This window comes from Hyperolius riggenbachi, chromosome 9 (assembly GCF_040937935.1).
Source record: "Hyperolius riggenbachi isolate aHypRig1 chromosome 9, aHypRig1.pri, whole genome shotgun sequence".
Lineage (NCBI taxonomy): Eukaryota > Metazoa > Chordata > Amphibia > Anura > Hyperoliidae > Hyperolius > Hyperolius riggenbachi.
In genome coordinates this window covers 87,765,990-87,910,168 of record NC_090654.1, presented here as the reverse complement: position 1 = coordinate 87,910,168, position 144,179 = coordinate 87,765,990, and the positions used below count along the sequence as shown (strand labels likewise).

Here is a 144,179-nt window from a genome sequence, read left to right as displayed (position 1 = left end):
GCTTACTTGCTTGCGTGCCATGCTGGTTCCTTCCTGCTTCTGGTTTCTAACTTCAATCTCCTATCCGCTGACGTCACTTCCGGCGGGCGGGACTGAACGCCTTTTGCCTTCCAGCGTGTATTTAAACCCCGCAATGACTCAGATGCTCTCCTCTCCTTGAAAAAGCGGATTTAGTTCCGCGGAACTAGTGGGACCTATCCTGAGGGGAACCTATTGCACGGAGACGGGAGCGCACACACATGGAGGGGGACTTGTTCCCCCCTCCAGCAGAGTAGTAGCAGCCGGCCGGGGAAATTTCCCGACGCTGGAGGAGGAAGACTCTGCATGCCGCTTACTGGTCTAAGCAGTGACGTCACTAGACCAGGCAGTGGCATGCAGAGAGGAGATTCCCTCGCGCGCCGGGAAGAAGAGGTGGGATGTTCTCCGGCCGCTGCCCCTGGACTGGACTCGTCTCTGGCTGCACTGACTCAGCGGGAGCTCCAGGTGAGGGAGGGGACGTCCCTGCTTCCCCACTACTCTGTGCCTTCTCCACCTTCCAGGCTACCTAAACTGGGGGACACTTATTATATCTACTTCCTAAACTGGGGGCACTTATATATTTACTTCCTAAACTGGGGGACACCTACATACCTACTTCCTAAACTGGGGGACACCTATATATATATATATATATATATATATATACTACCTAAACTGGGGGACACCTATATACCTACTTCCTAAACTGGGGGACACCTATATATATATATATATATATATATATACTACCTAAACTGGGGGACACCTACATACCTACTTCCTAAACTGGGGGACACCTATATATATATATATATATATATATATATATATATATATATATATATATATATATATACTACCTAAACTGGGGGACACCTATATACCTACTTCTTAAACTGGGGGACACCTATATATATATATATATATAAATATATATATATATATATACTACCTAAACTGGGGGACACTTATATACCTACTTCCTAAACTGGGGGGCACATATATATATACTACCTAAACTGGGGGACACCTATATACCTACTTCCTAGACTGGGGGACACCTATATACCTGCTTCTTAAGCTGGGGAACACCTGTATACCTACTACCTAAACTGGGGGACACCTATATACCTACTTCTTAAACTGGGGAACACCTGTATACCTACTACCTAAACTGGGGGATACCTATATACCTACTTCTTAAACTGGGGGACACCTATATACCTACTACCTAAACTGGGGACACCTATATACCTACTTACTAAACTGGGGGACACCTATATACCTACTTCCTAAACTGGGGGACACCTATATACCTACTTCCTAAACTGGGGGACACCTATATACCTACTACCTAAACTGGGGGACACCTACATACCTACTACCTAAACTGGGGGACACCTACATACCTACTACCTAAATTGGGGGACACCTGTATACCTACTACCTAAACTGGGGGACACCTGTATACCTACTACCTAAACTGGGGGACACCTATATACCAACTTCCTAAACTGGGGACACCTATTATTTTGTGGTGTTATGCAGCCCTCTGTGCAATTTTCTGCTGAAATGCTGCCCACGTTGAGATTATTTTCTGGTGAAATGCTGCCCACTGTACGACTATTTTGTGATTAAATGCTGCCCCCTGTACAATTATTTTCTGGTGAAATGTTACCCAGGGTGCGATTATTTTCTGGTGAAATGCTGTCCACTGTACAATTATTTTCTGGTGAAATGCCGCCCAATGTACGATTATTATCTGGTGAAATGTTGCACTCATTGCTATTATTCTCTGGTGAAATGTTGCACTCATTGCGATTATTCTCTGGTGAAATGCTGCACTCATTGCGATTATTCTCTGGTGAAATGCTGCACTCATTACGATTATTCTCTGGTGAAATGTTGCACTCATTGCGATTATTCTCTGGTGAAATGTTGCACTCATTGCGATTATTCTCTGGTGAAATGCTGCACTCATTGCGATTATTCTTTGGTGAAATGCTGCACTCATTGCGATTATTCTCTGGTGAAATGTTGCACTCATTGCGATTATTCTCTGGTGAAATGTTGCACTCATTGCGATTATTCTCTGGTGAAATGCTGCACTCATTGCGATTATTCTCTGGTGAAATGTTGCACTCATTGCGATTATTCTCTGGTGAAATGCTGCACTCATTGCGATTATTCTCTGGTGAAATGCTGCACTCATTGCGATTATTCTCTGGGGAAATGCTGCACTCATTGTGATTATTCTCTGGTGAAATGCTGCCCACTGTATGGTTGTTATCTGGTGAAATATAGCACTCATTGCTGAAATGTTGCACACATTGCATTTATTTTCTGGTGCAATGTTGCCCACATTGCGATTATTTTATGGTGAAACATTGCTGCATTACGATTATTTTATGGTGAAATACTGCCCCATTACAATTATTTTATAGTGAAATGCTGCCCCATTACGATTATTTGGCACCTATGGGGGCCCCATCCAAATTTTCGCAAGGGGGCCCAGTGATTTCTAGTTACGCCCCTGAATACTACCTAAACTGGGGATACCTATAGACTTGGCTATCTATACTGGGGACACCTATAGTATGTCTATATTGGGGACACTTATAGACCTGGCTACTTTATACTGATACTAATTATTTATATAGCGCCAACATATTACGCAGCGCTGTACAGAGTATGTATTGTCTTGTCACTAACTGTCCCACAGAGCGGTTTACAATCTAATCCCTACCATAGTCATATGTGTATGTATGTATGTATTGTAGTCTAGGGCCAATTTTTAGGGGTAAGCCATTTAACTTATCTGTATCGTATGGTATTGGGATGTGGGAGGAAACCAGAGTGCTTGGAGGAAACCCACGTAGACACGGGGAGAACATACAAACTCCTTGCAGATGTTGACCTGGCTGGGATTCGAACCGGGAACCCAGTGCTGCAATGCAAGAGCGCTAACCACTACGCCACCATGCTGCCATACTACTGTACTATATTGTACTGCCATCTTCAGCAGTACTTAGAGTACAGAGTACGTAGTCATGTCACTGACTATCCTCTGAGTAGTGTTGGGCGAACAGTGTTCGCCACTGTTCGGGTTCTGCAGAACATCACCCTGTTCGGGTGATGTTCTAGTTCGACCGAACACCTGATGGTGTTCGGCCAAACCGTTCGGCCATATGGCCGAACTAAGAGCGCATGGCCTAACATTCCCCGAACGCTAGCGCTGTGATTGGCCGAACGGGTCACGTGGTTCGGACCCGAACGCGCTCTGATTGGCCGAACGGGTCACGTGGTTCGGGTAAATAAATACCCGATCCACGTCATTTCTCCGCCATTTGTCTGTGGGTTTAGCTTTGGGTAGGCAGGCAGGGTAGTTCTCTCTCCAGCCAGGCTAGCCAGGGTCCCCCCAGTCATTGTGTCGCTGCTGGGAACAGTAGTACACCGCTCACCCACACTATATAGCATTGTGTTTACTGCCACTCTGTGTACACCGCGCTCACCCACCACTGTATAGCATTGTGTTTACTGCCACTCTGTGTCTCTGCTGGGAACAGTAGTACACCGCTCACCCGCCACTGTATAGCATTGTGCTCTGTGTCGCTGCTGGGAATAGTAGTACACCGCTCACCCACCACTGTATAGCATTGTGCTCTGTGTCGCTGCTGGGAATAGTAGTACACCGCTCATCCACCACTGTATAGCATTGTGCTCTGTGTCGCTGCTGGGAATAGTAGTACACCGCTCACCCACCACTGTATAGCATTGTGCTCTGTGTCGCTGCTGGGAACAGTAGTACACCACTCACCCACCACTGTATAGCATTGTGCTCTGTGTCGATGCTGGGAATAGTAGTACACGGCTCACCCACCACTGTATAGCATTGTGCTCTGTGTCGCTGCTGAGAACAGTAGTACACCGCTCACCCACCACTGTATAGCATTGTGCTCTGTGTCGCTGCTGGGAATAGTAGTACACCGCTCACCCACCACTGTATAGCATTGTGCTCTGTGTCGCTGCTGGGAACAGTAGTACACCGCTCACCCACCACTGTATAGCATTGTGCTCTGTGTCGCTGCTGGGAATAGTAGTACACCGCTCACCCACCACTGTATAGCATTGTGCTCTGTGTCGCTGCTGGGAACAGTAGTACACCGCTCACCCACCACTGCATAGCATTGTGCTCTGTGTTGCTGCTGGGAATAGTAGTACACCGCTCACCCACCATTGTATAGCATTGTGCTCTGTGTCGCTGCTGGGAATAGTAGTACACCACTTACCCACCACTGTATAGCATTGTGCTCTGTGTCGCTGCTGGGAACAGTAGTACACCGCTCACCCACCACTGTATAGCATTGTGCTCTGTGTCGCTGCTGGGAATAGTAGTACACCGCTCACCCACCATTGTATAGCATTGTGCTCTGTGTCGCTGCTGGGAATAGTAGTACACCACTCACCCACCACTGTATAGCATTGTGCTCTGTGTCGCTGCTGGGAACAGTAGTACACCGCTCACCCACCACTGTATAGCATTGTGCTCTGTGTCGCTGCTGGGAACAGTAGTACACCGCTCACCCACCACTGTATAGCATTGTGCTCTGTGTCGCTGCTGGGAACAGTAGTACACCGCTCACCCACCATTGTATAGCATTGTGCTCTGTGTCGCTGCTGGGAATAGTAGTACACCACTCACCCACCACTGTATAGCATTGTGCTCTGTGTCGCTGCTGGGAACAGTAGTACACCGCTCACCCACCACTGTATAGCATTGTGCTCTGTGTCGCTGCTGGGAATAGTAGTACACCGCTCACCCACCACTGTATAGCATTGTGCTCTGTGTCGCTGCTGGGAATAGTAGTACACCGCTCACCCACCACTGTATAGCATTGTGCTCTGTGTCGCTGCTGGGAATAGTAGTACACCGCTCACCCACCACTGTATAGCATTGTGCTCTGTGTCGCTGCTGGGAACAGTAGTACACCGCTCACCCACCACTGTATAGCATTGTGCTCTGTGTCGCTGCTGGGAATAGTAGTACACTGCTCACTCACCACTGTATAGCATTGTGCTCTGTGTCGCTGCTGGGAACAGTAGTACACCGCTCACCCATCACTGTATAGCATTGTGCTCTGTGTCGCTGCTGGGAATAGTAGTACACCGCTCACCCACCACTATATAGCATTTCTGTACTGCCACTGTACTGCTGCCAGTCAGCGTATACTTTAAGGATAAGTGAAATGAAGAAGAAATCCTGTGAAAGAGGGAGGGGCAAGGGAAGAGGTGTTTCCCCTGACTGTTCACGTACAGGCCACAGTGGAGCACCGAAGAAAACCCACTCAATACCGCCCATGTTGTCCAGGAAATCAACCCTCACAAATCCAAAAGAACAGGACCAGATAATTAATTGGATGACCTCTCAAGCGTCCAGCAGTGGGTTAAGCAGCACCAGCACATCACGCACGAGGTCCGAGTCCTCAGCCAGTTACAAGGAGCCAGTGGGCACAAAGCTGACACAACCGGCAGCGACACCACGCACACAACTGCCAAATAACCAGTCCGAAGAATTTCCTCAGGACACAATGGGGTATTCGCAGGAGCTATTCCCAGCCCAACAAACTTCCACCTTTCAAAGGTCAATGGAACAGCCAGAAATGTTGTGCCCGGATTCACAACCATTTACTGTGGGAAATGCACCGCACAACGAAATGCAAGGCGAGTCCGAGAACTTTGAAACCCAAATCCCAGAGTAAGTTGGGCAGGAGGGGTTTCAATTGCAGGAGGTCGGCCGAGAAGATCTGGAAGACGGCGTTGGAGTGAGCTGCGCAGAGGTTGTTCTGGGGAGCTCTACTCCACGGTGGCGGCCCACAATCACATATGACGAGTTTGAGGAGATGGAAGAGGAGGGTTTGGACAATGTGGACACAGACCCAGATTTTGTATGTGAAGGAGAACATCGCCGTCGTAGCAGCACAGATGAGTCTGTTAAAGAACCCACTGCTGCACGAGTTCGCCTTGTGCCACAAGGTAGGCGGCACGAAATTTCAGGCACCACAAGCGTGGAAGTTCAAGTGAGACGCAAAAGAGGCGCAAACAGAAATCGCCAGCAAGGCAGGTGCTCCAAAGTCTGGCCTTTCTTTGAAGACTGCAGTGAGGATGGTACCATGGTGATTTGCAAGGTGTGCAAGACCCGCCTGAGCAGGGGGAAAAATATAAACAACCTCTCCACCACCAGCATGACCCGCCACATGGTATCCAAACATCCCACTCTGTGGGCAAACGCGGCAGGACAGGGTACCAGCAACACTGCCTCCCTTGGGGTCACCAGACTCACCACCAGACCCTCCTCAGCAGCAGCAGTAGCCCAGCCATTGCGTGGTTCACAACAACATTCACAAACATCAGACGACGCTGACACTGTCACTTTCCTGAAGAGTGCTCTTGAGGTCTCCCAGTCTTCATCAAACACAACAACCAACAGCCCTTCGGTGTGCAGCCCTACAGTTCAGTTGTCTGTCTCGGAGATGTTTGAGCGCAAGAGGAAATTGCCAGCAAATGACCCCCGGGCCGTGGCACTAACAGCCAGCATAGCCAAGCTTCTGGCCTGCGAAATGCTGCCATATCGAGTGGCGGAGACAAACAGCTTCAAGGGCATGATGTCAGTGGCTATCCCACGTTACGTGGTTCCCAGCCGCTACCACTTTGCGCACTCTGCAGTGCCTGAGTTGCATGAGCACGTGGTCAGCAAAATAACCCGAAGCTTGAAGAATGCCGTTGCCTGCAAGGTTCACCTCACCACTGACACCTGGACGAGTGCGTTCGGCCAGGGTCGATACATCTCCCTTACCGCGCACTGGGTGAACCTTGTGGAGCCTGGCAGCGATTCCTCACCTGCTACGGTGCGGGTGTTGCCCACGCCGCAAACAGCTGCACCGCCGTCCCTCCCACTATAACAACAACAGCAGCACCTACCTCTCTGGCTCCTTCTCCTCCAACGCATCTCAAAGCTGTACCTCATCCGGAAACGCTAACCCAGCAGCAGTAGGATCGTGGAAGCAGTGCAGCACAGCTGTTGGCATGCGTCAGCAAGCGTTGCTGAAGCTGATCTGCCTTGGGGATAAGCAGCACACAGGGGAGGAAATTTGGAGGGGAATAAAGGAACAGACGGATTTGTGGCTGGCACCGCTGGACCTGAAACCGGGCATGGTTGTGTGTGATAATGGGAGTAATCTCATTCGCGCTTTAAGGTTGGCTAAGCTGACACACATCCCTTGCCTGGCGCACGTGATGAACCTAGTAGTTCAGCGGTTCGAGGACATACCCAGGCGTGGCCGATCTTCTGTTGAAGGTGCAACGAGTGGCCAAACATTGTAGAAATTCCAGTACTGCTTCGGGGGCACTCGCCAAGATGCAGGAGCGCTTCAATCTCCCCCACCATCGCTTGCTGTGTGATGTCCCTACACGCTGGAATTCTATGCTGCACATGCTAGCCCGCTTTTGCGAGCAGAAGAGTGCAGTGGTCCAGTACATGACGGCGCAGTACCAAGGCAAATCCGGACAGCTGCCAAGCTTCTGTGGATCCGATTGGGCCAAAATGTTGGACCTCTGCCAAGTCCTCCAAAATTTTGAGCAATCCACGTTGCTTGTGAGCAGTGACAACTCTTCAGTCAGCATTACCATACCACTGCTGTGTTTACTGAAGAAGTCAATGTTGAAAATCAAGGAAACAGCTGTCATGATGCAACTGGGGGAATCTGAAGGCGAAAACGATCAGCGTGATGATACCAACATCAGGCCATCTGCCTCAGGTAACGCTGCCCCCAGCAGCTATGACGAGGAAGAGGAGGAGGAACAGCTGGAGTTGGAGCAGGAATTTCATGCCACCACTGACGAAGGCCAGAGCGGTGCACGTTGGACTTCCACAATTCAGCGCGAATGGTCAGCAGAAGCAGACCAGGATGAAGGTGACGACTATGATGCATCAACACTATCACAACCCTCACAAGAGGATGATGAGGATTCTGGCAGGACTCTGGCACACATGGCTCAATTCATGCTAGACTGCACTGAACGCGACCCACGCATTGTGCGCATTCTGGACAACACCAATTACTGGGTTTATACCCTTCTGGATCCACGGTACAAACACAATGTTCCAAAACTGCTTGAAGAAAGAGTCAGACAGGTCAAAATAGAAGAATACCAGCAGGCCCTTGTGGAGACTTTAGAGAGGAGATTGACATCCTCCCCCTCCTCTAGCCAGTTGTACGCCGACAGACTGACTTCCGCAAACACAGGACGACCAGGAGGGCAGCAAACACAACAAGCCGCAGCTAGTGCCCAAAAGGGAATGGTATCGGCAGTGTCCTTGGAGTGGGAAAATTTTCTGACACCCATGCAGCAGCCCACAGAACAGCAAGCGTGCAGATCCACCTCCAACACCGATCGCCTGGAGAAGATGGTCAAGGACTACATGTCAGATGGCGTAGCTGTGTTGAACAATCCATCTGCACCCTACAACTATTGGGTATCGAAGCTAGACACCTGGCACGAACTGGCAATGTACGCAATAGAGGTGCTGGCTTGCACGGCAGCCAGCGTTATGTCGGAACGCTGTTTCAGTGCTGCCGGAGGCATCGTCACAGATCGGCGAATCCGCCTCTCCACAGAAAATGCAGACCATCTGACTCAAATTAAAATGAATCAATCCTGGATTGGAAACGACTACGCAACACTCCCGGACCCCAACCAAGTAACATGAACAATGAACATCTGTGATGGGTTAGCGTTTCCAGTCCCTGTTTATTGAACCTCTCATCTGTATTACATTTATGACTGCATGGCGACAAAATGCATTGCTATCCGCACGCTTCTTGTCCTCATGCAAGGCCTGGGTTGCGCCTCAAAGCGTGGCCTTCTCCTCCTGCGTCTCCTCCTGTTCCATCACGTGTGCTGCTGCTGGGTTAGCGTTGCCGGTCCCTTTTTACGGAACCTCTTATCTGTATTACATTTATGACTGCATGGCGACAAAATGCATTGCTATCCGCACGCTTCTTGTCCTCATGCAAGGCCTGGGTTGCGCCTGAAAGCGTGGCCTTCTCCTACTGCGCCTCCTCCTGTTCCATCACGTGTGCTGCTGCTGGGTTAGCGTTGCCGGTCCCTTTTTACGGAACCTCTTATCTGTATTACATTTATGACTGCATGGCGACAAAATGCATTGCTATCCGCACGCTTCTTGTCCTCATGCAAGGCCTGGGTTGTTGTGTCTCAAAGCGTGGCCTTCTCCTCCTGCACCGCCCTCCTCCTGTTCCATCACGTGTGCTGCTGCTGGGTTAGCGTTACCGGTCCCTTTTCCTGGAACCTCTTATCTTTATTACATTTATGACTGCATGGCGACAAAAAGCATGTTACCTGTGCAAAGAAAAATGACATTTTTCGCATTTAAAAGACATTTTTTCCTTTGAAACTTTACAATCAATTTTCTCAAAAACTTTAAGCTCTTTTTCAAATATTTTTTTTCCTCTTGTACCCACTCCCAAGGTGCACATACCCTGCAAATTAGGGGTATGTAGCATGTAAGGAAGCTTTACAAAGCACGAAAGTTCGGGTCCCCATTGACTTCCATTATGTTCGGAGTTCGGAGCGAACACCCGAACATCGCGGCCATGTTCGGCGAACGTTCGCGAACCCGAACATCCAGGTGTTCGCCCAACACTACCTCTGAGGAGCTTACAATCTAATCCTGCCATAGTCTAATGTCCTACCATATTATTATGTATTTATATAGCACTGGCATCTTCTGCAGCACTTTGCAGAGAACATAGTCATGTTATTGACTTTTCTCAGGGGAGCTCACATTCTAATACCTACCACTATTTTGTGCGAGAGAACACTGGCTAATGTGTGGGGTTTTTTTGGGAACATTTCATGCTTTTTTTAGAGTCACTTTACTCATACCCGGGGAAAAAACATGGCCCCCACCGACTTTGGGCTGCACTCTTACTAGGAAATTTTAATCGGTCACACCCACTGTATGTTATGGACACGCCCACTGAATTCTGTGACCATGCCCATTTTTCGCCGCCTACACCCTCCGGGGGGCGCCATAGGTTTGGGGTGCCTAGGGGAGCCCAAACCCTAAATACAGCCCTGTCTCCAGTACGGGGCTTCGGGCGCCATCTTCCCATAGCCCTGCTCTGCCTGTCAGTGCGGGAGTCTGTGCAGGAGTAAGATCGTCCAGGGAGCAGTGCGCCAGAAGCCGGCCAGGAGCGAGAGGAGACTTCTGTCAGGTGAGTAAATGCTTTTTTCTCTCAAGGTGAAATGTTGCCCAAATTGCGTTATTTTCTGCTAAATGTTGCCCACATTGCATTTATTTTGTGCTGACATGTTTGCCCACATTGCATTTATTTTGTGCTGACATGTTTGCCCACATGTCAGCACCATATCCTATTCAAGGCGAGCTACTTATCACCTTGCCATCGCGCGAGGATTACCGGCAAATCCTGTTGCCCATATCCTTCGCACGATGGCCGATTGTTAGGGAGAATTACTAAGGCGAAAGCCTGAGCGATGCTCCCTTTTACCGAGCGATGGGGAGTGAGGTTTACGCTGTGGCGCTGTCCATCAGCACCACGGCCTCACTCCCCACACATGCGCACTCGCCCGCCTAACATCCGCCGCCATCTTCCGCCGCTCCATCTGCGGGTCTCCTTTAATAAGGAGACCCCCAGAGCTCCCCGTCGGGTCACCGCACAGTTTAGAAGCCCCCGCGCAGCTCTGCAAAGGTTCCCCGTCATACGTACCGCCGCCGATCACCCGCCGCCTCTCGCCGCAAAATCCGTCGTGTAATTACAGTGTATCTAACACTGTAATTACTGTGCGCATAGAAGGAAGAACCAATAAAATGGTTCAGACAGCGGACCAATGGGGAGCCCGGCTGCAGATTCAAAGATGCTTTGCCCGGGCTCCTTCTATGCGCACAGTAATTACAGTGTTAGATACACTGTAATTACACGACGGATTTTGCGGGTGATTGGCGGAGGTACGTATGACGGGGAACCTTTGCAGAGCTGCGCGGGGGCTTCTAAACTGTGCGGCGACACGACGGGGAGCTCTAGGCGGCGACGACGTGCGTTAGCTAGTTTAGACCTGCTTTTTGCAGGTCTAAGCTAACGCTCATGTCTGCCGGGAAGCATCGCTTCCCGGAGACATGATAAGGATAATTGGATTCCGTGGTAAGAACTCTTTTCCACCTGGGGGGGGTCTAAAGTTTAATTAGATTAGGTGATGCCCCCATCGCCTAAGTTAAGAACTCGCCAGTGCTTAGCGCTGGCGAGTTCAGCAATAGAATATGGCCCATTGTGTTTATTTTGTGCTGACATTTTTGCCCACATTGTGTTTATTTTGTGCTGAAATGTTGCCCACATTGCATTTATTTTGTGCTGACATGTTTGCCCAGTGCCCACATTGCGTTTATTTTGTGCAGAAATTTTGCCCACATTGCGTTTATTTTGTGCTGAAATGTTGCCCATATTGCGTTTATTTTGTGCTGACATGTTGCCCACATTGTGTTTATTTTCTGGTGTCTGGGGTAACTGTTGCAGCATTTATTATTTAATGGTCATAGTTGGCTAGGTTTGCTGCTTTGGGGTTATGGTATACTATTAAATAGCATCCCACAGTTTCTGCAAACCATGATGTAAATCCTCGTTTGACCACATCATGGTGTAAACACTACTTTCTTATGCCTCGCTGTTATATCATTATGTTAGCTCCGCCCATACAATGTCATGGTCACGCCCATTTTTCGTCAGCTCCCCCATTTCTCTGCGTGGCGCACGCCCCCTCCCCCCCCCACCTGTCCCAGGTTGAACCCACAAAAATCTGGTCACTGTATGAAAATGAATGTATGTTTTCTGTATTGCACTTTATACTGAACCCGGGTTCCTCCACTACATGGGCTTTATACAAAATCCTGAGTAGAGATAGATATTGATTGATTTATTTATGATTGGAGGTGCTATTATGATCAGATGGCAAGGCTGTGCAACATTTTGTTTTTAATTGTTTTTTTTTTTGTGTTGGTATGAGTATATGGGGATATTTTCTGTCTATTTAAACATGAACTTTATACCATGATTCTATTTTGTACAATAAGGACATTTTTGTGATAACTTATAGTCGCAGCTGAATGGTGCTTTCTTAAAGGGCCCCTTTTCTCTATGCTTAAAATATACTTTTTCTGACCCTAGCACACTCAGCGTTTATATATAGGAGTGCGGATATCCCTTTTTTCGTAGATTACGATAAAGCTGTGGAAAATTTGATTGCCAAAATGGTAGAGAAAGGGTATGATGAGCATGCTCTTACAAAGGTGTGTGAGGAGGTGAGATCTGTCATGAGACGGGACTTGCTGCTCCCCAAAGAGACAGATAGGTCCAATCGGCTGCCCTTTATTTATTTAAGTATTTATATAGCGCCAACATATTACGCAGCGCTGTACAGAGTATATTGTCTTGTCACTAACTGTCGTTCAGAGGGGCTCACAATCTAGTCCCTACCATAGTCATATGTATGTATCGTGTAGTGCATGTATGGTCTAGGGCCAATTTTTTGGGGGGAAGCCAATTAACTTATCTGTAAGTTTTTGGGATGTGGGAGGAAACTGGAGTGCCCGGAGGAAACCCACACAGACACGGGGAGAACATACAAACTCCTTGTAGATGTTGACCTGGCTGGGATTTGAACCGCAAGGCAAGAGCGTTAACCACTATGCCGCCATGCTGCCCTTTGTGTGCAACTATGGGTATCTTTTGGAACAAATTCGTTCTGTAGTGTGAAAATTCTGGCCTGTACTAATTGTTTATTGAACCTCCAGTGTTTGCCTACCGTAGAGGTAAGACCATAAAAAATTGGGTATGCAAATCGGACATTGCTATCAGGCGTGGTGAGAGTATGCCCAATGCCAAAAAGGGCACCTTCCCATGCCTGAGTTGCAATTGCTGCAGTGCAATAATAAAAGGGAGCAGCATTTCTTACCCCTCTACTGGTGCTAATTAATGTTGGGCGAACACCTAGATGTTCGGGTTCGTGAACGTTCGCCGAACATCGCCGCGATGTTCGGGTGTTCGCGCCGAACTCCGAACATAATGGAAGTCAACGGGGACCCGAACTTTCGTGCTTTGTAAAGCTTCCTTACATGCTACATACCCCAAATTTGCAGGGTATGTGCACCTTGGGAGTGGGTACAAGAGGAAAAAAATATATTTGAAAAAGAGCTTATAGTTTTTGAGAAAATTGATTGTAAAGTTTCAAAGGAAAAACTGTCTTTTAAATGTGGAAAATGTCATGTTTCTTGGCACAGGTAACATGCTTTTTGTCGCCATGCAGTCATAAATGTAATACAGAGAAGAGGTTCCAGGAAAAGGGACCGGAAACGCTAACCCAGCAGCAGCAGCAGCACACGTGATGGAACAGGAGGAGGCGCAGGAGGAGAAGGCCACGCTTTGTGAGACACAACAACCCAGGCCTTGCATGAGGACAAGAAGCGTGCGGATAGCATGCTTTTTACCGCCATGCAGTCATAAATGTAATAAAGATGAGAGGTTCCATAAACAGGGACCGGCAACGCTAACCCAGCAGCAGCAGCACGCGTGATGGAACAGGAGGAGGCGCAGGAGGAGAAGGCCACGCTTTGAGACACAACAACCCAGGCCTTGCAGGAGGACAAGAAGCGTGCGGATAGCATGCTTTTTACCGCCATGCAGTCATAAATGTAATAAAGATGAGAGGTTCCATAAACAGGGACCGGCAATGCTAACCCAGCAGCAGCAGCAGCACACGTGATGGAACAGGAGGAGGCGCAGGAGGGGAAGGCCACGCTTTGAGACACAACAACCCAGGCCTTGCATGAGGACAAGAAGCGTGCGGATAGCATGCTTTGTACCGCCATGCAGTCATAAATGTAATAAAGATAAGAGGTTCAATAAACAGGGACCGGGCGGCAATGCTAACCCAGCAGCAGCAGACGTGATGGAACAGGAGGAGGCGCAGGAGGAGAAGGCCACGCTTTCAGGCGCAACTCAGGCCTTGCATGAGGACAAAAAAATGCGTGCGCAAAGCAATGCAATGAGTAGTTTTCAGGACACAATGGGCTATTCGGAGGAGCTATTCCCACCCCCACAATCTTCTACCTGTGAAAGGTCAATGGAACAGCTACAAATGTTGTGCCCGGATTCACAACCTTTTTCTGTGGAAAATGCACCTCGCACTGAAATGCAAGGCGAGGCCGAGGATGAACATGACGTCAACAACTCAACATGACGCAAAATGGGGGCGGAACAGAAAGCTGCTTTCAATGTTTTAAAGGCCTTAATTGCCTCCGGTGGCCAGTTAGATGCATCATTCATCACACCCAAATCCCAGAGCAATGTGTGCAGGAATTTGAATCGCAGGAGGTGTACCGAGATCATCTGGACAAGTGACCAAGTGACCAAGTGACAAGTGACCAAGTGACAAAGTGACCAGTGACAAAGTGACAAAGTGACAAAGTGACTGACAAAGTGACAAAGTGACTGACAAAGTGACAAAATGACAAAGTGACAAAATGACAAAGTGACAAGTGACAAAGTGACAAGTGACAAGTGACAAAGTGACAAAGTGACAAAGTGACCAGTGACAAAGTGACAAGTGAGAGGTTGTTCTGGGGAGCTCTACTCCACTGCACACAGTCACATATGAGGAGAGGTCTCGTCGGGACTGCTGATCCTCCTCAGCTTGCTCAAAGCCTTGAGGGTTCCTGAAGATCCTCTGCTTGGAGTTCGCCGGGGTTCAGCTTGGTGTCGGGGTCGGCGGCGTCCTCCTCACTCCAACGTGGCAGATCTTCTGTTGAAGGAAAAAAAAAAACATTTTTTAAAGTCCAGTACCGCTTCTGAAGGACTCACCAAGAGATGCAGGAGCGCTTCAATCTAGCGCACCATCGCTCGCTGGGTGATGTCCCTCCCTACGTGCTGGAATTCTACGCTGCACATGCTAGCACGCTTTTGCGCAGTGCCGAGGCGCATTCCAGCAGCTAGCTACCAAGCTTCTGTGGATCTGATTGGGCCACCATGTTGGATCTCTGCCAAGTCCTCCAAAATTTTGAGCAATCCCCGTTGCTTGTGACTGAGCAGTGACAACTCTACAGTCAGCATTACAATACCACTGCTGTGTTTACTGAAGAAATCAATGTTGAAGATGGAAACCGCTGGCATGATGCAAGTGGGGGAATCTGAAGATGAAAACGATCAGCGTGATGATACCAACATCAGGCAACCTGCCTCAGGAAACGCTGGTCCCAGCTATGACAAAGAACAGGACGAGGAACAGCTGGAGTTGGAGCAGGAATTGGATGCCCCCACTGCCGAGGGACAGAGCGGTGCACATTGGACTTCCACAATTTAGCGGGAATGGACAGCAGAAGAGGAAGAAAGTGATGCTGGTGACGAATATGGTGCATCACAACAATCACAACGCTCACAAGAACATGAAGACAGAGGAGTCTGGCAGGATTCTCTGGCACACATGGCTCAATTCATGCTAGACTGCATTGAACGCGGCCCGCGCATTATTCACTATTCATTATTATTCATTATTCTGGACAACACCAATTACTGGGTTTATACCCAGTTTATACAAACACAATGTTAAAAAACTGATTGAAGAAAGTGTCAGACAGGTCAAAAATGGAACAATTCCAGCAGGCCCTTGAGAATGGAGACTTTAGAGAGGAGATTGACATCCTCCTCCTTCTCTAGCCAGTTGTACGCCGACAGACTGACTTCAGCAAACCCAGGAGGACCAGGAGGGCAGCAAAGAACACAATCTGCTGCTAGTGCCCAAAAGGGAATGGTATTGGCAGTGTCCTTGGAGTGGGAACATTTTCTGACACCCATGCAGCAGCCCACAGAACAGCAATCGGGCAGTTCCACGTCCTCCAACACCAATCGCCTGGAGAAGATGGTCAAGGACTACATGTCAGATGGCGTAGCTGTGTTGAACAATCCATCTGCAGACAGACGGTGAGTGTGACAGCACAGAAGGACCATGGCAACTCACTCATAGTACCACAGTTTGATAGTGCTGCCCAAAAAATTATATGGATCCGTGGACCCGGGCAGTACTGGGAAGTGGGAACGCAGATTTTAGTACCTAAACACACGATACAACATGTTTTCCGGGGTCGGACTCTGAGGCACATACAGATGGTCCCAATCATCATCCTCATCATACAACTCTTCTCCTGAGTCTGACCCACCCACCACCTCTGCCACCCCAACATCCCCAGACACAGACCCCTCATCGTCCTCAACATTAACTTGGGATGCTGGCCTGAGCCCGACCTCCTCCTCCACATCAGGCCCCATCATCTCCTCAATGGCAGCCCTCAAAAATCGCTCTGGCACCGGACCGATGGACACAACGTTCTCCTCCGGGGAGGGCTGCTGCTGACCACTGGCTGCTGGGGTGGATGTTATAGCTTGCGTGGGGCGTTGGCTGTTGCTGTTGGCTTGGGAGTGCTGCTCACAGCGGAGGTCTCTGAGGAACTAATGGTGAGCTCATATAGTGGTTGACGTTGAGTGGAGTATTACTGATCCCAGCAATATACACACTGACTGGCAGAGTACGCAATGCTATATAGTGGTTGACGGTGAGTGAAGTACTACAGATCCCAGCAATATACACAGTGACTGGCAGTACAATGGTATGGGTGGGTGAGCAGAGTACTACAGATCCCAGCAATGCTATATAGTAATGGGGTGACTGAGTGAGCGGCAGTGTACTACTGTTCCCAGCAGACACAGAGTGGCAGTAAACACAATGCTATATAGTGTGGCTGAGCGAGCGGTGTACTACTGTTCCCAGCAGACACAGAGTGGCAGTAAACACAATGCTATATAGTGTGGCTGAGCAAGGTACACAGAGTGACAGTAAACACAATGCTATATAGTGTGGCTGAGCGAGCGGTGTACTACTGTTCCCAGCAGACACAGAGTGGCAGTAAACACAATGCTATATAGTGTGGCTGAGCAAGGTACACAGAGTGGCAGTGAACACAATGCTATATAGCGTGGCTGAGCGAGCGGTGTAGTACTGTTCCCAGCAGACACAGAGTGGCAGTAAACAGAATGCTATATAGTGTGGCTGAGCGAGCGGTGTAGTACTGTTCCCAGCAGACACAGAGTGGCAGTAAACACAATGCTATATAGTGTGGCTGAGCGAGGTACACAGAGTGGCAGTAAACACAATGCTATATAGTGTGGCTGAGCGAGCGGTGTACTACTATTCCCAGTAGACACAGAGTGGCAGTACACAGAATGCTATATAGTGTGGCTGAGCGAGGTACACAGAGTGGCAGTAAACACAATGCTATATAGTGTGGCTGAGCGAGCGGTGTACTACTATTCCCAGCAGACACAGAGTGGCAGTAAACAGAATGCTATATAGTGTGGCTGAGCGAGGTACACAGAGTGGCAGTAAACAGAATGCTATATAGTGTGGCTGAGCGAGCGGTGTACTACTATTCCCAGCAGACACAGAGTGGCAGTAAACAGAATGCTATATAGTGTGGCTGAGCGAGGTACACAGAGTGGCAGTAAACAGAATGCTATATAGTGTGGCTGAGCGAGCGGTGTACTACTATTCCCAGCAGACACAGAGTGGCAGTAAACAGAATGCTATATAGTGTGGCTGAGCGAGCGGTGTACTACTATTCCCAGCAGACACAGAGTGGAAGTAAACAGAATGCTATATAGTGTGGCTGAGCGAGGTACACAGAGTGGCAGTAAACACAATGCTATATAGTGTGGCTGAACGAGCGGTGTACTACTATTCCCAGCAGCGACACAATGACTGGGGGGACCCTGGCTAGCGTGGCTGGAGCGCGAACTACCCTGCCTGCCTACCCAAAGCTAAACCCACAGACAAATGGCGGAGATATGACGTGGTTCGGGTATTTATTTACCCGAACCACGTGACAGTTCGGCCAATCAGAGCGCGTTCGGGTCCGAACCACGTGACCCGTTCGGCCAATCACAGCGCTAGCCGAACGTTCGGGGAACGTTCGGCCATGCGCTCTTAGTTCGGCCATGTGGCCGAACGGTTTGGCCGAACACCATCAGGTGTTTGGTCGAACTCGAACATCACCCGAACAGGGTGATGTTCTGCAGAACCCGAACAGTGGCAAACACTGTTCGCCCAACACTAGTGCTAATATACCCATTAGGGACAGGTTTTCCTGCCTGAGTCCGTATGTGGTACACGGTCTCAAGTGTCCCTGCGGTCAGGTGTATATTGGCAAAACAGAGAGACCAGTAAAACAAAGGATTCAAGAACACAAAAGGGACATCACAAAATTTGCAGAAGGTAAAATAAGAGTATGAGACCTCAGTTTCTTGGTATTTTTTGCAACTCCGACACAGAGTTAGCCAGCTACAATGGTTTGTGATAGAGGGAGTACCGAGACTGAATAAAGGGGGGATAGGAAAAAATTAATCAAGGTGGATAAACAGATTTAGTTGCGTTTACTCAAATGGTCTAAACGAGAACCTGAGTTTAAGATGCTTTTTATAATGTCTCTCTTTCTTCTAGGTGAAATGAATGCACAGGGTATCTGAAACAGGAATGAACCAGGCTTGGTATCGTAATGAATTATGCCTATATGAACTCTTTATTACTGTTCTGTGTTGTACATTGGATCTGGGCGACCTACTCCTCAGGGTATCGGTTGAAAAGGGCGCCTGAGCTGCCTGTATGAAAAGGGCGCCGCCATAGACATCAATGTTATTTCTGGAAATATGGGCTACAAGGTGTAGAAAAGGACGCCCGAGTTTTGATATAGGCTACAAGCGGGCTCCCCTTTGTAGCCCATATTTTTTCGGCTACAAGGTTTTCGGCTACAAGCGGGCGCCCCTTTGTAGCCCATATTATTGCCTTTTTTTGTAGCCGAAGTTTTTATATGGGCTACAAGTGCTCTAAGCCGAATTATTTCATTCCCCCACTATCCATGGCGGCCTGGAGGGGGAATAGTAATTAACACATTCCGGAGTATTTTTGTAGCCGAAGTTTTTATATGGGCTACAAGCGCTGGAAGCAGAATTATTTCATTCCCCCACTATCCATGGCGGCCTGGAGGGGGAATAGTAATTAACACATCCCGGAGTTTTTCTTGTAGCCGAAGTTTTTATATGGGCTACAAGTGCTGGAAGCCGAATTATTTCATTCCTCCACTATCCATGGCGGCCTGGAGGGGGAATAGTAATTAATACATCCCAGAGTTTTTTTGTAGCCAAAGTTTTTATATGGACTACACCAGGTGCCTTTTTTGTAGCCGAAGTTTTTATATGGGCTACACCAGGCGCCTTTTTTGTAGCCGAAATTGGTATATATGGGCTCCACCAGGCGCCCTTTTTTACAGGCGCCCTTTTCATATAGACCCCTTCTCAGTGATTTGCTGAGGTAGACATTCAAGTGTAGTTCCTCGTATTGAATATCATGTAACTTTGTATATATTTGGTTGTTGATTCGTCACTATGGTTACTGGTGGTCAGGTGATCACATGGACTTCCTGGGGGAGGGGTATTAAAGTGTTGCTGGTGAAGGGTGTTGCACACCTGAGGAAGGGCTCCGCCCAAAACATGTTGTGTGCCTCTGTATGCTATCAATACAGTTAATTTGCTGAAGCCTTTTGTGTGCCGTCTCTATTCTATAGTGCACGGTTTGCAGGAGTGGTGTACCTGCAGGAGTCGAGCAGGAGTCGAGCAGCGGCACCAAGGTTGAAGGTCGGCCTCTGAGGTAGAGGTGGGGCTTGATTCACAAAAGAGTGCTATTAGCATGGCCGTTTTCGCGTGAATTTTCGTTTTTGCGCGCGATTGTGAATTTACATGCGCAATTAAACGGTTTCGCGTGTAAACACAAATTTTCATGTGAAACGATAACGATTTCGCACGAAAACATTTAATTGCACGCGAAAATTCACGCAAAAACAGCTGTGCTAACAGCACTCTTTTGTGAATCAAGTCCGTGGTGTGCAAAAATAATACGGTTCCCCCAGATCCCCCTGCGCCACTTCAGCTGGGTCCGTCCCCTCCTCTTCCACCGCCGCTGCTGTGCAGTCATTTCAGAGAGAGCTGGTTATAACCAGCTCTCTCCAACGGCTCCCTGCGCGCCACTCGCCCCCCCACCGATCCTAACGCTCTCAGCGTGAGCGCCCCCCTTGTTCCTCCAGCTTCTCCGCGCTCGCTCCCCACTGCGCGTCCCCCGTTGCTAGGCAGCCTGGAGGAGTGCAGGCGACTACAATTACGCATGCACTCCCTCCTCCTCTTCTCAGCCATAAAACCTGCCTGTCTGCCACCACACACACATACAACAGCCAACCCTCCTCACCGTCTACAATTTCATGGATGTCATCTCCATGCTAACAGTACACGGATTCGGATATCCGACCTGTATCCGCGGATATCCAGGTATGTAACCAAATAGCCGTGGGTTGCTATCCGGATTTGGGCCCAGGTATCCGGAATCTGTATCCAGTCGGATAGCTTAAAAAAGTTTGGTTATCCAGGTTACCCGGATATCCGGAATCCTGATGAGCAGCACTGTTAGAAACTTCTCTTTCAAGGTAGTGTAGAAATCAAATATTTAGTCTCTGTGTGTGACTACCTGACAGCCTCAGTGCGGGTCCTTATCACCTTCTGAAAGTATACAGCCGTTAGCAGGCTTTTCACAGAACTTGATCGCCAGAGTAGTTAGGAGAATCTTTATTGTATCCAACCGGGATACTCGGTATAATCTTGGTTACAAACTTATATTGAAAAACATATGAAGCAAAGCAAACATCAGCAGGTAATAATACGGATATTGAGCAAAGCTGATTAATATGAGCGCGCTAGCCCCAGACCTATACGGATCTACCTTATAAATGGAAAAACCTCCAGACCCACAAGTGTTAACTTACACCTCTTACTGATCTTACTAAAAAGGGAGCAGATCCTTTACTGTGGAAATCATCTGCTATTTTGGCCTTTCAGGATCTGAAAAAAGACTTTTGTTCAGCTCCTGTATTGGTCCATCCTGACGTCATGAAAACTTTTTGTTGAGCTGGATGCTTCTGAAATTGGTGTTGGAGCTGTGTTATCTCAAAAGTCTTGTAATCCAGAAAAGTTACACCCTTGTGCTTTCAAGACGTGCGCTGACACTGCGGAAACCCTCCACAAGCGTATAATTTGCGGGAACCCAGTAAAAGGTGCAATGCACCTGTAGAGGGAAATTCCTGTCGACAGGGGGAGCTGTGGAGTGCAGAGGAACGGCTCCTCTGCCCTGCCACACACGCCAGACAGGAATTGCACGAAGGGAAGAAACGCAGGGCAAGATAGCCCTGAAAGAGAGAGATCACAGCGACAGAGGATATGCGTGTTCATCAAACTAGTCGCCACCCTGCGACGATGAACACACAACCATGAAGACAAAGTGAGAAGGCAATCGCCAGAGATGGCGATTGCTAACAGAGACACAAGACCGAATAAGCACAGATGAGGAATGTATGTATGTCCACCAATCTAGCCGCCACCTGCGATGGCAGACACACAACAAGGAAACCGAGTGAGAACGCAATCGCCTGAGAAACGATTGCGAATGATATTGAGCAAAGGGACAGATTGTATGTGTGTGCACCAAACTAGTCGCCAACCCGCGACGGTGCATACACAACAGCAGATATGAAGTAGGAACGCAATCGCGAAAGAGGCGATTGCCAGAGGCGACACCAGGCTACAGCAAGGCAGAGCACGAGAGTAGCAAAGGCACAGCAAAACATACAATGAGAAGATAAGGAAAATAACAAACGCTAGCTAAACGCGAACACCGCACTCATTCGCAACAGTGCACGCGTTTATGCGCGGTCTCTGCGTGATAAGCACAACAGAGACAAGCACGCCTAACTAACCACGGACAGACCAACATGGAACAGAGGACGCGAGCGCTTGCTTAACGGTTACCTCACCGAGCCTCCAGCAAGCGTTCGTAGCAGACAAGACAGATACACGAAAACAGGAATAAGCGAGCGATAGGATCCACAGCACTAGCGCAAGAGGCTAGTGCGATCCAGGAACACAGAACAGAAGGATCCACAGCACTAGCGCAAGAGACTAGTGCGATCCAGGATGACAGGACAGAAGGATCCACAGCACTAGCGCAAGAGGCTAGTGCGATCCAAGTACAGCAAGAGGGTAGCAGACCAGAAGGATTGTCACGATCTGCATCTGCTGGTAACATCATGAACTCTATGGATGGACTTCCTATGTCTCACCAGCAGATGTCACCAATCTCTTCAGGGATTGTGCAGCCTGAACTGCTCTCTGCCCACCAGCAGAGGTCTCTATTTCCAGAAACATTTCTGTTACAGACTGCTAATGAAGGCAGGTCTGGGATCACATGGACATTGTCACCTGACCTCCCAGCACACCATTTAACCAGCTTCAGCAGACCAGTTCAGTGCTAGTTCTTCAAACCTGTTTCCTGGACCTGATCCCCGAGTTCTAGCCTTCCCTGATTCAGTCTTGTTCCTGCCGTGTATGACCTTTTGCTATTTCCTTGACTCATCTTTTGCCTAAGCGATTATATCTCTGTATGATTTCCTGGTTTGACTCTGCTTGTATGACTATCCATTGCCTGTCGATATCTGCTTTAGCCGCCTTGTTTATGTATATATTGTATATAGTTTGTGTGTATATATATATTAACCAGGTTTCAGGGTTTAGTGTGCACACTAGTGATATATGCTTAAAGAGAATCTGTATTGTTAAAATCGCACAAAAGTAAACATACCAGTGCGTTAGGGGACATCTCCTATTACCCTCTGTCACAATTTTGCCGCTCCTCGCCGCATTAAAAGTGGTTAAAAACAGTTTTAAAAAGTTTGTTTATAAACAAACAAAATGGCCACCAAAACAGGAAGTAGGTTGATGTACAGTATGTCCACACATACAAAATACATTCATACACAAGCAGGCTGTATACACCCTTCCTTTTGAATCTCAAGAGATCATTTGTGTGTTTCTTTCCCCCTGTTTAAGGCTGCTTGTTTCTTCCTGCAAACAGCTTTGCCCTTGTCTGTAATTCTTCAGTATGTGAAAGCCCAGCCAGCTCAGAGGACGATTTATCCAGCTTGTAAAAGATAAGAGAGAAGCTGCTCTAATCCCAAATAACACACAGGCAGTGTGCATAGAGGGGCCTTTAAGGGGGAGTTCATAGCAGAACCACAACACTGAAGAACTTGGCAGCCTTCCAGACACAGGCCGACAAGTCTGACAGGGGAAAGATACATTGATTTATTACAGAGACAGTGATAGTATAAAGTGCTGCAGTAAGCCAGAACACATTAGAATAGCTTTTTGAACTTGTAGGATGATAAAAAACAGGATGCAATTTTTGTTACGGAGTCTCTTTAAGGCTGCCTTGCATATTCACTATATGCAAGGAGCACCTAGTGCATATATATCCCTGACTATTACTAGTCCTGTGTATGGTTTCCTTTTTGCAGTTGCATATCTTCTTATTTTTGCCTGGTTCCCGTGCATGAAGCTAATGTACGTTTGATGCTATGTGCTTAATTTATGTTGCAATAAACCTTGTTATTTTTCCCTATTCCTGGCCTGAGTCTTGGTGTATTTCCACATTAGTGACTAACCTGCAATTCCTATGCACTGCATGTGATGTTTTATGTTACCAGTGCATTGGTATCGTAACAGAAGAACTAGCCATACACTGTCACTGGGAAATACCAAAACTCCATTGTTGCAATCATGATTGAAATGAATACTAAGCAACTTCTTCAATTCGCTGCTTTAGCGAGAAATAAAAGGAAACTCTGTTATCATATGTTTGCTGATGACTCCTATGATGATTTAAAACAGTTAATTTTACAGGTTCAATCCTACATCAGAGAAAAAATCTTTCCTTATGAGTTAGAGGATTTCTTGTCTGTATTACAGGAATGTTGTTCTGAAGCCCAACCAAGTTCAGTTAATTTTTCCTCCTGCTCTCAACCACCAGTACCTGTAAGAGTTAACTTATCAGACCCCATTAAAGACCCAGCTACCTCTTGGAATCAAGCCAGATCCCCGCCAGTAATTAAGCAGACTAAGCCAATTAAATTCAATCATAATCCTGCTGCTTCCATTAATACTGAATTTGCATTTGCTTCAGCTATGGAAGTTGACTGGACCATCCAGCATAATAAGTATTATTCCCTGCTTGCAGAGAGAGACAAATATGACTGTTATAAGAAATTGTCAGCATATTCCCATGAAGAGTTAATGCAAATAATTATGCATGTTGAATCTTTTATGCAACAGGGCAATATAGCAGAAACTGAGGTGCAATCTTTATTGCAGATTCTGCAAACCCTTGTTACAGTAAGAGATCCTTCTACCACCTGGACTCAAACCAGAACCTTACCAGTTTTTCACAACAAATTATCCACAATAACAAACCAGACCAAACCAACTCAAACAAATTCAGTTCCTGCTACTCAGAGTAATGTATCTACCCCCACCAACAGTGATTGGGATCCCCCATTCGGAAAGTGGGAAATTGAGGCTTTAAATGATGAATTAAGGTATGACTGGGAATCATTTTCTGATTACTATGCAACAAAAGATGCAAAGTTTTTGTCTGCCTGCATTAATTCTGCAACAGCTCTGATAAATATGAATGTTTGTACACGTGACTTTGTGGCCCCATTGATTGATGCATGGGAAAAGATTTTGCATGCCAATTTTCCTTTTGCCGATGTTTCTAACAGTCAGTTTATGCAGCACTCAGTAACCAATGGTAACCTTGTCAGTTCCAGTACCAAGTTTATTAACTTTGACCCAGTATTTCAGCCTGAACAAATTGATCATATGTTTGCTTATCTTAAGAAAGACAGGGATCGTTTTCTTGAATTTTACTTAGAAAAGGGGGATCTGTATGTGTTGGCATGCATGCGTGCAGTTCAATCTATGGTTGATCATAAACTTTGTAAGCATGAACCTGCCTCTGCTTTAATAATCGCTTGGCAAAAGATTCTGTCTTCCTATTCCCATATTTATCCTTCCTCTATTAACTCCGTACCTACCTCTGACCAGAACTCACCACCTACAGCAGCTAAAACCCGCTCCAGAGACTTTAATTTGTCTTCACCTGTGATTCAAAAGAAACCTGTTCCTTTGCAGACAGCTATTAGATCCACACCCTGGTCATTCCAGCATCCAGCAACCACATACATAGACTCTTACAAATGTCCGCCTGCCTCCAGACTAGTTCAGAAGACAAAGGCAAGACGCAAATATTTTCCTACATCTTCCATCCTTCCAGTTACCTCCGCAAGGACTACAACAGCTATGTTGACAGCTTCTGCAGACTCACAAACCGTTTCTTTGCAGAAACAGGTGCCATCTGTATTCCAGCCTGCCGTTCCAGCTGCATCCATCACCTCTGCCATGCCTGTGCCAGCCACCTCTGCCATGCCTGTGCCAGCCACCTCTGCCATGCCTGTGCCAGCCACCTCTGCCATGCCTGTGCCAGCCACCTCTGCCATGCCTGTGCCTGCCACCTCTGCCATGCCTGTGCCTGCCACCTCTGCCATGCCTGTGCCTGCCATCTCTGCCATGCCTGTGCCTGCCACCTCTGCCATGCCTGTGCCTGCCACCTCTGCCATGCCTGTGCCTGCCACCTCTGCCATGCCTGTGCCTGCCACCTCTGCCATGCCTGTGCCTGCCACCTCTGCCATGCCTGTGCCTGCCACCTCTGCCATGCCTGTGCCTGCCACCTCTGCCATGCCTGTGCCTGCCACCTCTGCCATGCCTGTGCCTGCCACCTCTGCCATGCCTGTGCCAGCCACCTCTGCCATGCCTGTGCCAGCCACCTCAGCCAGGTCCCTGTCTGTAGGCTCAGAAGCACCCTTGCCTGTCAGCTTGCTGACCCCTCTGTCAGACGGTTTTGCGGTGTCTTTGTCAGTCGGCTTGGCTGTGTCCATGTTGATCAGTTTGGCAGTGGCCCAGTCGGACAGCTCGGCAGAACCCCTGCCAGCCAGTTCGGCGGTGGACTCTCCAGACGTACCAGTGGATCTCATGCCAGTTGTTCCAGCAGAGTCTCAGTCTGCCGTTTCAGCAGAACCGCACACTACAGCTCAGCCGAAGGCCCAGCCGGATGCTCGACCATTAGGTCTGTCAGCTGCCCGATCTAAGGTTCAGCTGATTGCTCTGCCGAAGGTCTTGCCAGCTATGCAGCCAGTGGTCCAGCCAGTCGCTCAGCCAAAGGTCCAGCTTTCTCAAATCCCTGCTGATGTCCATTGCCCTCCGACTTCTGCTAGAGCCCAGACTCTCGCTAACATTCATTTCGCACAGGTGTCCGACACTGAGTTTCCACTGATTTCCACTGTTATGCAGTTCCCACAGTCATCCACTGAAATCCAGACACCAAAGACCCCTGTTGATGCTCTGTTTTCACAGGCTTCCACTGAGGCCCTGTACTCATTTACACCTGCCGAGACCCAGTTCTCCCGATGCTCTGCTGAAAGTCAGTCCCCACAGTTTACTGCTGAGGCACAGTGCACACACATTCTGGCTGATGGTTTATTCTCAAAAATTTCTGATCCTCCGGAGACTCTGCATTCATTAACTAGTGCCCAGCCTTACAAACTTTTGCCTGAGATTATCCAGTCTGCTGCTTTGCCTGCCCTACTGGTAAATGACTTTCAGTTTATCCATCCTGATAGTGTCCAGTCTGCTGTTCCTGCTCCTGATGACCTAGAGTCTGCTGTTCCTGCTCCTGATGACCTAGAGTCTGCTGTTCCTGCTCCTGTTGCCTCCAAGTCTGCTGTTCCTGCTCCTGTTGCCTCCAAGTCTGCTGTTCCTGCTCCTGTTGCCTCCAAGTCTGCTGTTCCTGCTCCTGTTGCCTCCAAGTCTGCTGTTCCTGCTCCTGTTGCCTCCAAGTCTGCTGTTCCTGCTCCTGTTGCCTCCAAGTCTGCAGTTCCTGCTCCTGTTGCCTCCAAGTCTGCTGTTCCTGCTCCTGTTGCCTCCAAGTCTGCTGCTCCTGTTGCCTCCAAGTCTGCTGCTCCTTTTGCCTCCAAGTCTGCTGCTCCTTTTGCCTCCAAGTCTGCCGCTCCTTTTGCCTCCAAGTCTGCTGCTCCTTTTGCCTCCAAGTCTGCTGCTCCTTTTGCCTCCAAGTCTGCTGCTCCTTTTGCCTCCAAGTCTGCTGCTCCTTTTGCCTCCAAGTCTGCTGTTCCTGCTCCTTTTGCCTCCAAGTCTGCTGTTCCTGCTCCTGTTGCCTCCAAGTCTGCTGTTCCTGCTCCTGTTGCCTCCAAGTCTGCAGTTCCTGCTCCTGTTGCCTCCAAGTCTGCAGTTCCTGCTCCTGTTGCCTCCAAGTCTGCAGTTCCTGCTCCTGTTGCCTCCAAGTCTGCAGTTCCTGCTCCTGTTGCCTCCAAGTCTGCAGTTCCTGCTCCTGTTGCCTCCAAGTCTGCAGTTCCTGCTCCTGTTGCCTCCAAGTCTGCAGTTCCTGCTCCTGTTGCCTCCAAGTCCGCAGTTGCTGCCGATGCCCTCCCGTCTGCTGCTTCTGCCGATGCCCTCCCGTCTGCTGCTTCTGCCGATGCCCTCCCATCTGCTACTCTTCTTGAGGGTGTTTTGTTCTTCCTGTTGGTATCCAGCTTACTGTGCTACTCTACTATGGATCCAGGATTCTTACGTGTGTTCTGCCTATTGCTTCTCCAGTTGGTTTCTGGTTTCCTGCATTTCCGAAAGGTCTCCAATTTGCTTTCTTGCTTGGTGATCTTAAATGTATTCAGCCCGGTAACATTTGAGTTCCTTCCTTATCTATTACTGCACAGTGTTCTGACCAAATTACTACCTGCCTTTTTGCCAAGTGTTTCCTGGGATCCAGGTGGGTGTGAGTTCATGTGGAGCGTCCAGAGGCCGCTCCTTGAGGGGGGGGGTAATGTCACGATCTGCATCTGCTGGTAACATCATGAACTCTATGGATGGACTTCCTATGTCTCACCAGCAGATGTCACCAATCTCTTCAGGGATTGTGCAGCCTGAACTGCTCTCTGCCCACCAGCAGAGGTCTCTATTTCCAGAAACATTTCTGTTACAGACTGCTAATGAAGGCAGGTCTGGGATCACATGGACATTGTCACCTGACCTCCCAGCACACCATTTAACCAGCTTCAGCAGACCAGTTCAGTGCTAGTTCTTCAAACCTGTTTCCTGGACCTGATCCCCGAGTTCTAGCCTTCCCTGATTCAGTCTTGTTCCTGCCGTGTATGACCTTTTGCTATTTCCTTGACTCATCTTTTGCCTAAGCGATTATATCTCTGTATGATTTCCTGGTTTGACTCTGCTTGTATGACTATCCATTGCCTGTCGATATCTGCTTTAGCCGCCTTGTTTATGTATATATTGTATATAGTTTGTGTGTATATATATATTAACCAGGTTCCAGGGTTTAGTGTGCACACTAGTGATATATGCTTAAGGCTGCCTTGCATATTCACTATATGCAAGGAGCACCTAGTGCATATATATCCCTGACTATTACTAGTCCTGTGTATGGTTTCCTTTTTGCAGTTGCATATCTTCTTATTTTTGCCTGGTTCCCGTGCATGAAGCTAATGTACGTTTGATGCTATGTGCTTAATTTATGTTGCAATAAACCTTGTTGTTTTTCCCTATTCCTGGCCTGAGTCTTGGTGTATTTCCACATTAGTGACTAACCTGCAATTCCTATGCACTGCATGTGATGTTTTATGTTACCAGTGCATTGGTATCGTAACAAGGATCCACAGCACTAGCGCAAGAGGCTAGTGCGATCCAGGAAGACAGATCAGAAGGGGCTACCTGTAACAACCGCTGTTCCGGTTAGCACCCAGACATACAGAACGATTTCCTGTCGACCACCGCTGGGACAGGACAATCGCAACAGACAAACAAAACAGATATGCAATCCTAACTGCACTAGGGAAACCTGCCTAGTGCAGTCCCAGGAATTACTCTAGGCTAATCTTCAAACAAAGAGCAAGGCTGACACTCCAGCCGAGTGTTACACAGGAACTAACTCTTATAACCAGCCACTTACTGTGGGAAACATAGCTCTTTATAGAGCAAGCCCACAAAGGATGTGGCTAGGCAATCTGCATGACAAACATATGCAAATTCCTCAGCAGCAAGCTGCAATACTGACAAAAGGTCTATCTTCCAGAGACCTGCAGAATGCAGACCTGAACAGTGGTCAAAAGGTTGCCTGCCTGCGCAGGCAGCCCAGCGGATCCTCACAGAAATTCTCACAAGCAGAAAGGAACTATGATATTGGGAATAGAAAATTATTAGAGGTTAAACTTGCTCTGGAAGAATAGAGACACTGGTTAGAAGGTGCTGAGAATCCAGCAACTGTATATACTGATCATAAAAATCTCGACTATATTGAAAACGCCAAAAAGTTGAATTCCAGACAAGCCCTATTGGGTCTATTCTTTTCCAGGTTCAATTTTGTAATTGCATGCAAACCTGGGTCAAAAAACATAAAAGCTGACGCCCTGTCTCGTTGTTTTGAAAAAGAGGTGTCTGATGAGGCTCCTGTTCCCATGATTCCCAAGAAATGTATCATTGCTGCTTGTGAGTTATCGCCTGATTTGTGTTCTCACTTGACTGAGGCTCAAGATGAGGCACCTCAAGGAAAGCCCCTTGAGAAACTTTTTGTTCCCCTTAGTCGGAGACTCCAAGTGTTAAAGCAATTTCGTGAAGTTAAGTCGGTGGGTCATCCCAGGGAAAAGAAAACTATTGAGTTGTTAAAAAGACATATCTGGTGGCCTTCCTTGATTAAAGACGTGATTGCGTTTGTTAAGTCTTCTTCTGTCTGTGCTCGCAGTAAATCATTGCGTACTGCTCCTCAAGGTAATCTATTACCCCTACCCATTCCTGAGAAGCCATGGATGCATATTTCCATGGATTTTGATGTTGATTTACTAGTCTCTCAGGGAATAACAGTTATTTGGGTAGTGGTAGATAGGTTTAGTAAAATGGCTCATTTTGTTTCTTTACCCAAACTTCCTTCAGCTAAAGAATTAGCTAATATTTTTGTTAAGAATATTTTCAAGTTAAATGGTATCCCTGAAAATGTGATTTCTGGTAGGGGAGTACAATTTGTCTCACAGTCAGTTCTGGCGAGCTTTCTGTGATAGTTTGGGAATCTCTGTTTCATTTTCTTCAGGATTTCATCCAGAAACTAATGGTCAAACTGAGATGTTTTGTTGCAGGTTGTCAGGAAGATTGGGCCCAATTTCTACCCTTTGCTGAATTCGCCATTAGAGGGACACTGTAGGGAGTCAGGGGAAAATGAGTTGAACTTACCTGGGGTTTCTAATGGTCCCCCACAGGCATCCTGTGCCCGCACAGCCACTCCCCAATGCTCCGGCCCCACCTCCAGTTCACTTCTGGAATTTCAGACTTTAAAGTCTGAAAACCACTGCGCCTGCGTTGCCATGTCCTCGATCCCGCTGATGTCACCAGGAGCGTACTACGCAGGCCTAGTATGGTCTGTGTCTGCACAGTACACTCCTGGTGACATCAGCGGGAACAAGGACACAGCAATGCAGGCACAGTGGTTTTCAGACTTTAAAGTCTGAAATTCCTGAAGTGAACTGGAGGCGGGGCCGGAGCATTGGTGAGTGGCTGCGCAGGCACAGGATGTCTGTGGGGGACCGTTAGAAGCCCCGGGTAAGTTCAACTCATTTTCCCCTGACCCCCTACAGTATCCCTTTAATAACCAGGTTAACAGTTCAACAAAAATGTCACCATTTCAAGTTGTCAGAGGACTGAGCCCCAAGTAAAATTCTGTGTCAGGTACTTCTAATCTTCCTGAGTTGGAGGAATGGAATTCATGTTGCAATTAGGTTTGGAATCAGGTACAGGAAAATATTAAGATTGCTGTTAACGATCAATTTATTTTTCAGATTTGCACCATTCGACTGAAGAGGAGTTTGCTCCTTGGGATTTAGTGTGGAGTTCTACCCAACATATTTCTCTCCGTCAACCTTCTGCTAAGTTGGGTACTATGTTTATTGGTCCATATCCCATCGTGGAAAAAATCAATAAGGTAACTTACAGAGTGAAATTACCCAATTCCATGAGAGGTGTTGATTCATTTCATGTTTCTTTACTAAAATCTGCTGCCAATTTTAATCCCTTAGGTACTCCCCCTCCACCCATTGAAATAGATGGACAACAAGAATATGACGTTGAGAGAATTCTTGATTCTCGATTTTTTCGTAATTCTCTTCAGTATCTTATTGATTGGAAGGCATATGGACCAGAAGAATGATCCTGGGTTCCTGCTAAACGGGTTTACGCTGATATAGCTGTTAAAGGGACTCCGAGCTCTGGATAAAATAAAAATGTTCACTTACCAGGGGCTTTCTGCAGCCCAGTGCTGGTCGGGATGTCCCACGCCGGCCTCCTGGCTCTTCTCCCCACGGCTGTCCATATAGGGCTGATCGGCGGCTCCCCGGGTGACACTGGCTTAGTGTCGGGGCTCCTTCTTCCGCAAACCTCATCAATGACGTCGCACGCCGGCCGCCTCGCGTCATCATGGCGGCCGGTGTGACAGCACGGCGCATGCGCGATTAAATCGCGCATGCGCTGTGCTGAAGAAGGAGCCCCGACACTCGGCCAGTGTCGCCCGGGGAGCCGCCGGACAGCCCTATATGGACAGCCGTGGGGAGAAGAGCCAGGAGGCCGGCGTGGGACGTCCCGACCAGCACTGGGCTGCAGAAAGCCCCTGGTAAGTGAACATTTTTATTTTAGCCAGAGCTCGGAGTCCCTTTAAATGGAACCTAAACTGAGAAGGATATGGATCTTTCCTTTTTAAATAATACTAGTTGCCTGACTCTCCTGCTGATCCTGTGTCTCTAACACTTTTAGCCACAGCCCCTGAACAAGTATGCAGGTGTGTGATTCAGCCACTACTACAGCCAAAGAGATCAGCAGGACTGCCAAGCAACTGGTATTGTTTAAAAGAAAACACCCATATCCCTCTCAGTTTAGGTTCCCTTTAAGGAATTTCATGCTAAATATCCTGATAAACCTAAGTTGGAGTGTTTTGAGTTCACTCCTAGATGGAGGGGTACTATAAGGAATGTACCTGGGAGTATAGTTCATGTGGCCAAGACCCAGTCTGAGGCTGGAGATGCTGGGTCTTTGCGCTTGTTCCCCGCTGATGACGTGCAGGTGGAGACACAGTCCACACTTCCTGATATGTGAAGGACGCGTTTCCAGTACGCCCTTCGCAAAGGTAAACAGTAGTCAGCTGACAGCGCTAAGTCAGCTGACAGCGCAAGCTGACAGCACAGTGTGATCTAATAGCGTAGTGTTGCCTAATTATTGATGTCTAGTTAGTCAGCTGACATTTAGGATGATGCTGTGTGATTCGATGTGGGGAGTGTGGCCGGCCACTGGTTGGACAGTGTCAGGCTCGGCCGTGCTCTGTGCAGTTGGTAACTCCCAAATATATGCAGACATCCAGGATTTGATGCAAGTGATGTTTGTTGTTTTTTACAGTGAAGGCAAATGCAATGTTTAAAGCAGGGTTTCCAAAACATAATGCCAGAACAGGTATGCAACACAAGTTCAGGATCAATATGCAGGAATATTACCCAGAGACTGGCAAACGGATACAAGTCCAGGAACAGATATGCAGGTTTTCCAGGAACAGATATGCAGGTTTTCCAGGAACAGACAAGCAGATTTATCCAGGAATAGGTTTACAGGTTTAACCAGGAACATGCATACAGGCAAGGAATCCAGATACTCAAAACCAGGCATGCTCAAATCACGAATTCGAATGAAATCTGAATAGGTGTTATTTGGATTTCATCCAGTTAATTGCAGCAGCTGTGCGGGTGGGCGAGGAGGGGTTAACCTTACCCATCAGACGTCTTCTTCGCTCGTCCCTTGGCGCCTCCCAACAGGAACAGGCATACAGGCATGAACTCCAAGAACTCAGGACAACAACAGGAACACAGGCTTGGAATCCAAGTACTCAGAACAGGAACTAGGATACAGGAACTCAGGACATGAACACTAGATACATGAGTCAGCGATCAGGGAAGCTGAGGTCTAGCTGCACTAAAGCTAGGCTAGACAATTCAATGCAACAGCAAAGCCTGCTGGGAACTCAGGATGCTAAATGCTTCCACTAATGTAGCAATTACCCTGCAGGTGATCAAACACTCCCATGCATATGCAAATTGGATCATATTCACTGCTAGCCCATCCCTGCAGAGACAGGGAATTCTGACAGATAGCTGTTGTATTTAAACTTGCAGAGCAGGGGCTGTTTCTGTTAGTTCAATAATGCAGAGAAGGTGCAGATTGCAAATCAACTCAGAGCTGCTTTATTCATGCTGCTAGTCTTGTAAAAAGGCACAGACTAACCAGCAAGCTCATGGTGACCCAGAACTCATTGGGGTGTGTAAGGGACTACAATGGTCCTAAAAGTCCCCTTACCAAGATGTTAAGAAAAACAAAAGTTTGCTTTCCTAAAACAGAAAGAATTTGCGATAATTCAGGTTGGAGTGAGCTCGAGATGTCTCCCAGGCACCACTGCTGAATATATGCAAATTAACCATTGTACCCTTAGAAGCTAAACACACCTCCAGAACCGCTGGAATGCAATGATGTGTCAGCTTGTTAATATGTACAGAGCCATAATAATCCAACATGCATGCAGACTGTTTCGGATTGTTTGATCCTCATCAGTGCATAGCATGGATTAATTTGGCTCTATGGAGTAGGGCTTGTAAATCCGAGAGGCACAGACTAACCAGCAAGCTCATGGTGACCCAGAACTCATTGGGGTGTGTAAGGGACTACAATGGTCCTAAAAGCCCCCTTACCAAGATGTTAAGAAAAACAAAAGTTTGCTTTCCTAAAACAGAAAGAATTTGCGATAATTCAGGTTGGAGTGAGCTCTAGGGTTGCCAGGTCGGCTGATGGAGAAAACCGGACAGGGGGTGGAGTTAGGGGTGGAGTTAGGGGCAGAGTCAGAAGCACACTTTTATGTAGAGTGGGGCTAAGCAATGGGCTTTTTTAAAAAAAATTTTTATAGTATTTATATCGCACTGACATCTTCTGCAGCACATTACAGAGTACATAGCCATGTCACTAACTGTCCTCACCAGTAGTACTGGTCCAGTGCACATAAGAGACAGTTTTTCACCAGTAACTGCACATAAGAGACAGCTTTTCACCAGTAAATGCACATTATAAGAGACACCTTTTCACCAGTAAATGCACATAATAAGAGACAGCTTTTCCCCAGTAAATGCACAAGAGACAGCTTTTCACCAGTAAATGCACATAATAAGACACAGCTTTTCACCAGTAAATGCACATAATAAGAGACAGCTTTTCACCAGTAAATGCACAAAAGAGACAGCTTTTCACCACTAAATGCACATAATGACAAACAGCCAGTGTTCCCAGTATATGTAGCCAGGGATATATGTGCCCAGTATATGTAGGCAGGGGTGTAAATGTCCCAGTATACGTAGGCAGGGGTATATATGTCCCAGTATATGTAGCCAGGGGGTATATGTGCCCAGAATAGGTAGCCAGGGGGTATATGTGCCCAGAATAGGTAGCCAGGAGCTATATGTGCCCAGAATAGGTAGCCATGGGCTACATGTGCCCAGAATAGGTAGCCAGGGGCTATATGTGCCCAGAATAGGTAGCCAGGGGCTATATGTGCCCGGAATAGGTAGCCAGGGGCTATATGTGCCCGGAATAGGTAGCCAGGGGGTATATGTGCCCAGAATAGGTAGCCAGGGGCTATATGTGCCCAGAATAGGTAGCCAGGGGGTATATGTGCCCGGAATAGGTAGCCAGGGGCTATATGTGCCCAGAATAGGTAGCCAGGTGCCCCCCCCCCCCCCCCGCAGGAGGAGAACAGTGCAGCAGAGAGAGAGCTGGGAGCAGCGGTGGAGAAGGGGGGCAATCTCCCCCCCCTTCCCTCACCTTAGGGTGCTCTCTCTCCCCCGCTGTCTCCTCCAATATGATGTGCAGGCTGGCGGGTGGCTGCGGGCGGAACTTACCTCTGTGTCGCAGGAGCCGGAAGTTCGGGTCCCGCAGCCGCTGAGATTCGACTCAAAAAAGATCCGGATCAAAGATCCGAATCATTCATGAGCCGGACAACACTATTCAGACTGATTAGTGTTGTCCCGCTCATGAATGATTCGGATCTTTGATCCGGATCTTTTTTGAGTCGAATCTCAGCGGCTGCGGGACCCGAACTTCCGGCGCTGGAGCGACACAGAGGTAAGTTCCGCCTGCAGCCACTTGCCAGCCTGCACATCATCCTGGAGGAGACAGCGGGGGAGAGAGAGCACCCTAAGGTGAGGGAAGGGGGGGGGGAGATTGCCCCTCTTCTCCACTGCTGCTCCCAGCTCTCTCTCTGCTGCGCTGTTCTCCTCCTGCGCTGCGGGGGGGGGGGGGGGCTCTAAACCGGACAACTTAATTGTCCGGTTTAGCATGCCTTTTTGCACCGGACACAGCGCACAAAAACCGGACTGTCCGGTGTAAAACCGGACACCTGGCAACCCTAGACTGAGCTCGAGATGTCTCCCAGGCACCACTGCTGAATATATGCAAATTAACCATTGTACCCTTAGAAGCTCAGCAGTGGTGCCTGGGAGACATCTCAAGCTCACTCCAACCTGAATTATCGCAAATTCTTTCTGTTTTAGGAAAGCAAACTTTTGTTTTTCTTGTAAAAAGCAAAGAGGTTACAACCACTAAGTACTTCCTGTGATGACATCTATAAACATTTCCTGGGATAATATCTGGTCTGCCACTAGGTGGCAGCATAACCCCTTTAAATCCCCCTTTTCTAACTATATATATAACATAGTTTTCAAACAAACTTTCAAGCATTCAAATAGCAAGGTTATTTAGTCCACTGTACTTACTAATATGCATATACAGTATGTAAATGCTCAACGGTAGCTAAACACAACTGTTTACAATTATTTAGAAGTCAAGTCTTGTTGGTGGCCAGATTCGCCTGCCGCTGCGTGTGTAGCGTGGAATCTCAGGTGTGCCCTCAGACTGGGAGGCCAATGTGCTCTCAGTTTCAGGCAAGCGTTCCGGCTGAACTTCCACTGTTGCCTCCTCTGTGGCCTCCATTGGCATTTCTGGTCTTGGTGTTTCACTGGGCTCTGTTCCTGTAAGCTTAGTAGGACTAGACTCTGCTGGTCTGAGGTCAACTCGGTTGCGCCTGTACAGTGTACCCTCCACCTCAACCAGATAAGAGCGAGGAGCTGTTTGTTGGAGACAAGTAATCCTAATCTCCATAGTCTGGTCCTGTCACCTGGAAGAGGCTTCATTCTTATGTTTTGTCCCACATTTAGTGCAGGAAGGTCCCTGGCCGTTTTATCATAGGTATGTTTTGCCACTTGTCTTTTGTACTGCAGCTTTCTGGGTACCTCTACAGCAACACATGGCTCCAGCAGTGCATCAGTCACTGGGAGAGGAGTTTTCAGCCTGCGGGCCATTAGACGTTGTGCAGGGCTAGTGTCCATGCCAGCTGTTGGTGTATTCCTCCAAAGTAAGATCGATTTCCACGGGTCATCACCTGCACGTTTTGCTCACCTGCACAGGCTTTTGACAATCTTCACTGCCGATTCTGCTTTGCCATTAGCTTTAGGGTACATTGGAGATGATGTAACATGCTCAAAACCCCATTCCTGAGCAAACCTGGCGAACATAGCACAAGCAAATTGTGGACCATTGTCTGTTACAACTCGGTCAGGTTGGCCATACCTGGCAAGGTGAGCCTTACTTCTTTTAATGGTTGTGCCTGCTGACAGGTCTGGTAATAGTTCTATTTCCCAAAAGTCTGAATAGTGGTCAACGATCAGCAGAAAATCCTTACCAGCGTAGTTGAATATGTCCATGCTCAAAATTTGCCATGGCCGTGTAGGGAGGGGATGTGACATCATAGTCTCTTTGTGTTGTTCGTGTGCATATTCGTTGCATACAGTGCACTGCCCTACATAGTCTTTAAAGGGAAGGTTCAGGGTGGCTCTTAAAAAAATAAAAATGCCCATCCACTTACCTGGGGCTTCCTCCAGCCGTGGGCAGCCAGGACGTGCCGTCGGCGCCGCTCCGCAGGCTCCCGGTCCCCTCCGGTGGCCGACCCGACCTGGCCAGGCCGGCTGCCAGGTCGGGCTCTTCTGCGTTTCAAAATGCGCCTCACGGGGGCGCGCTGACGTCATCGGACGTCCTCCGGGCTGTACTGCGCAGGCGCTGTTCCTCATTCAAATTCAGATTAAAGCGATAGATGTGTCTGCACTCACTTCCCATTACACGCCTCAAAGTGGCTGCCTGTACCTCTGCCGGTTTCTCATGCAGTCCGGAAGCTAACATAAAGTCCTGAAATTCAGCTTTGAAAGTTTTCCAGTTGGTAGCCAGGTCACCAGACATCTTCATCTCAGATGGTGGAGGTATTGTGTTTGCATACATGGTTGCTTGAATACTGAGTTCTATTTTGTATACTGAAGGTTACTTTTCCAGCTGGATGATTGGATGGTGTGTGTGTTTCAGGCTTCTGACACCATGTTTCTGTTAGTTCAATAATGCAGAGAAGGTGCAGATTGCAAATTTGCAAATCAACTCAGAAACTGCTTTATTCATGCTGCTAGTCTTGTAAAAAGCAAAGAGGTTGCAACCACTAAGTACTTCCTGTGATGACATCTCTAAACATTTCCTGTGATAATATCTCGTCTGCCACTAGGTGGCAGCATAACCCCTTAACAGGGTCGTAACTAGAAATCACTGCCCCTCCCCCCTCTGCGAAACTTTAGATACCCCCCCCCCCCACTTTATACACAGGTAAATCAAGAACCAATGTCATTCAATTGGCTAGTGCACACTTGAATGTATTTTCACCATGCATATACAAACAAACAGCAGTGAAGCACTGCACACATTTTCTCTATCAATTACATTAGCTTCTGTGATAAAATGTGCATGTTTCCACTCATACAAACACACATTGGGCTTGATTCACAAAGCGGTGCTAACCTACTTAGCACGTCTAAAGTCTTTAGGCGCACTAACCAGGGTGCTAAGTAGGTTATCACCGGTTTTCTGAGTCAGATCGTGCGCTAAGTACCGCGCACAAAGTCCTATGCGCGCTAAGTCCCATAGGCTTTAATGGGCACTACGCGCGAAAAGCTCGTTTAGACGTGCTAAGGGGGTTTTCACAGGCGTGCTAACAGTTAGCACCGCTTTGTGAATCAAGCCCCTTGTGTGCAGAAAACAGATACAGAAAACTAACAGACGAGTGTGCTCCCAGTCTCAGCTTATTATACTCACTCTGTCCCACTCTGATGGAGCAGAACTGTCTCTGCAGACTTCTCTAGCATTACTATAGCACAGAGCACTTGGGGAAGGGTAGAGAGGTTGGGTGCAAAGCGCTGTACACAAGACCCTGCTGAGCACTCAATAGGGACTGTCTGCAAATCTTTGTCTGCAAAACTTTGTACGATTCCTTATCAGTTGTTCTGCAATCATTAGAACAATTGTGCAGAGAGCAAAAAGTTTATTTTCTCTCTATGCCCTTAGTTGTCAATCTCCCAGGACAGGAAAAATCAACTTCTACCCCCACAGGGCCCCCTGTGGCTTCTGGCCCCCCTGCAATTGCATCCCTTGCAGGGTCTATTGTTATGCCCCAGTTGCAGAGTGCTTCCAGTCATTGCCCGTGATAGCATAGTTGTGGATAGTTGCTGAGTGTGCACTTATATTGTATTTATCTGTTACTGACCCTTGCTTGTTTCTGGATAACCCTTGTCTGCTGCCTGGATTGAACCTTGCCTGCTTCCTAGATAACCCTTGTCTGCTGCTGCCTGGATTGAACCTTGCCTGTCTCCTGGATAACTCTAGTTTGCTGCCAGGACTGGACTTTGCTTGTCTCCTGGATAACTCTTGCTTGCTGCCTGGACTGACCTTGCACTGGCACATTCAGAGGGGGTTACCGATGTATGGAATCCCCCCTTGAGACTTCTGTACCTTTAGAAAAAAATTAGCTGAAATCTCTGAAGCAGCAAGCTGGTAAATATACAGAGGCTTGCCTCCTGCAGGGACTGTGGGAAAAACTCAGCTCTCCCACCATTGTAAAGACTGATGTGGACAGCTACGTAAGGTATTTCACAGGTTAAAAAGTTTTTGACAGTCCTTAAACTCCAGGAGGGCTGCCTGCAGCTTGTGTGAGAGGCTGGCCATCCCTTACATCCTCCACACCCCTATGGATGGTATACCTATATCCTTCCCTTATTCCCACAATCCCCCCCCCCCCCATGTTGTTAATGTTTTGTTTTTGCTTTGGCAATGCTAAATGTATTTTGTCCTGCCAATAAAGTTTTTTGGATTTGGCTAGCAGGGAAAGGAGACATATTACAGGTAGTGTTGGGCGAACAGTGTTCGCCACTGTTCGGGTTCTGCAGAACATCACCCTGTTCGGGTGATGTTCGAGTTCGGCCGAACACCTGATGGTGTTCGGCCAAACCGTTCGGCCACATGGCCGAACTAAGAGCGCATGGCCGAGCGTTCCCCGAACGTTCGGCTAGCGCTGTGATTGGCCGAACGGGTCACGTGGTTCGGACCCGAACGCGCTCTGATTGGCCGAACTGTCACGTGGTTCGGGTAAATAAATACCCGAACCACGTCATCACTCCACCATTTGTCTGTGGGTTTAGCTTTGGGTAGGCAGGCAGGGTAGTTCGCGCTCCAGCCACGCTAGCCAGGGTCCCCCCAGTCATTGTGTCGCTGCTGGGAATAGTAGTACACCGCTCGCTCAGCCACACTATATAGCATTCTGTTTACTGCCACTCTGTGTACCTCGCTCAGCCACACTATATAGCATTGTGTTTACTGCCACTTTGTGTCTGCTGGGATAGGTAGTACACCCCGCCGCTCAGACACACTATATAGCACTGTGTTTACTGCCACTCTGTGTACCTCGCTCAGCCACACTATATAGCATTGTGTTTACTGCCACTCTGTGTCTGCTGGGAATAGTAGTACACCGCTCGCTCAGACACACTATATAGCACTGTGTTTACTGCCACTCTGTGTACCTCGCTCAGCCACACTATATAGCATTCTGTTTACTGCCACTCTGTGTCTGCTGGGAACAATACTACACCGCTCGCTCAGCCACACTATGTAGCATTGTGTTTACTGCCATTTTGTGTCTGCTGGGAATAGTAGTACACCGCTCGCTCAGCCACACTATATAGCATTGTGTTTACTGCCACTCTGTGTACCTCGCTCAGCCACACTATATAGCATTGTGTTTACTGCCACTCTGTGTCTGCTGGGAACAGTACTACACCGCTCGCTCAGCCACACTATATAGCATTCTGTTTACTGCCACTCTGTGTCTGCTGGGAACAGTACTACACCGCTCGCTCAGCCACACTATATAGCATTGTGTTTACTGCCACTCTGTGTACCTTGCTCAGCCACACTATATAGCATTGTGTTTACTGCCACTCTGTGTCTGCTGGGAACAGTAGTACACCGCTCGCTCAGCCACACTATATAGCATTGTGTTTACTGCCACTCTGTGTACCTTGCTCAGCCACACTATATAGCATTGTGTTCACTGCCACTCTGTGTACCTCGCTCAGCTACACTATATAGCATTGTGTTTACTGCCACTCTGTGTCTGCTGGGAATAGTAGTACACCGCTCGCTCAGCCACACTATATAGCATTCTGTTTACTGCCACTTTGTGTACCTCGCTCAGCCACACTATATAGCATTGTGTTTACTGCCACTTTGTGTCTGCTGGGAATAGTAGTACACCGCTCGCTCAGACACACTATATAGCACTGTGTTTACTGCCACTCTGTGTACCGCGCTCAGCCACACTATATAGCATTCTGTTTACTGCCACTCTGTGTCTGCTGGGAACAGTACTACACCGCTCGCTCAGCCACACTATATAGCATTGTGTTTACTGCCATTTTGTGTCTGTTGGGAATAGTAGTACACCGCTCGCTCAGCCACACTATATAGCATTGTGTTTACTGCCACTCTGTGTACCTCGCTCAGCCACACTATATAGCATTGTGTTTACTGCCACTCTCTGATTATTGAGGGCTGCCATTGAGGAGATGATGGGGCCTGATGTGGAGGAGGAGGTCGGGCTCAGGCCAGCATCCCAAGTTAATGTTGAGGACGATGAGGGGTCTGTGTCTGGGGATGTTGGGGTGGCAGAGGTGGTGGGTGGGTCAGACTCAGGAGAAGAGTTGTATGATGAGGATGATGATCGAGACCATCTGTATGTGCCTCAGAGTCCGACCCCGGAAAACATGTTGTATCGTGTGTTTAGGTACTAAAATCTGCGTTCCCACTTCCCAGTACTGCCCGGGTCCACGGATCCATATAATTTTTTGGGCAGCACTTTCAAACTGTGGTACTATGAGTGAGTTGCCATGGTCCTTCTGTGCTGTCACACTCACCGTCTGTCTGCAGATGGATTGTTCAACACAGCTACGCCATCTGACATGTAGTCCTTGACCATCTTCTCCAGGCGATTGGTGTTGGAGGACGTGGAACTGCCCGATTGCTGTTCTGTGGGCTGCTGCATGGGTGTCAGAAAATGTTCCCACTCCAAGGACACTGCCAATACCATTCCCTTTTGGGCACTAGCAGCAGCTTGTGTTCTTTGCTGCCCTCCTGGTCCTCCTGGGTTTGCTGAAGTCAGTCTGTCGGCGTACAACTGGCTAGAGAAGGAGGAGGATGTCAATATCCTCTCTAAAGTCTCCATCCTCAAGGGCCTGGTGGAATTGTTCCATTTTTGACCTGTCTGACACTTTCTTCAATCAGTTTTTTAACATTGTGTTTGTATAAACTGGGTATAAACCCAGTAATTGGTGTTGTCCAGAATAATGAATAATAATGAATAGTGAATAATGCGCGGGCCGCGTTCAATGCAGTCTAGCATGAATTGAGCCATGTGTGCCAGAGAATCCTGCCAGACTCCTCTGTCTTCATGTTCTTGTGAGCGTTGTGATTGTTGTGATGCACCATATTCGTCACCAGCATCACTTTCTTCCTCTTCTGCTGTCCATTCCCGTTAAATTGTGGAAGTCCAACGTGCACCGCTCTGTCCCTTGGCAGTGGGGGCATCCAATTCCTGCTCCAACTCCAGCTGTTCCTCGTCCTGTTCTTTGTCATAACTGGGACCAGCGTTTCCTGAGGCAGGTTGCCTGATGTTGGTATCATCACGCTGATCGTTTTCATCTCCAGATTCCCCCACTTGCATCATGCCAGCGGTTTCCATCTTCAACATTGATTTCTTCAGTAAACACAGCAGTGGTATTGTAATGCTGACTGTAGAGTTGTCACTGCTCAGTCACAAGCAACATGGATTGCTCAAAATTTTGGAGGACTTGGCAGAGATCCAACATGGTGGCCCAATCAGATCCACAGAAGCCTGGTAGCTAGCTGCTGGAATGCGCCTCGGCACTGCGCAAAAGCGTGCTAGTATGTGCAGCGTAGAATTCCAGCGCGTAGGGAGGGACATCACCCAGCGAGCGATGGTGCGCTAGATTGAAGCGCTCCTGCATCTCTTGGTGAGTCCTTCAGAAGCGGTACTGGACTTTAAAAAATGTTTTTTTTTTCCTTCAACAGAAGATCTGCCACGTTGGAGTGAGGAGGACGCCGCCGACCCCGACACCAAGCTGAACCCCGGCGAACTCCAAGCAGAGGATCTTCAGGAACCCTCAAGGCTTTGAGCAAGCTGAGGAGGATTAGCAGTCCCGACGAGACCTCTCCTCATATGTGACTGTGTGCAGTGGAGTAGAGCTCCCCAGAACAACCTCTCACTTGTCACTTTGTCACTGGTCACTTTGTCACTTTGTCATTTTGTCACTTTGTCACTTGTCACTTGTCACTTTGTCACTTGTCACTTTGTCATTTTGTCACTTTGTCAGTCACTTTGTCACTGGTCACTTTGTCACTTTTCACTTTGTCACTTGTCACTTGGTCACTTGTCCAGATGATCTCGGTACACCTCCTGCGATTAAAATTCCTGCACACATTGCTCTGGGATTTGGGTGTGATGAATGATGCATCTAACTGGCCACCGGAGGCAATTAAGGCCTTCAAAACATTGAAAGCAGCTTTCTGTTCCACCCCCATTTTGCGTCATGTTGAGTTGTTGACGTCATGTTCATCCTCGGCCTCGCCTTGCATTTCAGTGCGAGGTGCATTTTCCACAGAAAAAGGTTGTGAATCCGGGCACAACATTTGTGGCTGTTCCATTGACCTTTCACAGGTAGAAGATTGTGGGGGTGGGAATAGCTCCTCCGAATAGCCCATTGTGTCCTGAAAACTACTCATTGCATTGCTTTGCGCACGCATTTTTTTGTCCTCATGCAAGGCCTGAGTTGCGCCTGAAAGCGTGGCCTTCTCCTCCTGCGCCTCCTCCTGTTCCATCACGTCTGCTGCTGCTGGGTTAGCGTTGCCGCCCGGTCCCTGTTTATTGAACCTCTTATCTTTATTACATTTATGACTGCATGGCGGTACAAAGCATGCTATCCGCACGCTTCTTGTCCTCATGCAAGGCCTGGGTTGTTGTGTCTCAAAGCGTGGCCTTCTCCTTCTGCGCCTCCTCCTGTTCCATCACGTGTGCTGCTGCTGCTGCTGGGTTAGCGTTGCCGGTCCCTGTTTATGGAACCTCTCATCTTTATTACATTTATGACTGCATGGCGGTACAAAGCATGCTATCCGCACGCTTCTTGTCCTCATGCAAGGCCTGGGTTGTTGTGTCTCAAAAAGCGTGGCCTTCTCCTCCTGCGCCTCCTCCTCCTGTTCCATCACGTGTGCTGCTGCTGGTGCTGGGTTAGCGTTACCGGTCCCTTTTCCTGGAACCTCTTCTCTGTATTACATTTATGACTGCATGGCGACAAAAAGCATGTTACCTGTGCAAAGAAACATGACATTTTCCACATTTAAAAGACAGTTTTTCCTTTGAAACTTTACAATCAATTTTCTCAAAAACTATAAGCTCTTTTTCAAATATTTTTTTTCCTCTTGTACCCACTCCCAAGGTGCACATACCCTGCAAATTTGGGGTATGTAGCATGTAAGGAAGCTTTACAAAGCACGAAAGTTCGGGTCCCCATTGACTTCCATTATGTTCGGAGTTCGGCGCGAACACCCGAACATCGCGGCGATGTTCGGCGAACGTTCGCGAACCCGAACATCTAGGTGTTCGCCCAACACTAATTACAGGCAAGTAGCCTGTGTGATGTGGGACTGCAATACAGATGCGCTTTCTGCTCTATCTCAGTCTCTCCACTCCTCCTCTCTCCCATATTCACCATTGTTTTCCCCCTTCCCCTAATTCTGGCTAGATTTGTCCATGCCAGGCCCGGACTGGCCAGGGGGGAAGGGGGGCAATCTCCCCCCAGGCTGCCTTTCATTCAGTGATTTAGGGCTGGTCCTGTGTCTGGTGTATTCAGGTTTGTTGTTGTAAGGCAATGTAAAAACACTGAATGAGCTGATAAAAGTGCAATTAGAGGACAGGCAAGCTGGTAAATATACACAGCATGATGCAGAGCTTGTCTGGAGGTGGGTCTGTGGGAAAACATCTGTCTGGTCTCTCCCCATTGTTATGACTGTATGTGTGGATAAGGTGTTAAACAAGTTGAAACGTTTTTGACAGTCCCTAGACTCCAGGAGGGCTGCTTACTGACTTGTGTGAGAGACCAGCAGGGACAGGAGTCCTATTACAGGCAAGTAGACTCTGTTTGAAGTGGGACTACAACACAGATAAGCTCTCTGCTCCATCTCAGGCTATTCTCAATTTCTCCACTCCTCCTCTCTCTGGGCTAGTGCAATGCCAAAATCACGATAGCAATCGCTAGCAATTTGTGAGTGTGATTTTGTGAAGCAATTTTTCAGAGCGATTTTTGAATGAATCGCTCAAAAACATGCTACATGCAGTATACCTGCGATTTTGAAATGAGAAGTGGAACGAAAATCATACATAATTCCAAACATTTTTTACAAATAAATAACTGCAAAGTAGTGTGTGCATAATTATTCGTCCCCCTTTGATCTGAGTGCAGTCAGTTGCCTATAGACATTGCCTGATGAGTGCTAATGACTAAATAGAATGCACCTGTGTGTAATCTAATGTCAGCACAAATACAGCTGAAGTGAAGGCCTCAGAGGTTGTCTAAGAGAATATTGGGAGCAACTACACCGTGAAGTCCAAAGAACACACAAGACAGGTCCAAGAAAGGTCAGGGATCAAGTTATTGAGAAATTTAAAGCAGGCTTAGGCTACAAAAAGATTTCCAAAGCCTTGAACATCCCAAGGAGCACTGTTCAAGCGATCATTCAGAAATGGAAGGAGTATGGCACAACTGTAAACCTACCAAGACAAGGCCATCCACCTAAACTCACAGGCCGAACAAGGAGAGGGCTGATCAGAAATGCAGTCAAGAGGCCCATGGTGACTCTAGACGAGCTGCAGAGATCTACAGCTCAGGTGGGAGACTCTGTCCATAGGACAACTATTAGTCATGCACTGTACAAAGTTGGCCTTCATGGAAAAGTGGCAAGAAGAAAGGCATTGTTAACAGAAAGCACTTTTGCAACCCACTGTATAGTGTGTCCTGTTCATGTGGGGGCTTGTCTATAGGTGAGGACGTGGTCTGGACTCAGAGTCATGGTCAGGGATGCTCGGGTAGTACTTTTTAATACCCGCCCAGATCCGGGTACCCAGATATCTGGATCCGATTCGGATATCTGAATTTGACATTTTTATACCCGAACAGAATTCGGGTAGCCAACCTTAGTATCTGGCCGGATTCTCTCTCTCTCTCTAGCAGAGGATGGTTTTGATCCATCAACCTCTGGGTTATGGGCCCAGCACACTTCCACTGCACCTCAAAGGGAATGCTTTGTTGTAGACAAAAGTGGCACATACATCCCCATAAAATCACATAGCAGCAACAACTAGTCTCTGTGGCACAATTGATTAGTGCATTCAGCTCAGTGCTGGGCGTAATGCAAAAAAACTACGCTTACTGATCATTACGCGTAATTTTACGCTATTACGCATTACGGAATTACGCTTACGGCGGAGACATGTATTTACGTTCATGTCTGTAATTACGCATAGCCCTTACGCAATTACGCGTAAGAATACCGTAATGCAGGTTGTTACGTTACTGCCTTACGCGTAATTTCCTACTAGCAATTAATGCGTAAGGCCATGCTTCCAAGCGGAAAAGTTGACGCATGGATCAATGTTAGGTAGCCGCCGACTTTAAGGGTTAATAGCAAAGCCCCCTTAAGTGCTAAGAGCCTCAAATTTGGAGAATATATTAAGGAGATCAGAAAGCTTGGCTGCCCCTCCCCTTCCGAGACCCCCCAATTCATGGACCATGAGGGCTGGTATAGTCAGGGTGCGGAGCCCCACGCGGCCGGTGCTCCGCATTCTGGCTATCCCAGCCTGCATGGGGGACAAGGGGTTAAAGAGGTCTGGGAGGGGGGACCCCACGTCGTTTTTTTTATATTTCCCACATTCAGAACGAAGTAAGTAAAACTCTTCCCACTTGGGGGAATCTATGAAAATAAAACACTATTGTTACCTGTGCAAAAAAAACTGACATTTTCCGCATTTAAAAGACATTTTTGCCCTTGAAACTTAAAAATCGATTTTCTCAAAAACTATAAGGTCTTTTTGAAATTTTTTTTTCCTCTTATTCCCACTGATCCCCTTAATATACCCTGTGAATTTGGTGTTCCTAAATTTTAAGCAGGCTTTGCTATTAACCGTTAAAGTCGGCGAGTTTTTAAATGTATATATTTTTCCTTTGAAACTTTAACATCGATTTTCTCAAAAACTATAAGGTCTTTTTGAAAAAAAATTTTGTCCTCTTATTCCTTCTGATCTCCTTAATATATTCTCCAAATTTGAGGCTCTTAGCACTTAAGGGGGCTTTGCTATTAACCCTTAAAGTCAGCGGCTTTTTTATATTATACGGGAGCGTAATATTACGCGATTACGGCAGACTGTGTAATTTCAATAGGAGTTTACTGTCTTACGCGTAATTTGTTACGCGTAATAACGTAACCTACGATCTACGCGTAATTAATTACGCGTAATACCGTAACCTTACACGTAACGCTTACGGTGCATTTGTAGTGAATTACGATGCGTAATTACGCTAATGCGTAATTTCGACCCAGCACTGATTCAGCTGTTAACCAAAAGGTTGGTGGTTCAAGCCCACCCAGTGATGGCTTTGTGTTTTGTGAAGGGAACTAATGTACCCTTCTTAAACTTGAAGATTGTATACAAATGTAAGCAGACTGCAAAGTTGTGCAGCAGGAGTGTGTGGAGCCTGCAACCGAGAGGATGATGGATCAAAACCATCCTCTGCTAGGTATGATTTCATTTTTGCACCTTGCTTTATCGCATGGGCAAAACGGTTTCCATAGCCCTGTAAGAGAAAGTGTTATAAGTGCCCTGCCGTAACATAGATATTACGGTAGCTAAGACTACTCCTGGGCTTTTCTTGTGGTTGAAGAGATAAGTGAACTGTGACACCACACTCCACACTATTCATTTTATTTGCTTTCAGGTGCTGGCTTTAAATGCCACAATTCTCTTAAGCTTAGAATTAATGGTGCATGTAACCAGGCCAGTTACCATTTGAACTCGGAATTTACGATGTCTCCCCATCACCAGAGTTTGCTTTATGTCATGTTGAGGATTCTATTGATCTTATCAATTTAGATAGGATGCCTGGGAACAGAGCTGGGACAAGGTCCTTCAGCACCCAAGGCTGAGACACCAAAGTGCGCCCCTCCATCCCTCCCACATCAGGTGTCACACACTGATTGCTATTAGACTAAGAGGGCCACAGGGCCCACAACCTCCCCAACACCTTAATATCTAGTTATCTGGCTTGCAGTCACTGCTATGTATCCCCTTTTCTTATTTCTTTCTGCTTCATACACAATTAGGAATGGCAGCTGAATGAATTCTGCGCCCCCTCTTACACTGCGCCCTGAGGCTGGAGCCTCTCCAGCGTATGCCTCGGCCCGGCCCTGCCTGGGAAAGCCTCCTCAGTAACAGTTAAGGCATCTAATTACATTTATGTTTGCTAAAGAATGTTTCTCCTCTGTATGTCAGTGTATATAAGCTGTGTTTTTCAGTTTTGGTCAGGAACCAGTCCGACGAAGGCTTTTTATAATTCGAAAGCTCACTGTTTATCCATCTCTAAGTTAGCCAATAAATGGTATCATCCTGATTCAAAACTTCTTGCTCTGACACCACACTTAAAGGGACCCCGAGCAGTGCAGAAACTATGGGAAAATGCATATCATTTTAAAGCTCTCTTTCTCCTCTTTCCAATGATATATAAATCACCGCCCTATGCCTTTTAATTTTCGCTATTTTCGCGATTGAAATTGCTGCGGCTGCGAATTTGATCGTGAAAATGGAGAAAACTAAAAGGCGTAGGGCAACGATTTAGGGGTCGTCAGAAAGAGGAGAAAGAGAGCTTTAAAATGATATCCATCTTTCCATAGTTACATTGTATTACACAGGGCGACTTTTTCTGCTGAATGGAGCTGCTGACTTTGAGAAAAAGTCGCCCTGTGTAATACAATGTAACTATGGAAAGATGGATATCATTTTAAAGCTCTCTTTCTCCTCTTTCTGACGACCTCTAAATCGTCGCCCTACGCCTTTTAGTTTTCTCTATTTTCACGATCGAAATCGCGGCCGCGACAATTTCAATCGCGCAAATAGCAAAGACTAAAAGGCGTAGGGTGGCGGTTTATATATCATTGGAAAGAGGAGAAAGAGAGCTTTAAAATGATATGCATCTTTCCATAGTTGTTGCACTGCTCGGAGTCCCCAAAAAAAAAAAAAAAACAGAAAAAAACACACAGCAAACAGCAAATATGAGCATCCCTGGTCATGGTAATAGATTGGGGCATAGAGACTGATTGTGGTCATAAACTGTTACGCCTTACAATTAGTCTCTTGAACATAAAAGCAAATTACTGCCCTGTATAATGTATGGCAGCATCTATGGTGCAAACACCACCTGTCACACCCGACAGGTGGCTCTCACACCATAGATGAGGAAGCTATACAGCTTTTTAACCTGTGTCAATAAAGATTGGATACTCTTTGCAATGGCTATTGTGCAGAACCCCCCTTTTTTGCTCACATATATAAGTAATGCCTAGGAGGCAGGAAACATAGGGCTTGATTCATTAAAGCGTGATAACTCAGTTATCATGTGTAAAGGTTTTTTCATGTGCAAACAAACGCAAAGCATTATGCCCGCCGTTATGCTTCACGCGCTAAGTGCAGAATGCCATTGAAAGCTATGGGGCTTCACGCAATCAAAATATGGGGTTTGGCATGAGATCAGCAATGGTGCTTACATTGACATGTGAGTTAATGTAATACGGCGCACGCAAAGTTTAACACGCGTTGCGTAATGTACTGTATAAAGTAATAATTCATTATTTACATACCGCTCGTGTGATCTGTAGTGACTTCACGTGATAATGATACTTAGCACATGATAACAATACCTTGCGTGCAAAGTCATATCTTTACGCCCACAAACCTTTACGCGCATGATATCATGTGCAAAGTGGCTTATCACTGTCGTGCTAAGTGTTAGCACACTTTAGTGAATCAAGCCCATACTCTGAACAGGTGAGTTCTGCAAATCGACTCACCTATTGCTCCGCCCCTTCACCAATGACAAAATACCCCACCTGCCTTCTGTCCAGGCGACACCTGGACTGGCCACTGCTGTGGAATAACCTGAACAAATAAAACTTTAAAAACATTGAATTTTAATGTTTTACAATGAAAAAAAGCTTACATATGAATGTATCACAAACGTTATGAATGTAGGCGCTTTTTAATGCTTTTCCTTTTTTGTGTTGTTTTTATACATATAACCACAATAAAGAAGACAATTGTTATTGCAAGAATTTATTTATAGAGCAGAAGCATGACAGGAATAGGACAGGACAGTATCAGATTTTTTTGTGGAAAACAGAGACGTACGATGACCCCTGAACTTTTGAAAATAATTTGTATTTCCAGCTATAAATGTTGCTGAAACAGTCATGATTCCAACAGTGGCCTCAGTTGTTGTTGCAGAGATTTGTAGAACAGCAACGACCGACTTTTGTATACGCGTTCATACTACAGGATAGCTGATCCATGCATCGTTTAGCAGGTGGCACTAAAGGAGAAACATAGAAAAAATGAATTAGCTGTATACATAAGTATAACATTGTACTGGATGGATGCTTCTAGAATAATGGAGCCCTCGTGCAAAGATACCCAGGGGCCCCTGACACCCGACAGATGTGGCCCCCCACCATAAAGCGGCATTAGGAGTCCTTTGTTGCCAATTACATCTCTTTCCCTCTGTGCCCCGAGCTGGCTACTGGGTCCCCCCGATACCCCACCCCCCTTAATTAAATAATTGACAATGATAAATAAGACTTTTTTTCTATCCACTTCCTCATTGTAGCCTGCCAGCAGCCAAGTCAAGTCAAGTCAACTCAAGTCAAGTCAACTCTAATCAACTCAACTGTGTACTGGTAAGGCTGTTGCTTTTGATGTGGTATTTGAGCCTTTGACGAGGTTTGAATCTCGCCTCAAGCCAGTCCTTAAAATAGTAAGGAGCCTTCGGGCAAGGCTAACTAATGATCCTGGTCGCCCAAGGAGTGCGCCCTACATGGCTGCAGCTCTGAAGCGCATTGAGTTCGCCAGGAGAAAAGTGTCTTGTCTTAGTTATGCCAGTGTTCAATAGAAACGACACTGGCCGTTGCTCGGTTTGGCCTTTAGACACTAGATGGCGGTACACAGCTGTTTTGCTCGTTTGTCGTTCTCATTTCTCTTCTACCCTTCTATCCTCTTCCAAGTCAGTGAAACACACTTCACACTCCTACCACACGCTGCCACTCCATACCTGGTAGCAGCACACATAGCTGGACAAATTGAGAGGTGTGATGGGGATACTTGGGGGCCCTTTGCACTCTGGGGCTTTGAGGCAATTGCCCACTTTGCCTCAATTATAGTGCTGGCCCTGGTTATCTATCACTTACAGCAGGTAGTTTTGAATACGGATGATACCATTTATTTGCTGACTTAAAAGAAACAGAGTAAGCTTTCAGCTGATAAGCCTTCTTTAGACTTTTTCCTCTATACTGACAAGGTATTACACGCACAGCTTATATACATTTGAACATCACAAGGAGGCACATGGATTTTTTGTAAATAGAAATGTGTCATTAAATATTTGTACACACTCCTGACCGATAGCGACTGCCTAAGCCAATAATCAGGCATGTGTACAGAGCCCCCCCATCCAATGACGCCTGCTCGGCAAGCAATCCCCCAACTTTGCAAAGAGGCAGCCAACTTGGAAGATGCTGCTGCCACTGCATAATGTCATGGTCGTGCCTCTCCGTCTTCCCTCCCCACATAGTAATAGAACACGTTGTCAGCTGACACACGTCAGTAAAGGACGGCAAAGCAATCCCGAAGGGGATCGGGTCCTAATCACTGACGGGCGACATCAGTTGTTAGGTGTATACGCACCTTAAGGCTCTTACATACAGTAAGTGCATCTATTTTATCTAACTATCGTTGCAACTTGGTCTGTTGGTTTATAGTTGGACATGTGTACACTGGCAAATGAGAATACGTCCAACTGATAACAGGCGGCTTGCCTGATCTAGCTGGAGGATCAACTTGCCCAACTATCGTGCAGGTTGGCCACATATGTACAAGTAGTTTGAAAAACTTGTTGTTTTTGAAGGCAATCATGTTGGCGCATGTGCAGAATTTAAATGAGTTGGTTGTGTAGTTGATCAGCGTGTGTGTATGTGGTGCGTACACAACTTTGAAAGTTCTTGCCCATTGGATGACATCACAAGACTGGATGGACACACGCACATGTTGCTATGTGGGGAAGCAGGGGAAAGACAGAGGGATGAGGAGTGGTGCGTGCATGTCATCACACGGTGGGCTGGGGAGCGGCACGAACAATGGGATTGGCATTGCTGGAGTTGAGTAGATCCGCCCAGCGGATCGCTCACAGATTGGGGTCAGGGATCACCAGCTGCTTTACCCACACCTGATTGTTAGGTGAGGCAGTCGTTACCGGCCACCTCAGCCAACCTAAGTCAAGCTTGTGTACAAGGCTTTATGCTAGGTACACATCATAGAATTTTGTGTTAGACATGTTCCGACATGTCCGATCTTATTTGCGAATTTCTGATCAATTTCTCATAGAAGTGAATTGAAATAGATAAGAAAAGATAACAGAATCAAATCGGAAATCGAATTGATGGAAAATTGACCAAAACAATGCATTGTCTGTACCCATTATAAGGCCTCTTGCACACTGCATGCATTTCTGATTCCACTTTTTAATCATTTTTTACCTCTGATTCCGATTCAGATTTTTAATCTTTACTGCATGCTGCGTTTTTTGATCCGTTTTTCTGTTGAATGTATTCAGGGAAAATCGGAATCGGAAACAGAATCGGAATCAGAATCAGAAAAAGGATTTACAGTGTGCAGGGAGCCTAAGATGCATTCATTACAACAGATCAAAAGGATTCTTTCCCAGATGTTTGCTAATTGCTAGTAAATTGTGAAGTATTTACAACAAACAGATAAGAATTCCTAGTTTGTTTCCCACCTGCTCAGGCTGACCTGGAGAGACCATAAGGGCCGTTCTCACTAGGGGGATCTGCCAAAGCGCTAGTGCTTTTTAAAGTGCGGTTGCGTGCAGCATTTTGCTGGCGATTCTTGAGCGATTGCAGTGCAGTGCTTAAAGGGACTCCGAGCAGTGCAGAAACTATGGAAATCGCGCCCGCGATTTCGATCGCGAAAATAGCAAAAACTAAAAGGCATAGGGTGGCGGTTTAACCACTTCAGCCTAACTGGACGAAATTTCTCATTGTGATGATCCGCTCAGCTGGCTGCACAGGCAGACAGCTGTTTGACCATTCCTCTAGTCTGAAGGTTACAGGTCTCTGGAAGAGAGACCTGTCTTTCCTTTGCAAGTTTCTGGTCTGTTCTGCTGTTGAGGAATTTGCATACATTCGTTATGCAAATGCCCTACCTGCCTCCTGTGATGACTGGCACTATATAAGCCATGTTTTTCCCAGAATGCTTTGCTGGTCATTTCCCCTTCATGGTTTGTTTGAAACACTGCTGGAGTGTCAGCCATTGTTGATCTGTTAAAGTTTACCTTAGGGTAATTCTAGGAACTGTACTAGGCAGTTTCCTAGTGCAGTTAGATTGCAAATCTGTTTTGTCTGTCTGTTGCGATTGTCCTGTCCCAGCGGTGGTCGACAGGAAATCGTTCTGTTTGTCTGGGTGCTAACCGGAGCAGCGGTTGCTACTGGTAGCCCCTTCTGATCTGTCTTGCTTGGATCGCACTAGCCTCTAGCGGTAATGGCAGTGGATCCTTCTGCTCTGTATTCTGGAGTGTAGGCTGGAGCAGCGGTTGGTACTGGCTACCTCATCTGATCTGTCTTGTCTGGATCGCACTAGCCTCTAGCGGTAGTGGCAGTGGATCCTTCTGATCTGTATTCTGGAGTGTAAGCTGGAGCAGCGGTTGCTACTCGCTACCTCATCTGATCTGTCTTGTCTGGATCGCACTAGCTTCTAGCGCTAGCGCTGTGGATCCTTCTGTTCTGTCTTGCCTGGATCGCACTAGCCTTGCGCTAGTGCTGTGGATCCTTTGGTTCTGTCTTGCCTGGATCGCACTAGCCTTGCGCTAGTGCTGTGGATCGTTCTGTTCTGTCTTGCCTCGATCGCGCTAGCCTTGCGCTAATGCTGTGGATCCTTCTGATCTGTCTTGTCTGGATCGCACTAGCCTTGCGCTAGCGCTGTGGATCCTTCTGTTCTCTCCTGCCTGGATCGCACTAGCTTCTAGCACTAGAGCTGTGGATCCTTCTGATCTGTCTTGCCGGGATCGCACTAGCCTCTAGCGGTAGTGGCTGTGGATCCCTCTACCTTATTCCTGTTTCTGGTTTGTCTGTCTTGTCTGTTACGAACGCTTGCTGTAGGCTCGGTGAGGTAACCGTTAGCAAGCGTTCGCGTTCTGTTTCGTGTTTGTCTGTCGATGGTTAGTTAGGCGTGCTTGTCTCTGTTGCGCGTAATGTGCGGAGATCGTGCTGTAAAACGCGCTTGTCACTGTTGCGCGTAACGCTCGGTGATCGCGTTTAGTTAGCGTTTGTTGTTTTCCGTATCTTCCTTGTTATTTTATGTGCCTTTGCTATTCTCGGCGATTGCGTTCTTGCTTTTTGTTCTGCTGATGTGTGTTCTCCGTCGCCGGGTGGCGACTAGATTGGAGAACACACATTCACCTCTGTCTCTGTGCTCTGCCTCTTAGAGGGCTGTTTAGCCCTGCCTTGTCTTGGGTCTGTGCGATTCCCATCTGGCATCTGTGGCTGTGCTCGCCTGCACTCCACAGCGCCACCTGCCGGTGGGAATCTCCCTCTGCTGGGGCTGTGCACCTAGCCTGGGTCTTCCCTAAATTATACGCTGGTGGAGGGTTTCCGTTGTGTCGGTGCGCGTCTTGTGCGCCGACCACGAAAACGACTCCGCCAACACTACACTCATCCAGTTAGGCTGCGCACGCTCCCGCGCCCCCCCCCCCCCCCCCGTGCGCGCTCCTGCTACCGGCCGTTAGCCCAGCGAACAGTGAAAGGGATTATAGATCCCTTTCACTGATCGGACCCCCCCAGAGAAAAGCCGACAGCGTCTCTCCAGACGCTGCAGCTTTTCTGCGTTCCAAAAAGTTCCCCTGCTTCAATCTTCTTCCTGGGAGCGAGCTCGATCGCTCCCAGGACTATTTGACTGTGGCCATTTTGTGGCCAAATAGTAAATCTACACCCACATACATTTTACATTACACAAATACACTTTTTTACATTAAAAAATAACTGTTTACCTCCCACACCAAAAATTACCCACATACAATTTTTAATAAAAAAAAACATAAATAGTTACCTAAGGGTCTGAACTTTATAAATATGCAAAGGAGTGTATTAATATATTTTTTAAAAAAAATTATGGGCTTGTAAATAGTGATGGACGCAAACTGAAAAATTGCACCTTTACTTCCAAATAAAATATCGGCGCCATACATTGTGAGAGGGACATAATTTAAATGGTGTAATAAGCAGGACAAATTGGCAAATAAAGTACATGGGTTTTAATTATGGTAGCATGTATGCATTTCAAACTATAATGGCCAAAAGCTGAGAAATAATAATTTTTTTCTATTTCTTTCTTAATATTCCTGTTAAAATTGATTTAGAATAAATTAATTTTCAGCAAAATGTATCACCCACAGAAAGCCTAATTGGTGGCGGAAAAAAACAAGATATAGATCCATTCATTGTGCCAAGTAGTGATAAAGTTATTGGCAAATGAATGGGAGGTGAAAGTTGCTCAGATGCAAAAAAAATTCAACCCTGTAGGCTGAAGGCTGAAGTTAGAAAGAGGAGAAAGAGAGCTTCAAAATGGTATGCATCTTTCCATAGTTTCTGCACTGCTCGGAGTCCCTTTAAACAAGGGCTGATCAAAATCGTTGGGCATCGCGGGAGTGTACCGGGATTTTACCCCACTAACGGCGGTAAAATCACTTGCGCAAAACATTTGCAACTTTGTAGTGAGTACAGGCTCTAAGTTGAGAGCTCACAAGATAAGTTAGAAACAGAGCTGATAAAATACTTATTTTAGGATAAAAAATGTTCTGTCAATCTCATATCAGCATAAAATGGAATCCCTGCTCAAACCTCTATCCACAGACTTGAATCATTATATAACTTTCCCACATCATTTTCCACATTACTCTGTGATTTGAAGTCACCCACTAGTACAGTGGTGGGTAAACTTTAAAGAGGAACAATAGCCAAGGATTAGGATTAGTGGAATTTACAAGAGTGTGCGGACCCTTTGGATTTTGTTTTGGATTCGCATGGTCCTGCAAATCGTATTTTGCACGGTGTGCAACACTTTTTTGCATAATGACCAAGCACTGAACTTCATTTTAATTAGTAGCTGATATCCACTTTCCCACGAGAAATCTTTACCTTTCCTCAAATAGATCAGGGGGAGGGGGTGGTCTCTGTGGTGATATTGTGGTGAAACCTCTCCCACAGTGTGATATCAGGGCCATGGTCCTGACAGTTTGCTGTCTGATAACCTTTTTGCATTGTGGGAAATAACAGCTTTTTCCAACTGCCAAGCAGGCAATATCTCCCTCTGTGCATGGAACTCTCAGTAACGAACATTCCGCACAGATCGCCTGGCAGAACTAAAGATGTCACCACCAGTGATACATTTTACAGTGTAAATCAGGGAGAGGAAATATTTTACAATGGGCAAACACTGTCTAAATAATCTACAAATGAATATTGTAAAAAATAATCAATTTTATTTATTATGTTCTTTTCACTACAGTTCCTCTTGCAGGCTGCAGACCGCGAGCAGCACCCCCCCCCCCCCTCCTTCCTCTCTCCTACGAACATGTTAAAAACATAGGAAAGGGATATGAGGACCACCCAGTTTTTACACACTTCAAGGCCAAACATATTAGCAATCCGAGTGGCCTCAAATTCTGTATGATAGATCAAGCAATGACTGATTGGCGTAATTATAGGGATAGATATTTAGCATAACTGGAAATAGAATGGATTTTTAAACTAAACTGTTTGAATCCCATTCACCAGGGACTGAACATTGACTTTGAACTGAACTGTTTTTTAGCAAACTCATGATGATATGCATGTCGAGAGAAGAAAGTAGAACATAAATTAGAATGATGTGAACTGAGGAGGATATACTGTAGTTTGTGGAACAGAGGTCAATTCAACTTAGGCAATAAATCAAAAGAACACTAGATGGCAGCAGAGAACTATTCACTCAAGAACTATGCATTACCTTACCAGTATGTGGAATTCTTGGAGTGCTTTGTTACAGTGGAGACTATGGGCAAATTGCAATGTGTATGGATATATGGCTACTGGTTATTGCAGTTATAGGACTATTCATTTATCATAATTGTGTATTTATTATGTTTTGAAACTGGTATTAACTTCGCAAGCAGAATGTATTCACTAGTTTACGCTATTTTATGCAGTACAGGAAGTTTTATGCATATTTTGTATTTTATTAGTACTTCTTTTGCACTTTCATGTACTTTAGTATTTTTAATATCAACTATTGGGTTTTTAGAAAGGCCTGTCCACAAGCGTTCTGTTTGGTGCAGTTGGCTGCGTATGTAGGATTAAGATACTGTGTATATATATATATATATATATATATATATATATATATATATATATATATATATATAAAACTAGGTGTGTGTGTGTGTGTGTGTGTGTATGTACTGTATGTGCCACCATCACTTAATGACCTAACGCTGATAGGCATTAGGAAGGAGGCAGCCCAAGGACCGTCTAACGGCGAAAAGCGTCAAGTCCTGGGGCAAGGTTTTGATGGGGATCGCAAGCGCCGAGGCGCGCACATCCCCGCTTGAGTGGCAGAGCTCTGCTCCATCATCAGTCTTCCAGCAGCGATTGTCGCTAGCGGACTGTTAGACACAATCTATTTACATTATACACATGGGCGTCCGCACGTTAGGCAAAATAGGGCATTTGCCTCTCCCTGGCCGCCAGCTGCCCCCCCCCCTGGCCGTCCACTACTAACATTTATTAAAGCTCCCGATCGTTCATTCATTCTCCCCACAGCGCTCTTACTACAGTCTCCTTCCGCCCCCTGGCCAATAGAGACACAGCTCTTCCCCACCTCTCCACCCCTTCCTTATAGCATAGTATCCTATCCAAAGAGCTTGTGGATCTGCCACTGGCCCACCTTCGCCCCGCCCCCACCAGCCAGACGTTCGAGGTCTCTAGAGTGCTGCTACAATGCATCCCCCTGAATGTGATAACATGGCAGAGGTGAGGGCGAGCTGCGGGGGGAGGGGGGGGGGACTGGAATCAGCGTAGAGGAGAGAGGACAAGTCTCCTGACAGGCAGCTGTTCCCTGTGTGAGCCCAGAGCTGTGTATATCGGCATGTAGCATATGAACAGTAGGATGCTGATATACACAGCTGTGAGCAGCTCACAGTGCACAGCTGCCTTGTCAGGAGACTCACACATCCCCTGCTCTAATCAGCAATGCTTCCAGGAGATCATCACTCCTGATAAAGACAGAGACTGACCACCTGCTGGGGAGAAAGAGCAGCAATAAATACATGCTTGCTGACAGTGTGGGGGGAAGGGTGGGGGAGATAAACAAGGGCACACTAAGTTAGAACAATTATCTAGGACTTTGCTCAGGGACCAGGGTGCCCATAGATCCAACGATTGTGGGCAGATCCACTAAGAGACAGATCTCTCTCTGACTAATCTGATCAGAGAGAGATCTGTCAGCTGCCCATACACCACAAGCTGATTCTAGATTGATTTCAGCATGAACTCTGTCGAGAATCAGCCTTGTGACCCCACATACACCCCTGCACTGCTCCCATAATGTAAAGTGTGTCCCCGGGTTCCCTGTGCAGTGTATGTTACCTGTCAGTGTCCGTCTCTGCACTGCCTCACATACATATGTTCTACGTAGTTTCCGGGGTATGCGTATACATCAACATGCACCCACGTATATGGCAGTAGCCACCCAGGATGTGTGTATGTGAAGCAGTGCTGAGACATTGGTGGACACAGACAGGTAACATACACGCACAGGGCACCTGGGCACACACTTTACATTGGGGGCCAGCACCGGGGGTTCTGTAGCGTTCGTGGGGGTCCCTGTCACTACCTGAACTGGGGGTCCATTTCACTACCTGAACTAGGGGTCCATTTCACTACCTGAACTGGTGGTCCTTTTCACTACCTGAACTGAACTGGGGGTCCCTGTCATTACCTGAACTGAACTGGGGGTCCCTGTCACTACCTGAACTGGGGGTCCCTGTCATTACCTGAACTGAACTGGGGGGTCCCTGTCACTACCTGAACTGAACTGGGGGTCCCTGTCACTACCTGAACTGAACTGGGGGTCCCTGTCACTACCTGAACTGAACTGGGGGTCCCTGTCACTACCTGAACTGAAGGTCCCTGTCACTACCTGAACTCGGGGTCCATTTCAGTACCTGTACTGAACTGGGGGTCCCTGTCACTACCTGAACTGGGGGTCCCTGTCACTACCTGAACTGAACTGGGGGTCCCTGTCACTACCTGAACTGGGGGTCCCTGTCACTACCTGAACTGGGGGTCCCTGTCACGAACTGAACTGAAGGTCCCTTTCACTACCTGAACTGAAGGTCCCTTTCACTACCTGAACTGGTGGTCCCTTTCACTACCTGAACTGAACTGGGGGTCCCTGTCATTACCTGAACTGAACTGGGGGTCCCTGTCACTACCTGAACTGAACTGGGGGTCCCTGTCACTACCTGAACTGAACTGGGGGTCCCTGTCACTACCTGAACTGGGGGTCCCTGTCACTACCTGAACTGAACTGGGGGTTCCTTTCACTACCTGAACTGAACTGGGGGTCCATTTCACTACCTGAACTGGGGGTCCCTGTCACTACCTGAACTGAACTGGGGGTCCCTGTCACTACCTGAACTGGGGGTCCCTGTCACTACCTGAACTGGGGGTCCCTGTCACTACCTGAACTGGGGGTCCCTGTCACTACCTGAACTGGGGGTCCCTGTCACTACCTGAACTGAAGGTCCCTTTCACTACCTGAACTGAAGGTCCCTTTCACTACCTGAACTGGTGGTCCCTTTTACTACCTGAACTGAACTGGGGGTCCCTGTCATTACCTGAACTGAACTGGGGGTCCCTGTCACTACCTGAACTGAACTGGGGGTCCCTGTCACTACCTGAACTGAACTGGGGGTCCCTGTCACTACCTGAACTGGGGGTCCCTGTCACTACCTGAACTTAACTGGGGGTTCCTTTCACTACCTGAACTGAACTGGGGGTCCATTTCACTACCTGAACTGGGGGTCCCTGTCACTACCTGAACTGAACTGGGGGTCCCTGTCACTACCTGAACTGAACTGGGGGTCCCTGTCACTACCTGAACTGAAGATCCCTGTCATTACCTGAACTGGGGGTCCATTTCAGTACCTGAACTAGGGGTCCCTGTCACTACCTGAACTGGGGGTCCCTGTCACTACCTGAACTGGGGGTCCCTGTCACTACCTAAACTGTGGGTCTCTGTCACTACCTGAACTGGGGGTCCCTGTCACTACCTAAGCTGTGGGTCTCTGTCACGACCTGAACTGGGGGGCTCCTTTCACTACCTAAACTGTGGGTCTCTGTCACTACCTGAACTCGGGGGCTCCTGTCACTACCCACACTGGAGGGCTCCTGGCGCTACCTAAACTATCCAGGCCAGCCAGCCCAGCATCACCACCAGTCAACCAGCCCAGAATCACTGCCAAAAAGGCCACAGCATCACTGCCAGCCAGGCCAGCCCAGCATCACCGCCAGTAGAGGACAATTCAGAAGCCAGGTGAGAGGTGTCTACCATATTAAGGGGCATTCTGTCTATTTATGTGAAATGCTGTCTATTTATGTGCCTCATGACTGCTGAATTTGTCTTGTTGGGGGCCTCATGATTGCTGAATTTGTCTTCTTGGGGGCCTCATGATTGCTGAATTTGTCTTGTTGGGGGCCTCACGGTTTGTTGGGAGCCTCATGATTGCTGAATTTGTCTTGTTGGGGGCCTCATGATTTGTTGGAGGCCTCATGATTGCTGAATTTGTCTTGTTGGGGGCCTCATGATTGCTGAATTTGTCTTGATGGGGGCCTCATGATTGCTGAATTTGTGTTGTTGAGGGTCACATGATTGCTAACTGCGATACTATGGGAAAAGCTGAATCATCATCATATGAGACAATAGCATTAAACCTACTTTTTTAGTTTTTTAAAACAGAAAATGAAAACTGGGACGTTCTAAAAAGATGAATACATTTTTCAGGAGTAGGATGGATGAAATTTTTTATCTTCACAGTTTATTTTCAACTTGGATTTTCCATAATGTTCATGTACGAGTTAAAACGTTTGTATTTAGTTTAAATTGTCATGTTGGTACTTTGCGATAGATAAGTGACTTTTGGGTTGCAGTTTGGACACTCGGCCTCCAAAAGGTTTGCCACCACTGTCCTAGTCTAATGTCCCACCATTGCTTAATTCATGTAAATTTGGCTCCACACGTGACCACACCCGCATTCTGGTCCTTGGCCACACCCATTTTTTGGCGCGGCGTACCGCCCCTCCTTTTTGCCCCCCCTGGAAAATTTTCTGCGGACGCCCATGATTATACAGTGCTGCTATCTAGACGGGGACACAAGTCCAGATGGATTTGCACACCACCATGGAGGTGCTGGATCTAAGTCACATGTAAAAGAATCCAGATGATCTTCTGCACACTCGATATGAACCAAGTTCAATGTTTTAATTCAAGTAAAGTGACACATTCCATTTCAAATGCCCAACGATTCATTTCGGGGCCCCGTGGGGTCACCTTTGTCAAGGTAACAAACCATTCTGTGTTTGTTAGCTTGACAAAAGGGACCCCACGGGGCCCCGAAATGAATCATTGGGCATATGAAATGGAATGTGTCCCTTTACTTGAATTAAAACATTGCACTTGGTTCATATCGAGTGTACAAAAGATCATCTGGATTCTTTTACCTGTACTGGGGACAGTCGTAAAACTCGGCTGTCCCCTGGAGAGGCTCAGAGACAGCGATCGGCTCTCATAGGTTGATGCCTATGAGAGCTGATCACTGTGATTGGCTGTTGGGGGAAGGGAGGAGGGATAAATAAATAAAAAAATAAGCATTTTTATTAGGAAAAAAAAAACAAATAAATTAAAAAAAAAAAACTGTGAGCAGCAGCAATCAGAGCCCACCAACAGAAATCTCTGTTAGTGGGCAGAAAAGGAGTCACAATTCATTTGGCTGCTAAGTTGTATGGCTCTGCAGCAAGCTTTTAAGGCTGCAGAGCACTGAATTGTAAAAAAATAGCCTGGTCACTAAGGGGGTGAAAGCTTGTGGTCCTAAAGTGGTTTGTCCTGACCAGGGGTGAGCAGAAACTAACGCCCAAATGTAATGACGCATTGTAATTCATAATTACGCATTGTAATTGTAATGCAAAGTTTGTAAATTACGCTTACGAATTTACGCTTGAAAAAATCTAGTGCTATGTGTAATTACTACTGTTACACGCAGTTCACATGTATATTGCGGAGTCACTTATAAATCTGTACATTTTTACGCGTACGGATGAAAAACACGCATAAATATGCGCATTGGACTTAATATAAGCTTTCAAAAAATATGCATTGTCAAGGGAAATTTACGCATAGAAACAGTTAATGAATTAACACAAGCATCCGCATACAACTACGCGTAATTACGTTTGACAATTGTAATGCGTAATTACGTTTGACAATTGTAGGTGAAAACTGGGCACACCTATGTAATTCCGCTCCGTGTAATTGCGGAAATTACGTGTAATTAAACATAATCGTTGTTTGCTCATTACGAGCAACCCTAGTCCTGACTGATTTCAACAAAACTTTGTATAAATATCCCTTACTATCTGGGATTATATTTCTACAGGTCTTGCATCCCCCTGCACACCTGGGTGGAACAACAGACAGCCAATCACATTTCACTAATTCACCTCAATGGAAAAACTGTAAAAGGCTGCCATCCTCACAGTGATGTAATAAAAAAAATAACATATATATATATATATATATATATATATATATATATATATATATATATACTGTATATATACCATTAAAATTAACCCCTTACCTCCCCCACTCTCTCACAGTCACCCCCCCAAAAAAATTGCATAAAAAAATGAGAATTAAAAATATACATAAATAGCTACCTTAAGGATGGAACTTTTTTTAATATCTATGTCCTGAGGGCATATTACTGTTATTTTTGAAAATATGGGCTTTTATTAGTGATGGACGCAAAACTGAAAAAAAAATGCACCTTTATTTCCAAATAAATTATTGGCGCCATATATTGTACTAGGGACATATTTTAAACATTGTAATAGCTGGGACAAACGGGCAAATGAAATGTGCAGGTTTTATTCTATTTTTGGCTAAAAACTGAGAAATAATGAATATTTTTCATTTTTATTATTCCCATTAAAATGCATTTAGCATGAAATAATTATTTGCAAAATGCACCACCTAAAGAAAACCTATCTGGTGGTGAAGAAAAAAAACAAGATATAGATCATTTCATTGTGATAAATCGTTATAAAATGATTGGCGAATGAATAGGAGGAGCGCTGACAGGTGAAAATTGCTGTGGTCTAGAAGGGGGAAAACATCTCAGTAGTGAAGTGGTTAAAGCGGACCTGAACTCAGAACGTCCTCTCTGCTCTAAAAGATATACAACAGTATATTAACCTTTAGGCCTCTTTCACAGTGGGATGTTAAAGTTGCACGCTATAAAAATTTATAACGCAGACTAACGCACAGCAATACGAAGTCTGTGCGACATTCACAGTGCACACGTTGCGTTGTGTGTAACATGTAGCATGCAATATTTTGAGAGTGCTGCATGCTTTGCGTTTAGCATACATTTGCTGTGTTATGTGTGTTGCACAGGCTCAATAATGTTTTTGTTTTTTTTTTAAATGTAAGGCATGCGCCGTTTTCCTTCCATCAGTATGCGACGAAAACGGCGCACCAAGAGAAACAACGCAGTGCAAAATAACGTCCAATTTCAAAACCTACATGTTGTGCAAACGCAACGTTCCACTGTGAAAGAGGCCTGAAACCAAAAAAACATTTCTTTGTTACAGCTGATACAAATCCTAAAATAAATTTGCCCTGTTTTTACTTCAAGATTCATGGAAGTAGACAAATTGTTATCATCCTGTGCTTTCAAATGAGCTTGTCTGTCATCTCTGCCATTGAAGTCATGAGACATGGGAGAGATCAAATTACAACTTGCGATTAGACACAAATGAGGGGAAATTAAACAGACTACACTCTCTAAATACATACAGAGTTCATTTTTCTGTTTTCCTGCTGTCCTGTGAGTTCAGGTCCACTCTATTAAATGGGAAAATGTAAACTGCAGCCATTCTTACACTGTTAATTGCAGGGGGCCATATGCAATTTACTTTTTTCACCCGCGTTTTCTCCTAGGAGATACTTTTTCATCTTGGATGTAAAATAACTTTTTAGCATTTTGCAATGGGAAAAGTACCAAAAACTAGTTGAAAGGTACTGCCAACATTATTTTTTAGTATTTGTTTGCTTGCTGACTGGTGGTTTAAAATATCACCTAGGAGAAAGCTCAGGTGAAAAAGTGAATTGCAAATGGCCCAGGGTTCTCAAACTTTGCACACTTGGTCACTGGGTAACTGGGATTAATATTCAGGACAGTGGAGCCTACAACAGTCAATTCAAATTCACCTATTGACTTTCAAGGGGAATACTTAAATTGTTGCCATTCTTCCACTGTTAATGGCAGATGCCTCAAACCTGCTACAGTTGGTCATTGGGTGACTAGGGTTCAAATTCACTAAAGGGGGCAGAGTCACAACCAGCCAATCAGATTTCTTTGCTAGAGAAAATGCTTTCATTTACAAATGTTTGATGCCAGGAACCTGAAAACATACACATTTGTCCATGAGTGATTTTGTGTCAAGGTTACAAAAAGTGGGAAAAACCAAAAACAAATTTCACTGGGAAAATGTAAACTGCAACCATTCTCACACCATGTTAATGGCAGGTTTCTCAAACTTTGCACAGCTGGTCTCTGGGTGACTGGGGTTCAAATTCAGAAAAGGGGGTGAAGTCAAAACAGCTAATCAGATTTATTTCATTTCAATGTGAAAATACAAATTATTGATGCCAAGGACTCCAAAGCTCACAAACCTGGCCATTGAGTGACTGTGTGTCAAGTTTACAAAAAGTGAGCTTAGCCAAAAAAAATCACTGGAAAAAAGTAAACTAGAGCCATTTTTACACTTTTTATGGCAGGATTTTCAAACTTCCCACAGTTGGTCACTGGGTGACTGGGATTAATAATTAGAAAAGTGGGTAGAGCCAAAACAGCCGATCAAATTTCACCTATTTCACCTATTTAAATCGCGGACATTCTTACATAGTCAATGGCAGAGGCCTCAAACCTGTTATAGTCAGTCATTGGGTGACTGGGGTCCAAATTCACTAAACAGCTAATCAGATTTGTTTGACTGATTTCAGCCATTCTGTTATTGGTAGAGATGTCCCGAACCTCCGATTTCAGGTTCTCGAACCTGGTTCGCGAACCTACTGCGAAAGTTCGGTTCGCGCAAACTTTCGAGGCCGCAATAGACTTCAATGGAGAGGCGAACTTACAAATTTAGAAAGAGTTATGGTGGCCAGAAAAATGATGGAAAAGATGTTTCAAATGGTCAAAAACCTGGACAGAGACATGGTTGAGTGGGATACACGTCAAAAGTCTCAATAAAAAACCTAGATTTGATATGAACCACTGTTTTAATCTCATTGAATGTTCAATTGCAGGCCTGCACTGCTTTACAACATCAGGAAGTGTAATCCTCTTCCCTCCCTCCTCCGGAAGCGGGTCTTGTCTTCCAGGGTATTATAGGATTTAAAAAGCCAGCTCACATACATTGGCCGGGAATCGAACCCAGGTCTAGTGCTTGGTAGGCAGCTCTCCTCACCACTATACCACCACCAAAACTACATGCTGAAGCCAGCCTAGCATGTACCATTATGATATATCCAAGAGAAAAATGAGCTTGCTTAGGGACAGGGGCGTTTCTAGGGTCCTTGGAGATCGGGGGCACCTGTGGGCACCAGGTGGGGAGGTATATGCGCCGCGGCAAAAATGGGCGTGGCCACGAGGTGAGTGGGCGTGGCCATGGGTGGGGCCAAATGTACATGAACTTAGCAGCGGTGTAAGCTACAGATAACGGGCCTGCCCATCGAAATATTGGATGGAGCCCCCTGTCCTTTATTTAGGTAATTTACAATCAGTATAGGCATAGATCAAAGATGTATACGCACATACAAGTTTGATTGGTCAAACACTGACCCCCAATTTTACCACCCCCGTGCAGTAAGTGGGCCAACAGACAATGAATTTTATGAACAGAGCTAAAATTGGCTAATCAAAATTGTATGTCTGTACCAGGCTTTACAGCTAATACTGTACATACTGAAAGTAGCAGGGATCAGCATACAATATAGCTGGTTTACAATCAGTAAAGGCACAGAGTAACACCTTACACTGTACACACTGGAGCCCCATTAGGGAGTGAGTGAGTGACATGGAGCCCCATTAGGGAGTGAGTGAGTGAGTGACAGGGAGTTCCTTTAGGCAGTGAGTGACAGGGAGCCCCATTAGGCAGTGAGTGACAGGGAGCCCCATTAGGCAGTGAGTGAGTGCCAGGGAGCCCCATTAGGTAGTGAGTGAGTGCCAGGGAGCCCCTTTTACGGAGTGAGTGAGTGACAGGGAGCCCCTTTAGGTAGTGAGTGAGTGACAGGGAGCCCATTAGGTAGAGAGTGAGTGACAGGGAGCCCCATTAGGGAGTGAGTGAGTGACAGGGAGTCCCTTTAGGTAGTGAGTGAGTGACAGGGAGCCCCTTTAGGAAGTGAGTGAGTGACAGGGAGCCCCATTAGGCAGTGAGTGAGTGCCAGGGAGCCCCTTTAGGTAGTGAGTGAGTGCCAGGGAGCCCCTTTAGGTAGTGAGTGAGTGACAGGGAGCCTATTAGGTAGTGAGTGAGTGACAGGGAGCCCCATTAGGGAGTGAGTGAGTGACATGGAGCCCCATTAGGGAGTGAGTGAGTGAGTGACAGGGAGTTCCTTTAGGCAGTGAGTGACAGGGAGCCCCATTAGGCAGTGAGTGACAGGGAGCCCCATTAGGCAGTGAGTGAGTGCCAGGGAGCCCCATTAGGTAGTGAGTGAGTGCCAGGGAGCCCCTTTTACGGAGTGAGTGAGTGACAGGGAGCCCCTTTAGGGAGTGAGTGAGTGACAGGGAGTCCCTTTAGGAAGTGAGTGAGTGACAGGGAGCCCCATTAGGCAGTGAGTGAGTGCCAGGGAGCCCCTTTAGGCAGTGAGTGAGTGACAGGGAGCCCCTTTAGGGAATGAGTGAGTTACAGGGAGCCCCATTAGGGAGTGAGTGAGTGCCAGGGAGCCCCTTTAGGTCGTGAGTGAGTGCCAGGGAGCCCCTTTAGGTAGTGAGTGAGTGACAGGGAGTCCCTTTAGGTAGTGAGTGAGTGACAGGGAGCCCCTTTAGGCAGTGAGTGAGTGACAGGGAGCCCCTTTAGGTAGTGAGTGAGTGCCAGGGAGCCCCTTTAGGCAGTGAGTGACAGGGAGCCCCATTAGGGAGTGAGTGAGTGACAGGGAGCCCCATTAGGGAGTGAGTGAGTGCCAGGGAGCCCCTTTAGGTAGTGAGTGAGTGCCAGGGAGCCCCTTTAGGTAGTGAGTGAGTGACAGGGAGTCCCTTTAGGAAGTGAGTGAGTGACAAGGAGCCCCAATAGGCAGTGAGTGAGTGACAGGGAGTCCCTTTAGGTAGTGAGTGAGTGCCAGGGAGGCCTTTAGGTAGTGAGTGAGTGACAGGGAGCCCCTTTAGGTAGTGAGTGAGTGCCAGGGAGCCCCTTTAGGGAGTGAGTGAGTGCCAGGGAGCCCCTTTAGGGAGTGAGTGAGTGCCAGGGAGCCCCTTTAGGTAGTGAGTGAATGACAGGGAGGCCCCCCTCTAGCCGCCGCCGCTCCTCCCTTACCTTGCACTGCAGACAGTGCGTCACTCAGACCTCAGGATCAGATCGCCGTATCCATTATCAGAGGCAAGCTCATGGTAGATGCCCTGTAAGGTCTGTTCCCATCACCTCTCCTACCCCTTCTCTTCCTCAGGATGAACCGATGCAGATCGGACATTCTAAATTGTCAGAGGTTGAGAAAAATCAGAGACGGTTGGAAGGGCAATGTCTATATTGCGCCGAAAAGGGCCATATAGTACAGAACTGTCCTAAAAAGGCGGAAAACTCTGCCGCCTAGGAGTAGCCAGAGGTACTACCCTAGGCGAGCCAGTGTTACCTCTACTTGATAATCACTTACTACTCCCTTGTTCTATTTCCTGGTAAGATCAAGTCCGATGTGTTTTGTCATAAGTCGGCGGACAAACTTCCTCCACACAGAAGTTTTGACTGCCCCATTGAGTTAAAGGGAACCTTAACTGTGGGCCCCCCAAAAAATTCACTTACCTGGGGCTTTCCCAAGCTTCCTGCAGCCGTCCTGTGCCCGCGCCGGTCCTTCGGTGCCCTCTGGTCTCCCTCCGCGGCTAAGTTTCATTTTCGGACGACTGCCAGTCATCCTCCGGCAAAGCATCCTCTTCTCCCGCATTCCCCTTCGTAAAGAGCCGTAAAGAGCGTACGCATGACGCAAGACACGTCATGCGGACGCGCTTTACGGCTCTTTACGACGGGGAATGCGGAAGAAGCGGATGCTTTGCCGGAGGACGACTGTCAGTCGACCGAAAACGAAACTTAGCCACGGAGAGAGACCGGAGGGCACCGAAGGACCGGCGCGGGCACAGGACAACTGCAGGAGGCTTGGGAAAGCCCCAGGTAAGTGAATTTTTTGGGGGGCCCACAGTTAAGGTTCCCTTTAAGGCCTGGTTGTATGCCTAAAAACTCGCTATGCAAGACTACATTAAAAAAAAACCTTGCCAAAGGTTTTATCCATCCTTCTAAGTCTCCGGCTGGAGCAATGTTCTTTTTTGTTAAAAAGAAAGACGGTGGGCTTCGGCCCTGCATAGATTATCGATGACTGAATAAAATTACCATTAAGAATCGTTATCCACTCCCGTTAATTGACGACTTGTTCTCCCAGGTTACTGATGCATGTGTCTTTTCTAAACTCGATCTCAGAGGAGCATACAACCTGGTACGCATAAGGGAGGGTGACGAATGGAAGACGGCATTTAACACACCTGACGGGCACTACGAGTACCTAGTTATACCCTTCGGGTTATGTAACGCTCCGGCTGTCTTCCAGGAGCTGGTCAATGAGATTTTCCATGAGGTACTAGGACGATTCGTCTTGGTATATCTGGACGACATACTGATTTTCTCACCCAGTCTAGATAAACACAGGGAGCATGTGAAGTTTGTCCTGAAAAAACTGAGACAGAATTCTTTGTATGCAAACATGGAGAAATGTCCCTTTCTTGGGCTATATCATTTCAACCTCAGGACTCTCCATGGACCCCAAAAAAGTATCTGCCGTTTTGGAGTGGCCGCAGCCCATGGGGCTGAAGGCACTCCAAAGATTTCTTGGCTTTGCCAATTATTACAGAAAATGTATAAAGGGATTTTCTTCTGTAGTGTCACCTCTCACTAACCTCACCAAAAAAGGAGCTGACACTTATAATTGGTCACCCGAAGCACATTCAGCTTTCTCATCTCTAAAGAACTTGTTTTGCTCTGCCCCTATTTTGCAACATGTTGATGTCACTTGTCCCTTCATAGTTGAGGTGGATGCATCAGAGATTGGGGTTGGGGTTGTGCTGTCTCAACACTCAGATTTCCAGGGCAGATTGCATCCATGTGCTTTCTTCTCACGTAAATTCTCTCCCGCGGAGAGAAATTACGATATCGGTAACCGAGAGCTGTTAGCCATTAAACTCGCATTTGAGGAATGGCGTCATTGGCTCGAAGGGGTCAAGAGGCTTAGTCCTCGACAGGCCCACTGGTCATTATTCTTTTCAAGATTCAGATTTATTATTACGTATAAACCAGGGAGTAAAAATGTCAAGGCAGATGCCCTGTCTAGATGTTTTGAGCCCGAGACAGTACAGCCACCAACTCCCAAGAACATTCTGCCCGAAAAAGTGGTCGTGGCAGCTACCGAGACCTGGGAAGATTGGTCGCTCACTTTGGGGCCTTATCAACAGGATATTCCTGAGGGGAAACCTGACGGAGTTCTATTTGTGCCTCTTTATTTGCGGCTGCAAATTTTACAATTGTTTCATGCACATAAAAATGTAGGGCACCCTGGGGTAGCCAGAATGCAGGATTTACTGTCGAGGTGTGTATGGTGGCCCTCACTGGTCCTAGATTGTAGGGAGTTTGTCAGAAACTGTACAGTTCGAGCCAGTAATAAGCCATCCAGACAGGCTCCTGTGGGCACCCTTCAGTCTTTGCCAATACCTAAAGAACCATGGACCCATTTGTCCATGGACTTTGTGGGCAAACTCCCCAGGTCCAATGGGAAAACACTCCTATGGGTGGTAGTCGACAGGCAGGGGCGTTTCTAGGGTCCTTGGAGATTGGGGGCACCTGTGGGCACCAGGCGGGGAGGTATATGCGGCGCGCCGCGGCAGAAAATGGGTGTGACCATGAGGTGAGTGGGCGTGGCCATGGGTGGGGCCAAATGTACATGAAATAAGCAGCGGTGTAAGCTACAGATAACGGGCCTGCCCATCGAAATATTGGATGGAGCCCCCTGTCCTTTATTTAGGTAATTTACAATCAGTATAGGCATAGATCAAAGATGTATACGCACATACAAGTTTGATTGGTCAAACACTGACCCCCAATTTTACCACCCCCGTGCAGTAAGTGGGCCAACAGACAATGAATTTTATGAACAGAGCTAAAATTGGCTAATCAAAATTGTATGTGTGTACCAGGCTTTACAGCTAATACTGTACATACTGAAAGTAGCAGGGATCAGCATACAATATAGCTGGTTTACAATCAGTAAAGGCACAGAGTAACACCTTACACTGTACACACTGGAGGTAAATCAGCACACAGTGCAGGCACTAGAGAACAGTGTATACTGTACATACTGTAGGCAGCAGAATTCAGCACACTGCAGCTAGCGTGCCAAAAATATGAGGATCACGTTGTGTGGCGTGCTTATCGCGCAGCACCAAAAAATGGGTGGGCCATGGACCAGAATATAGGTGTGGTAACGGGTGGAGACAAATTTACATGAACCTAGCAATGGTGGGATATTAGATTATGACAGTGGTGGCGAACCTTTTGGAGGCCGAGTGCCCAAACTGCAACCCAAAAGTCACTTATCTATCGCAAAGTGGCAACAGCAATTTAAACTAAATACTGTACAAACGTTTTAACTCATACATGAACATTATGGAAAATCCAAGTTGAAAATAAACTGTGAAGATAAACAATTTCATCCATCCTACTCCTGAAAAATGTATTTTTAGAACCTGCCAGTTTTATTTTCTGTTTTAAAAATCTAAAAAAGTAGGCTTAATGCTATTGTCTCATATGATAAGGATTCAGCTTTTCCCATAGTCTCGTAGTTAGCAATCATGTGACCCCCAACAAGACAAATTCAGCAATCATGAGGCCCCAAACAAATCATGAGGCCCCCAACAATACAAATTCAGCAATCATGAGGCCTCCAACAAATCATGAGGCCCCCAACAAGACAAATTCAGCAATCATGAGGCCCCCAACAAATCATGAGGCCCCCAACAAGACAAATTCAGCAATCTTGAGGCCCCCAACAAATCATAAGGCTCCCAACAAGACAAATTCAGCAGTCATGAGGCACATAAATAGACAGAATTTCACATAAATAGGCAGAATGCCCCGTTACCCTCCCTGGCGGTAACCCCGAACGTAGTTCGGGGTAAGCCGCGCAGGAGGTTTTATCCTGCCCTGCTGGGCCGATTTGTTTAATTTTTTTTATGCTGGACGCAGCTAGCACTTTGCTAGCTGCCTCAGCACACCGATCGGGCCCCCTTCCCCCCAGACCCCGTGCGCTGCCTGGCCAATCAGTGCCAGGCAGAGCTGAGGGGTGGTTCGGGACTCCCAATGACGTCCCGAACGGGATTTCCTGATCTAAGCGGGCGGGGGGATGCCGCTGAGCAGCGGCTATTATGTAGCAAGCCCTGGGCTCGCTACATGATATAAGAAAAAAATTTTTTTTAAAAAAACTGCTGCGCTCCATTCTGGCGGAATTTTTTATACCGCCAGGGGGGTTAATATGGTAGCCCCCCAAGTTAGGTAGTGAGTGACAGGGACCCCCAGGTTAGCTAGTGAGTGGCAGACGCCTCCAGTTAGGTAGTGAGTGACAGGGACCCCGATAGTGAGTGCCAGGGAGGCCCTTTAGGTAGTGAGTGAGTTCCAGGGAGCCCCTTTAGGTAGTGAGTGAGTGACAGGGAGCCCCTTCAGGTAGTGAGTGAGTGACAGGGAGGCCCTTTAGGTAGTGAGTGAGTGACAGGGAGCCCCATTAGGCAGTGAGTGAGTGACAGGGAGTCCCTTTAGGTAGTGAGTGAGTTCCAGGGAGCCCCTTTAGGTAGTGAGTGAGTGACAGGGAGCCCCTTCAGGTAGTGAGTGAGTGCCAGGGAGCCCCTTTAGGTAGTGAGTGAGTGACAGGGAGCCCCATTAGGCAGTGAGTGAGTGACAGGGAGTCCCTTTAGGTAGTGAGTGAGTGCCAGGGAGCCCCTTTAGGTAGTGAGTGAGTGACAGGGAGGTCCTTTAGGTAGTGAGTGAGTGACAGGGAGCCCCTTTAGGTAGTGAGTGAGTGACAGGGAGGCCCTTTAGGTAGTGAGTGAGTGACAGGGAGCCCCATTAGGCAGTGAGTGAGTGACAGGGAGTCCCTTTAGGTAGTGAGTGAGTGACAGAGAGCCCCTTTAGGTAGTGAGTGAGTGACAGGGGGGCCCTTTAGGTAGTGAGTGAGTGCCAGGGAGCCCCTTTAGGTAGTGAGTGAGTGACAGGGAGCCCCTTTAGGTAGTGAGTGAGTGACAGGGAGTCCCATTAGGCAGTGAGTGAGTGACAGGGAGTCCCTTTAGGTAGTGAGTGAGTGACAGAGAGCCCCTTTAGGTAGTGAGTGAGTGACAGGGGGCCCTTTAGGTAGTGAGTGAGTGCCAGGGAGCCCCTTTAGGTAGTGAGTGAGTGACAGGGAGCCCCTTTAGGTAGTGAGTGAGTGACAGGGAGCCCTTTTAGGTAGTGAGTGTGTGACCGGGAGCCCCTTTAGGTAGTGAGTGAGTGCCAGGGAGCCCCTTTAGGTAGTGAGTGAGTCACAGGGAGGCCCTTTAGGTAGTGAGTGAGTGCCAGGGAGCCCCTTTAGGTAGTGAGTGAGTGACAGGGAGCCCCTTTAGGTAGTGAGTGAGTGACAGGGAGGCCCTTTAGGTAGTGAGTGAGTGACAGGGAGGCCCTTTAGGTAGTGAGTGAGTGACAGGGAGGCCCCCCCTCTAGCCGCCGCCGCTCCCCCCTCACCTGGCAGTGTAGTCAGACCTCAGGATCAGCGGCGATCCGACCAGTACTAGCGGGCGCCAGACGCACCCCCTCGATATGCGGAAGTGATGTCACTTCCGCATATCAGTGCGGGCGCTGGGTCCTAGCGCCCGCACGATTGGTTGCCGGCTCGCCGCCTGATCCTGAGGTCTGAGTGACGCGGCGGCGGCTGGAGGTAGCCGCTGACAGAGGAGGTGGCGGTGCGAAGAGATCCGCGGCACCCCAGGACAGATTGGGGGCACGTGCCCCCCCAAAATAGGGCTAGCGACGCCCCTGTCGACAGGTTCAGCAAAATGGCTCACTTTATTCCACTGGACGGACTCCCCTCTGCCCAGGATCTGGCGGATCTCTTCATTCAACACATTTTCCGCTTACATGGCATACCGGAAAATGTGGTGTCAGATAGGGGAGTCCAGTTTGTGTCCAAGTTCTGGAAAGCCTTTTTTCATCATCTTGGAATGAGCCTGTCATTTTTCTCCAGCTACCACCCACAGACCAATGGGCAAACTGAGAGGGTTAATCAGTCCTTAGAGCAGTTCCTTAGATGCTATGTGGCTGACGCGCAATTAGAATGGGCAAAGTTCTTGCCATTTGCAGAATTTGTTCATAACAACCTGAAAAGTTCCTCGTCAGGCTTTTCTCCCTTTAAGGTGGTGACGGGGAGATCTCCCAAATTTTCTCCATTGCCAGTGGTCTCTTCTCCTTTCCCTGCTTTGGAAGAGTGGCAGGGATCTCTTAAGGAGATTTGGACCATGGTCAAAAGGAACCTGGAAAAGGCCTTCCAGACTCAGAAAAAACAGGCTGATAGATAGCGATCTGTGGAGTGGGATTTTGTACCTGGAGATATGGTATGGGTTTCTACCCGACATCTGGCGCTGAAGCCGCCATCAGCAAAATTGGGTCCCAGATTTATAGGCCCATACCCTGTGTCTAAAAAGATTAATAATGTCACCTATGTAATTTCATTACCACCCAGTATGAGAGGTGTTAAGTCATTCCATGTGTCTTTGTTGAAGCCGGATGTGCATGTGGATTCCTCTCCCCCCCCCCCCCCCCCCCCCCTGAGATGATTGATGGGGAACCTGAGTATGAGATTGAGTGGATTTTGGATTCTCGGCGGGTGCGTAACTCGGTACAGTACCTTGTCCATTGGAAGGGGTATGGGCCTGAGGAGAGATCTTGGGTGCCGGCTTATCGCATGCATGCTGAGGTACTTAGGAAAAAGTTTCATGAGGTACATCCTGAGAAGCCATGCAGAACGTGTCCGGAGTCCACGCCTCAAGGGGGGGGGTACTGTAACAAACACTGGAGAGGCAGCCGCGGTGAACAGCGCTACCACCGCGGCTGCCTCCAGCTCCCTGTTTAGCAATGTATCCGTGCCTCAGGCGTCTAGCACGCCGAAGACGGGTCTGTCAGTTGCACATAGGGTTGCTTTGTCGCGTGCGCACGCACACAGACAGGACCTTTATGCGGTGAGGAGGCGCGTCAGCTGACCAGCCGGTCGGCTGACGTCAGAGGAGACGTTTGCCGCTCCTCATTGGTTGATAGGAGGACGGCGTGCCTGGAGGGTCTCCTCTGCTTCAAAAGCCTAGCTGAATCACTCGCAACTTGTCTGCTGTTGCGAATACTCTGTGTTAGCGCTCAGACCTTTAGATAGTTCCAGTGTGCTTTGATCCGGGAGGAAACCGAGTATTTCACACAAGATAGGAATTATTGATAGCCTTAAAGATTTACATTACTGTGTTATTATTTGTGCATGACTCTGGCTCGTTCTGACTACTCTCCTGCCTAGTGACTTTGTACCTTTGCTCATCTGATCCTGCTGCCTACTCTGCTTGCATTACCTTTCTGCCTCTGCCTTCTGATTTTTGTACTGCCTTTGTCTGTCTGTTGCCGAATCCGATCTGTCTGACTCCTCTACTCTCACCAGAGGGCCCTTGACTCTGGTGACGGGCACTGTACTGTTAGTACCCACCAGCTCCTCTCGTGAGGTATTGCCAAAGCTATTAGTACTACTGTTGCCAAACCCGATCTGTCTGACTACTCTACTCTCACCAGAGGGCCCTTGACTGGTGAGGGATATTGTACTGTTAGTACCCACCAGCTCCTCTGGTAAGGTATTGTCAAAACTATCAGCACTACTGTTGCACCAATCACTCATTGCATTTGTTGTCACATCAGCTTCTTATATACCAGCATTATAGATGATTCTGCAGATCACCATATAAACAGGTATATATCTGCATTATAGGTGATACTGCAGATCACCTAATAATCAGAATTTTGTTCTTTGCTGACACAAATCGTTACACTGTGTAGCTAAGGAAATAGCACAGGCCTGGACTGTGTGCACAAACAGCACACAGGGCCGGCCTTAGGTTTCACAGCCCCTGAGCGTAACCAGATTTTGGTGCCCCCCCATTCATCCTCTACGCATGCACGCACGCACACACGCACACACGCACGCATGCACACACACACTTCACCTTTTATCCTGAGTTATCTTCTAGGACAGTGCTGTTCAACTTCGCGGGCATGGAGGGCCATATTTTTTTTCCAGACCACATAGTGGAGGGCCGGCCAGCCGGCTGACCTCCCCCCAAGAACAAAAAAAAACCTAGCAGTAGCCTCCCCACAAAGTGCAACCAGATTGGCAGCAGATGTCCCCACAAATGCAATAAGTTTGACAGCGTTTCCACACAAATGCAATCAGTTTGGCAGCGTTTCCCCCTTCCTCTGGCCTCCTCCACCCTCCAATATACATTTAAGTGGCCAGTAAACCTGTAAAATTAATATAATCACCTTCCAGATAACTCACCTTCCAGATGACTCCTCCAGCACTGATCTCCTCACGCAGCTCCGACAGCGAAATCTCCCGCCTCACGCTGAGCTGGCCTGTAATGAGTTCCGGGTGATGCAGCTGGAGTGCGTATCACTCCGCATCAACTCAGCATTACAGCCAGCCCAGCATGGGCTAAGATCGCTCTGCTGCCGCCTGCCGCTCTGAGTCTACGCTGACTCCAATAGTCAGTGCCGCCCGCAGCCGTTGCTGGTCTTCACCCCCAACGGCACCAAGAGGCGGATCCGGAGTCACACGCAATGCATGAAGCCAGAGCCCTCAGCCGCAGCAGCACTAACATATGCGGGCGGGCGGCAGGGGTGGCAGGAGCGCCAGTGGCGTACCTAGGGCATTTGACACCCGGTGCTGGGTATTATAAGACACCCCCTCCCCCCAAAAAAAAAGTAAAGCAAAAATAGGTGGGGCTAAGCGCACCATGGCAAAAAAGGGCGTGGCCATGACTGGATGAGGGTGGAGCTAACTGTAATTTAACCACTTGAAGACCCAGCCTTTATCCCCCCCCCCCCTTAAGGACCAGCGCTGTTTTAGAAGATCTGTGCTGGGTGGGCTCTACAGCCCCCAGCACAGATCAAACATTAGGGGGATGATGTGCCGGGGGGGTCTGATCGCTCCTGCCTGCGTGTGGTTGGCGGGGGGGGCACCTCAAAGCCCCCTCCACCGCAGGATTCCCCCTCTCCTCCCTCCCTGCCCTGGAGATCGGAGAATGCACAGGAACGGATCTGTCCTGTGCAGCCTCTAACAGGCTCCTGCCTGTCCTGTGACAGCGATCCCCAGCCGCTGATTGGCTGGGGATCGCTGATCTGGTACAACGCTGCTACTGTTAGCAGCGCTGTACAAATGTAAACAAAGCAGATTATTTCCGCTTGTGTTTACATTTAGCCTGCGAGCCGCGATCGGCGGCCCGCAGGCTATATACGGAGCCCCCCGCCGTGAATTGACAGGAAGCAGCCGCTCGCGCGAGTGACTGTTTCCTGATTAATTAGCCTGCAGCCGGCGATGCAGATCTGCGTCGCTGGTCCTGCAGCTACCACTTTGCCGACGCGCGTTATGAGTGCGCGGTCGGCAAGTGGTTAAAGTGAACCTGGGGTGAGAGTGATATGGAGGCTGCCATATTTATTTCCTTTTAAACAATACTAGTTGCCTGCCAGCCCTGCTGATCTATTTGGCTGCAGTAGTGAACTGAATTACACCAGAAACAAGCATGCTTGTTCAGGGTCTATGGTTGAAAGAATTAGAGACAGAGGACCAGCACGGCAGCCAGGCAACTGGTATTGCTTAAAAGGAGATACATATGGCAGCCTCGATATTATTCTCACCTTGGGTTCCCTTTAACAGTGTAACGCAAAGACAGTGGGCCCAAGTTTTGGTGACCCTTTCTCCAGAAAATTCACATACTTGTGCAGGTTTTCTCAAGAAAATACACGTAATGTGAGCAGATTTGCCCAGAAAATACGTTCAATCATGTCAGCAAATTTGACCTGAAAACATGTTCAATCATGTCGGCAGATTTGACTAGAAAATAGTTCAATCATGTAGCAGATTTGCCCAGAAAATACGTGGAATCATGTGGCAGATTTGCCCAGAAAATACATGCAATCATGTAGCAGATTTGACCAGAAAATACATGCAATCATGTAGCAGATTTGACCAGAAAATACATGCAAAAATATAGCAGATTTGACCAGAAAATACATGCAATCATGTCGCAGATTTGCCCAGAAAATACTTGGAATCATGTCGGCAGATTTGCCCAGAGAATACATGCAATCATGTAGCAGATTTGACCAGGAATTACGTGGAATCGTGTAGCAGATTAGACCAGAAAATACATGGAATCTTGGCAGATTTTCCCAGAAAACACATGCAATCATGTAGCAGATTTGACCAGAAAATACATGCAATCATGTCGGCAGATTTGACCAGAAAATACATGCAATCATGTCGGCAGATTTGACCAGAAAATACATGCAATCATGTGGAAGATTTGACCATAAAATACATGCAATCATGTGGAAGATTTGACCATAAAATACATGCAATCATGTAGCAGATTTGACCAGAAAATACATGCAATCGTGTGGCAGACCTGGCCAGAAAACACTTCAATCTTGTAGCAGACCTGGCCAGAACATAAACGATACACCTGGCTGCTAATATAAATAAATCAATTATACATTTACTCACCTGCAGCAGAGCTCCTGTCCCGGCCTCCGTCTGGTGCGCAGCTCCTACGATCCTCTGCAGCCAGCAACTGAAACTCCCACGCTAAGAGCAGGGCTACTGGAAAATGGTGCCCGAAGCCCTGTATGCAGAGTCAAAGTCTCCAGAGCAGGGCTTCGGACGACATTTTACCATAGCCCTCCTCTGCCACTGCTGCTGCGATGAACTGACATGGCGTCTATTAGATGCCAAAAGTCAGTTCATGCTGGAGGGTGCTTGGAGAATTTTAGGGGGTGCTTCAGCACCCAAAGCACACCCCGGTGCCGCCACTGCCCCCAGTATAGGTAGCTAGCACCGTTGCCCCCAGTATAGGTAGCTAGTTGCCCCCAGTGAAGGTAGTATAGTTGCCCCAATATAGCTGCCTCCAGTATAGCTAGTATAGTTGCCCCCAGTATAGGCAGCATAGCTGCTGCCCCTAATGCAGGTAATGATGCTGCCCCCAGTGTAGCTAGTATAGTGGCCCCCCGTATAGCTGCCCCCAGTATAGGTAGTATAGTGGCCCCCATAGTTGCCCCAGAATAGTTAGTATAGTGGCCCCCAGTCTAGCTAGTATAGTGGCCGCAAGGTAGCTAATAAAGTTGCCCCCAGTGTAGCTAGTATAGTGGCCACCATTGTAGCTGGTATAGTGCCCCCCCAGTATAGGTAGTATAGTGGCCCCATAGTTGCCCCCAGTATAGCTAGTATTAGTGTTGCTCGGATACCTCATTATCCTATTCGAGTTTGGTCGAATTCGGATAGTAAACTATCCGAATTCACTCGAAGTTCAATATCCGATGTAATCGAATATCCGATTCGAGCTCGGATATCCGATGTCACTATCTGAGTCTGTATTCGAGTAAAATATTCGAGCTGGCCTTAAATAGCTTGTAAAACTTGTATTGGAGGTCAATGATGCATGAAACCAACTTTTTTATAAAGAAAAACATCAAGTGATTAGATGGTGATGTGGTAGTTATAAAAAAGGTATCAAAAATAGTAAATTAACTTCATGAAAAGTGTTTGCATGAGAAGGTGTGTCCAAAATGGTTGTAAGTTGGAAGTCTTCATTTACGTCGTCTTCATCTTCTTCTTCTATATCTTCTTTTTCTTCTTCTTCTATATCTTCTTCTTCTTCTATATCTTCTTCTTCCTCTTCTTCTTCTATATCTTCTTCTTCTTCTTCTTCTATATCTTCTTCTTCTTCTTCTATATCTTCTTCTTCTATATCTTCTTCTTCTTTTTCTATATCTTCTTCTTCTTCTTCTATATCGTCTTCTTCTATATCTTCTTCTTCTATATCTTCTTCATCTTCTTCTATATCTTCTTCTTCTTCTATATCTTCTTCTTCATCTTCTTCTTCTTCATCTTCTTCTTCTATATCTTCTTCTTCTATATCTTCATCTTCTTCATCTTCGATATCTTCTTCTTCTATATCTTCTTCTTCTTCTTATATATCTTCTTCTTCTTCTATATCTTCTTCTTCTATATCTTCTTCATCTTCTTCTATATCTTCTTCTTCTATATCTTCTTCTTCTTCATCTTCTTATTCTTCTTCTATAGCTTCTTCTTCTATATCTTCTTCATCTTCTTCTATATCTTCTTCTTCTATATCTTCTTCTTCTTCATCTTCTTCTTCTTCTTCCTCTTCTTCTCTATCATTATATTATGTGTCTTTGTTTTCCTTTCTTTTGTAATATTTTTTTTACTTCATTTGTGGAAATATTTTATTTTAATAACACCATAGTTATATTTGTGTTGATGGCATAATAGGTAGGTAGTGGCACATTGCAAGCCACAGCGCCTTTTTCTGTGTACCCTGGCGGTGGTAAAACACAGACATCAGCAGGAGGAGGAAGTAGTTGCAGGCTTGCAGCTATTTGTAGTGTGTGGTAATAGTCGGTCGTTACTCGGTAGGAGAGTGGGTGGGCAGGTGGCAGCAGAAAATAGTTCTTCTTCTGTTCTCCCTGGCAGTGGTAGCAGCACACAGACAGCAGAAGCTCAATGCAGCTACAGGAGAAGGAGTAATGTGTGTCAGGCAGTGTGATGTGACTGACATAATAGGCCCTGGTTCCTAGCGGTGGTTCCAGGGCCGTAAATGAACATCATGAGGTTCCAGACAGTGGTCGTGAAGCCCACATTGTGTCCAATACACAATTGGGACAGCACAGTTTTCAACCCGGACACCTCTAAAATAATTTAAAAAAAAAATTTTTTCAAATTAATGCAGCTATTGTTGAGCGTAATAGCTGGTGGCGCATGGGCAGCAGCACCTTGTAATGTGTTCCCTGGCAGTGGAAACACACAGACAGCAGGAGGCAATACAGCAGCAGGCAGCGTGAGGAGGATGAGTGTGTGGCAGACTGGCATTTGGCAGCAGGAAGGAGGGCAGGCAGCGAGACATAGTAGGCCCTGGGTCCTAGCGGTGGTTCCAGGGCCATAAATACACAGCATGAGGTTCCAGACAGCGGTCGTGAAGCCCACATTGTGTCCAATACACAATTGGGACAGCACAGTTTTCAACCCGGACACCTCTAAAATAATTAAAAAAAATTTTTTTTTCAAATTAATGCAGCTATTGTTGAGCGTAATAGCTGGTGGCGCATGGGCAGCAGCACCTTGTAATGTGTTCCCTGGCAGTGGAAACACACAGACAGCAGGAGGCAATACAGCAGCAGGCAGCGTGAGGAGGATGAGTGTGTGTGGCAGACTGGCATTTGGCTGCAGGCAGGAGGGCAGGCAGTGAGACATAGTAGGCCCTGGGTCCTAGCGGTGGTTCCAGGGCCATAAATACACAGCATGAGGTTCCAGACAGCGGTCGTGAAGCCCACATTGTGTCCAATACACAATTGGGACAGCACAGTTTTCAACCCGGACACCTCTAAAATAATTACAATTTTTTTTTTTCAAATTAATGCAGCTATTGTTGAGAGTAATAGCTGGTGGCGCATGGGCAGCAGCACCTTGTAATGTGTTCTCTGGCAGTGGAAACACACGGACAGCAGGAGGCAATACAGCAGCAGCAGCAGGTGTATGTGTGTGTGCCAGTCGTCACTTCATGTCCCCCTCTTGCCGACAACAGGGGCCATGAATTCGCCTTCCACCCAAGCCTGGTTCATTTTGAGAAACGTCAGTCTGTCCACAGACTTGTGAGACAGACGAGATCGCTTCTCAGTGACGACTCCACCGGCTGCACTGAAGCAACGCTCTGACAGTACGCTGGAAGGGGGGCAGGAGAGCACTTCCAGGGCGTACTGCGCAAGCTCGCTCCAGATCGACAGGTGCTTGACCCAATACTCCATGGGATCAACAGGGGCCACGCTGTCAAGCCCGCTGAAGGACCTCATGTAGTCAGCCACCATGCGGGTGAAGCACTGCCTGTGACTGGAGAAGGATGCTGCTGCAGGCACCTCCTCTCTAGTCCTTGGCAGCTCTACACTCATGTAGAGCTCTTGGGTCAAAGACAGCAGGTCTGTGGTGTGCGTGCGCTTGCTGCTGGTGGATGCAGGCACCTGCTGCTGCCTCTGTGCTGGCTGGACAGTGGGGGTGGATGTCTGAGGGAATGCTTCCTCCAAGCGCTCAACAAGGGACAGCTGCAAATCCCTCATTTTTTGCGCACGGTCTCCTCCTGCAGGCAGGAACTGGCTGAGCTTCCCCTTCAGACGTGGGTCCAGCATCATGCAGATTCAGATGTCCTCCCTCTGTTTCATCTGGATCACCCTTGGGTCCTTGCGCAGGCACCTCAGCATGTGCGCTGCCATTGTGAAGAGTCTGGCCACGTCTGTTGGCACATCATCGGCATCCCCAGAGCCGAGAGCGCTGTCCTCCTCTTCCTCTGCCCCCTCCACCTCATCCTCTCTCCACCCCCGCACCAGTCCAGCTGCGCTCTGCTGCTCCCCCTCATCAGCAGCAAGGTCAGGGACCTCCACCAACTCTGAGCCCTCCTCCTCAGAGGTGGCCTGTGAAGCTGCCTGCAGCTCCTGCTGGTCCAAGGCTGCTGCTCCCTCTTCCAGCAGTGCATACAGGGCCCTGTCCAGCACACACACCATGGGCACCCACTCGCACACCATTGCATGGTCCCTGCTCACCATGTTGGTGGCCTGCAGGAAGGGTGCCAGGACTGAGCACACCTGCTGCATGTGCCCCCAGTCCTCCATGGAGATGATGGACAGGAGGTTGGTGGCGGCACGCCCAATTGCAGTGAGGGAGGCAACTGTTGCTCGTGCAACGTACTGGCTGACAGCCTGCCTCTGTTCAACCAGACGCTCCAACATCGCCAGGGTGGAGTTCCAGCGAGTTGGAACATCGAGCATGAGCCGGTGCTGTGGCAGATGCAGCTCCTTCTGCACCTCTTCCAGGCTCGCCACGGCTGCAGGCGAGTACCGGAAGTGACGCACAACCTTCCTTGCCGCCTCAAGGAGTCGGTCCATCCCCTGGTAGGTCCGCAGGAACTTTTGGACTACCAGGTTCATGACGTGCGCCAGGCAGGGGATGTGGGTCAGGTCTCCCCTGCTGATGGCAGCAAACAGGTTTGCCCCATTGTCGGACACCACCTCTCCGACTCTGAGGCCTCTGGGGGTCAGCCAATTCCTCTCCTGCTCTCGGAGTTTGGCCAGGACGTGGTTCGCCATCAGTTTGATCTTCCCCAGGCTGACCAATTCCAGCAGCGCTTGGCAGTGGCGGGGCTTCACGCTGCTGCTGAGGCAGGGGGTTTGGGCTGGTGTGCCGGAGAATGGAAGCGGATCAGAGGAACCTGCTGCTGTTCCGCTGACCCTGCATGGTGGCACCACCAACTGTTGGTGCTGCTGCTGCTCTGACAGTGCCGGCCGATGCTGCTCCCCCCTCCTCACCCCCTTCCACCAAGCTGACCCAATGCGCGGTGAAGGACAGATAGCGGCCTGTCCCAAACTGGCTGCTCCCCGAGTCCATGGTGACGTGGACCCGTTGACCCACCGCGTGCTCCAGCCCTCTCCCGACATTGGCCATCACAGAGCGGGGAAGTGCAGGGATGGCCGTGCGTGCAAAATAATGTCGGCTGGGGATTGGCCAATCGGGGGCTGCACACATCAGGAGCGCACGCATGTCACTCCCCTCCTGCACAAGGGAATAAGGCAGGAGTTGGGAGCACATGGCCCGTGCCAGCAAGCCGTTCAGCGGACGCACGCGACGGCTGCTGGGAGGCAGAACCCTGACCACCCCCTGGAAGGTGTCGCTGAGCAGGGTCTGGCGAGGCCTTTTGCTGGCACGGGAAGCAGTGGAGGGAGCAGAGGAGGCCACTGAGGACTGGCTGCCAGAACAGGCCTCAGTGTCGGCGGCAGGAGTTGCAGAGGGAGGAGGAGCAGTGCGTTGCTGATGCACTCCTGCTGCCGACGCCTTCGCAGTGGTGGCGGGTCTGCCACTGCCACTGCCAGCTTCCTTCAACTTCACGAACTCCTCATGCTCGTGAAAGTGTTTCCCTGCAAGTTGGTTGACCAGAGAGGTGGTGCCAAACGCAGAGGGCTCCTTCCCTCTGCTGAGCTGCTTGCGGCACTGGTTGCAGGTGGCATACTTGCACTCCAAATATGGAAGGGTGAAAAAATTCCATATTGGGAAGGTGAAGTTGCCCCTTCGGCTGGAAGGTGCTGCTGCCGCTGGTCTCCCTGTGGTGGTTGGGGGGGGGGGGGGGGTTCTTGGTGCGGCTGGTGGTGGCACTGGCAGAACTCGTCTCCTGATCAGCACGCTGTGTGGCCTGCATACCACGCCCGCTTGTGATCCTGCCCATGCCTGCGATGCTGATCCTGATCCTTCTAGCAAGGCCCGCAGACACATCCTCCTCCTCCTCAGAGCTGATGACATCCCCACTCCCAGGACCTGGCACCCAGTCTTTGTCCTGCACCCTGTCATCATCATCCTCCCCCTCCGCAAACATGTCCTGCTGGGATCCCCCAAACTCCCCTTCTGCATGTATGGGCGGATGGACAGTCACCACTGTCTGACTGTCCAAAGCATCATCCCCCAAAGTGCCCATGAGCATTCCTTCCTCTGCCAATTCTTCCGCAACAGCATTCCATAACCCCGCTGTGCTTGGGGATAAGAAGGTGCTGAGTGTAGTGATGCTCAAATACCCCTTTTTAAAATTCGAGTTTGGTCGAATTCGAATAGTAAATTATTCGAGGTCAGTCGAATATTCGAGTCGAATAATTTTTACTATTCGATTCGACCTCGGACTTCGAGCTCACTATTCGAGTCGGTATTCGAGCTAACTATTCGAGCTGACTATTCGAATTGGCCTTAAATAGCCTTCCAACACTTGTTTTGAGGGTGAATGATGCAAGAAACCTCTTTTTTTCCAAGTAACAACAGCAAGTGATTATGTGGGGATGTTCCTTTAAAAAAAAATGTGGAAAGAGAAGTTGTGTCCTTAATTTTGTTCAGTAGTGTTACTGTATATACTTGTTCTTCTTCTTCTTTATCTTTCTTCTTCTTCTTCTCGATCTTCTTCTTCTATATCTTCTTCTTCTTCTTCTATATCTTCTTCTTCTTCTTCTATATTGTCTTCTTCTTCTTCTTCTTCTTCTTCATCTTCTTCTTCCTCTTCTTCTTCTTCTTCTTCTTCTTCTTCTTCTTCTTCTTCTTCTTCTTCTTCTTCTTCTTCTTCTTCATCATCATCATCATCATCATCTTCTTCTTCTTCTTCTTCTTCTTCTTCTTCTTCTTCTTCATCTTCTTCATCTTCTTCATCATCTTCTTCATCTTCTTCTTCTTCTTCTTCATCTTCTTCTTCTTCATCTTCTTCATCTTCTTCTTCTTTTTCATCTTCTTCTTCATCATCTTCTTCATCTTCTTCTTCATCTTCTTCTTCTTCTTCATCTTCATCTTCTCCTTCCTTTTCAATATCGTCTTCTTCTTCTTCACGTATTTCTCTTTTCAATTTTTTTTTTAAAGAAATGCAGCTATTTTTGAGCGTAACAAATAGCTGGTGGGCGCACGCATGTTGGAAGCGCCATTGTATGTGCTCCCTGGCAGTGGAAACACAAAGACAGCAGGAGGTAAATTCAGCAGCAGGAGGAGGAGGATGAGTGTGTGGCAGCAGGCAGTCAATGAGGCAGGCAGCTCGCCGTGACATAATAGCCCTGGTACCTAGCGGTGATACCAGGGCTGTAAATAAACACAACAGGAGGTCCCAGACAGCGGTCGTGCAGCCCACATTGTGTCCAATACACAACTGGGACAACACAGTTTTCAACCCGGGCACCTCAGAAAAATTAAACCTTTTTTTTTTTTTTATGGTTTGTTTGGTTTTTGGTTTTGCAACCAATATAGCTATTGTTTGACGTAATAGCTGGTGGCAGAGTGGCAGCAGAAGGTAAATCATCTGTGTACCCTGGCAGTGGGAAACACAGACAGACAGCAGCAGCAGGAGGAGGAATGGAGGAGTAGGCGAGCAGCTACTGTTTGACGTAATAGCTGGTGGCAGAGTGGCAGCAGAAGGTAAATCATCTGTGTACCCTGGCAGTGGGAAACACAGACAGACAGCAGCAGCAGCAGCAGGAGGAGGTATGGAGGAGCAGTGTGAGTGTGGCAGCAGGTAGGCAGCGTGACATAATAGCCCTGGTACCTAGCGGTGATACCAGGGCTGTAAATAAACACAACAGGAGGTCCCAGACAGCGGTCGTGCAGCCCACATTGTGTCCAATACACAACTGGGACAACACAGTTTTCAACCCGGGCACCTCAGAAAAATTAAACCTTTTTTTTTTTTTTAATGGTTTGTTTGGTTTTTGGTTTTGCAACCAATATAGCTATTGTTTGACGTAATAGCTGGTGGCAGAGTGGCAGCAGAAGGTAAATCATCTGTGTACCCTGGCAGTGGGAAACACAGACAGACAGCAGCAGCAGGAGGAGGAATGGAGGAGTAGGCGAGCAGCTACTGTTTGACGTAATAGCTGGTGGCAGAGTGGCAGCAGAAGGTAAATCATCTGTGTACCCTGGCAGTGGGAAACACAGACAGACAGCAGCAGCAGCAGCAGGAGGAGGTATGGAGGAGCAGTGTGAGTGTGGCAGCAGGTAGGCAGCGTGACATAATAGCCCTGGTACCTAGCGGTGATACCAGGGCTGTAAATAAACACAACAGGAGGTCCCAGACAGCGGTCGTGCAGCCCACATTGTGTCCAATACACAACTGGGACAACACAGTTTTCAACCCGGGCACCTCAGAAAAATTAAACCTTTTTTTTTTTTTTAATGGTTTGTTTGGTTTTTGGTTTTGCAACCAATATAGCTATTGTTTGACGTAATAGCTGGTGGCAGAGTGGCAGCAGAAGAAGGTAATTCTGTGTACGCTGGCAGTGGGAAACACAGACAGACAGCAGAAGGGCAGTACACAGCAGCCCACTGTAGGTGTAAAATGTGTGGCTGCAGGCGACGTAATAGTCAAAGTGAACCAGGCTGGCTTAGTGAGCAGGAGCCAGGAGGTGGTAAAGGGTGGTAAGGCACATTAACGATGGTTCCGGCAGCCAGTTCATGTCCCCCTCTCGCCGACAACAGGGGCCAGGAACTCGCCTTCCACCCACGCCTGGTTCATCTTGAGAAACGTCAGTCTGTCCACAGACTTGTGAGACAGACGTGAGCGTTTCTCGGTGACCACGCCACCAGCTGCACTGAAGCAGCGCTCGGACAGCACGCTGGAAGGGGGGCAGGACAGCACTTCCAGGGCGTACTGCGCCAGCTCGCTCCAGATCTCCATGCGCTTGACCCAATACTCCATGGGATCAACAGGGGCATCGCTGTCAAGCCCGCTGTACGACCCCATGTAGTCAGCCACCATGCGGGTCAGGCGCTGGCTGTGACCGGAGGAGGATGCTGCTGCATGCATCTCCTCTCTAGTCACTGCTGCCGGAGCCTCTACAGTCCTGTAGAGCTCGTGGCTGAGAGACAGCAGGTCTGTGGGGCGCTTGCTGCTGCTGGATGCAGGCACCTGCTGCTGCCTCTGTGCTGGCTGCTGGACAGTGGGGGTGGAAGGCTGGGGGAAGGCTTCCTCCAAGCGCTCAACAAGGGCCTGCTGCAAGCTCCTTATTTGTTGCGCTGGGTCTCCTCCTGCAGGCGGCAGGAACTGGCTCAACTTCCCCTTGAGGCGTGGGTCCAACATCATGCTGATCCAGATGTCCTCCCTCTGCTTCATCTGGATCACCCTGGGGTCCCTGCGCAGGCACGTCAGCATGTGCGCTGCCATTGGGAAGAGGCGGGCCACGTCTGCTGGCACATCGACGTCAGTGCTGTCCTCATCCTCCTCCTCTGCCGCCTCATCCTCTCTCCACCCCCGCACCAACTCAGCTGCGCTGTGCTGATCCCCCTCATCAGCAGCCAGGTCAGGGACCTCCACCAAGTCCTCCTCCTCCTCCCCCTCAGAGGTGGACTGCGCAGCTGGTTGCCGCTCCTGCTGGTCCAAGGCTGCCGCTCCCTGTTCCAGCAAAGCATCGAGGGCCCTGTTCAGCAGAGAAACCAGGGGCACCCACTCGCAGACCATAGCATGGTCCCTGCTCACCATGTTTGTGGCCTGCAGGAAGGGAGCCAGCACTAAGCACACCTGCTGCATGTGCCTCCAGTCATCATCGGGGACGATGGACGGGAAGTTGCTGGTCTTGTCCCTTCTCAGAGCTGCGGAAACAGTGGCCAGGGCAAGGTACTGTTTGACAGCGCGCCTCTGTTCAACCAGACGCTCCAACATCGCCAGGGTGGAGTTCCAGCGAGTCGGAACGTCAAGGATCAGCCGATGGCGTGGCAGATCCAGCTCCTTTTGCACGTCTTCCAGGCTCGCACAGGCTGCAGCCGAGCGCCGGAAGTGACGCACAACATTCCTTGCCGTTTCCAGCAGTTCGCCCATCCCCTGGTAGGTGCGCAGGAACTTCTGCACCCCCAGGTTCAGCACGTGGGCAAGACAGGGGATGTGGGTCAGGTTTCCCCTGTCTATTGCGGCAACCAGATTGGCCCCATTGTCGGCCACCACCTCTCCGACTCTGAGGCCTCTGGTGGTCAGCCAAATCCTCTCCTGCTCCTGGAGTTTGGCCAACACATGGGTTGCCGTCAGCTTGGTCTTCCCAAGGCTGACCAAGTGCAGCAGCGCTTGGCAGTGGCGGGCCTTCACGCTGCTGCTGAGGTGGGGGGTTTGGCCAGGTGTGCCGGAGGATGGCAGAGGATCGGAGGAACCTGCTGCAGTTCCCCTGAGCCTGCGGGGTGGCACCACCCACTGTGTTGCTGCTGCTGCTGCTGTGCCCGCTGCTGCTCTCCCATCCTCACCCCCTTCCACCAAGCTGACCCAGTGGACAGTGAAGGACAGGTAGCGGCCTGTCCCGAAGCGGCTGCTCCAGGAGTCCATGGTGACGTGGACCCTTTCACCAACCGCGTGCTCCAGCCCTCGCTCCACATTGGCCATCACAAAGCGGTGCAGTGCAGGAATGGCCTTGCGGGAGAAAAAGTGTCTGCTGGGGAGCTGCCAGTCTGGGGCTGCGCAAGCAAGCAGCGCACGAATGTCGCTCCCCTCCTGCACGAGCGTGTACGGCAGGAGTTGGGAGCACATGGCCCGTGCCAGCAAGCCGTTCAGCTGCCGCACGCGACGGCTGCTGGGAGGCAGAGCCCTAACCACCCCCTGGAAGGACTCGCTCAAAAGGCTCTGGCGTGGCCTTTTGCTGACACGGGAATCAGCAGACACAGCAGAGGAGGCCACTGAGGACTGGCTGCCAGAACAGGCCTCAGTGTCGGCGGCAGGAGTTGCAGAGGGGGGAGGAGCAGTGCGTTTCCGCACTCCTGCTGGTGCTGCTGGAGGAGCAGGAGGGCGGGTGGCTGCTGTTGCTGCTGCTGCTGCTGAAGGCTGTGCCGTGATGGGTGTGGTGCCACTGCCAGCAGCAGATGCCTTCAGCCTCTGGAACTCCTCATGCTGGTGGAAATGTTTAGCCGCAAGGTGGTTGATGAGCGAGCTGGTGCTGAACTTTAAGGGGTCTGCACCTCTGCTCAACTTCCGCTGACAGTGGTTGCAAGTGGCGTACTTGCTGTACACAGTGGGCATGGTGAAAAACCGCCAGATTGGTGACAGAAACTTCCCCCTACGGCATGGAAGCGCTGCTGCCTGTCTCCCTGTGGTGGTTGGGGGGGGGGCTTGGGTGCGGCTGGGGGTGGTACTGGCTGATGCTGCTGCTGCTGCTGCTGAGCCTGAGACACCAGCAGGCTGTGGGACGCTGCCAATGCTTGCAATGATGCGCCTCCTTGCAAGGCCCACAAGCGCATCCTCCTCCTCCTCCTCAGAGCTGCTGAGGACGACATCCCCTGGAGGTGGTGGCACCCAGTCTCTGTCTGTCACCGGGTCATCATCATCCTCCCCCTCCTGAAACATGTCCTGCTGGGATGAGGACCCCCCAAACTCCTCTCCTGATGCATGGATGGGCTGCTTGACTGTCGCCACAGTCTTGCTGTCCAATCCCTCATCCCCCAAAGTGCCCATCAGCATCTCCTCCTCAAGATCGCCAACAACAGCAGACAATTTACTCATGATGCCTGGGGTCAAAAGACTGCTGAATGACAGGTCGGCGAGTGACGGTGAACTGGCCTCCTCCCCAGACCCTGCTGGGCGGCTGCTGCGAACAGGGGTGGTGGTGGTGGTGAGGGTGGAGGCCTCGGATGCAGAGCTGATGGCGGGCTGCTCATCCTCCGTCATGAGTTGCACCACAGTGTCTGCATCCTTTTCCTCAATGGGACGTTTCCGACCCGGCTGGAGGAAAATGGGAGCAGGTGCTACACGCTGCTGCTGCTGTGTCTCTGCAGCGTGAGTTGCAGATGCTCCTGCTGGGCGGCGCCCAAGGCGTCCACGGCCAGTGGCTATGGGAGGAATGTTAGCCACTGACGCTGCTGCTGCTGCTGCGGAACTGTGCATGGTGGCGCGCCCGCGGCCGCGGCTTGCCACAATGCTGCTCCCTCTCCTCCTGATTCCCTTGCTGCCCTTCCCCTTGCCCAAACCGCGCTGGCTGCCACTTCCAGACATCTTAAATGTTTTGGGCGTATAGACAAAAGTTTTGTAAAAGGGCGGGTGAAAAGTGGGGTACTTTAATGGAGTGGGTTGGTTGGTGAGGTGACTGAGTGAGTGTCCCCTAGTACAGTAAGTAAGTAGTAACAGTCAGGAAGTACAACTAGCAGTTACAATAATCAGTAGTAATCACAAGTACATTTAGTGTGTGTACACTCAGACAGTGAGTGCACGCACGCAGGAGCTAGTAGCCTATGAACACAGTGACTGAGTGTCCTAGACTCCTAGTACAGTAAGAGTAAGTAGTAACAGTAAGTAGAACTAACTAATTACAATAATCAATCAGCGATCAGAAGGAAATGGAGTGTGGGTGTGTGTACACTCAGACAGTGAGTGCACGCACGCAGGAGCTAGTAGCCTATGAACACAGTGACTGAGTGTCCTAGACTCCTAGTACAGTAAGAGTAAGTAGTAACAGTAAGTAGAACTAACTAATTACAATAATCAATCAGCGATCAGAAGGAAATGGAGTGTGGGTGTGTGTACACTCAGACAGTGAGTGCACGCACGCAGGAGCTAGTAGCCTATGAACACAGTGACTGAGTGTCCTAGACTCCTAGTACAGTAAGAGTAAGTAGTAACAGTAAGTAGAACTAACTAATTACAATAATCAATCAGCGATCAGAAGGAAATGGAGTGTGGGTGTGTGTACACTCAGACAGTGAGTGCACGCACGCAGGAGCTAGTAGCCTATGAACACAGTGACTGAGTGTCCTAGACTCCTAGTACAGTAAGAGTAAGTAGTAACAGTAAGTAGAACTAACTAATTACAATAATCAATCAGCGATCAGAAGGAAATGGAGTGTGGGTGTGTGTACACTCAGACAGTGAGTGCACGCACGCAGGAGCTAGTAGCCTATGAACACAGTGACTGAGTGTCCTAGACTCCTAGTACAGTAAGAGTAAGTAGTAACAGTAAGTAGAACTAACTAATTACAATAATCAATCAGCGATCAGAAGGAAATGGAGTGTGGGTGTGTGTACACTCAGACAGTGAGTGCACGCACGCAGGAGCTAGTAGCCTATGAACACAGTGACTGAGTGTCCTAGACTCCTAGTACAGTAAGAGTAAGTAGTAACAGTAAGTAGAACTAACTAATTACAATAATCAATCAGCGATCAGAAGGAAATGGAGTGTGGGTGTGTGTACACTCAGACAGTGAGTGCACGCACGCAGGAGCTAGTAGCCTATGAACACAGTGACTGAGTGTCCTAGACTCCTAGTACAGTAAGAGTAAGTAGTAACAGTAAGTAGAACTAACTAATTACAATAATCAATCAGCGATCAGAAGGAAATGGAGTGTGGGTGTGTGTACACTCAGACAGTGAGTGACCGCACGCAGGAGCTAGTAGCCTATGAACACAGTGACTGAGTGTCCTAGACTCCTAGTACAGTAAGAGTAAGTAGTAACAGTAAGTAGAACTAACTAATTACAATAATCAATCAGCGATCAGAAGGAAATGGAGTGTGGGTGGTGTGTGTACACTCAGACAGTGAGTGACCGCACGCAGGAGCTAGTAGCCTATGGACAGTGACTGAGTGTCCTAGACTCCTAGTACAGTAAGAGTAAGTAGTAACAGTAAGTAGAACTAACTAATTACAATAATCAATCAGCGATCAGAAGGAAATGGAGTGTGGGTGGTGTGTGTACACTCAGACAGTGAGTGACCGCACGCAGGAGCTAGTAGCCTATGGACAGTGACTGAGTGTCCTAGACTCCTAGTACAGTAAGAGTAAGTAGTAACAGTAAGTAGAACTAACTAATTACGATAATCAATCAGCGATCAGAAGGAAATGGAGTGTGGGTGTGTGTACACTCAGACAGTGAGTGCACGCACGCAGGAGCTAGTAGCCTATGGACAGTGACTGAGTGTCCTAGACTCCTAGTACAGTAAGAGTAAGTAGTAACAGTAAGTAGAACTAACTAATTACGATAATCAATCAGCGATCAGAAGGAAATAGAGTGTGTGTTGTGTGTGTACACTCAGACAGTGAGTGCAGTGCGCACACGCAGGAGCTAGTAGCCTATATGAACAGTGACAGTGAGTGTCCCTACGGGTACAGTAAGAGTAAGTAGTAAGTAAGTACAACTAACTAACAATAATCTATCAGTAATCAGAAGGAAATAGAGTGTGTGTACACACAGACAGTGAGTGAGTGCACACACGCAGGAGCTAGCTAGTAGCCTATAAACAGTGACAGTCAGTGAGTGTCCTACTCCTAGTACAGTATAACTACAATACTATTAGTAAAGGACAGCAGAAATACTGGTATAGATGAGAGAAATAAACAGAGGACAGCTGCCCACAGAGGCAAGGCCCCCCTGAGGCCTAAACCTGTAAGCTTGCAGCAGCTGCCTGTCTCTAATGTAACACACAAGCTACTAACTAAAATACAATGTCTATCTAACTAACAACAATATAGGTGTATATGGCAGGTGTATGTGAGCAAAAACGCTAGGTAAATGATCACAATAGAGCACTTGCTAAGCCAAAGCACAAAGGAGCAACTCTCTCTCTGTACAAGTCTCAGGCAAGCATGGAGAAACGGAACATGGCGGCCGCTATTTATAGGGTAGGGGCTGGCCAGGGTCCCCCTCTGTGATTGGCTGCTGTCAGAGGGCCTGGGAGCCCTCTGATTGGCTCTAAGGACATCAATCTGGGCTATGACGCTATTCGAGCTCGGTACCGAGCTCGAATAGCGCCGGGTTGCTCGAATAGCTCGAATAGTGAATGGGCTATTCGAGTGTACTCGGATAGCCCATTCGAATAGCTCCAGCTATTCGGAGCTCGAATACCGAGCTCGAATAGCTGAAAAAGAGCTCGAATATTCGAGCTACTCGAATATTCGAGCTCTGCTGAGCACCACTGGCTGAGTGACAGGGTGCTGATGTCGCCCGCTGGGGCTGGAGAACTGCACTCCTCCTCCTGCTCCCCAGGCAGTGCTGGTCGGCTGCTGCTGCTCTTGCGAACAGGAGTGGTGGCGGGGGTGGAGGACTCGGTTCCAGAGCTAATGGTGGCCTGCTCATCCACCATCAGTTCCACCACAGCGTCTGTGTCCTTCTCCTCAATAGGACGGCTACGACCTGGCGGTGGGAGGAACATCTGGGCCACACGCTGCTGCTGCTGCTGTGTCTCTGCAGCATGACTCCCAGCTGTTGGGCGGCCAAGGCGTCCACGGCCAGTGGCTAATGGCGGAATAGCCACTGGTGCAGACGCAGAACTGCGCATGGTGGTGGTGGTGCGGCTGCCATGCCCACGACCTCCTCTCTTGGCGATGCCCTTGCTGCCCTTGCTGCCCCTGCCCAAACCGCGGCTGCCAGTGCCAGACATCGTATGTTTTTAATATTATACAAATGAAAAATAAAACTTATGTATGAAAAGGCGGGTGGGACAAGTGGGGTACTTTAATGGGGTGGGACTGGTGGTGGTGGGTGTGTGAGGTGACGGACAGGTGTACTCTACAGCAGAGATCGGTGTAGCTCTAATGAGAGAGTGCGCAGTGCGCACACAAACACCCTAGCTGATGCTGACTGACGGTGTCCCTATACACAGACTACAGTACAAGTCAGCGAATACACAATAGAAGTAATATATAAACAATAGGACGGGTGTAGCACTAACGAGAGTGTGCGGACAGCGCAGACGTGCACTGCGCACACAAAGACCCTAGGTAACGCGGTGACGGACGGTACCTATACACAGACTAGAGTACAGTACACTATACAGTACTACTAACTAAACAATAGAAGAATCTAGCTAAATAATACAACAGGTGTGACTAGATTACAGAGAGCAGATACAGCAGGACAGGTATAGCAGTAAAGCTGGGCCTTGCTAACTACAAAATAGTACAAATCTATCTAACACAGAAGTAGTAGGACAGGTATTAGCACAGGTAAGGTAACTAGAGACTAGAGCACAGCGCAGGGCAGGCTGCCTGCGTACGTTAAAAAGGGGCGCTGGGAAAAAAGGGCGCCGGGTTTTTAACGATAAGCATTGATAACGTTTAAAAATGTATTGTACTGTATTTCGTTTAAAATTAATGTTTTGTAAAGTTATAAATCATTAAATAATGTGCATTAAATCGGCAATTGTAAAAAGGCTAATCTTTCGTTTAAATAGTGAAACGTATAATAACGTTTAAAAAAAAATTTACTAAGTAACCCTCCCTGTACCTACCCCTAACCCCTAGACCCCCCTGTTGATGCCTAAACCTAAGACCCCCCCTGTTGGTGCCTAAGTAACCCTCCCTGTACCTACCCCTAACCCCTAGACCCCCCTGTTAGTGCCTAAACCTAAGACCCCCTTGTTGGTGCCTAAACCTAAGACCCCCCTGTTAGTGCCTAAACCTAAGACCCCCCTGTTGGTGCCTAAACCTAAGACCCCCCTGTTGGTGCCTAAACCTAAGACCCCCCTGTTGGTGCCTAAACCTAAGACCCCCCTTTTGGTGCCTAAACCTAAGACCCCCCTGTTGGTGCCTAAACCTAAGACCCCCCTGTTGGTGCCTAAACCTAAGACCCCCCTGTTGGTGCCTAAACCTAAGACCCCCCTGTTAGTTTTTTTCGTTTAAAAATAATGTTTAAAAAAAAAAAATGTACTGTTTTTCGTTTAAAAATAATGTTTAAAAAAATTTATTGTACTGTTTTTCGTTTAAAAATAAAATTTAAAAATGTATAAATCATTTAATAATGTGTAATCATGAGAAACAGTAATAAAACATTAAGTCTCCGGGCGCCGCTTTTAAAACGTTATTTTTCTCCGGCGCCCTTTTTTCCTATCGGGCGCCCATTAAACGATATTTATTATAGGAGTGAATGGCGGCGCCCGATTTGTCCACTAGCCTCAGGCGCCCGAATTTACTGTTCCCAGGCTGCCTTGCCTAGGCACAGGGCCTAACTGCTGGCTGCAGGCCTGCAGCAGCACCAGTGACAGTCTCTCTCCCTCCCTAGTCCCTAGTAATCACCCAAACTATACTGCCTAAAATACAATCTATCTACAATACAAAGCAATACAGTTGAAGATCAAGTGTTGAAGTGTAAAAACGCTAGGTTTAGAACAATAGCAATGCACTTGCACACAGACAAAAAGCACTGGAGCAGTTTTTCTCAGTACTATCAGTCAGTAAGTCGCAAGCAGGATGAGTGAGGCAAGATGGCGTCCGCTATTTATAGAGGGGGGCTTGGCCAGGCTCCCCCTCTGTGATTGGCTGCAGTCAGAGGGCTGGGAGCCCTCTGATTCGCTTGTGAGGACTCGAGGTGACGTCTGGCGTGACGCTATCCGAGCTCGTGACGCTATCCGAGCTCGGATAGCTAGGATATCTCCGGATATCTGATTGCTATCCGAGTGCGCTCGGATAGCCCAACCCGGATAGCTAATACTATTCGAGCTCGGTATTCGAGCTTGAATAGTGAAAAAAGAGCTAGGATTAGAGTTGGGCCGAACGGTTCGCCTGCAAACGGTTCCATGCGAACTTCCGTGGTTCGCGTTCGCATCCCGCAGGCGAACCTTTGCGGAAGTTCGGTTCGCCCCATAATGCATGGAGGGTCAACTTTGACCCTCTACATCACAGTCAGCAGGCACAGTGTAGCCAATTAGGCTACACTAGCCCCTGGAGCCACTCCCCCCTACTAAAAGGCAGGCAGCGGCGACCATTACGGTCACTCGTGTGCCACTGCCTGCCTGCATTAGTGAGAGTAGGGCGAGCTGCTGCACACTCTCTCTCATAGGGAAAGATTAGTTAGGCTTAGCTTGTTCCTGGTTGCATACCTGTTCTGTGAACCCACCACTGCATACCTGTTCTGTGAACCCACCACTGCATACCTGTTCTGTGAACCCACCACTGCATACCTGTTCTGTGAACCCACCACTGCATACCTGTACTGTGAACCCACCACTGCATACCTGTTCTGTGAACCCACCACTGCATACCTGTTCTGTGAACCCACCACTGCATACCTGTTCTGTGAACCCACCACTGCATACCTGTACTGTGAACCCACCACTGCATACCTGTTCTGTGAACCCACCACTGCATACCTGTACTGTGAACCCACCACTGCATACCTGTTCTGTGAACCCACCACTGCATACCTGTTCTGTGAACCCACCACTGCATACCTGTACTGTGAACCTACCACTGCATACCTGTTCTGTGAACCCACCACTGCATACCTGTTCTGTGAACCCACCACTGCATACCTGTTCTGTTCAGTGAACCCGCCACTGTATACCTGTTCAGTGAACCCGCCACTGCATACCTGTTCTGTTCAGTGAACCCGCCACTGTATACCTGTTCTGTTCAGTGAACCCGCCACTGCATACCTGTTCTGTTCAGTGAACCCGCCACTGTATACCTGTTCTGTTCAGTGAACCCGCCACTGCATACCTGTTCTGTTCAGTGAACCCGCCACTGTATACCTGTTCTGTTCAGTGAACCCGCCACTGCATACCTGTTCTGTTCAGTGAACCCGCCACTGCATACCTGTTCTGTTCAGTGAACAGTTTGGTGTGTCAGTGTGAAGCAGTACCTTAATTACACTACCTGATTGATGTATACACATGCAAGATGTTTTAAAGCACTTTAGGCCTGTCATTTAGCATTCAATATGATTTCTGCCCTTAAAACGCTGCTTTTCGTCAAATCCAGATTTTTCCGGGGACTTTTGGCGTGTATCCCACTCCGCCATGCCCCCCTCCAGGTGTTAGACCCCTTGAAACATCTTTTCCATCAATTTTGTGGCCAGAATAAATTTTTTTTTTCAAAGTTCGCATCCCCATTGAAGTCTATTGCGGTTCGCGAACTTTAACGCGAACCGAACCTTCCGTGGAAGTTCGCGAACCCGGTTCGCGAACCTAAAATCGGAGGTTCGGCCCAACTCTAGCTAGGATATCCGAGTAACTCGGATATCCTAGCTCAGATGAGCAACACTAGCTAGTACAGTGGTCCCCAGTTTAGGTAGTATAGTGGCCCCCAGTGTAGGTAGTATAGTGGCCCCCAGTGTAGCTGGTATAGTGTCCCCCCCATTGTAGGTAGTATAGTGGCCCCCTAGTATAGCTAGAAGGAGGAGTGACAGCAGGAATAGCGGCGGGGAGGGGGAGCATATCCCTCCCCTCCCTCACCTGGGTCCCCGCCTTTTGCCTCTCTTCCCCCCCAAAATGCGGACAGCGGGCAGAAAACAGGCAGGGCGAGCAGGCGGGCATGGAGAATACTCACTTCACTTTCGCGTATCAGCCTGGAACGCTGCGTCGCCGTCACGTGCCTCTTCTGCGCCTCCAATGATTGGAGGCGCAGAAGAGTCAAGTGACGGTGACTCTGCGTTCCAGCGGCTGATACACGGAAGTGACGTAAGTATTTTCCGTGCACCTGCCTGTTTGCTGCCCGCATTTTGGGGGGAAGAGAGACAGAAGGAGGGACCCAGGTGAGGGAGGGGGGGATATGTCCCCCCTCCCGCCGCTATTCCTGCTGTCACCCCTCCTTCTAGCGCTGCTCTTCCCCTCCTGCATCTATGGGGGGGTCGTGGCGACACCTCCCTGGCTGTCTTTCACCCGCGTGTGCCACTCCCCCCTGCACCCTATTGTAGGAACGCCACTGAGGAGCGCCCCATGGAAGCTGGTGTTCCGGCACCCTGAGCGATTGTTCTGGTCGCACAGGGCAAAGGCCGGCCCTGACAGCACACACAGGCACAGACGGAAGCGGGAAAAAAGGGTGCAGGCAGCTAGTGGACAAAAAGGGTGCCGCCATTCACTCTCATAATAAATAACGTTTAATGGGCGCCGAGCAGGAAAAAACGGCGCCGGAGATAAATAACGTTTACAAACGGCGCCCGGAGATTTTTAATGATTTATAACTTTGCTTGTGGTGATTTACGTTTATAAAATGCACCCGTGCCGAATAACGTTTATAAAAATACTAAACATATTTATCTTATTTAACTAATTAAAACATTATTTAAAGTTTTATCCCTTACTGTTTGTAAAACATTATTATTCACAAAATAAAGCGATCAGTACGTAACATAAATTGCAATATATTTTTTGCAGCCACAATTAGTAAAACATTATTATCCACATAATAAAGCGATCAGTAAGGGGGGTCTTAGGTTTAGGCACCAAGAGGGGGGTCTTAGGTTTAGGCACCACCAGGGGGGTCTTAGGTTTAGGCACCACCAGGGGGGTCTTAGGTTTAGGCACCACCAGGGGAGTCTTAGGTTTAGGCACCACCAGGGGGGTCTTAGGTTTAGGCACCACCAGGGGGGTCTTAGGTTTAGGCACCACCAGGGGGGGTCTAGGGGTTAGGGATAGGTATAGGGAGGGTTCTGTGTGAGAGTAGGGTTAAGTATAGTTACAGTACAATATAAACCACAAGGGGGGTGGTTAGGGTTAGGCACCACCAGGGGGTCTGGGGGTTAGGGATAGGTACAGGGAGGGTTCTGTGTGAGACTAGGCTTAGGTATAGTTTTAGTAAAATTTTAGTAATACTTACTAATGTTTTATAACACTTATTACGAACGTAGTTATATTTATATCATCATTATAAAGAATATTTTCAGATTTTATTATAAGAACAAACCATAAATGAAGGTTATTCACAATAATATACTGTATAATTATAACAATTAAACATATATTATCGTTTTTTTTAATAAACGGAATTATAAGTTTCACTTTTGAAACAGGGAAGATTAACGTTTTCACAATTGCCGATTTCATAAACATTATTTAATGATTTATAATTGTGTTAAACATTATTTGTAAACAAAATATAGCACACTATTTCTATAAACGCTATTAATGATTAATTATTAATTAGCGTTTACACCCCACGCCCTTTTTGTCCGTGCGCCCTTTTTGTACGTACGCGGCACAGACACCTAACTAGCAGAGCTGCTGCAGGCTGCAGCAGAGACTGTCACAGCTCACAGACAGCAGAGACTGACACAGCTCACAGACACACACACTAACTACAATCACAATACAACACACTACTACTAGCTAAACAACAATAAAAGTTATAGTACAGGTGGTAAGGTGTAAAAACGCTGGGTTTAACACAGTGTAATGCACTTGATTTAGCCAAACACACTGGAGTTGTCTCTCAGTGGCAGTCACAGCAAGGACGAGATTCTCATCATGGCCGCCTCTTTATATACTGGAGGGACTGGCCAAGGTTCCCCTCTGTGACTGGTTGCTTGGGCTTAGGCTGGGAGCCCTCTGATTGGCTCAATGACATCATGGACGTCATCTGCATGGTAGCAGTACCCAGATCCGGATATCCGCGGATATCCGGTATGCGCCCAAATATCCGCATACAGCTATCCAGATTTGGGCCCAACTATCTGAATCTGGTCGGATAGGGCCTAAAAAGTTCAGATATCCAGGTTACCCAGATATCCGAAATCCGAATGAGCAACCCTGGCTGTGTGATAAGCTCATCTTTCTTTCAGTGTTGGCAACAACGGGCATTGTTTTTTGCCCATCGCCCACAAAATAACCTTGCTAGTTGCTACGAACAGTTTTTTATATTTGTGTGCTGCTTTTATTAATGTGTGCATTCCATTGGTGTTTGTGTTTTGCAATCAGGTGCCTTCGCAAAGCAGTTGTCCCTAGTTGGGTGTTGGGCTTCCCACAACTCAGTTTCTTTTGGCAGAGGTTGCAGATGGCATTGCTGGTATCAGAGGCACACAAACAAAAAAAATGCCACACTGGTGAGCTTTGGTATGTTTCCATTCAGGTGGTGGCAACAGCAGGCCTTGAAGGGCGTGTTGGCTGGATGACCCCAAGTGTATCACTAAATGCACCATGTGTGAATAATTCCTCTGACATAACAAGTGGAGCAGCTGGGTTTCTAGTGGTAGTAGTGTTAATTTTTTGTGTGAAACCAGAAGCTGAGCAGGAGGAAGACGGTGCATCACAGAGGTTCTGAGTGGAAGCTGTAAAAGATGTGGTGCGCTGTTTAAGCCACTCAACCACGTCCTCAGAATTTTGAGGGTTGAGGCAGGTACGTGCCTTCTGAACACTGTACTTTGGTCAAGGACCGCACGAAATCACACCAGCACGACCTCGAAAATACCTGCGGGGTGGCCTGCCTCTGCCTGCTATTTTTCCCATATCTGGGGTTATGCAGTACTACTAACAGTATTTAATAGTGGTAGACAGTGTGTGTAATCACAAAGAGGCACACAATCAGTGTCAAATACACAGCAGGAGTGTGTGTGTGTGTGTGTGTGTGTGTGTGTGTGTGTGAGTGTGTGTGTGTGTGTGTGTGTGTGTGTGTGTGTATCACTGGGCTGTGTACTTTAAGGTATGCACTGGAATAACCAAGTGTGCTGTCACACAGGTACAAAGCAAAGGTATGCACTGGTATAATAGAGTGTGCTGTCACACAGCCAGGGCCGGATTTGTACTTACCAGTGCCCTAGGCCTGCTGTCACCAAGCTCCCCCCCCCCCCCCCCCGCCACCACCACCACCACCAAAAAACATTCTGGCTAACTATCTGACTAGCGATCACTGGTTTGAATGGGCCCATTTCAGTTGTGCTGCTGTGCCCCTCATTGAACAAAGAATCAGTGGATGCTCTGTCCTCTCACGATGGAAATTTGAGCTCCTGCCCGAATGTGCACAGCAGCCGATAGTGTTCTGGGCATGCATACTTGAGAAATTACGGTGATGTATGATCGGTACTTGTCAAGAATGCATAACACTATACTGTCCTCGGTTGCTGTGCACATCTGGGCAGGAGCAGGAAATTACAGGGAGCGCAAGTGACCAGAGCATGCGCTGCTTCTTTATCCTCTGTGCGACTGGCTGCAGTCAGAGCCACAAACAGGTGACAGGGAGCGCGAGTGGCCAGAGCATGCGCTGCTTCTTTGTCCTCTGTGCGACTGGCTGCAGTCGGAGCCACAAACAGGTGGCAGGGCAGAGCAATGGAGAGAAGCCCATCCAAAAGAGAACAGGTAAGTAGCAAACATCCTGTCAAGACCCACTTTGGATGTTTGGTTGTAATTAGTGTGGACCTGAACTCAGAACTTCCTCTCTGCTCTAAAAGATACGCAACAACATAACCTTTACATAAAAACATTTTTGTCACAGCTGATACAATTCCTGCAATAAATAGCCAGTGTGTCTAATTCCTACTTTCATGGAAGCAAATATATTAACATCTTGTGCTTTAAAATAAGCTTATATGCTGTGGCAGTCAGGTGACACAGGGAAGATATCAAATTTGTGATTAGACACAGATGTGAAAGAATTCGAAAGGCTCTCTAAATACACACAGGGTGCATTTCTCTGTTTTCCTTCTGTCCTGTGCAAGAGTTCAGCTCCACTTTAAAGCATCTGCATGACATTTATTTATATTTGCTGAAAAATCTACGTATCTCTTTTGAATGCTGAATGTACATGATAATAACATATTGGCAGTATACGGGGACAAAGTATGAAGAAGGCTTATTAGCAGAAAGATTACTCTTTTACTTTTAAGCCAATAAATGTTATCATCCTGATTCAAAACTCTCTGCTTTTGCTGATGGCTAAGATGGTAGAATGTTCTAAAGCTACAGGAAAGCAGAAGGATGCCAAACCACACACACTAGCATAGAGGTAGTAACAGCTCAGGTGACAGTGACAGTTTAGCAATGAAAGGGAAGCATACAGCATTTTTATTCCAGGCTGCAGCAGTTCTCATAGATGGTCGGAGCTGACGGACAGAAAATGAGTCAGGAAAGAGTTAACTTAAGCAGAGACGAGATCACTGGCTAGGAAGAAAAAAAAGCAATAAATTATGGCTAGATAAGAAAGTGTAATTTACAACTGCTGGGGTCAGTGTCACAGCTGTAAAAAAGAATGCAAAGAAACTAGCAGAAATGTTTGTGAATGCCTGCATTAGAACTCAGCGGAACTTAGTTTTATCTGCTTTGTAATGTAAATCCCTGGTATTTCTCACATCCACTTGTACTGTATGTCGATCATAATTGGATCACCAGGTGACAGTTATGATTGATCCTGATTGTTATAACACATCAGGAAGTGAGAGGTGCAGGGATTGGGGAACTCTGGAATTCAGCTATTAGTGCAGAGCAGGGCGCTGGATGGCTGCGCTGCGGGAACAGAGGAGATGATTTACTTTGACATATGACCTCTTCTCTCTCCAAGTCCTGCCGCCCTTCTGATCTTATCTGATTTTATCGCCCTAGGCCGTGGCCTTTGTGGCCTTTGCAGAAATCCGGGCCTGCACACAGCTACAGCAGAAAGGTATGCACTGGTATAATAGAGTGTGCTGTCACACAGCTACAGCAGAAAGGTATGCACTGGTATAATAGAGTGTGCTGTCACACGGCTACAGCAGAAAGGTATGCACTGGTATAATAGAGTGTGCTGTCACACAGGTACAGAGCAAAGGTATGCACTGGTATCTGTATCTGGTGGGCTGGTGTCTGTGGGCTCTATGTATGTAGTGTCACCCACAAAGACAGCTATGGTTTAGTAAGTTACATCACAAATGCAGTGAAAAGATATGCAATGGTAATACAGTGTGGTACTACAAATCCCAAAAATCAGAATATTAGCTCTCAGAAGAGCTTTTTGTGGGGTGCTTTCAGCAACAAGATTGAGCGAGGAGCAAGCTAACAACAGCGTAACTAATGCTTTACCTAGCTCCAGCAAGCTCTGTCCCTTCCTCTCACTATAGCAAGATCAGCAGAGTGAGAACATGGCCGACGCTGCTGCATTTTTATAGCGGGGGGGGAGGCGGGGGTCCAGGAGGGATGCCTGATTGGCTGCCATGTGTCTGCTGACTGTGATGTAGAGGGTCAAAGTTTAGCCCAATGATGAATATAGGAGGCGGATCGAACTGCAGCATGTGTCCGCTCCCGCCGCGGATGCGGATAGCTAATATCCGCACGAATTACCCGCCAGGTAAACCGTTTAGGCCATCTCTATGTTTCAGTGCAGAGAACAGCAGCCTGAAACCATAGGAAACATGGAGTCACCTACCGTATGCGGAGAAGCAAAAAGAGCCTTCAGGACAGACTTCTTTATAGCTGGTGCACGTAGGGTTACATTTTGTAACGTGACACTTCAAAGCCTCTCCTGTAATGATATAATTTGTGTTTAGTGGGACAGAGAAAAGTGAGACACAATGAGAAAGTAATATTAGGTGTGCACGAAAAAAGGGTGTCGTGAAAAAAGGGCCCGACTTATTAACGAATTTGGCGCCAGGTATTAGCGAAATTTGCTAACGAGAACCATTGTTGTCAAGCTTTATTAACGAAAATTACTGTTGCAAAAATAAACGAGCAATAATAACAAATAAATATTAACGTTAAATGTCGTTACGTTTTTAGTCAATACTGCTTATCCCAACCCCAGAACCCATCTATATTAGAGTGACAAATGCATAATGCTTGCTCTGAAGCACGACTCCAGGTAAAAAAGTTGTTTTAATTGTACAGCCTTGCCACTAAAATTCCTCATTTCTGTAACATTACAGTCTCCAACCTCCCCACAAGAGGCTGCTAAATGATCACAATGCTATGAACCCAACCAGGATGTTGTAGGCACAGCCTCCCAGCATTTGCTTGACCCAGTGAAGACTATGGAGAAACCCCCTGAAGTAGCAGCAGCACTGTGGGGCAGACGCTCACAGCTCAGTGACATGACCATGGCTTTTTTCTAAAAAGAGTAGAGAAAGAGGCAGGGTGGGATTAGTGGAAAGGGCTCAGAGGCCCATACCCATGGCTGGATTTACCATAAGGCACTGTAGGCACCTGATGATGGAAAGGCGGCTCACTACCCTCCCCGAGTGCCTCCTCCTCCCGTTCTCTATGCAGAGTCCCGAGTAGAATGTAAATGAGAGGTTACTCACGCGATTCAGCATTCCACTGACAAGATCTCCCTTCAACTGGGGGCACATTTAGCTATCTAATACTTGGGGCCACCTCTAGCCAGAGCCTGCCTTTGGGGGTGGCAAGTGGGGCAATCGCCCCAGGCGCCGCGCCTGAAGAGGCCCCGCACCCTCTGCTGCGGTGGGGAGAGCAGGCATAGTTGCTAAAACTCACATTTCTTCTGCTGATCAACGCAGCTTCCATCTCCTCCTCTCCCAGTATGTGACGTATTGGTAACAGCGCCCCTTGTGATGACGTGACCGCATGTCTACTTGCCAATCTAACCTTACTCAAGGAACCTACCTATCTAACCTGTACTGCAGGGCATCTACCTGTCTAATCTATACTGCAGGCACCTACATACAGTGGCGTAGCTAAGGAGCTGCGGGCCCCGATGCAAGTTTTACAATGGGGCCCCCCCAAGCACTCTATACATAACAATTGATGCGACGCACCAAAACCTGCCAATGGCAACCACAGTGTCAGAGGTACAAGAAGGGGATGGGGAACAGTTTGTTAATAATTACTACTATTCAAAGTATCTATAGAAGTGATTATTACCAGCACAGGACCAATAGAAAGCTGATACTGCAGTTGATGAAACCCTCTGGCCCAAGGGCCCCGATGCGGTCGTAACCTCTGCAACCCCTATTGCTATGCCCCTGATGCTACAGTCACAGTTACAGAAATGTAAAGTGTGAAACGAAGTAATTTTTGCTTCCAAATCGCCTCTGATAAAAACCAGTGGCTGATAATAGATATTCTTATAGCTCTACCCAAACCTACATCACACCCAAAAACCACCACAACGGAACGGATCATTTGGCTGCCCATATTTAAGTATAAGTAAATACCATCTATAACCAGATATGCCCGATATAAATAGTGGAGGCAGTCAGGCAGATTTTGCAGTAGTGGTAATGGGACACATCTCGAGTACCCCTGAATAGTTTTTATTGGTAGGGTGCAGCTATTCTGACATGAGGACAGTCAGTGACATGGCTATGTACTCTGTAAAGTGCTGCAGAAGATGTCAGAGCTGCACTCACCTAAAGGATTATTAGGAACACCTGTTCAATTTCTCATTAATGCAATTATCTAATCAACCAATCAAATGGCAGCTGCTTCAATGTATTTAAGGGGGGTCCTGGTAAAGACCATCTCCTGAACTCCAAACTGAATGTCAGAATGGGGAAGAATGGTGATTTAAAGAGACTCTGAAGTGAGTGAGCTAGGAGTTGATTCGTGTAAAGCACCTTACGTAATGCCAAAACGCTGCTATCCCGCGGCAAAACGAGGGGTCTTCACACCCAAATCCCCCATGCAAAATCCACGACTTTCTTGGTCGTGGATTTTGCTCTTCCTGGAGGCAGAGCTATGAGCTGTAGCTCTGCCGCCATGCGCATCAATCACTGCACAGATCTCCGCCTCTACCCCGCCCCTCTCTGTGAAGGAAAAATGAGAGGGGCGGGGAGAGACGGCGATCAGCTGGGATTGACGCGCTGAGAGGCAGAACTACTGGCATTAGCTCTGCCTCAAGCAGGAAGTGCTCCCCGGACCTAGAAGAGGGGATTTGGGGGCTAAAGACCCCTCGTTTTGCCACAGGATAGCGGCGTTTTAGCACTATGTAAGGTGCTTTACACCAATCAACTCCTAGCTCACTCGCTTCAGAGTCTCTTTAACCTGCCTGGCGGTACGGACGAGCTCAGCTCGTTCATTACTGCCGGAGGCTGCCGCTCAGGCCCTGCTGGGCCGACTTTCATCAAATTAAAAGGCGCACACGCAGCCGGCACTTTGCCAGCCGTGTGTGCTACCTTATCGCCGCCGCAGCGCGGCTATGCGCCGCGTGCAGCGGCAAAAGAGGGTCCCCCAGCCGCCCGAGCCCAGCGCAGCCGGACCAAACAGTTCCGGCCAGCGCTAAGGGCTGGATCAGAGGCGGCTGACGTCAGGACATCGGCTGACGTCCATGACATCACTCCACTCGTCGCCATGGCGACGAGGAAAGCAAAACAAGAAGGGCCGCTCATCGCGGCCTTTCTTGTTACTTCTGAACGCCGGAGGCCCTCTAGTGGGCTTTCATGCAGCCAACTTTCAGTTGGCTGCATGCAATAGTTTTTTTTTTATTAATAGAACGCCAGGCTGGTTAAGCACTTTTGAGTGTGGCATGGTTGTTGGTGCCAGATGGGCCGGTCTGAGTATTTCACAGTCTGCTCAGTTACTGGGATTTTCACACACAACCATTTCCAGGGTTTACAAAGAATGGTGTGAAAAGGGAAAAACATGTCGATGACTGATTCAAGCTGATAGAAGAGCAACATTGACTGAAATAACCACTCGTTACAACCGAGGTATGCAGCAAAGAATTTGTGAAGCCACAACACGCACAACCTTGAGGCGGATGGGCTACAAGAGCAGAAGACCCCACCGGGTACCACACATCTCCACTACCAATACGAAAAAGAGGCTACAATTTGCACAAGCTCACCAAAATTGGACAGTTAAAGACTGGGAAAATGTTGCCTGGTCTGATGAGTCTTGATAGAGTCAGAATTTGGCGTAAACAGAATGAGAACATGGATCCATCATGCGTTGTTACCACTGTGCAGGCTGGTGGTGGTGATGTAATTGTGTGGGGGATGTTTTCTTGGCACACTTTAGGCCCCTTAGTGCCAATGGGCATAGTTTAAATGCCACGGGCTACCTGAGCATTGTTTCTAACCATGTCCATCCCTTCATGATCACCATGTACCCATCCTCTGATGGCTACTTCCAGCAGGATAATGCACCATGTCAAAAAGCTCAAATCATTTCAAATTGATTTCTTGAACATGACAAATTAACAATGAGTTCACTGTACTAAAATGGCCCCCACAGTCACCAGATCTCAACCCAATAGAGAATCTTTGGCATGTGATGGAATGGGAGCTTTGTGCCCAGGATGTGCATCTCACAAATCTCCATCAACTGCAAGATGCTATCCTATCAATATGGGCCAACATTTCTAAAGAATGCTTTCAGCACCTTGTTGAATCAATGCCACGTAGAGTTAAGGCAGTTCTGAAGGCGAAAGGGGGTCAAACCCCGTATTGGTATGATGTTTCTAATAATCCTTTAGGTGAGTGTATATAAATACATAACAATAATATGGTAGGGCATTAGACTGACTCTAGTAGGATTAGATTTGTGAGCTCCTCTGAGGACAGTCAGAGTTAACTCTCTAGTAAGGCCACATCTGGAATATGGAATTCATTTCTGGGCACCACATTACAAAAAAGATATTGCAGTTTTAGAGCAGGTGCAGAGACAAGCAACAAAATTGATACGTGGGATGGAAGGTCTCACTTATCAAGAAAGGTTAGATAAACTGGGTTTATTTAGTCTAGAGAAAAGACGCCTTAGAGGGGATCTAATTAACATGTATAAATACATCAGAGGGCAATATAATAGCTTGGCGGGTGAGCTTTTTGTCCCTAGGCCTTCTCTAAGGACTAGAGGACATGATCTGCGCATGCAGGAAAAACGTTTTAGCCATTTATTTAGGAAAGGGTTATTTACAGTAAGAGTGATTAAGATGTGGAATGCATTGCCACAGGAAGTCGCTATGGCAAACTCTATACCTGCATTTAAAGGGGGCTTAGATGCTTTCCTTGCGTTGAAAGACATCCATGGCTACAATTACTAGGTAATGCCTAATGATGTTGATCCAGGGATTTTATCTGATTGCCATCTGGAGTCGGGAAGGAATTTTTCCCTTTTGGGGCTAATTGGACCATGCCTTGTAAGGGTTTTTTCGCCTTCCTCTGGATCAACAGGGATATGTGAGGGAGCAGGCTGGTGTTGTACTTTATACTGGTTGAACTCGATGAACGTATGACTTTTTTCAACCAAAATAACTATGTAACTATGTAACATGACTATGTACTCTGTAAACTGCTGCAGAAGATGCCAGTGCTATATAAATATATAATATAGTACAGATTAGATTGCTGCAGCCTACAGAAGATGGCTGAGCTATATGCATACATACAAATAGAATAGTAGGATATTAGACTAGGACTATGGTAGGATTAGACACATGACTATGTACTCTGTAAAATGCTGCAGAAGATGTCAGTGCTATATAAATACATAATAATAATAATAATAATATGGCAGGACATTAGACTATGGCTATGGTAGGATAAGATTGGGAGCTCCTCTGAGGACAGTCAGTGACATGACTATCAGGGGCGGACATACGGCCGTGCAGGCCGTGCCGCCGCACGAGGGCCCCTGAAGTTCCGTTTTCTTCAGGGGCCCATGGCATTAAGTACTTTTTTTTTTTTTTTTAATATTTTTTTTTTTTTTTATTATTTTATTCCCGGGGGCCCCCCGACTCCTATCCTCCCTCCCTCCCTCACCTCGGGGGCCCCCTCCCGATATGCGCGGCGGGAGAGCGAGCGAGCGGCAAATGCAGGAAGGGCTCTCCAGGCATCCGCTAGAGGCCCAGCCGCTTGGTCTCCAATATGTCTCCAGTTGGAGACATATTGGAGACTCAGCGGCTGGGCCTCTAGCGGATGCCTGGAGAGCCCTGAAGACTTCCTGCATTTGCCGCTCACTCTCCCGCCGCGCATATCGGGAGGGGGCCCCCCGAGGTGAGGAAGGAAGGGAGGGAGGGAGGATAGGAGTCGGGCCCCCCACCCGGATAGCTACCCACCCGGCTACCTACCCACCCGGCTACCTACCTACCCACCCGACTACCTAACCACCCACCAGGCTTCCTACCTACCTACCCACCCGGCTACCTACCCACCCACCAGGCTTCCTACCTAACCACCCACCCAACTACCTAACCACCCACCCGGCTACCTACCCACCCGGCTACCTACCCACCCACCAGGCTTCCTACCTAACCACCCACTCAACTACCTAACCACCCACCCGGCTACCTACCCACCCGGCTACCTACCCACCCGGCTACCTACCTACCTACCCGGCTACCTACCTAACCACCCACCCGGCTACCTACCTAACCACCCACCCGGCTACCTACCGGGCTAGTTACCAACCCACCCACCAGGCTACCTACCCACCCACCCGGCTACCCGGCTACCTACCTAACCACCCACCCGGCTACCTACCTAACCACCCACCTGGCTACCTACCTAACCACCCACCCGGCTACCTACCGGGCTAGTTACCAACCCACCCACCAGGTTACCTACCCACCCACCAGGCTACCTACCTACCCACCCACCAGGCTACCTACCCACCCACCAGGCTTCCTACCTACCCACCCGGCTACCTACCTACCCACCAGGCTACCTACCCACCCACCAGGCTACCTACCTACCCACCCACCAGGCTACCTACCCACCCACCAGGCTTCCTACCTACCCACCCGGCTACCTACCTACCCACCCGGCTACCTACCCACCCACCAGGCTTCCTACCTACCCACCCGGCTACCTACCTAACCACCCACCCGGCTACCTACCTACCCACCCACCCGGCTACCCACCCACCAGGCTTCCTACCTAACCACCCACCCGGCTACCTACCTAACCACCCACCCGGCTACCTACCGGGCTAGTTACCAGCCCACCCACCAGGCTACCTACCCACCCACCCGGCTACCCACGCACCCACCAGGCTACCTACCTACCCACCCACCGGGCTACCTACCTACCTACCGGGCTAGTTACCCACCCACCCACCAGGCTACCTACCCACCCGGCTACCTACCCACCCACCCACCAGGCTACCTACCCACCCACCCACCAGGCTACCAACCCACCCACTCAACCAGGCTACCAACCCACCCACCCACTCACTCACCCACCCACTAGGCTACCTATCCACCCAACCACCCATGGGAGCTGCGCGCCGGATGGAGGCTGGGACAGGAGGTCTGCTGCTGCAGGTGAGTAAATGTTTTTGTTTTATTTATATTAGCAGGTGTATGTTCTGGGCAGGTCTGCCACATGATTGCATGTATTTTCTTCGCAAATCTGCCGACATGATTGCATGTATTTTCTGGGCATATCTGCCGACATGATTGCACGTATTTTCTGGGCATATCTGCCGACTTGTTTGCACGTATTTTCTGGGCATATCTGCCGACTTGATTGCATGTATTTTCTGGGCATATCTGCCGACTTGTTTGCACGTATTTTCTGGGCATATCTGCCGACTTGTTTGCACGTATTTTCTGGGCATATCTGCCGACTTGTTTGCACGTATTTTCTGGGCATATCTGCCGACTTGATTGCACGTATTTTCTGGGCATATCTGCCGACTTGATTGCACGTATTTTCTGGGCATATCTGCCGACTTGATTGCACATATTTTCTGGGCATATCTGCCGACATGATTGCACGTATTTTCTGGGCATATCTGCCGACATGATTGCACGTATTTTCTGGGCATATATGTGTATTTTCTTGAGAAAACCTGCACAATTATGTGAATTTTCTGGGGAAAGGGTCACCAAAACTTGGGCCCACTGTCTTTGCGTTGCACTTTTCAAGGGAACCTGAGGTGAGAATAATATTGAGGCTGCCATATTTCTCTCCTTTTAAGCAATACCAGTTGCCTGGCTGCCGTGCTGGTCCTCTGCCTCTTATTCTTTCAACCATAGACCCTGAACAAGCATGCAGCAGGTCAGGGGTTTCTGACAATATTGTCAGAACTGAGAAGATTAGCTGCATGCTTGTTGCTGGTGTAATTCAGTTTATTACTGCAGCCAAATAGATCAGCAGGGCCGCCAGGCAACTAGTATTGTTTAAAAGGAAATAAACCCTCACCCCGGGTTCGCTTTAAGTTACAGTTAGCTCCGCCCTCATCCGGTCATTGCCACGCCCATTTTTTTGCCGCGGCGCTACGCGCCGCAGGTTCTGTCCACTAATTTTTGCCGCGGCGCGCTTCGCGCGCCGCAGGTTGTAGCCACGCCCATATTTTGCCGCGCCGCAGGTCATAGGGGGCCCACAATTACAATTTTGCACAGGGGCCCACTGCTGGCTGTGCTCTGTAATGTGCTGCAGAAGATGCCAGTGCTATAAAATTTAAATAAATGATAATAATTAAATAATTTAAATTATAATATTCCAACATTTAGAGTGAGCTGTTGCTGATTTCTTTTTTTAAAAGGGGTGGGGAGGCACAGAGGAAATGAGGATAAGGAGGATCGAGGAGGGTGGGAGAGAGATAAATAAACATTGGAGAGTGGACAGAGTAGAGGGTGGGCTGGAAGACAGTGAGGTGGCCATACATAAGGCAAATCGGTGCTGCTAAGAGCAAGCCCAATTGACGATGTGACCAATTTTAGGCCGAAATTGGTTGCATGTATGGATTGGACCTGCTGCAAGATGTAGGGCTGGCATGCTTGATCAGGTGCACGGTAGTAACGGCGTGCAATATCAGGATGAGGGAAGTAACCCCCTGAGCTGTCCCCCAATGTAAAATGTGCCCCCTCCCCCACAGCCCTGTGCAGTATATATTACCTGTCTGTGTCTACCATTGGCTTCGGGCTCCATCCTCATACACGCGTCCCACCCGTGCCCACGTATATGCCGGCAACCACATGGGGCGTTCGTTTGAAGCCAGCGACGGACACCAACAGGTAAAGTATACTGCGCGGGCTACGGGGGAAGGGCGAGAGAGAGGGAATCGGAGAGACAGGGTCACAAAGCTGATTCCTGACAGATTTCATGCTGAAATCTATAGAGAATCGCCTGTGGTGTATGGACAGCCGGAAGATCTCTATCTGATCAGAGAGAGATCTGTCTCTTGGTCGATATGCCCATGTATGGGCACCTTAATAAAAGCAACAGGGACTGTGTGGAAGAGAGAGAGAGGCATGTGAATGGGGAGGGAGATAGATGTGGGAAAGAGAAGGGGGACATTAGAAAGAAGGGAAGATAAAAAGGTAGAAGAGAGCTTGGGGGGAGATGGCTCACTAGTGCTCCAGTCTAAGGCTCAGCACACACCATACAATCTTGGTTGTTCAATCTTACCACTTTCATGTAGTATAAGAGCTTATCCAATCAATCATTTAAGGTATTTTCAATCTGTTGGCCCTTATACTACATAGATTTGGTAAATCTGTACAACCAAGATTGTATGGTGTGTGTTGAGCTTAACTCTCTGGTTTAGCTGGGAGTGGGACATGCATAACAAGCTATTATGCTGTCACTGTGACTGAGAAGGGGGGGAGGGGGTCAGGGGGACAGGCAGAGCTGTTACTGTGACTGAGAAGGGAGAGAGGGGGAGGGGGACAGGCAGAGCTGTCACTGTGACTGAGAGGGGGAGGGGGTAAGGGGGACAGGCAGAGCTGTCACTGTGACTGAGAAGGGGAGGGGGTAAGGGGGACAGGCAGAGCTGTCACTGTGACTGAGAGGGGGAGGGGGTAAGGGGGACAGGCAGAGCTGTCACTGTGACTGAGAAGGGGGGGGGGGTCAGGGGGACAGGCAGAGCTGTTACTGTGACTGAGAAGGGAGAGAGGGGGAGGGGGACAGGCAGAGCTGTCACTGTGACTGAGAAGGGAGAGAGGGGGAGGGGGACAGGCAGAGCTGTTACTGTGACTGAGAAGGGAGAGAGGGGAGGGGGACAGGCAGAGCTGTCACTGTGACTGAGAGGGGGAGGGGGTAAGGGGGACAGGCAGAGCTGTCACTGTGACTGAGAGGGGGAGGGGGTAAGGGGGACAGGCAGAGCTGTCACTGTGACTGAGAGGGGGAGGGGGTAAGGGGGACAGGCAGAGCTGTCACTGTGACTGAGAGGGGGAGGGGGAGAGAGGGTCAGGGGGACAGGCAGAGCTGTCGCTGTGACTGAGAGTGGGAGGGGGTCAGGGGGACAGGCAGAGCTGTCGCTGTGACTGAGAGGGGGAGGGGGTCAGGGGGACAGGCAGAGCTGTCGCTGTGACTGAGAGGGGGAGGGGGTCAGGGGGACAGGCAGAGCTGTCGCTGTGACTGAGAGGGGGTCAGGGGGACAGGCAGAGCTGTCACTGTGACTGAGAGTGGGAGGGGGTCAGGGGGACAGGCAGAGCTGTCGCAGTGACTGAGAGGGGGAGGGGGTCAGGGGGACAGGCAGAGCTGTCGCTCTGACTGACAGGGGGAGGGGATCAGGGGGACAGGCAGAGCTGTCGCTGTGACTGAGAGGGGGTCAGGGGGACAGGCAGAGCTGTCGCTGTCAATGAGAGGGGAGGGGGTCAGGGGGACAGGCAGAGCTGTCGCTGTCACTGAGAGGGGGAGGGGGTCAGGGGGACAAGCAGAGGCAGAGATAAGGATCAGTCAGACGCGTGTATCAAAAAAGGGCGTAATGCAAAACCATATTTTTCGTTTAAGAGGTTGTAAACGAAAATTTAGTGCTAAATAGGTGTCACTGTGACTGAGAAGGGGGGGAGGGGGTCAGGGGGACAGGCAGAGCTGTTACTGTGACTGAGAAGGGAGAGAGGGGGAGGGGGACAGGCAGAGCTGTCACTGTGACTGAGAAGGGAGAGAGGGGGAGGGGGACAGGCAGAGCTGTTACTGTGACTGAGAAGGGAGAGAGGGGAGGGGGACAGGCAGAGCTGTCACTGTGACTGAGAGGGGGAGGGGGTAAGGGGGACAGGCAGAGCTGTCACTGTGACTGAGAGGGGGAGGGGGTAAGGGGGACAGGCAGAGCTGTCACTGTGACTGAGAGGGGGAAGGGAGAGAGGGGGACAGGCAGAGCTGTCACTGTGACTGAGAGGGGGAGGGGGAGAGAGGGTCAGGGGGACAGGCAGAGCTGTCGCTGTGACTGAGAGTGGGAGGGGGTCAGGGGGACAGGCAGAGCTGTCGCTGTGACTGAGAGGGGGAGGGGGTCAGAGGGACAGGCAGAGCTGTCGCTGTGACTGAGAGGGGGAGGGGGTCAGGGGGACAGGCAGAGCTGTCGCTGTGACTGAGAGGGGGTCAGGGGGACAGGCAGAGCTGTCGCTGTGACTGAGAGTGGGAGGGGGTCAGGGGGACAGGCAGAGCTGTCGCAGTGACTGAGAGGGGGAGGGGGTCAGGGGGACAGGCAGAGCTGTCGCTGTGACTGACAGGGGGAGGGGATCAGGGGGACAGGCAGAGCTGTCGCTGTGACTGAGAGGGGGAGGGGGTCAGGGGGACAGGCAGAGCTGTCGCTGTCAATGAGAGGGGAGGGGGTCAGGGGGACAGGCAGAGCTGTCGCTGTCACTGAGAGGGGGAGGGTGTCAGGGGGACAAGCAGAGGCAGAGATAAGGATCAGTCAGACGCGTGTATCAAAAAAGGGCGTAATGCAAAACCATATTTTTCGTTTAAGAGGTTGTAAACGAAAATTTAGTGCTAAATAGGTTAAACAAACAGAAATTAATTGGCAAAATACCGTCTATAACAACAAACGAATTCTGAAAAACGTCAAATTGCGTCTATAACAAAAACGATATTTACACTTGTATTAAGCATAGCAATGCAATGGTAGGTTTTACAGATATGTTACTGTAAGTATACCTAACTGTAGGCTCACACAGATCTCTCCCTATCCCTATCCCTAACCCCTAGACCCCCTCTTTGTTTAAATATACATAATTTAATAAATTGTAAATGACATATATTATGATGTAACTATACTTAACCTTACTCTCACACAGAGCCCTCCCTGTACCTATCCCTAACCCCTAGACCCCCCTGGTGGTGCCTAACCCTAAGACCCCCCTGGTGGTGCCTAACCCTAAGACCCCCCTGGTGGTGCCTAACCCTAAGACCCCCCTGGTGGTGCCTAACCCTAAGACCCCCCCTGGTGGTGCCTAACCCTAAGACCCCCCTGGTGGTGCCTAACCCTAAGACCCCCCTGGTGGTGCCTAAACCTAAGACCCCCCTGGGGGTGCCTAACCCTAAGACCCCCCTGGGGGTGCCTAACCCTAAGACCCCCCTGGTGGTGCCTAACCCTAAGACCCCCCTGGTGGTGCCTAACCCTAACCACCCCCCTGGTGGTGCCTAAACCTAAGACCCCCTGGGGGTGCCTAACCCTAAGACCCCCCTGGTGGTGCCTAAACCTAAGCACCCCCCTAGTGGTGCCTAACCCTAACCACCCCCTGGTTGCGTATATTATACTGTAACTATACCTAACCCTCCCTGTACCTATCCCTAACCCCTAGACCCCCCTGGTAATGCCTAAACCTAACCATCCCCACCGCACAAACACTCTAAACACATATAAACAATAATATATTTAATCCTTAAAATACTTCTCTACAAATAACATGAATAAAATAATTTATCTTCTCTACAAATAACTTGAATCAAATAATTTATATATTTGTAATAGAATAAATAGCCTTAAAATAGCCTTAAAATCATGTATACATTAATATTATAAATAGAGAAAAGTATATATAAATATATACAATACAATAGATAGCCTTACAATCATGTACGCATTAGAAAACTTAAAATAACAGTAATATTAAAAGCGATATTTTAGTAACTATAATCAACGCATTATAAGAGTAAAAACAAAGTTAATACCAAAAGCGATGTATTTCTAATACAATAAGGTGAAAACGCTATTTAAGCATTATACATATGAAAACAAATTTTTAAATGATCAAAGAAGTGTAAACGAAAATTTAGTTGTTATACTTTTGTAAGCGAAATTTTAAAACCAAAAATTAAGTTAAAACTGATATAAACGAAATTTAAAAACGAAAAAATAAGTATAACACAAACTCAAAACGAACTTGTAAACGATATTTGTTATAAACCTTATTTTGTAAATGAAAACTTTTGTTAACACGATCCCTGTAACCGCTATTTCTCGGGCGGCCTTTTTTCCTGCCGGGCGCCGAATAGCCGATATTTTGCATTGCAGTCTATGGCGGCGCCCTTTTTGTCCACTAACCCTGTGCGCCCTTTTTTACTAGCCCGCAGTCAGACAGCAAGTAATTTGTCCAGCTTACCACACAGCGCTCTGCCCTGCTGTCACCTGTCCCAGCTAGAGAAGCTCCCAGCTGCTGCACTCCGATCTCTAGTCCCTGCTGTGCAGATCCATCCATTGCTGGCCTGAATGAGAGGCTGCGTGTCTCTCAGCCACATCCAAACTTGCTGCTCTGCAGCAGCAGGAAAGGGGGAGGAGACCACAGAGCAGGAAGTAGCACAGAGTTGTGCTCTGCCTGCGATGTATGTGACCCCCACATTGAAGGGCCCGTGCACTGCATGTCTGGTTGGAGTGCAGACAGGAGAGGGGGCCACCACCATGTGACCTCACAGGGAATTCCCCCGACCTCCCACTGGATGAATACGAGCCTGCGCACACAGGTGGGGGGGGGCGGCCGTCCGGGCCCCCCCCCTCAAGGCTTCAGGAGCCGGGCCAGGTCACACGTGCGACCCCTGCGACCTCGGGCCCTACGCCAGTGACCACAGAGCAGGAAGTAGCACAGAGTTGTGCTCTGCCTGCGATGTATGTGACCCCCACATTGAAGGGCCCATGCGCTGCATGTCTGGTTGGAGTGCAGACAGGAGAGGGGGCCACCACCATGTGACCTCACAGGGAATTCCCCCGACCTCCCGCTGGATCAGTACAAGCCTGCGCACACAGGTAGGGGGGGGGGGGGGGGGGCGGCCGTCCGGGCCCCCCCCCTCAAGACTTCAGGAGCCGGGCCCGGTCGCACGTGCGACCCCTGCGACCTCGGGCCCTACGCCAGTGCCTATATAATCTATACTGTGGGGTACCTACCTATCTAATCTGTACTGCAGGCACCTATCTAATCTATACTGCGGGGCACCTACCTATCTAATCTGTATTGCAGGCACCTATCTAATCTATACTGCAGTCACCTATCTAATCTGTACTGCAAGCACCTATCTAATCTATACTGCAGGCACCTATCTAATCTATACTGCAGGCACCTATCTAATCTATACTGCGGGGCACCTACCTATCTAATCTGTACTGCAGGCACCTATCTAATCTATACTCAGGGCCGGCCCGCCCATGAGGCGGGGTGAAACGTTTGCCTCAGGCGGCGCTTCTGAGGGGGCGGCAACCGCCCGTCCGTGGGTGTGGAGTGCCGCCCGAGCTGGAGGGAATAGCGGGCAGGAAGGGGGTATTGGGCCTAGCGGCGGGGAGGGGGGTCGGACCTCCCTCGCCTGGGTCCCCCGTCCTCCGCTCCCCTCCAGCTTGTTTTGCGCGCTGGCTGGCTGGCTGCAGCTGTAAGAGGCAACGGGCGGGGATCACTCACCTCTTCCTCGTTCCAACGTGCGCTCCACTGACGTCACTTCCTGCGGCGTAGCAGGAAGTGACGTCAGTGGAGCGCAGGCTGAACGAGGAAGAGATGAGTGATCCCCGCCCGTTGCCTCTTACAGCTGCAGCCAGCCAGCCAGCACGCATAACAAGCTGGAGGGGAGCGGAGGACGGGGGACCCAGGCGAGGGAGGGGGGGGGTCCGACCCCCCTCCCCGCCGCTAGGCCCAATACCCCCTTCCTGCCCGCTATTCCCTCCAGCTCGGGCGGCCCCCCCACAACCACGGGGGGGGGGGGGGGGGGGCGCAGCGGCGATTTCTTTAGAGTTTGCCTCAGGCGGCAAATGGTCTAGGGCCGGGCCTGTCTATACTACAGGCACCTATCTAATCTATACTGCGGGCACCTATCTAATCTATACTGCGGGGCACCTACCTATCTAATCTGTCCTGCAGGCACCTATCTAATCTATACTGCAGGCACCTATCTAATCTATACTGAAGGCACCTATCTAACCTATACTGCAGGCACCTTTCTAATCTATACTGTGGGGCACCTACCTATCTCATCTATACTGCAGGCACCTATCTAGCTTGTACTGCAGGGCACCTACCTATCTAATCTATACTGCGGGCACCTATCTAATCTATACTGTGGGGCACCTACCTATCTAATCTGTACTGCAGGCACCTATAATCTATACTGCAGTCACCTATCCAATCTGTACTGCAGAGTACCTACCTATCTAATATGTACTGCAGGAACCTATCTAATCTATATTGTGGAGCACCTACCTATCTAATCTGTACTGCAGGCACCTATAACCTATACTGCCAGGAACCTACCTTACTAATCTATACTGCGGGGCACCTACCTATCTCTCCCCACCACTGCAGCCACTTGCCAATCTAACCTTTACTCAAGGAACCTACCTATCTAACCTGTATTGCAGGGCATCTGCCTATCTAATCTACAGTATACTGCAGGCACCTATCTAATCTATACTGCGGGGCACCTACCTATCTAATCTATACTGCAGGCACCTATCTAATCTATACTGTGGGCACCTATCTAATCTATACTGTGGGGCACCTACCTATCTAATCTGTACTACAGGCACCTATAATCTATACTGCAGTCACCTATCCAATCTATACTGCAGAGCACCTAACTATCTAATCTGTACTGCAGGAACCTATCTAATCTATATTGTGGAGCACCTACCTATCTAATCTGTACTGCAGGCACCTATAATCTATACTGCTGGGCACCTACCTTACTAATCTATACTGCAGGCACCTATCTAATCTATACTGCGGGGAACCTACCCATCTAACCTATACTGCAGGCACCTACTTAGCTAAAATACACTGCAGGGTACCTACCTAACCTATACAGAGTGTATGTTTCCACAGTGTGTGCATGTGTTTCCACAGCGTGTGTGTGTGTCCACAGCATACGTCTCTAGGCCCCGCATATGACTCTCGCCCCAGGTCCCGCATACTCTAAGGCCGCCTCTGCCTCAAGCGACTTAATACTGAGGGTACCTCTGGCTAACTAATACGAAATGTCACCTGTAGCTACCTACCCTAAGCAAGGGAAGTAAGGGAGAAATGACATCTGGGCCAGTCAGCACACTAGACCATTGCTAAGCCCTCAGCCAGCACTGCATGACCGCTGCGAGTTCAGCGGAACTCGTGTGCTGGGGTGTGTTTCCTGGGGGGGAGGTTTAGGTAGGGGACGTTAGTGCAGGCAGAGGGGATTGGGCAGTTAGAATTAGTGGGGGCGGGGTTAGTTAGGCGCGCAGGGAGGTAACGGCAGTTACCTCCGGACAGGCAGCAAGAGCAAACGTGTTTGTTTACTCTTGCAGCAGAGTTAGGCACAGCGGGTTGAGCGGCGCACGAGAGGCCAGGATGGACGGCGGGGACATTTCTGGCGCATTGCGCCAGTTAAGAGAGGAGGCAGATCGGCGGGGAGTAGATTGGAGAGGAGCCTTAGCGGCTTCCTCCTCCATGTCGGATTCTGCCGCGGGCAGCGCGGAGATCGGAGGGCGCACGGCACCCAGGCCTCAGCGCGCAAAGCGGGCGGTGGATCGCCTCTCCCCATCCCCTCCGGCTGCCAGGATCAAGCGTGCAGCGGAGGCCGGCAGCACTTTGGACGCCCCTCCGACTGGCACTTCTTCCAGCCACCAGGTCAGTGCACCAGGGGAAGGAGGAGCAGCGACCTCGGGATCAAGCGCCCCTGGGGGAGAGAGAGGAGGTCAGGTTGCAGGGGGGAGGAGGAAGGGGAAGAGAGGGGGCAAGAAAGGGGGAGCGCAGCAGGGCAGGGCGGGTGGATCCCCCCGGGCAGGCCCTAGTTCATGGGCCCGGTCTCAGCACAGGCCTCGGTCCCCTCACAGGCCCCAGTTTCTTCACAGGCCCCAGCAGAGGCGAGCAGTAGGGGTGATGAGGCAGGTACATCTGCGGGAGCTGGTAGCTTGGGGGGAGCTGTTCCTATCCCAGCGGGCATTCCTCCGTGGGGTTACAGTCCTCCGGCTGCATTTGGGGGGTCAGGATTAGTTGGGAGCGCAGATGTTAGTCAGGGTTTCAGGGGCGGTGGCAATGTTTCCCAACAAGCCTGGGGAAATTTCCTCCCCGGCCCTTGGGGCCAGCATCCACCCTGGGCTCAGTTTGGACCCATGCAATGGCAGGGCATGGCGGGGGGTATGGGTTGGATTCCGCCTTACGCGGGTCCGGGCTGGCAGAATTTCATGGGGCCGGGTGATGCTCGCTCTATTTTTCCTCCCCAGGTTTCTTCGGCTGGTGCATGCCCCGAGAGAGGGTCCCCCTCTTCGGCAACCGTGACGCAGCAGGACCAAGCAGGACAAGCGGAGGTCTCATCGGGCCGGACGATGGCGGCGGCAGGAGCCGCACCGGATGGCGGGCCTGATACACCCGCGCATCCTGAGGGTGAGTCACTTTCAATCATTCCCATATCTGACATGCAAGAGGTTAGTGAATGGCAGAACTTTATCGGGGGAGTTCGGTCATTGCTGGACAAGTTCCAAGGGGCAACTTCGTTAACCTCAGGTGCGGCGGTAGGAGATGTGAGCAGGGTGTGGGCACCCGCGGCTGCTGCGGCAGCCTCGAGTGAGGCAGGCCCCTCTTCGGAAGGGGCATCCGAAGCGGTTTCAGTTCTAGGGGAGGTAACGGCAGAGAAAGGGGGGGGGGGGAGAAGATCCCAATTTCTGATTCGGCAAAAGGTAATGCGTATATTTGTTATGAGGGTCCCCTGGGGGCTTACCTCAAAAGTTAGATAAAGGAAAAAATTTGGCGAAGGGAATATATCGATATTTTCACTTTGCTGCCACTGGAGCGATTTAATATTGAGAGGTGGGTGAAGGGAAAGGAGCATAGAAAGGAAGAGGATGAGGATAGGAGGAGGCATAGGTTGATCCCCAGGACTTTCGGTAATTGGTTGCAGGCCTTTACCATCTTGGGTAGCGTAATAGGCGAAAAGTCCCCGAAAAAATGTACACCCCTATTTTGTTATTTAGATGCAATCTGGGAGGCCCATAGAGTTTATGGGGGGTTAGCCTGGCTGCGTTATGACGAGCAGTTTCGTCAGCGCATGTCAGTCCAGCCAGACCTGGACTGGCATCACAAGGACATTGCAATTTGGTTAAGGGTCATGAGCGGAAAAGGGGGGGTTTACAGCACGGCTACGGGCGCTCAGTCCTTTCAGGCAGGAGGGGCCTCTACAGGTGCAGGGGCAGTCGGTACGGGAAAAAAGGGCTTGTGCTGGGCCTTTAATGATGCTACCTGCAAATGGGGCTCCAAATGCAAGTTTAAACACGAATGCTCTTTCTGTGGGGGAGCACACTCAGTTAACAGGTTAACAGGTGCTTTAAGAAAGGAAGGGGTGGGCCTGACAGGTTTGGAAAGAGGGATGACGCCGGTGAGGGTAGAGGCGATGGGTCCCTGGTTAGATAGTTATGGGGATCGGGCTGTGGCACAGTTGCTGTGGGATGGGTTTCGAGAGGGTTTTAGAATTCCATCTGCAGTACAGTCCGGGCCTATGTCAAAGAGAAATTTAAAATCGGCCAGATTGCATATTGATGTGGTGCGGGAAAAAATTGGCAAAGAAGTGGCCCTGGGTAGAATGGCGGGTCCATTTTGTGAACTCCCCATTCCAGGGCTTGTGGTTTCACCTCTAGGGGTGGTGCCAAAAAAGGAAAGCGGAAAGTTCCGTTTAATACATCATTTATCGTATCCAAAGGGTGAATCGGTAAATGATGGCATTGATAAGGAGTTATCATCAGTGTCTTACGCTTCTTTCGATGTAGCCTTGCACATGGTTCGGGAGGCAGGACAAGGTGCTTTAATGGCAAAGACAGACATAGAATCCGCATTTCGACTGCTTCCGGTGCACCCGGAGAGCATGAGATTCATGGGCTGTCATTTTGGAGGAGCATTCTATGTTGACCGGTGCCTACCCATGGGTTGTTCCATCTCTTGTTCGTTATTTAAAGTGTTTAGCACTTTTCTGGAATGGGTGATTAGGGAGAAGACGGGTTTCTCCTCGATCACGCATTATTTGGATGACTTCTTTTGGGTGGCACCGGCTCAGTCTGGAATGTGCAGTCTGGTATTGAGAGAAATTCAGCGCACTTTTTGAGAATTTGGGGTACCGCTGGCAGCAGACAAGACTGAGGGCCCAGCAACGATGATGAAATTCCTCGGCATCGAGATTGATACGAGTCAGCGTCTCTGTCGTTTACCGGCGGATAAAGTAAGTGATTTGCTGCGGTTGGTGTTGGAAGTGAAGGGAGCCAACAAAGTCACCCTGCACCAGCTGCAGTCCCTCCTCCGTAAATTAAATTTCGCGTGATGTGTGATACCGATGGGCAGGGTATTTTCGAGAAGGTTAGCTATGGCCACGTGTGGTGTAAAGGAGCCACATCACTTTATACGTGTCACTCGTGAGCTGCGGGAGGATTTGTGTGTTTGGGCTGAATTTCTCTCTTCCTTTAATGGTCTGGCGTTTTGGATGGAAGCGGTTGTGTCAAAAGATAAAATTGAGTTGTTTACGGACGCATCCGGGTCGGTGGGTTTTGGGGCTTACTTTCAGGGGAGATGGTGTGCAGCGGAATGGCCCCGCAGCTGGTGTGGGACAGAATTGGTCAGGAACCTGGCCTTTCTGGAGTTATTCCCAGTGGTTGTGGCCCTAGAGTTATAGGGTCTATCGTTAACCAATCGATCCATTCGTTTTCGGTCGGATAATATGGCTGCAGCGTCAGCAATCAATTCCCTGTCGGCTTCCTCGGTTCCGGTGGTAAAGCTCCTTCGTCGGTTAGTGCTGCTTTGTTTACAGTTTAACTTGCAGGTATCAGCGGTTCACATCCCGGGGGTGTCTAACGGCATCGCGGATTCCCTTTCTCGTTTACAGTGGAGCCGCTTTCGGGAACTGGCACCAGAAGCCCAAGCGGTAGGAGAGGACTGCCCGTCTTGCCTTTGGGGAATAATTTAGACGCGTTGTGGCTGTTTATTAGGCGATCGGTGTCGGAGTCGACCTGGGAAGCTTATCACAAGGTATGGTGCATGTGGTTCAAGTGGAGGAGCGATCTGGCGTTCCCGGATTCGGAGGAAGGTAGGAAAGATCTGATGCGTTGGCTTATGGGCACTTGGTTTGGAAGCTGGGTTATCGCATGCGGTAATTTCTAAACGTTTGGCTGCCCTTTCCTTCTTAGCAAAACTCTTGGAATGGGGTGATTTTACGAGATTATTCGCGATCAGGCAGGCCCTTAAAGGTTTGAAGAGGGATCTGGGTGGGGGGAGGGGGGACAAGCGTAGGCCAATTTCTTGGGAAATTTTGGGGGGTCTAGTTGGGCAGTTGGGGTCGGTGTGTTCGTCGGTTTACGAGTCGTTATTGTTCAAGCTAGCTTTTTTGTTGGCTTTTTATGGGGCACTGCGGATAGGCGAGCTAGTTAGTAAAAATCGCCGGGAGCAAGGGGGGTTGGGTCTAAACGATGTTTGGAGGCAGGGAGAGGCGTTAGTGTTGTGCATTCGTAAGTCAAAAACTGATCAGGCGGGCCGGGGTACGACAGTACAGTTGTTCCCGTTAGCTGGTTGCGACACGTGCCCGGTACAGGCATGGATTAAGTTTATGGAGGTAAGGCCGGCAAAGGAAGGTTCGTTGTTAATGCACAACGATGGGTCCCCGCTCTCAAGGTTCCAGTTTACAGCGCTGCTGCGCTTATGTTTGCAACACGTGGGGCTTCCGGAAAGGGAGTATGGTTCGCACTCCTTTCGGATCGGGGCCGCCACTGAGGCAGCTAGGTTGGGATTGTCCCCGGAGATGGTCAAGAGGATTGGAAGGTGGCAATCCCAGAGGTTTCTATTGTATGTTCGTCCCACTCGGGTTCAGAAGTTGTGATTCACGAAGAGACTTATGGCTGGGGCTGCCGGGGGTGGTGGAATTAGTTACTTTATGGATAAGGCTTACTGATAGCTATATAACAATTACAGATTAAAAAAAAAATGAAAAAGAATAAACGGAGGGCAGAAATGTATATATATATATATATATATATATATATATATATATATAAAAAGTTACTCAGCTGGGATTGAATACGTTTGTTTGGCTGGTTAATGTCACTTTTTCTTGTTTATTTAGATTCCTCGGTGTGCAAGGTCTGGCTGATCGGTCATTCCTTCATATATTGGGCGGAACAAAGGGCTAGAGTCCGTCGGAATGGAAGGCAGCTGGGATTTTCAACGAACAATGTGTTGTCATGGAATGGTGTGAGGGGATTGTGCTGGGAGGCCCTACTGGGGGTCTTTTACCGAATGCTGCAAAGAGAGGGAATTCCTCATGTTGTGGTCATTCACGCCGGGGGTAACGATCTCGGGCTTACACCAATGCGGGCACTTGTGAAACAGATGGTTTCCGCCCTGTCCGCTATGCTGGAATCTGCGCCGGGACTTATTTTAGTGTGGTCAGAGATCATACCTCGTTTTCATTGGCGGTACGCACGGAGCTTCAGGGCGATTGACAAGGTGAGAATTAAAATCAACAGGGCCGTGGCGAAGTTTGTAAGGGGGCGAGGCGGGCTAGTAGTGCGGCATGTCAATCTTGAGGGGCGGAGGGAGCTTTTTAAACGAGACGAGGTTCATCTGACGAACGTCTGGATGGACATATTTAATCTGCTCATACAAGAGAAGATTGAATATGCTGCGGAATTTTGGCGGGCACGCCAAAGGTAAGGTATCACCTTTGGGGTGCTGGTGGCGGAAGTCCCTTTGCTAGAGGTGGTGGTTCCGCGCTGGTGGGAGGGGCAACAGAGGAAAATTGGTGGATTGGCTTCTGCGGGGAAGCCAGCAGAGCGAGTAAGGTTGGAAAACTGGACAAATTGGTGGCATGTAAGCCCACAGAGACTTCTGAGCCCAGGTCGCGGCTAGGAGTCTTTTGGTTTCATGCATGGTGGTTGCCCCTCAATTTGTGGTTCCTAGCAAAGGGATTAGAATTCTGGGTTAGGTTGTTGGGTTAATTGTTGTATGCATATGTATGTATATATATATATATTTTGGTCTGTTGTTGTATATATATATATGTATGTATTTATTATGACTTGTTATTGATATTTTGGTTATTACTGTTATGATGATGTTTTATGGACTGTTTTATATTGCATTTGTCACTTTGTTTGTGGCCGATACTTAATACAATTTGTATCATTCCAGCACTGTGTTAGTCCGTCGGTTATAGGTTAAGAAGGGGTGTCTGGAATGTGTAAGTGTATGGGGGTATCAGTCACTGGTTATTTTTGGGTGGAGGGGGGCAGTACTGGTATAAGGGAAGGGAGGGGAGAGAGTAGGCAGAGGGGAGCAGAGTAACGCTGCAAGGTCATGCAGTGACATTTGGTGGGGGTTTGTAGGTTCATAGAGGGTGAAGTCTAGGGTGCCTGAACATCTGTGCCTATAGGCTCATGTGATGTAAATCCTGGCCTGCCTGTACCATGGGCGTTTGCTGCCTAAGGTGATGGCTATACATGGAAAATGAGCGCCAGAGTATGGGATAGAAACCTGAAATGGAAAGGGGTTGCTGCAAATGAGGAGTGACATATGGAAGAGAAGCTGCTCAAGGGAGCTGTACATGAAAAAGAGGGACTGCTGTATATGGATGTTACACACAGAAGTAGGGTTGCACCTGAAATGAGGGCCCTGTTGCACATTTATAGGGAGCAACAAGAAAGTATTTGCCTAAGAGAAAAGTATAAATTGACATCCAATTAATAAAAAAAATCCATGAAAATGATCAGATTATCTGTTAAACAAAAGTCAATGCTTTCAATTGATGATCATTTTCCACTTCAGAAGCAGCTGGATGTGGCAGTAAATATTCATCACATGCAATGTGTCTGTGCAAATGACTGATCAATGTGATGGGTCCTGTATTATGCCTGAATAAGACACTTTTCAAAAGCTTGCAAGAAAATGATGTACAGTCATTCAAAATTATTAACTGGGTCAATAGCCCTTATTTCATTATTTTTTTTTACTCTGGACTTTTCTCCTAGGAGAGATAATTGTTCATCTTTAAAATTATTATTATTATTTATTGTATTTTTGTAGCACCAACATATTATGCAGCGCTGGACAATAAATACATTTGCAGACAATGATAGTAGGGGAGACAGGCAACACAATACAGGTCATAAGCAATAAGACATACATACAATGCCAGATCATGTATTGGAGTAGTGGCCACAATATTGCAAGTTCATACCGGTACTATTCTGAGGGCAGAGTGGACAATCAAGCAGGATACACAAGGAGGGAGGACTCTTCGAAAGGCTTATAAACTAAATGGAGGGGGTAGTGAAATGATAGGAGGGAGACTGCATCGTGGTTCCTGGCAGAGAGAGTTAGAGCATCAGCGAGGTAGAGAAAGGTGATTTTTGAGGGCTTGTTTGAAGGTGTTAAAGGAGGGGAAAACCTGATGGGCAGTACGAGAGGCGTACGTTAAAAAGGGGCGCTGGGAAAAAAGGGCACGGGGTTTTAAAGGATAAACATGGATAACGTTTAAAAATATAATGTACTATATTTCGTTTAAAAATAATGTTTTATAAAGTTATAAATCATTAAATAATGTGCAATAATGAAATCGGCAATTGTGAAAACGTTAATCTTCCGTTTAAAAAGTGAAATGTATAATAACATTTAAAAAAATTTAGTAAGAAACCCTCCCTGTACCTACCCCTAACCCCTAGACCCCCTGGTGGTGCCTAAACCTAAGAACCACCTGGTGGTGCCTAAACCTAAGACCCCCCTAATGGTGCCTAAACCTAAGACCTCCCTAATGGTGCCTAAACCTAAGACCCCCCTGATGGTGCCTAAACCTAAGACCCCCCTGGTGGTGCCTAAACCTAAGACCCCTCTGGTGGTGCCTAAACCTAAGACCCCCCTGGTGGGGTAACAGTAAAAAAGGGCGCAGGAGGCTAGTGGACAAATCAGGCGCCGCCATTCACTCCCATAATAAATATCGTTTACTGGGCGCCGAACGGGAAAAAAGGGCGACAGAGAAAAATAACGTTTTCCAAGGGTGCCCGAAGATTTTTAATGTTTTATAACTGCTTGTGATGATTTACGTTTCCTATTTCAATAAAACATTATTTTAAATGTTATCCCTTACTGTTTGTAAAACATTATTATTCACAAAATAAAGCGATCAGTACGTAACGTAAATTGTAATATATTTTATCCCTTACTGTTTCTAAAACATAATTCTACACACAATACAGTGATCACTAAGGAGGGTCTTAGGTTTAGCCACCACCAGGGGGGGTCTTAGGTTTAGGCACCATCAGGGGGGTCTTAGGTTTAGGCACCATCAGGTGAGTCTAAGGTTTAGGCACCACCAGGGGGGTCTTAGGTTTAGGCACCACCAGGGGGGTCTTAGGTTTAGGCACCACCAGGGGGGTCTTAGGTTTAGGCACCACCAGGGGGGTCTTAGGTTTAGGCACCACCAGGGGGGTCTTAGGTTTAGGCACCACCAGGGAGGTCTTAGGTTTAGGCATAGGTAAATAACAACTAACTATAATCCCTAACCTACCTAAGCTAGTAGTAGACTAAGACTACCTAGGCTAGCAGGCTTAGCCTGCACACAGACCTAACACTAGCATAGCACAGTATACAGTATATACACTACACTAGCTGACTGAACTATAACACTCAAATCACTATCTATCTATACAGCAATATAATAAAGGTGTTCAGAATGTGGTTTGGATGCAAAACGCTGGGTTTAACCATTGAAAAGCACCTGCTCAGACACGCAGCAGTCACAAGCAAGGACAGGTTCTGCCACATGGCCGCCGCCTTATATAGAGGAGGGGAGGGCCAGGCTCCCCTATTCTGATTGGTTGCTAGGGGCTCGGCTGAGGGCCTTCTGATCGGCCCAATGACATCATCCCCTGAATACCGAATCTGAATTCGTGATCACGGGTTAACACCCGTGATCACGGCCGATTTCGAGAAGTTCGCAATGACACGTCTTGCGTCATGCGGACGCGCTTTACGGCTCTTTACGACGGGGAATGCGGAAGAAGAGGACGCTTTGCCAGAAGAAGACTGGCAGTCGTCCGAAAATGAAACTTAGCCGCGGAGGGAGACCGGAGGGCACCGAAGGACCGGCGCGGGCACTGGACGGCTGCAGGAGGCTTGGGAAAGTTCCAGGTAAGTGAATTTTTTGGGGGGCCCACAGTTAACCACTTGAGGACTACAGTCTTTTCGCCCCTTAAAGTGAACCTTAAGCCAGGAAAAAAAAATGAGTTTTACTTACCTGGGGCTTCTACCAGCCCCCTGCAGCAGTCCTGTGCCCTCGCAGCCACTCACTCATCTTATGGTCCCCCGCTGCCAGCTAGTTTAGTTTTTGCCAACAGGCCCGTCAGGACTGGCCATGGGTAGCTTTTTCCGTATACTCGACTGTAAATAGCGCTATTGCGGGCCGCAACGCGTACAAAAATACGCGTTGTTGCATATCTATGCGTGCGTAATGCGGCAACGCTTATTTCTGTATGCGTTGCGGTCCGCAATAGCGCTAATTACAGTCGGGAATGCGGAAAAAGCTACGCATGGCCAGTCCTGACGGGCCTGTCAGCAAAAACGAAACTAGCTGGCAGCGGGGGACACGAGGAATGGATGAGTGAGTGGCTGCGAGGGCATAGGACTGCTGCAGGGGGCTGGTAGAAGCCCCAGGTGAGTAAAACTCTTTTTTTTTTCCTGGCTTAAGTGTCCCTTTAAGGACCAGAGCCTTTTTCTCCATTCAGACCACTGCAGCTTTCACGGTTTATTGCTCGGTCATACAACCTACCACCTAAATAAATTTTACCTCCTTTTCTTGTCACTAATACAGCTTTCTTTTGGTGCTATTTGATTGCTGCTGCGAGTTTTAGTTTTTATTATATTCATCAAAAAAGACATGAGTTTTGTCAAAAAATGACTTTTTTAACTTTCTGTGCTGACATTTTTCAAATAAAGTAAAATTTCCTATACATTTGAGCGCGAAAGTTATTCTGCTACATGTCTTTGATTAAAAAAAAAAACATTCAGTGTATATTTATTGGATTGGGTAAAAGTTATAGCGTTTACAAACTATGGTGCCAAAAGTGAATTTTCCCATTTTGAAGCATTTTCGACTTTTCTGCCCACCTGTCATGTTTCATGAGGTGCTAAAATTCCAGGATAGTATAAATGCCCCCCAAATGACCCCATTTTGGAAAGAAGACATCCCAAAGTATTCACTGAGAGGCATGGTGAGTTCATAGAAGATTTTATTTTTTGTCACAAGTTAGCGGAAAATGACACTTTGCGACAAAAAAAAAGTTTCCATTACTTCTAACTTGCGACAAAAAAAAATGAAATCTGCCACAGACTCACTATGCTCCTCTCTGAATACCTTGATGTGTCTACTTTGCAAAATGGGGTCATTTGTGGGGTGTGTTCACTGTCCTGGCATTTTGGGGGGTGCCTAATTGTAAGCACCCCTGTAAAGCCTAAAGATGCTCAATGGACTTTGGGCCCCTTAGCGCAGTTAGGCTGCAAAACAGTGCCACACATGTGGTATTGCCGTACTCAGGAGAAGTAGTATAATGTGTTTTGGGGTGTATTTTTACACATACCAATGCTGAGTGGGAGAAATATCTCCGTAAATGACAATTTTTTGATTTTTTTTTACACACAATTGTCTATTTACAGAGATATTTCTCCCACTCAGCATGGGTCTGTGTAAAAATACACCCCAAAACACATTATACTACTTATCCTGAGTACGGCGATACCACATGTGTGGCACTTTTTTGCACCTTAACTGCGCTAAGGGGCCCAAAGTCCAATGAGTACCTTTAGGATTCCACAGGTCATTTTGCGACATTTGGTTTCAAGACTACTCCTCACGGTTTAGGGCCCCTAAAATGCCAGGGCAGTATAGGAACCCCACAAATGACCCCATTTTAGAAAGAAGACACCCCAAGGTATTCCGTTAGGAGTATGGTGAGTTCATAGAAGATTTTTTTTGTCACGTTTTAGGGCCCCTAAAATGCCAGGGCAGTATAGGAACCCCACAAGTGACCCCATTTTAGAAAGAAGACACCCCAAGGTATTCTGTTAGGAGTATGGGGAGCTCATAGAAGATTTTTTTTTGTCACAAGTTAGCGGAAAATGACACTTTGTGAAAAAAAAATAATACAAATCAATTTCCGCTAACTTGTGACAAAAATTAAAATCTTCTATGAACTCATCATACACCTAACAGAACGCTTTGTCTGGGTCTATACAAACCGTCCAGACGGCTGTGGATGAAGTGCGATCTCCTCCTAGCACAGACATACGTATGCCTGTACCTGAAAAATTTTCCGGTCACAGATCTGTCTTCCGAAATTTTAGGAGTAGAGTGTTATCATACTTTGAGTTGAGACCTAATTCTTCAGGAACTATGGCTCAAAGGGTTACATTTATTAAAACTTTGTTATCAGGTGATTCTCAGACCTGGGCGTACAGTCTGCCCGACGGAGACTTGGCCCTAACCTCTGTAGAGGAATTTTTTAAAGCCATGGCTATAATTTACGATGATCCAGACATTGCCTCGACTTCTGAAAGGAAGCTCAAACTGTTACGTCAAGGCAAGAGTCTGGTTGAAGAGTATACTTCTGAATTTAGGAGGTGGTCAGTATCAGCCAGGTGGGATACCTTTGCCCTTTAGATTGTTTCTTATCAGGGTTGTCAGATGAGGTCTCTGATCTTATGTTAAGTCAGCCTGAACCCAAGTCCATCGATGAGGCCATTTAATCGGCCATCAGAATAGATCGCCGGCTGCGCTATCAGAGACAGACCCGGGGTCGAAACTATATGAGGTATGCCACGCTGCGCCCCCTGTGACTCCACCTCCTCCCGTTTCGTCCTCCACCTGAACCAATGCAGATTGGTCGGTCAAAATTGTCTCAAGTGGAGCGGAAACGCAGGATAGCAGAGCAGCTTTGTCTTTATTATGAAGAGGGGGGTCATAGAGTACAGAATTGCCCTAAGAAATCGGGAAACGCTACTGCCTAGGAGTAGTTGGGGGTAATACCCTAGGCGTGCAATTTTTACCACTAGATGATAAACGGTTGCTTCTTCCTTGTACTATTTTATGGGAAGATAAACTTGAAGTCACTTAGGCCTTCATTGACTCAGGCTCAGTGGCTAATTTTATGGATTACGAATTTGCAAAAAAATTGGGTATTCTGCTCACCCCGGTAAAACCACCTATTCAGGTTACGGCAGTGGATGATTCCCCTCTGCAGGGTAACAGCCTTCTGTCGCAGACTCCAGAGGTGGGAGTCACAATAGGGGTACTGCATAGGGAGAATTTGCCTTTTTTTGTGTTACACATGACTACCTCCACGATCATTCTTGGCATGCCTTGGTTACAACTTCACTCCCCTCTGATTGATTGGGCCACTGGTCAGCTAACAAGCTGGTCGTCCCATTTCTTTCGTCATTGTTTAGTGAAGGTAACCTTGGGTCAGACCAAGATTCACATGGAGGGAGTACCAGATCAGTATGCTGAATTTTCAGGCGTGTTTTGTCCTAAATCAGCCGATAAACTTCCTCCACATCGCCCTTTCGATTGTCCCATCGATCTCCGGTCTGGTTGTATGCCCCCTAGAGGTCACCTCTACAATTTGTCTGGGCCGGAAAAGTTGGCCATGCAGGAATACATCCGCGAAAACTTAGCTAAAGGGTTCATTCGCCCTTCCCGGTCACCGGCTGGAGCAGGTTTTTTTTTTGTCAAGAAAAAAGACGGAGGCCTTCGGCCATGCATTGATTATCGGGGTCTGAATAAAATCACAGTAAAAAATCGCTATCCATTACCTTTGATAGACGATTTATTTACTCAGGTCACCAATGCTAAGATTTTCTCAAAATTGGATTTGCGGGGTGCATACAACCTGGTGCGGATCAGAGAGGGCGATGAGTGGAAGACGGCCTTTAACACACCCGATGGGCATTACGAGTACCTGGTGATGCCCTTCGGGTTGTGTAACGCTCTGGCCGTCTTTCAGGAACTCATTAATGAGGTGTTCAGGGAGGTTTTGGGTAAATTTGTCCTGGTATATCTAGATGATATACTAATCTTCTCAGCTAACCTCTCAGAGCACAGGGCTCATGTCAGATTTGTGCTGCACAAGCTAAGACAGAACATGCTGTATGCTAAGTTGGAGAAATGCATTTTTGAGGTAACATCTGTCGCCTTTCTGGGGTACATAATTTCTACCTCGGGCCTTTCTATGGACCCTGCCAAAGTCTCGGCTGTCCTGGAGTGGACTCAGCCAGTAGGACTGAAGGCTCTCTAGAGATTCTTGGGGTTCGCAAATTACTATAGAAGGTTCATAAAGGGGTACTCCACAGTCATTGCACCCCTCACCAGTCTCACAAAGAAAGGGGCAGATACCAACCACTGGGCCCCCGAAGCTCTGGCTGCTTTCTCCACTCTGAAAGAGTTGTTTTGTTCTGCACCCATTTTGAGACACGTCGACACCTCCTATCCCTTTATCGTAGAGGTGGATGCCTCGGAGGTCGGGGTGGGGGCTGTGCTGTCTCAGCGTTCTGGGTTGCAGGGAAGATTACACCCGTGTGCCTATTTTTCTCGTAGGTTTTCACCAGCAGAGAAAAACTACGATATAGGCAACAGGGAGCTCCTAGCCATTAAATTGGCCTTTGAAGAATGGCGTCATTGGCTAGAGGGAGCAGAACATACGATTACAGTTTACACTGATCACAAAAATTTGGAATACATCGAGGGGGCTAAGAGATTGAGTCCCCGTCAGGCTCGGTGGTCACTGTTTTTCTCGAGATTCAGATTTGTAATTACGTATACCCCGGGTAGTAAAAACATTAAAGCAGATGCTTTATCCAGATGCTTTGAGCCAGAGACAGCACAGCCCTCAGACCCAGAGACTATTATCCCACAGAGAGTGGTATTGGCAGCCACAGAGACTTGGAAGAACTGGATGGAGACTTTAAGTCCCTTCCAACAGGATGTCCCTGAGGGAAAGCCTGAAGGGGTCATGTTTGTACCATTGCCGTTTAGTCTCCAGATATTGCAGATGTTCCACTCTCACAAGAATGCTGGACATCCTGGGGCCTCCAGAACACAGGACCTTGTTGCTAGGTGTGCTTGGTGGCCTTCATTGGCAACTGACTGCAAGGAGTATGTGAGAGAATGTGCAGTGTGTGCAAAAAGCAAACCCTCCCGTCTGGCACCTGTGGGAACATTGCAGCCTTTGCCCACCCCGAGTGAACCATGGACCCACTTGTCCATGGATTTTGTGGGTGAGCTCCCGAGGTCTGAAGGCATGTCGGTCATTTGGGTGGTAGTCGACAGATTTAGTAAAATGGCCCATTTCGTGCCCCTGAAAGGACTCCCCTCGGCCCAGGAGTTTGATCTTTTCATCATGCACATTTTCCGGCTACATGGCATTCCAGAAAATATAGTGTCAGATCGGGGAGTCCAATTTGTTTCTAAATTTTGGAGGGCATTTTGTCATCAATTGGGCATGGGACTGTCGTTTTCGTCTGGCTACCACCCACAGACCAATGGTCAGACCGAGAGAATTAATCAGTCACTAGAACAGTTTCTGAGGTGTTATGTTGCGGATGCGCAAAATGATTGGGTCAAGTTCTTGCCGTTCGCAGAATTTGCACAGAATAATTTGAGAAGCTCTTCCTCTGGATTCTCTCCTTTTCAGGTGGTAACTGGAAAGTTGCCTAAATTCTCCCCACTGCCAGTAGCTTCCACTCCGTTTTCAGCTTTGGAGGCTTGGCAAAAGTCATTTAAGAACATTTGGGGGATCGTGAGAAAGAATCTAGAGAAGGCCTTTCAGAGTCAGAAAGGTCAAGCTGACAAGAAACGTTCCATAGAGTGGAAGTTCCGGCCAGGAGACTTGGTCTGGGTGTCCACTCGTCATTTGACTTTAAAACAGCCTTCGCCCAAGTTAGGACCCAGATTTGTGGGTCCTTTCCCAGTAACCAGGAAAATCAACAATGTTACTTATGCCATTGATCTTCCTGCCAGCATGCGTGGTGTAAGATCGTTCCATGTATCCCTGCTTAAGCCAGCAGTGCATGTAGACTCCACTCCTCCTCCCCCTGTGATGGTGAATGACCAACCTGAGTATGAAGTGGAAAAGATTTTAGATTCACGTATTGTACAGAACTCAGTGCAGTATTTAGTTCACTGGAAGGGCTATGGCATTGAGGAAAGAACATGGGTACCTGATTGTCGCATGCATGCGGATAAATTAAAGAAGGAGTTCCACGCCCTACATCCTGAGAAGCCGGGTAGGAGCTGTCCAGAGTCCACTCCTCAGGGAGGGGGTACTGTGAGAAAACGCGGAAAAGCCGCCGCGGGTGCTCAGAGCAAGGCGGCTGATTCCGCGTCCAATGCGGCAGGTTGCGCGCGTGGGCCTGCATCTGCTAGCATGACTGAATGCGGAGAAACCGCCGCATGTCCTGAGAACAAGACGGCGGATTCCGCGTCCGACGCGGCAGTTTGCACGCATAGGCCTACTTCTGTCGGTATGGCTGAACGCGGAGAAACCGCCGCATGCTCTGATAGCGGTGCGGCTGGTTCCGCGTCCAGCACAGCGGATGGGTTACAACACATGTCTGGTGTGGCTGGGACTGATAGTCCACACAGGTTCAGAAGGACGCGCGCACGCGCTGCGAGGCAGAGCTTTTATGACAGCCAGAAGGGAGTCAGCTGACCAAGCTGGTCAGCTGACAATTCTATCAGTTCTCATTGGTCCAGCACTTAGGGGAGGCGCTGGAGAGCGCTATAGTATATATACTGGGTGCTGGTCATTTCTCTGGTGTATGTCGTTGCGATCACTGCGTGGAAGCACTCAGACCTTTTTGTCAGAATCTGTGTTATTCTCTAGACCAGTTCCAGGGTGTTGATGATCACGGACCTCACACCCCAGACTAGGAATTCTGTATTTCATCTGTGTTATGCTCTAGACCAGTTCCAGGGTGTTGATGATCACGGACCTCACACCTCAGACTAGGAATACTGTATATTATCTGTGTTATCCTTCAGACTAGTTCCAGGGTGTTGATGACTACGGAACTCACACCCAAGACTAGGAATTAGCGTTACCATCTTGTCATATTTCAGACTAGTTCCGGGGTGTTGATGATCAAGGAGCTCACACCTAAGACTAGGCATTGTTTGATTATTTGTTATGACCTTCTGCTTTCCTGAACACTCTTCTGATCTCTGATTTAGTACTTCGCTATATCTGATTCTCCGTTGCCAAAACTTGCTTGCCTTAGGATTCCGAATCAGTCTCTTGTCTCTGTATCTGATCTGTCTGTCTGTTGCCGACCTGGCTTGTCCTACCTCGAGAACTATCTCCTCTGTTTAGAGATAGTTCACGGATCTGTCAGTGACACTTCACCATTGGTGTCACTCACACTCTGGTCCTTCCCACTCTCAGCCTGACTCCTCCCCTTGGGGAACCTCAGGCCATTGGAGGGAGCCTGTTCTTTGGGCAGTATCTCTTACTGCCTTGCACCCTCTATACGAATGCTCTCCTCAAAGTATTACTGTTGCACCAAACACTCATATTACTCAGGTGTCCAGAGGTTAGAGATATATCTGATTATCGGTGATACTGCAGATCATCAATAATCGGGTATATATCTGTATTCTCGGTGATACTGCAGATCAACGATAATCAGATCCTCTCTGTGTTACACCGATCGTTACAGGGAAAAGCTGTAATCCTGTTTACCTGGGTCACTGACAATGCTGTTGATTCTCTTGAACTGCTACCCCTCCCCCCGGGATATTATTAACTACATGTGATGGATGGAAACTGTTATAATGCAGATTCGAGTTGTGGTCCATCTCTTTCACAAAAATATTAGTGGCCAGTCTGCCCTTCTTGTATACCAAAGTGTCCAAAAAATAAATGTGATTTCTATTGCTATTGATGGTTAATTTGATGGCAGTATAGCTTCCCTGCAGAGACAAAATAAAGGCCTCAAAGTTTGAATGGGGCCCCACCCACATGCTAAAAAATATCATCAATAGTGACTTGCTTACACGGGCCATGTCCTCCCTGCTCCTCCCGTACTCGTTTGTGCAGGAGGGAAGCCAGATGCGTGCGCTCCTGCAATGCTCAGCGCCAGATTGGCCAATCCCCAGCCAACACTACTTCGCACACACGGCCATCCCAGCACTGCACCACTTTGTAAAGGCCAATGTGGAGCGTGGCCTGGATGATGTAGTGGGTGAGCGGGTCCATGGACTCCTGAAGCAGCAGGTTCGGGACAGGCCGCTATCTGTCCTTCACGGTGCACTGGGTCAGTTTGGTGGAAGGGGGTGAGGAGGGGACAGCAGCATCATCACCCCAGTGGGTGGTGCCACCCCACAGCAGGGTCAGGGGAAGTGCAGCAGGTTCCAGCTCTGATCCGGTTCTTCACCCGGCAAGCCTGCCGCCAAAGACCCCCGCTTCAGCAGCAGTGTGAAGGCCCGCCACTGCCAAGCGCTGCTGCAGATGGTCACCCTGGGGAAGAACAAGATTAAGGCAGACCACATCCTGGTCAAGCTCTGAGAGCAGGAAAGGAGTTGGCTGACCCCCAGAGGCCTCAGAGTCGGAGAGGTGGTGGCCGACAATGGGGCAAACCTGGTTGCCACCATCCACCGGGGAAACCTCACCCACATCCCCTGTCTGGCCCACGACCTGAACCTGGTGGTGCAGAAATTCCTGCGCACCTACCAGGGGATGGACACTCTTTTGGGAGCGGCAAGGAAAACCGAGGGTCATTTTCGCCGCTCGGGTAGTGTTGGGCGAACATCTAGATGTTCGGGTTCGGGCCGAACAGGCCGAACATGGCCGCGATGTTCGGGTGTTCGACCCGAACTCCGAACATAATGGAAGTCAATGGGGACCCGAACTTTTGTGGTTTGTAAAGCCTCCTTACATGCTACATACCCCAAATTTACAGGGTATGTGCACCTTGGGAGTGGGTACAAGAGGAAAAAAAATAGCAAAAAGAGCTTATAGTTTTTGAGAAAATCGATTTTAAAGTTTCAAAGGGAAAACTGTCTTTTAAATGCGGGAAATGTCTGTTTTCTTTGCACAGGTAACATGTTTTTTGTCGGCATGCAGTCATAAATGTAATACATATAAGAGGTTCCAGGAAAAGGGACCGGTAACGCTAACCCAGCAGCAGCACACGTGATGGAACAGGAGGAGGCGCAGGAGGAGAAGGCCACGCTTTGTGAGACACAACAACCCAGGCCTTGCATGAGGGCAAGAAGCGTGCGGATAGCATGCTTTGTACCGCCATGCAGTCATAAATGTAATAAAGATAAGTGGTTCAATAAACAGGGACCACGCGGCAACGCTAACCCAGCAGCAGCAGACGTGATGGAACAGGAGCAGGCGCAGGAGGAGAAGGCCACGCTTTGTGAGACACAACAACCCAGGCCTTGCATGAGGGCAAGAAGCGTGCGGATAGCATGCTTTGTACCGCCATGCAGTCATAAATGTAATAAAGATAAGTGGTTCAATAAACAGGGACCACGCGGCAACGCTAACCCAGCAGCAGCAGACGTGATGGAACAGGAGCAGGCGCAGGAGGAGAAGGCCACGGTTTTTGAGACACAACAACCTAGGCCTTGCATGAGGACAAAAAGCGTGCGGATATAGCAGCAATGCTTTTTGCCGCCATGCAGTCATAAATGTAATACAGATGAGAGGTTCAATAAACAGGGACCGGAAATGCTACACCATCCCAGATGTTCATTGGTCATGTTACTTGGTTGGGGTCCTGGAGTGTTGCGTAGTCATTTCCAATCCAGGATTGATTCATTTTAATTTGAGTCAGACGGTCTGCATTTTCTGTGGAGAGGCGGATACGCCGATCTGTGATGATGCCTCCGGCAGCACTGAAACAACGTTCCGACATAACGCTGGCTGCCGGGCAAGCCAGCACCTCTATTGCGTACATTGCCAGTTCGTGCCAGGTGTCTAGCTTCGATACCCAATAGTTGAAGGGTGCAGATGGATTGTTCGACACAGCTACGTCATCTGACATGTAGTCCTTGACCATCTTCTCCAGGCGATCGGTGTTGGAGGTGGATCTGCACGCTTGCTGTTCAGTGGGCTGCTGCTGCATGGGTGTCAGAAAATTTTCCCACTCCAAGGACACTGCCGATACCGTTCCCTTTTGGGCACTAGCTGCGGCTTGCGTTGTTTGCTGCCCTCCTGGTCGTCCTGGGTTTGCGGAAGTCAGTCTGTCTGCGTACAACTGGCTAGAGGAGGGGGAGGATGTCAATCTCCTCTCTAAAGTCTCCACAAGGGCCTGCTGGTATTCTTCCATTTTGACCTGTCTGACTCTTTCTTCAAGCAGTTTTGGAACATTGTGTTTGTACCGTGGATCCAGAAGGGTATAAACCCAGTAATTGGTGTTGTCCAGAATGCGCACAATGCGTGGGTCACGTTCAATGCAGTCTAGCATGAATTGAGCCATGTGTGCCAGAGTCCTACCAGAATCCTCATCATCCTCTTGTGAGCGTTGTGATAGTTGTTGTGATGCATCATAGTCGTCACCTTCCTCCTGGTCTGCTTCTGCTGACCATTCGCGTTGAATTGTGGAAGTCCAACGTGCACCGCTCTGGCCCTCGTCAGTGGTGGCATGAAATTCCTGCTCCAACTCCAGCTGTTCCTCCTCCTCTTCTTCGTCATAGCTGCTGGGGCCAGCGTTCCCTGAGGCGGATGGCCTGATGTTGGTACCATCACGCTGATCGTTTTCTCCTTCAGATTCCCCCAGTTGCATCATGACAGCTGTTTCCTTGATTTTCAACATTGACCTCTTCAGTAAACACAGCAGTGGTATGGTAATGCTGACTGAAGAGTTGTCACTGCTCACAAGCAACGTGGATTGCTCAAAATTTTGGAGGACTTGGCAGAGGTCCAACATGTTGGCCCAATCGGATCCACAGAAGCTTGGCAGCTGTCCGGATGCGCCTCGGTACTGCGCCGTCATGTACTGGACCACTGCACTCTTCTGCTCACAAAAGCGTGCTAGCATGTGCAGCGTAGAATTCCAGCGCGTAGGGACATCACACAGCAAGCGATGGTGGGGGAGATTGAAGCGCTCCTGCATCTTGGCGAGTGCCCCCGAAGCAGTACTGGAATCTCTACAATGTTTGGCCACTCGACGCACCTTCAACAGAAGATCGGCCACGCCTGGGTATGTCCTCAGGAACCGCTGAACTACTAGGTTCATCACGTGCGCCAGGCAAGGGATGTGTGTCAGCTTAGCCAACCTTAAAGCGCGAATGAGATTACTCCCATTATCACACACAACCATGCCCGGTTTCAAGTCCAGCGGTGCCAGCCACAAATCCGTCTGTTCCTTTATTCCCTTCCAAATTTCCTCCCCTGTGTGCTGCTTATCCCCAAGGCAGATCAGCTTCAGCAACGCTTGCTGACGCATGCCAACAGCTGTGCTGCACTGCTTCCACGATCCTACTGCTGCTGGGTTAGCGTTTCCGGATGAGGTACAGCTTTGAGATGCGTTGGAGGAGAAGGAGTCAGAGAGGTAGGTGCTGCTGTTGTTATCCAGTGGGAGGGACGGCGGTGCAGCTGTTTGCGGCGTGGGCAACACCCGCGCCGTAGCAGGTGAGGAATCGCTGCCAGGCTCCACAAGGTTCACCCAGTGCGCGGTAAGGGAGATGTATCGACCCTGGCCGAACGCACTCGTCCAAGTGTCAGTGGTGAGGTGAACCTTGCAGGCAACGGCATTCTTCAAGCTTCGGGTTATTTTGCTGACCACGTGCTCATGCAACTCAGGCACTGCAGAGCGCGCAAAGTGGTAGCGGCTGGGAACCACGTAACGTGGGATGGCCACTGACATCATGCCCTTGAAGCTGTTTGTCTCCACCACTCGATATGGCAGCATTTCGCAGGCCAGAAGCTTGGCTATGCTGGCTGTTACTGCCACGGCCCGGGGGTCATTTGCTGGCAATTTCCTCTTGCGCTCAAACATCTCCGACACAGACAACTGAACCGTAGCGCTGCACACGGAAGGGCTGTTGGTTGTTGTGTTTGATGAACACTGGGAGACCTCAAGAGCACTACTCCGGAAAGTGACAGTGTCAGCGTCGTCTGATGTTTGTGAATGTTGTGAACCACGCAATGGCTGGGCTACTGCTGCTGCTGAGGCGGGTCTGGTGGTGAGTCTGGTGAACCCAAGGGAGGCAGTGTTGCTGGTACCCTGTCCTGCTGCGTTTGCCCACAGAGTGGGATGTTTGGATAGCATGTGGCGGCTCATGCTGGTGGTGGAGAGGTTGTTAATACTTTTCCCCCTGCTCAGGCGAGTCTTGCACACCTTGCAAATCGCCATGGTAACATCCTCAGTGCAGTCTTCAAAGAAAGCCCAGACTTTGGAGCACCTGCCTCCTTGCTGGCGATTTCTGTTTCCTCCTCTTTTGCCTCTCACTCTAACTTCCACGCTTGTGGTGCCTGAAATTGCGCGCCGCCTACCTTGTGGCACAACGCGAACTCGTGCAGCAGTGGGTTCTTCAACAGACTCATCTGTGCTGCTGCTACGACGGCGATGTTCTCGTTCACAAATAAAATCTGGGTCTCTGTCCACATTGTCCATACCCTCCTCTTCCATCTCCTCAAACTCGTCATATGTCATTGTGGGGGGCCGCCGCCGTGGAGTAGAGCTCCCCAGAACAACCTCTGCGCAGCTCACTCCAACGTTGTCTTCCAGATCTTGTCGGCCGACCTCCTGCAATTGCAACCCCTCCTGCCCAACTTGCTCTGGGATTTGGGTTTCCGAGTCCTCCTCGGACTCGCCTTGTATTTCAGTGCGCGGTGCATTTCCCACAGTTAATGGTTGTGAATCCGGGCACAACATTTCTGGCTGTTCCTCCATTGACCTTTCATAGGTGGAAGTTTGTTGGGCTGGGAATAGCTCCTGCGAATACCCCATTGTGTCCTGAGGTAATTCATAGGACTGGTTATCTGGCAGTTGTGTGCGTGGTGTCGCTGCCGGTTGTGTCAGCTTTGTGCCCACTGGCTCCTTGTAACTGGCTGAGGACTCGGACCTCGTGCGTGATGTGCTGGTGCTGCTTAACCCACTGCTGGACGCTTGAGAGGTCATCCAAGTAATTATCTGGTCCTGTTCTTTTGGATTTGTGAGGGTTGTTGTCCTGGACAACATGGGCGGTATTGAGTGGGTTTTCTTGGGTGCTCCCCTGTGGCCTGTACGTGAACCGTCAGGGGAAACACCTCTTCCCTTGCCCCTTCCTCTTTCACCGGATTTCTTCCTCATTTCACTTATCCTTACAGTACACGCTGACTGGCAGCAGTACAGTGGCAGTACAGAAATGCTATACAGTACCACTATTCCCAGCAGCGACACAGAGCACAATGCTATACAGTGGCGGGTGAGCGGTGTACTACTGTTCCCAGGCCCAGCAGACACAGAGTGGAAGTAAACACAATGCTATATAGTCTGGCTGAGCGGTGTACACAGAGTGGCAGTACACACAATGCTATATAGTCTGGCTAAGCCGTGTACACAGAGTGTCAGAAAACACAATGCTATATATAGCGTGGCTGAGCGAGGTGCACAGTGGCAGTACACACAATGCTATATTAGTCAGGCTAAGCCGTGTACACAGAGTGTCAGTAAACAATGGTATATAGTCTGGCTGAGCGGTGTACACAGAGTGTCAGTAAACAACGGTATATAGTCTGGCTGAGCGGTGTACACAGAGTGGCAGTAAACACAATGCTATATATAGCGTGGCTGAGCGAGGTGCACAGTGGCAGTACACACAATGCTATATAGTCAGGCTAAGCCGTGTACACAGAGTGTCAGAAAACACAATGCTATATATAGCGTGGCTGAGCGAGGTGCACAGTGGCAGTACACACAATGCTTTATAGTCAGGCTGAGCTGTGTACACAGAGTGTCAGTAAACAATGGTATATAGTCTGGCTGAGCGGTGTACACAGAGTGTCAGTAAACAACGGTATATAGTCTGGCTGAGCGGTGTACACAGAGTGGCAGTAAACACAATGCTATATATAGCGTGGCTGAGCGAGGTGCACAGTGGCAGTACACACAATGCTATAGAGCCAGGCTAAGCCGTGTACACAGAGTGTCAGAAAACACAATGCTATATATAGCGTGGCTGAGCGAGGTGCACAGTGGCAGTACACACAATGCTATATTAGTCAGGCTAAGCCGTGTACACAGAGTGTCAGAAAACACAATGCTATATATAGCGTGGCTGAGCGAGGTGCACAGTGGCAGTACACACAATGCTATATATAGCGTGGCTGAGCGAGGTGCACAGTGGCAGTACACACAATGCTATATATAGCGTGGCTGAGCGAGGTGCACAGTGGCAGTACACACAATGCTATATTAGTCAGGCTAAGCCGTGTACACAGAGTGTCAGAAAACACAATGCTATATATATAGCGTGGCTGAGCGAGGTGCACAGTGGCAGTACACACAATGCTATATATAGCGTGGCTGAGCGAGGTGCACAGTGGCAGTACACACAATGCTATATATAGCGTGGCTGAGCGAGGTGCACAGTGGCAGTACACACAATGCTATATATAGCGTGGCTGAGCGAGGTGCACAGTGGCAGTACACACAATGCTATATTAGTCAGGCTAAGCCGTGTACACAGAGTGTCAGAAAACACAATGCTATATATATAGCGTGGCTGAGCGAGGTGCACAGTGGCAGTACACACAATGCTATATATAGCGTGGCTGAGCGAGGTGCACAGTGGCAGTACACACAATGCTATATATAGCGTGGCTGAGCGAGGTGCACAGTGGCAGTACACACAATGCTATATATAGCGTGGCTGAGCGAGGTGCACAGTGGCAGTACACACAATGCTATATTAGTCAGGCTAAGCCGTGTACACAGAGTGTCAGAAAACACAATGCTATATATATAGCGTGGCTGAGCGAGGTGCACAGTGGCAGTACACACAATGCTATATATAGCGTGGCTGAGCGAGGTGCACAGTGGCAGTACACACAATGCTATATATAGCGTGGCTGAGCGAGGTGCACAGTGGCAGTACACACAATGCTATATTAGTCAGGCTAAGCCGTGTACACAGAGTGTCAGAAAACACAATGCTATATATATAGCGTGGCTGAGCGAGGTACACAGTGGCAGTAAACAATGCTATATATAGTGTGGCTGAGCGAGCGGTGTACTACTGTTCCCAGCAGCGACACACAATGACTGGGGGGGACCCTGGCTAGCGTGGCTGGAGAGCGAACTACCCTGCCTGCCTACCCAAGGCTAAACCCACAGACAAATGGCGGAGATATGACGTGGTTCGGGTATTTATTTACCCGAACCACTTGACCGTTCGGCCAATCAGAGCGCGTTCGGGCCCGAACCACGTGACCCGTTCGGCCAATCACAGCGCTAGCCGAACGTTCGGGGAACGTTCGGCCATGCGCTCTTAGTTCGGCCATGTGGCCGAACGGTTTGGCCGAGCACCGTCAGGTGTTCGGCCGAACTCGAACATCACCCGAACAGGGTGATGTTCTGCAGAACCCGAACAGTGGCGAACACTGTTCGCCCAACACTACGCTCGGGTAGTGCTACAGCGTCCCTGGAAGCCGTGCAGCTGGAGCTGAACCTCCCACTGCACCGGCTCATTATAGACGTTCCAACAAGCTGGAATTCCACCCTGGCAATGTGTGAATGTCTGGTTGAACAGAGGTGGGCTGTCAACCGCTACCTGGCCAAAGCCACCATGGAGGCCAACTTGTCCGGGACCGGCACCGCCCACCTCCCGGACATTATCTTCCCTGCTGAGTGGGGAAAAAATGCAGCTGGTGTGCTTGGTGCTGGCATCCTTCCTAGAGGCCACCAACATGGTCAGCCGGGACC

General features: G+C 48.6%; 1 long non-coding RNA gene across 1 annotated transcript; it reads right to left on the bottom strand.

Moving 5' to 3' along the window:
* Window positions 1-50,169: 50,169 nt before the first annotated feature.
* Window positions 50,170-116,489, bottom strand: LOC137531657 (uncharacterized). The gene is made up of 3 exons (XR_011023702.1): window positions 116,406-116,489; window positions 103,605-103,700; window positions 50,170-50,407 (listed from the first exon to the last, which is right to left on the bottom strand). It is a non-coding gene; the product is annotated as an uncharacterized lncRNA (long non-coding RNA).
* Between the last annotated feature and the right edge of the window lie 27,690 nt (window positions 116,490-144,179).